At 39.4% G+C, this 121896-nt stretch overlaps 13 protein-coding genes and 1 long non-coding RNA gene across 20 annotated transcripts; 9 read left to right on the top strand and 5 right to left on the bottom strand.

Annotated features, from left to right (window-relative positions):
- Positions 1 to 739: 739 nt before the first annotated feature.
- rps24 (ribosomal protein S24) lies at positions 740 to 4955 on the bottom strand. Of its 2 annotated transcripts, XM_044214214.1 has the most exons (7): positions 4937 to 4955; positions 4316 to 4419; positions 3554 to 3619; positions 3244 to 3453; positions 2470 to 2583; positions 1436 to 1456; positions 740 to 822 (listed from the first exon to the last, which is right to left on the bottom strand). In XM_044214214.1, the coding sequence occupies exons 1-6, from the start codon at positions 4938 to 4940 to the stop codon at positions 1451 to 1453; spliced, it is 504 nt and encodes a 167-aa protein (XP_044070149.1). In that variant the 5' UTR covers positions 4941 to 4955; the 3' UTR covers positions 740 to 822; positions 1436 to 1450. The 2 variants fall into 2 exon arrangements, with proteins under 2 accessions (XP_044070149.1, XP_044070150.1); XM_044214215.1 differs by lacking the exon at positions 1436 to 1456.
- On the top strand, positions 3626 to 6442 carry LOC122884382. 2 transcript variants are annotated; one of them, XR_006379874.1, is made up of 2 exons: positions 3626 to 3733; positions 4764 to 6442. It is a non-coding gene; the product is annotated as an uncharacterized LOC122884382 (long non-coding RNA). The 2 variants fall into 2 exon arrangements; XR_006379875.1 differs by lacking the exon at positions 3626 to 3733 and adding an exon at positions 4304 to 4443.
- eif4ebp2 (eukaryotic translation initiation factor 4E binding protein 2) lies at positions 5942 to 10637 on the bottom strand. The gene is made up of 3 exons (XM_044214216.1): positions 10490 to 10637; positions 8319 to 8486; positions 5942 to 8112 (listed from the first exon to the last, which is right to left on the bottom strand). The coding sequence occupies exons 1-3, from the start codon at positions 10620 to 10622 to the stop codon at positions 8081 to 8083; spliced, it is 333 nt and encodes a 110-aa protein (XP_044070151.1). The 5' UTR covers positions 10623 to 10637; the 3' UTR covers positions 5942 to 8080.
- Positions 10638 to 10764: 127 nt separating this feature from the next.
- ppa1b (inorganic pyrophosphatase 1b) lies at positions 10765 to 18318 on the top strand. Of its 3 annotated transcripts, none has more exons than XM_044214212.1 (12): positions 10765 to 10854; positions 14583 to 14625; positions 15001 to 15065; positions 15503 to 15556; positions 15963 to 16082; positions 16209 to 16295; positions 16449 to 16575; positions 16678 to 16805; positions 17051 to 17136; positions 17264 to 17339; positions 17443 to 17482; positions 17586 to 18318. In XM_044214212.1, exons 1-12 carry the CDS (start codon positions 10852 to 10854, stop codon positions 17615 to 17617), a joined length of 861 nt encoding a protein of 286 aa, XP_044070147.1. In that variant the 5' UTR covers positions 10765 to 10851; the 3' UTR covers positions 17618 to 18318. The 3 variants fall into 3 exon arrangements, with proteins under 3 accessions (XP_044070147.1, XP_044070145.1, XP_044070146.1); XM_044214211.1 differs by lacking the exon at positions 10765 to 10854 and adding an exon at positions 13565 to 13695; XM_044214210.1 differs by lacking the exons at positions 10765 to 10854; positions 14583 to 14625 and adding an exon at positions 13537 to 13695.
- Positions 18319 to 18895: 577 nt separating this feature from the next.
- sar1ab (secretion associated, Ras related GTPase 1Ab) lies at positions 18896 to 23312 on the top strand. The gene is made up of 7 exons (XM_044214213.1): positions 18896 to 19002; positions 20128 to 20198; positions 20568 to 20687; positions 20786 to 20851; positions 20937 to 21040; positions 21153 to 21284; positions 22008 to 23312. Exons 1-7 carry the CDS (start codon positions 18926 to 18928, stop codon positions 22122 to 22124), a joined length of 687 nt encoding a protein of 228 aa, XP_044070148.1. The 5' UTR covers positions 18896 to 18925; the 3' UTR covers positions 22125 to 23312.
- A 487-nt stretch (positions 23313 to 23799) lies between these two features.
- Positions 23800 to 27256, top strand: tysnd1 (trypsin like peroxisomal matrix peptidase 1). Its single transcript, XM_044215040.1, has 4 exons — positions 23800 to 25323; positions 26010 to 26140; positions 26291 to 26476; positions 26663 to 27256. The coding sequence occupies exons 1-4, from the start codon at positions 24161 to 24163 to the stop codon at positions 26863 to 26865; spliced, it is 1683 nt and encodes a 560-aa protein (XP_044070975.1). The 5' UTR covers positions 23800 to 24160; the 3' UTR covers positions 26866 to 27256.
- Positions 27257 to 28779: 1523 nt separating this feature from the next.
- On the bottom strand, positions 28780 to 57305 carry spock2 (SPARC (osteonectin), cwcv and kazal like domains proteoglycan 2). Of its 2 annotated transcripts, XM_044214842.1 has the most exons (11): positions 56883 to 57191; positions 44125 to 44133; positions 43560 to 43605; positions 36770 to 36884; positions 36295 to 36400; positions 33422 to 33530; positions 33077 to 33211; positions 31999 to 32217; positions 31394 to 31456; positions 30346 to 30477; positions 28780 to 29773 (listed from the first exon to the last, which is right to left on the bottom strand). In XM_044214842.1, the coding sequence occupies exons 1-11, from the start codon at positions 57069 to 57071 to the stop codon at positions 29628 to 29630; spliced, it is 1269 nt and encodes a 422-aa protein (XP_044070777.1). In that variant the 5' UTR covers positions 57072 to 57191; the 3' UTR covers positions 28780 to 29627. The 2 variants fall into 2 exon arrangements, with proteins under 2 accessions (XP_044070777.1, XP_044070778.1); XM_044214843.1 differs by lacking the exon at positions 44125 to 44133 and having other exon boundaries at positions 56883 to 57305.
- Positions 57306 to 65192: 7887 nt separating this feature from the next.
- On the top strand, positions 65193 to 66689 carry LOC122884781 (DNA damage-inducible transcript 4 protein-like). The gene is made up of 2 exons (XM_044215133.1): positions 65193 to 65549; positions 65784 to 66689. Exons 1-2 carry the CDS (start codon positions 65381 to 65383, stop codon positions 66284 to 66286), a joined length of 672 nt encoding a protein of 223 aa, XP_044071068.1. The 5' UTR covers positions 65193 to 65380; the 3' UTR covers positions 66287 to 66689.
- A 536-nt stretch (positions 66690 to 67225) lies between these two features.
- On the bottom strand, positions 67226 to 72457 carry dnajb12a (DnaJ heat shock protein family (Hsp40) member B12a). Its single transcript, XM_044214882.1, has 9 exons — positions 72278 to 72457; positions 71746 to 71923; positions 70985 to 71130; positions 70715 to 70885; positions 69649 to 69728; positions 69428 to 69537; positions 69161 to 69333; positions 68483 to 68625; positions 67226 to 67842 (listed from the first exon to the last, which is right to left on the bottom strand). The coding sequence occupies exons 1-8, from the start codon at positions 72408 to 72410 to the stop codon at positions 68504 to 68506; spliced, it is 1113 nt and encodes a 370-aa protein (XP_044070817.1). The 5' UTR covers positions 72411 to 72457; the 3' UTR covers positions 67226 to 67842; positions 68483 to 68503.
- Positions 72458 to 72604: 147 nt separating this feature from the next.
- Positions 72605 to 75825, top strand: trmt2b (tRNA methyltransferase 2 homolog B). Its single transcript, XM_044214881.1, has 2 exons — positions 72605 to 73545; positions 74569 to 75825. Exons 1-2 carry the CDS (start codon positions 72676 to 72678, stop codon positions 75190 to 75192), a joined length of 1494 nt encoding a protein of 497 aa, XP_044070816.1. The 5' UTR covers positions 72605 to 72675; the 3' UTR covers positions 75193 to 75825.
- Positions 75826 to 78620: 2795 nt separating this feature from the next.
- On the top strand, positions 78621 to 85765 carry scdb (stearoyl-CoA desaturase b). The gene is made up of 6 exons (XM_044214397.1): positions 78621 to 78889; positions 79803 to 80052; positions 80895 to 81025; positions 81776 to 81981; positions 82534 to 82766; positions 83939 to 85765. The coding sequence occupies exons 2-6, from the start codon at positions 79818 to 79820 to the stop codon at positions 84136 to 84138; spliced, it is 1005 nt and encodes a 334-aa protein (XP_044070332.1). The 5' UTR covers positions 78621 to 78889; positions 79803 to 79817; the 3' UTR covers positions 84139 to 85765.
- Positions 85766 to 88530: 2765 nt separating this feature from the next.
- On the top strand, positions 88531 to 94557 carry wnt8b (wingless-type MMTV integration site family, member 8b). The gene is made up of 6 exons (XM_044214398.1): positions 88531 to 88824; positions 89791 to 89824; positions 90902 to 91040; positions 91591 to 91716; positions 91816 to 91958; positions 93186 to 94557. The coding sequence occupies exons 1-6, from the start codon at positions 88754 to 88756 to the stop codon at positions 93753 to 93755; spliced, it is 1083 nt and encodes a 360-aa protein (XP_044070333.1). The 5' UTR covers positions 88531 to 88753; the 3' UTR covers positions 93756 to 94557.
- Positions 94558 to 98525: 3968 nt separating this feature from the next.
- hif1an (hypoxia inducible factor 1 subunit alpha inhibitor) lies at positions 98526 to 106972 on the top strand. Its single transcript, XM_044214399.1, has 8 exons — positions 98526 to 98941; positions 101727 to 101977; positions 102492 to 102640; positions 102772 to 102917; positions 103267 to 103373; positions 104237 to 104300; positions 104404 to 104514; positions 104842 to 106972. The coding sequence occupies exons 1-8, from the start codon at positions 98762 to 98764 to the stop codon at positions 104896 to 104898; spliced, it is 1065 nt and encodes a 354-aa protein (XP_044070334.1). The 5' UTR covers positions 98526 to 98761; the 3' UTR covers positions 104899 to 106972.
- Positions 106973 to 107097: 125 nt separating this feature from the next.
- Positions 107098 to 111986, bottom strand: cuedc2 (CUE domain containing 2). Of its 2 annotated transcripts, none has more exons than XM_044214400.1 (9): positions 111830 to 111986; positions 110870 to 110955; positions 110633 to 110776; positions 110444 to 110505; positions 110103 to 110236; positions 109786 to 109953; positions 109616 to 109680; positions 109475 to 109535; positions 107098 to 109381 (listed from the first exon to the last, which is right to left on the bottom strand). In XM_044214400.1, exons 2-9 carry the CDS (start codon positions 110941 to 110943, stop codon positions 109235 to 109237), a joined length of 855 nt encoding a protein of 284 aa, XP_044070335.1. In that variant the 5' UTR covers positions 110944 to 110955; positions 111830 to 111986; the 3' UTR covers positions 107098 to 109234. The 2 variants fall into 2 exon arrangements, with proteins under 2 accessions (XP_044070335.1, XP_044070337.1); XM_044214402.1 differs by having other exon boundaries at positions 110870 to 110952; positions 111830 to 111972.
- Between the last annotated feature and the right edge of the window lie 9910 nt (positions 111987 to 121896).

The following is a 121896-nucleotide window of genomic DNA, read 5'->3' as shown; positions in this document are numbered from 1 at the left end:
CGAGCATGAGGAAATGCTGATATCAATAAAAGAATAGGAGACATTGGGAGGCAGTGGTGGGGGATTACTCTGACAGACCATTCCCTGGCAATTTAATCACTTCATTTTCACACTCTCTCAGGGTATTTCTATGTAAATTATCTTAAAAGGTCACACTGCAAAGAGGGATATCTATTCTATTCCAAATGGGGTTCATAAACAGGAAAAGACAAAGGTCCACACACAGACTGGCCTAATATATGCATTAGTACAATTTACTTTGCCTCTAGAATAATTTAGTGGTAAATACTTTATAAACACAAATACTTTTAGTAATGGCTTCAGTGTCTAACTAGTTTTGTATTTCTTTCAATGAAGGGAGTCCTCATGTGGCCATTTAGGGTTACTACAGCTAATGTGTTAAATTTTAAACTTTTACTGTAATTTTAGAGGCCCGTGAGGAGAGAAAGCTACCAATAAGTAAATAAAGAAAATGTGCCTTAAAATGTGTCATCATGTTTTGAGAAAAATTGTAATAAAAAAATGTATTATCTCAAAAGAGTACATCAGTTAATGAATTGAATGGATGCAGTTATTTGGCTTTAGTATTGTCACTGCAAAACCACTGGATGTCACTATCAACAAAGTGCAATTTGAGAGTGAAGTATGAATCAAAACCAACTTGCAGCACCAATTTGATCTGAAATCAAAATATAGACATCAGAAAATGCTTGTTCAAATAAATGTACCCAAGGACCAATTTTTTTCTTCTCCAAACTTTATTTGATGACAATATACAAGAACATCTTGAGCACGGAGACCCTCCCTGGCTGTCCGGGCTCACTGTGGGGAGATAACAGCAAAATTAATACGAGCAAATTTCATTTCTACAACAAAGAACCTTTGACAATAAGTAATCTTAAGTTCAAGAGTGCAAATTGAGACAAATGTTAAATCGTATTTTTAGTTGAGACAATGTTGTAGTTTGAAACTTTGTATAAAAAAACAAAACAAAAAACAACAAACCAACCACATTATTATGACTTGAGTAAGACATTTTAAGAACAAATTTCAGTGAGAAATTCACATTGGCAGGCTTTTAGTTCAGATGCCCCACACAACACACTAAAAAACTAAGATCCACATGCTACACTCAAGTTCTGCTTCTACTAACTAGAGATCTGAAGCATTGTCAAAGCACTTGTGTCTGTTTAAATGTAAGACAGAGTGGGCAAAGCCTAATGGATATGCCCATTTTAGCAGACAGTGGAACCAAGGACTGGGGTAAAGGGGAAACCTATTAGCAGGGAGTTTGAAACAACATGGGAAGGGGAGTGGGGGGCACTGAAGGAAAACTGCAGGGGAAAGTAGGGTGTGACATGCATGGCACAGCTCATGGTCTATCAGCTTTTGATGTGCAACACAAGGGCACACCATGCTTTTTCTGCTTCTATACCTGCACACTGACACTTCATTTCTGCAAAAGAAATCCATGGGAAGCAAAATCAAGAACAAAAGATGGAACAAAATAATGTTAATATACTGAAAATTGAAACATGGAATAGAAAAGATCTCTGAATGGATGTGTAGTGGATGTAACTCCACAGGTCATGTACCACATTTAGATCCAAGCCAGTGAAAACCATGGTAGACATGACTGGACAGTGTCTATATTTTACAAGCCAGTTGGTGCTGTAGCTATTATAGATGCAACTGTATGGTATTAAACAGTCTAGCTGAGTTTTGTAAGTCAGCTCTATTCTAGGTGACTTTAGGCCAGTGATAGGTGCCATAGAGGGTACACAAGTATTCAGGGTTTCATGGAAACAAAAACTACACAAGGATTTTGAAAGTATCTTCCTTTATTGGCTGTAGGGTCTCCCCACACTTATTATGTTACCAAAACAGGGTCTACAACACTATTAGTTTTCAGTTCAAGCTAGTAATAATTGGTATAAAAGAGAAGGAATCACCAGCTAAGTATTAACTAGTGAGCCAAATCCTTTCATATTGGATGCATCATGTACATTCAGAGGGAAAAGCATTAAGGCTTTGGCTCTCAGATGGGTAGGTGAGGGTGGAAAGGGACGAGTTAGCTAGTATCTATTACTCCTGGATAATCTGCATACTGCAGTTAGTCTATTTATGAACAACATTTACCTTCTACAGTTCCCGAAGAACATTTGATACGATTGGAAAGATGACAAAAGGAAATTAAAACAGTAAAAGAGTTGTGAAAAACAAAGATTAGCAAGGTAGGAAAAGAATAGGTGTGCAATGAAAATAAAGAATCAAGTGCACTGAATTAAATGATACCATCCCTTACTTTTCTGCTGTCTTGGCTTAGATCAGGAAAGATAAGAAATAATTTCCCTATGGCATACTATCAGATGAATACTTATTTTAGATTTTGTGTACAGAGCCAAGAGGAGACTACAAATGTGGTCTGACCGTTCGCTTGGCACAAAGTATATAAAATGGTCACAATACCTTTTTGCCAGCAGCGCCCACACTGGCCTTCTTGATGCCTCGTACTTTTTTCATTCTGTTCTTGCGTTCCTTGCGCTGTTTCCTTGAGGTCTTCTTTTTCTCATAGAGACCATGCTGAGGGGCACAAATTAACAAATGTTTGTAATTATACCACATTATACTCCATACTTTAGCAATCATAACCTACTGATGTTGTTAATGCTTTCACAATGACAACACTTTTTGGCTATTATTAGTACCAACAATTCAGTTGGTACTGCATCACAATGGAGTTATAAGACTTGAAAAAGATCTATGTCAAGCACCAAATGACTTAAAAACTGTTATGGGTCTACAGTGAGTCTTGGCTGATGAACTTTTGATAAATAAAAATAACTGTGCGAACATGTCTAAATTTAACAAAAGATGAATTAAACTGCCTCCAAATGAATGAGCTGTTCCAACATTAGCCTACCCGCCAACGGTGTCTGATGTAAATTATGGATATCAACTTGCATTTCATGGTGTAACATATCTTCACACCTTTCATTTGTACCTGTCATCCAACCATTATAACTGTTAAGTGCTGCTTTGCTGCCTTCTGCAAACTACTTAACATGATGTACATGCAAAATGGGATACATTCAGTAGCTGACAACCGAGGAGTTACAAGCCTCTAACAAACGAAACGGACGCCTTGCTAAGAAGCACCACATAAAAAAAGCTCTCTGATCGTTTTCTGTGAATGAAACTATGAAAGCATCCACGTAGACCCATAAATGGTTCAAAACTCACCCTGGCCAGTCTGTGTTTGGGCTCATTCTTCTTAGCGTAGTCTAGGGAATCGTACACCATGGCAAAGCCTGTTGTCTTGCCACCACCAAACTGAGTCCTAAAGCCAAACACGAACACGACATCAGGAGTAGTCTTGTACATCTTGGCAAGTTTCTCCCTGATTTCAGTCTTGGGGACTGTGGCCTTGCCGGGATGCAGGACATCGACGACCTACAGAAAAGACAGGCAGTGAATACATGGACATGTGACAAAATTCAGCTCATGATGGCATCAACACTTTGAACATGGCAGAGGGAGTTCAAAACCTTACCATTTGCTTCCTCTGAAGCAGCCGGTTCGTCATGAACTTGCGGGTCCTGACTGTTACTGTGTCATTCTGAAGAAGGGAGAGGATAGAAGATGATGCTCATTACCAGACAACATTTCAACAGCTACTTAATTTGCAGCCTGTAACTCCAAAAACAGAAGCCGTTGCAGTTTCCCACACCAGGTAGCACTATGTTCAGTCACAACATTATCTGTCAGCCTCCCAGCTATATTACTGGCTAAGATAGTTTGCTTACCTTGTAATGCAGCCTGTTTTCTGAACAATCATGTGCCAGTTGATAAAGCCTAGTAGTACTACTGTAATTTTACATGCTCGTTCACTTAAAGTGAGGGCCTTGCCATGGATATCAGTGTAGTGTATGCTAACGTTAGCCGCTGAGAGCTAGGACTACACGTTCCTATATTGACTACTAATTTACGTCTAAATACTACAGTGTATCTTTGAGCAACTGTGTTGGAGATTATGTAGTGAATAAAAAGTAATGAAAACACAGAGTGGCAACTATACAAGCCATCCCCAAACAGGTAAATACAGTACGTGTAGTGTCCGGACAGACATCAGTCAGGATAGCATTTGAATGGTGCCGCTGAATTTTCTCTCATATAGTTTCGTACCACATCAATATTGATATTTTACTGTAAAGCACACTTAAATGATCACTTAATGGGCATGAGATGTGTGCCAATGGACGGATGGCCTCGATGATCAACGGATTTTATTTGTAATTTTTGCCACAAGACTCACCATCTTGACGCCGGCCTCACTCAGGGACGTAGAAAAGGAGGAAGGACCAGCAGGCGACCGGATTAATGCCTGCAGAAAATTCAGTGGGCACGTACTCGTCTTGCCTGATGTAAAAACGTTAACAAAATGTAAGAACTCGGCGAATATTTTTTATTTTTGTTTCATTAAACGTAATATATAGATAGTATATGATATAGTATTTCAAACGCGTTACAAAGAAATGGGACATATAACATTAGCGTATTTAGGCAAAGCCTGATGTTTTTTTTCACCGCCAAAACATTTTTTTTCAGCGTTCATGCAAACAGACCAATAAAACGTACAAACTTTGAAGGAAAAATACAGACTGGGCCGTTTGGATGTGCAAATTGTAAAGTACTGTGGGTAAACCTATGGGTAAACTTGACATTTCGGAAAACACCACCTGCGGTTCCTCTTTACTCCACAGGATGTCAGCCATGCAACGTCTGAATATTAGCTTGTGCCAATCAGTTCCGAGGAGGAGGCAGCGACATGTCAAGAACCACAGTATTCATTATCAAGGTAACTAACGATAAAAACGAAACATAAGAAGCACATTTTAGTAATGAAATGCACACGATAATTGTGTTTTGGACGTACGCATGTCCGGATACACCTGTTAGGAGAGCCCAGGGCCAAAATTTTCTGTTGGGCCCCCACTGACTCCCATCTCCACCCCTCATCTACCACCCTCTGTACACTGTGTTGTACCCTGTGGCCTCTATGTTCCCATTAAATACATCGCAGCAGACTACACATGACAGCTTCTTAATTTGCCCAGAAACCAACCAATAGTGCTAAACTTGACTTAACACCACCTGGCCCCCAGGTCTTCAGTGTTTCAGTTAGTTTGTGTTAATTTAATTAAGCACATTCTTTTAAGAATATGCACCATGTAAATTCAGTTATGTAAAGTCAAAATTTACTTTTAAAACTAAATGTTGACACAGGACCCTTCTACAAGACAGTTGATTTTGTACTTAAATTGTGTACATTCCCTTAAAATTTGCAATTAATCAAATTACCAAAACTAGTTGACATACAGTGAACCTGTTTCAAGGCCCCTTGGAGGCTGGGGCTCAGTGGCAGTTGCCTACTTTGCCTAGCTGGGAATCCAGGCTTGGATGTACACACAAAGAAGAGGTTGTTTAGAACAATATGTAGGGGGCAGCTGGCCATGTATACCCACCTAATGCCATTTTCATGCATTGCCTTTCTTTATAAAAAGCATTTACTTATTCACATGCATTATTAGTGTGTAAGAGAGGTTAGTTAAAAACAGAGTCCTCTGAATGAGAAAATGAGTGGGTGCAATAACACAAAATGTTTACAAAAGAGGTTTTATTTTTAGTTTGTTAATGAGTACTTGTGTTGTGACATTTCAGATGTGGAAAGAGGGCTCCACTCTCTTGCACAGCATGAACCAGTGTTTCTGAGGATATGAAACATTGTGGTAAAAACATGGTGAACATACAGGAGAGCTTCCTGCTCCTTATTGAATAATGGTCCTTACTAAGTCAAGTTAAATGATCCCATCCCTGTTTTTTGTCACTGTCAAAATAGCTAAAAGAACTACACCAAACAGAGACAATTAAACACGTCTGATTTTCTTTGTTACAGAACTTTATTGATCTTGCAGCAACAGTGTCCACTGGCATTGGAGTTTCATTTAAAATAAAATTATTTAAAATCAAGAAACAGAAAGTTAAAGTAAGTTTGTTTCAAATCTCTTTCAACACACAATGTTAAGCCCTCATTGTCAAGCCAAACTGGTTTGAAATAAATCTGCAAATCTGAATCATGATGTCGTAATATAGAGTTTTATCACCAAAAATGTGCAATGCAAATTGGGTTCAAGCAACCCCTTGATGTGTTTGTCACCAAACATGGCCAGAATTAATTACAAAGCCAAAAAGAAAAAATGTAATCTTTGATAGACATCATTTCAGCCATTCAGTGGTTCCAGTCATACAGAGAAACAAACTTATGGTATGAATGGATTTTGAATGAAAAACAGGAACTTCATGGTGATTTGTTTGCCAAGTTTAGAGCTGCTATTTTGGACAGAGTACAATTAGCAGACAGGAGTAGGATTGGGGTGTAAAACAAATAAAAAAAAATAAAATAATTGGGACTAAATGAGCCTGAATCTCAAAATGACATATACACCATCACACTTTCAAACTTCACAGCTGCTTGAGGAAGGAACTTATGTTGAAAAAAAGAAACATTTTTTCAACAAGTATTTGTTTTGCTCAATTTCTAAGTACAATGTTACCTGTTCAATGTTACAGTGAAAAAATAAACATCTGTTGGAAAGTACAAATTGATGATAAGGAACCTAGTTTTAGTTACTGCATTTGATGTCAAGTAAGGCATGGGCAGACATGACACATGAAAAGAATAAGGTAATGTGTAACATGATTAAAGACACTAGGGAAAGATTTGTAGATTCAGGAATAGCATCTATCAAGCCTGATGCAAACAATGTCTTCTGGCTCCTCGACACTTGTAACAAATCCAAAGGCTTGACAGTGCTTATGCCCAAACAAATACCCTCAATACTTAGAAACTGTATTAAAAAATAAAATGCATATAAAACATCTGGATTATTTCAAGTTTTTCAAAAATCGATAACCATTACCACATGGTACACATAATCTAAATGTTTATCTGGTCTGGATATTCAAAAACATCTGGCAGATGTTGCCAAGAATGATCTTCTTTCTTAGATTGATCAAATTATGAACACAAAGCTCCTGCCAACACAGCAAACCAAAGTAACCATCAAATCTGGAGAAAAAGTGTATTAACTTTTCTTGGCAGGAGAGAAATGTGTAAATAGATGTATAGCAAGGTAACAATAGTGATGAATCGAGTGGCTTGATATTGTTAATACTAGACTGAAATTAAATTCTAAAACGAAAAGCTTGTTGTCAATTGCTGGATTTATAATTAGCTTTTCATAATAGTGGGAAATACAATCATTTGACTATTACAAAACAATTAAATCGCGGCCTGAAATTCATTAAAAAAATGTTTTACCCTGAAAATTGGAAACTCACACAGGCTTGTGTTGGTAATGGAAACTAAAATCTTGGAATGGCATGAAATCTTCACCCAATTGCAAAATAAAAACAACACAGCATCCCTTTACATACCACCACGGGAAACTAAACAGACCAAACAACCGATAAGAGATTGTGGAGCTTTTCAAGTAGTTCCAAAAACCAAAAAGAAATAAAAATCACTTAAATAACATGCTTAAAAGGGTCTTCTAAACCAAAGACTGTGATGAATATCAAAGCTTTTGACTGATTCTAAGGCCAGTATTAAAAATGACCACTTCCTCCCCAAATTAACTTGGAATTTTATCAGTGTTACAGTGTGCTCTGTTAAGGATCCTGACTCGCTGTAAGATGAGCACTGCAATCTACTAATTGGACAATGTGTCTGGGTACATAATATTCAGGCCCGCTCCCTTGCTGTGTGGCTGTCGATTTGTACAGCGACTGGTCACCATGGAAATCTATACAAATAAACCTAGTTTCCAGAGTTGGCCACACTGTACCTGTATGTATGATTTACTGAATCCCCATGGTTTACACACATTACATCCAGCATCGAGACACAGAGCTAAAGAAGATGGCTGCCATGAGGGCTCACAACATTGGTTTCTACAAGCCAAGCCACTGGCACGTGTGATGCCAGGTCATTTGCGTTTGCTGGTGTGGTTCCAGTCTGTTAGATGTCCATTTCAAACTGAGAATCATCACCTTGAAGACAAAAAAAGACAGCAAGGTGTTGACACGTCTGGAAGAGGCTGGGTTGTTTAATTATCATGGCGGTTATTAAGTGGAATAATTACATTACAACAACAGAGGGTGCGTTTGTCACATGAGAAAAGAATGATTGGTGACTATACAAATAAAACAAGTCCTATTTCATAAGTCGGTTAGTCAATCCATATTGTAACTCTTACCGGTTGTGGGCTTGCCATCATGGTTGTTGGCTTCATTCTTCTGGTTCTCACTCAGGACATTTAGGCTGGTCACTCCAGGGATGACAGGCAGGTGAGCTGGGGGAGTCTGGGCAATGGGAGAATTGCGCCTGTCCAGTAGGAACTTACGGTCATAGATGATCCGGGTTCCTGCAACAGGACACATATCAAGTTTCAGTTACTCGTGCCTGATCCGAGGAAATATCTAATGTGGGTGCTATCAAATGTGTTGTGAGTCAAAAGGCTGGCCTTCATCCAGAGGGCCCAGATTCAAGCCACTCTGTCAATAAGCATCTACCTCTCGTACAACAAGTATTCTTTCTTATTCTTATTCTTCTATTCTTATTCCAAAAAAAAAAAAAAACACACCAAACAAGTCCCAATTAAGACAGCCATCAAACAACCAACCCAAAAAAAAAAAAAGAAAAAAAGAAATGTGAAACATCAAGAACACGGACCAACCAGTGTGACTGCACTTGCTCTAAGTCAGTCAGTCAAGTCATTTTCGGTCATGCCCCTCCTTAGAAAGCTAAGAAAACTTCCACAGTGTAAAGTGATTACATTTGTTCAACTGCATGTTTCTGTTGTGCAAAAGTTAAACATAATTTATACAAACAAAAGACTCACGGTTCTCGCACTATACTGACAGTGAGCGCACGATGGACTTTTTCATGGTTTGGATTTGAAGTTTGCTTAATGAGATTCACGAGTTTTTCTTTTTTGATGAAAATCTGTCTTTCTATCTTGGTAAATGGACTGTACTTGTATAGCGCCTTTCTAGTCTTTCCAAATACTCAAAGTGCTTTACACTACATATCAGATTCACCCCATTCACACACATTCATACACTGATGGCAGGTGCCAACTGCTCATCAGTTCAAAGAAAGTAACTCATTCACACACACGACCTGCTCTTCCACTAAGCCACAGCCGCCCCATCTTGTACTCCACATGTTGTTTGCTTTCTGAATAAATCTGGTTAACCTCAAACTTTATACCCTAGCTGGCATCGCAGCACTCTGGTTTATTATTATTAATCAGATTCACTGACCTTTTTCACAGCAGACATTTTGACATGTCATGGAAGAAATAACAGGTGGAACTAATAACAATAACCATGGCTCAGTTCCAGCAATTACTGCAATGCAATGCAACGAATTTTATCAGTAACACCTGTGATGGACAGATCAAAATGTCTGCTGTGAAAAACGGCTGTTCTACTCTAGTTTCACTTCATATTTTTCTCTGATTATGTGTGCCCCCCTGCAATGGCTCTATGCCCCCAGTTTGGAAACCACTGCTTTAAATAATACATATCCTAATACTCTCAAACAAAATGTGTATGTATTGTGTATCTACATTATAGGCAAATATTTTGAAAATTAATTGTCATTTTTCAAGCAAAAATTATTTGGCTCCAGTTTCTCTAATGTGAAGATTTTCTGCTTTTCTCTGTTTTATATCATTTTAAACTGAATATATTTTGGGTTTGGACTGTTGGTTGGACAAAACAAGACATTTGAAGACTTTAAGAAACTGTGATGGACATTTTTCACTATTTTCTGACATTGTATAGGCAAAACAATTAATCGATAATGATAATAACAAACAAAATCCCTTGACAGAAAGACTCTAAATCAGTTTCTGCAGATATAAGGCATGTCAACAACACAGTGTTGAGATAACATACCACAGTCGTGCAGTGATATATGTACAGCATCCTTGCTAGACCTATTGTACTTCCTTATTTGGAAGGACCTTATGTACACTGAAATTAATCATACTGTATATTCTATGCTGGCTTTACTCCAAACAATATGATACATAGCTGATGTACACTTTAAACTACTGGTTATCACATTACTACTACTCGCCCTGGGTGGCAAACAAAACATTTTCATCTTCTTTAAGTATAATAACTGTAATAGGTAACTATGCATTCATCAGAATCTGTGCGCTTCAAAGCAGCCAATCAGGCAGCAGCCACAGGGCACAGGGGCGGGGCTAAGCTTTGTTTTTGTTTTGATCAAGATGACAAGGCAGCCTAGGCCACAGTGACATGAACAGTTAAAGGTTTGCTGAGCGCATAAACACCACCAATTATCCTCAATTTTCTTAAATAATAAGCTAAAGTAGACGGGACATCCCTTTACCTCCGGGGGTGGTAGAGAATAAAGTGCCTCCAGGGGTGGTACAATAGTCATGAGGTAGCTGCGTTGTGTCGTTAATCAACACCGTCCTGGTCGGGATGGCCCTGCTCTCGCTAAACTGACGACTGGTCGACATTTTCAGCGCCGATTCGGTGACAAATCCAGCAGCTATAGAAAACTTGGGTGTTTATTTCCCGACGGACGGTGGAAACCCGGGCCGTTCCCCACTCTCTTATATCTTCCCAAAAGCTTTCTTGTCTCTCCTTTCGTCCTCCCAGCCGTCAGCACCGTCCCCTCCCTCACCAAGGCAGGAAGCACGACGAGCTGCTGGCGGATGTGAAGTCAGCGGTCCGGAACATCAGCAAATGGTGCCACTTTTTATACTTTGAGAAACATATCTGTAGCTTCATTTATTTTTTCGTGTTTTAGTTTAGAGATTCTGCAGGCTGGTAGATTCAGCTTCGGTGACCTAAACTCAGTCTGTCCGTGATAATTGGCCTCACATTAAACCTAGGCCTGAATATTCTTCTCATCCTTTGCTAAAATTGAAATTGTTAGCTAGCACAAGTTCTGCCATTGTGTGCGTGAGTTTAACAAAAGGTTTTAAAACAAGCAAACACATCATATTTATTATAAGTAATCGAGGGAAAATCAAAGGAACATTATTTATTTAATTATAATTATTGAAATATCCACGTATATTTAGACTTGTTGAGGTTCCTAAAAGCCTAGCTTAATTAATGATAAATGTAGTCTAGCTGGCAAACCGTTGAAGCCTTGGCACACCAATCAAACATTCTCCAACAAACAGAAAAACACAGATGTTTTTTTTGGTGTGCCATACCTGTCTGTCCTTGTTTGGAGATGTTTGGTCAGATTCAACATTCAGTCCCTGTTTGTCCGTGTTTGATGGAGTTTGGTCAGTTTGCCATGCTTTCAAACGGACAATTACCCCGACAGTACGCGTGCAGTGCGTGTATCCACAGTACAAGATGGTTGCAACCTAAATAAACTAATGACAAAAACGCTACGAATAATTAATTAATTGGTTAACGTTACATAACGTTGGAGTGAAAGATTGGCTACAACATGTGTTATGACCAAATATTAATAAGAAATTAAGTGGTAACATTTTACAATAAGGGGCACAAAATGTTGAGTAGTTATCAGGGAGCAAATGAGGAATGAATGAGGAACTAGCTGCTAGTGAACCATTAGTTAATGAGTAATTCCTAATCAAATTGTATAGAGTAGCTAATGATTAGTTAATTAAGAAACAAATGATAATCCCTAATAATTCCTAATGGAGGACTATATAGTAGATAAAGAGTTACTAGAGAACAGACTAGAGATCCTACATTAATGAATCATTAATCAATCAATCAAACTTTATTTCTATAGCACCTTCCAACAACCGAAACTGAAACAAAGTGCTGTACAACATTAAAAACAAGATAAAAAAATAATAATGATAATAACAAATAATAATAAAAGTACAAGTACATTAGGTAATGATTAGTTTATGAAAATCTGTGAATTGATCATATTGACCAATTTCTTCTATTGGAGAATGTTCGATCAGTGCGTCATGGGATTTTTTAAAATCAAGACCACTGGTTCGATGCTCCATTTGTGTGCTTCTTGTAATTTCTTCCACAGGTAAAAAGGACAAAATCCAGAATGACTATGGCTGCTTGATCAAATTGGCAACATTTCCAGATTAGTAATATGGAAACAATTTACAAGATTTAGAATTTAAATACAAGATTAGGACCCCGATTTTCTTACTTGCAACTTAAAGAGTTAAATCTAGTTTAAACTTCAATTTGACCACACTAGATCAAGATTATTTGTCTGAACCTTTCCTTGTTATATATGCAGGCAGTTGTGCTATTTGTGCATGAAGGCCCAGAACACCAGGACCGGTCTGCTTCTTGTTTCTGGTCCATTCACTAATGTTCCTGACATACACTGAGTCTTTTTTGTAACGTATAATTATATGCAAAGGCGCAAGCCATGACTCAGTCATGTGAGATCATAGACTTCATACTGTTAGTAATAAAATGAGTTACTGAAGATTACAATGCATTGTGATAGAGGTTTATTTGTAAAGTTACTAAACAACATGGTCATGTTTCAACAATTTCAGGCCAGCTCCAGATAAAGTTTTCTGTGCCTATAAATAATGAGTCAAGATAAGTTATGCTTGAATTGTACACACATTTTGGACATTGATTCATCCTGCAGAGATAACACTCACACAATGCATTTTTACATGGGCAGAAAGGCAGTGGGCAACTTTTGAAATGGGAAGTGACAATGTGGTCACTCCTTTGTTATTAACAAATTCAGTAGTGTGCCCAGTATATTGATTTTAAAATGGTTTGGTTGCCATTGTTTTTCACATAACAGTGCTGAAACTGCAAGGATTCTATAGATCAAATGGTTATAATGAAATATATAGACTAAAAAACAAGTAGTATTGAGTCAGGGCATATATGTTGTGATTATTCAAAGCTTTAGTGTTAACATATTTTAAAGCTAGGTGGTATAGTCCAATAAACAAAGATCATTGCTCGAAGTTCCCTCAATAAATGAATATTGCACAGATTGGAGTGTGGAAGTGCTTTTTAAAAATGTGTGGTTTCATACAACATTTTATTTAAAGATAGGGCTGCATGATGTGGACTATGAGGGAAAAAATATGATGGCCAAGTGGGGAGAGGCATTAACTGATAATTTCACTCATCTAGAAATGTCTAAATATATTCAGCAAATTGTACCAGTTAATTGCAATACAGCCTTAATTACCAAATAAAACATTATTTACTTAATACTTTGATAACCACAATACCAGATAACATCATGTGTCATACTACAACGCTGATATTACTGTTCATCCATAGGCTTTTGTCTTCAGTTCTCTTTTTATACGCAATGCAAACTTCCACTCATACATTTGCAAGCCGAATTCATCGTATCATCTGCTAAGTTATATATTTCCGATAGCCCCTGAATGTATCGGTGGCAAAGTGCGCATGCGCTGTGCCCTCTGTCTACACGACTTCACCCTTTTCGCCGCAGACGTTTTCTTCCGCCGCCGTCCTCCAACCCAGAGCCAGACAGCAGCACACACCTGCACTTAAACATGAGCTTCACAGTGGAAGAGAGGGGAAACCCGAACTCTCTGAGCTACCGCTTGTTCTTTAGTAAGTAGAAACCGAGTAGAAACAATACAGTTTCGCCATTGTTTGCTACTTTGAGTGCTATCCACAAACCCCACAGGCCGGCCGCTACCTAACACGTGTCACTTTTCATTGATTGCTGATGGCGTGTTTCATCATATCAGTAATAGTGTTGACATATGTTCTTACACTGGAAATTACAAGCAAATCTCCACTTGTTTGGATTGTCGCAATAGCTCGAACGCCGGTTAAAGTTGCGACAACCAGTTGTGCCGGTTTTACCGGGTAACACCGGTCCCAAGTAAGATGATTTGGTTTCGGATATACAGTATGTCTTATTGTTGACCATATACCATTATTCTTATCTGGGCTTTGTAGAAGGAAGTTGTTTATTTCGGGAAATTTCACAAGGTGGTTAAACACGTCATCTAGCGTAAAATCATAAAAGCTTGGAGTTGGTGAGACAACGCCCTCTGATTATATTAGGTAAATAAACCCATTGATATTGATCGGATATGACTGCAAGCTGTTAAGCTGTTGCTCTCTGTAGTTGCACAGATTATTGACTCCTAATTTAACAACTAATACTTTCTTATTCCAAGTCAAGTCTCAGGTCTGTCAGAATAATTTCAAGTCACTAGTCTTCATCACCAAAATGCAAGACTTTAAGGTCTGTGAATGCAGACCATGGTCATTACAATAATAGCATATGTATAAAATAAGCTTGTGTGCTAAGCTAAGTAGTACTAACTGTAAGCAGTGGTGTCTATGCCTAGCAGGATGCCTGCTCTATTTTGGTCATTGCACCTTAAATGGGCAGAGGCCATGAGAAATATACTGTTTCTCATAATTCTTGCTATACCAACAAAAATGCATCAACAGTAATCTGTGTTTTTTTTTTTTTTGTCAAGATCACCATGCAACTTATTGGCTCACCTTCAGCCAGAAGTAAAAGTAAGCAGTAATGAAAACCCGTGTACCCTGTTGGCAACCAACTGAACATGATTTCCCTGCTGTAGGACACTCAGATGTTGACATAAGACAGATAAAAGCAGTTTGTATCTGCCTCCCATAAGTTATATCGTACATACTTATCATCAACCGGTAAATCCACTTTGTACTTTACACTTATTTTAATGTTATACTTATACCCACTTGGTGCTTGATATATCTGACCTGTATTATAATGTATTATATTTTTTGCTTAGTACTTCTATTCCTGTGTGCACTGACGTGATAGTGAGCTGCTGTAACAAAAGAGTTTCCCCTCGGGGATCAATAAACTATTTCTGATTCTGATTCATAGTGTTTAATCTGACTGTTTTACAGAAAATGCTGATGGAAAGTACGTCTCACCATTCCACGATATACCAATATACGCTGATGATAGTCAGGTAAGGTCGCTTTTACCCTATTAAATATGTAAATATGTGTGTACCCTTTAAATCTACCCACTGGTTAAATGCCACCTGTAGTTTTGCCATGAATGTGTAGTTTTGTAGTTAATTACAGTATATCAGTTACAGACACTGAACTGTTTTAAGTAATGCTCTCCAGAATAGCAAGGTCATAGTCTATTTGCGAAGGCAATGGCCTTTACTCTTTATTTTCTCAGTGCTGTGTCAATATCTCTTGTGATTGCAGTGGATTATCTATTATCTTATCTTTATGAAACAATCCTGTTTGTGGAAAAGTTTTGCCCAAAGCAATAAGTGTGAATGTAGCACATCATGTAAGAATTATGTTTTCAAATTGTGCCATATTCAGCTGTGTCATGTACTATTTCAGAATGTATTTAAAGATAATTATGACAAATTCTTGTCTCTTACAGAACATCTTTCACATGGTTGTTGAAGTACCAAGATGGACAAATGCAAAGATGGAGGTACGAGCTTCAAATAATCTTCCACCATCAACTTTTGGATGAGATTTTAGCAGCTTTGGCTTCAGCTTGACCACAATGTATTTATCAGTTTATCCAACAGGTTTTAAAAAGTTTTCATTAACCCATGGCTCATATGATGTCTAACAATAATAAAAGAACATGTTATCCTTCATCTGAAAGTTAAACAAGATTAAATATTGAGATTTACCGTTTGCCATTATTTAAATTATGTGATTAATTAATGTGAATTTAGTCATGCAAATTATTTTATTGCTACTGGATTCAAATATGAAGTTCCTCTATTGCAATAAGCATCACAAATGCTCTTTAACATATAATATACTTTTTGTCTTTTTAGCGCTAATAATTTCTTTAAACGTAACAGCAATAGCAAATTTATTTTCAGATTGCTACAAAAGACCTCTTGAACCCAATAAAGCAAGACGTGAAGAAGGGCAAGTTGCGATATGTTGCCAATGTTTTCCCACATAAGGGCTACATATGGAACTATGGAGCTATTCCCCAGGTTAGTTTTTTGTTTGAAAGATTTCCGAACTGTTATGGTGTGAGACCAATGCTTAAAATGTACAACAGCAAATATTTAGTAGTTTTACTTAATTCAGCCTGCATGCTTTGTTTTGTGGCATTTCAGACATGGGAAGATCCCGCACACAAAGATGGAGACACTGACTGCTGTGGTGACAACGACCCCATTGATGTCTGTGAAATCGGCAGTAAGGTACAACACTGGCTGATGGTTTTACAGCCTTAATGGTCATCTTTCACTGTGTCATTAAGTCACAGTGATTCTAGATTTCATTGTTTGCTGGAAAAAGGATAATACTGCTGATGACAACAGAAAATGAACTGCAAACTGAAATGTCCTCTCTAGGTGTGTTCCCGTGGAGAAGTAATCAAAGTGAAGGTGCTCGGGATCCTGGCCATGATCGATGAGGGTGAGACTGATTGGAAAGTGATTGCAATCAATGTAGAGGACCCTGAAGCCAACAACTTGAACAGTAAGCACCTCAATTTATTTAAGCCCCCCCCCCCTTTTTTTTCTGTGAGCAATACTGCATGAGTCATACTGAACTTGTTTCGTTGTCCCCGTCTATGTTCAGACATCAGTGATGTCCAGCGCCTGAAACCTGGTTATCTGGAGGCCACCGTTGACTGGTTCAGGAGGTACAAAGTGCCAGATGGGAAACCAGAGAACCGGTTTGCTTTCAACGAGGAGTTCAAAGACAAGGTCTCCGACCAACCCTGCATCATTTTTAATGTGACAAATGGTCTGAGGTTAATCTTAAGCACTTCTCTGCTTTCAGAGTTGCCTTGCTCCCTTTGAAACAGTTAACTTGCTCTGCTGTGAGAAAGTGCGCTTTCAAGGAATTGTAGTTTATGCCTTTGTCAAACTTGACTTTCTTGCATCAACGTTATAGTTAACTGTAAAAACCTCACTTTCAGCTAAGCACTTTCTGTTTTTCTGTGTTTCAGGACTTTGCCATTAAAGTAATCAAGAGCACTCACAACTTCTGGAAAGCCCTCATTTCCCAAAAGACCAATGCCTGTGAACTGAACTGGTAAACGCTGTTCTTACTGCTTTGACTACAGCTAAAAATACAATTGCTTTTAGAACAAATGTACACTGAAATATATACATTTATGGCTTCTTGACTATAAATGACTGTGTCTTATCACGCAATACAGCAAAAACACGTGTGTCTCGGCTGGTGACAGCCCTTACTGCTGCTCAGTGGATGAGGCTAAAGCTGCTGTTGGTGAAGTAAGAATTTGTCCATCCCTTTTTGCAACATAATGACATCTGAAATTTCAACACCAGTAATGTTGATTATTATTTCATAACTGATGTTTTACTCTATTTTTAGACATGTCCTTGTGGAAAAGAAGAACCTATCCCCTCATCAGGTAGCGTTTCAAAAAATATTCCTGTAAATAATGATTATTGAATTTCTGCTGAACTTGATTGATCTGATGTGAGATTGACTGACTGTAATGTTTTCATCTGCAGTAGATAAATGGTTTTACTACGAGAAGAAGTAAACCAGGAGCTGATTGGATTGGAGCAGAGTGAAAGGCTCATCACTCACAGGATACTTGAAGATAGTCTTACATAAGCAACCAGTGGGATGACAGGATGTGACATGGATGGTTGGGTCTGGGTTGGCTGTCTTCTTGTCGATGGAGAGATAGTGGTTAGATACTGTAGAGAAAGAGCAAAAGTAAAAAAAAGTACTCATGTCTTGACCAATGAATTTTCACTTATTTAACAAAGATCTCGTTGGAGATGTGCTGTCATAAACAAAGTACAGGTACTATGCCTAGTACTTGTGCCATGTATGAGACTCTGAACTGCTTTAATAAAGCTTCTCGGGTTTAATCAATGTGACTTTATTTATTTTTTAATTCCCCCCCAAGCATAGGAAAATTAGATAATTGCATAATGCTTGTCTGTTGCTGAATTTATTCTAAATTAGGAGCAGAGCACTTCTCTGTTGCTGCCATGACTCACACGTTTGTTGAGCGGAGTTGTTAGCGTGAGAGTTGCTGTATCTTTCTAAATAGCAGTCTGTGAACTGAACTTCTCTCATTGTTATAATGCTGCCACCTAGTGTTCAGTACTCTACACAACCTTTCTTTTTGCAGTGTAATGTGTTTACATGTACTTGCTGTTTTCAGATGACTATGATGTGTGTGAGGTAATTCCTTTGACTTAAATGTTTGTCATAAATGTGTAATCTCGGGCTTGTGAGTCTCCTTTATGTCCCTGTTCATAACAACAGTGGTAAACAGTAAAAATGGAAAAGTTTATATGGACATAAAAAAGATAAGAACAATAAAGGAAAAAACCCAAATATAGTTAAATGTAGTTACAACATTTAATTGTGTAGATACTGTTTTATGTTGTTGTTTTTTTTAGCAAAAGTGTAAAGTCTTAAAGGCAAGTAGTACAAATGGGTATTAAGAAATTTGTGACTAAAATTACAGGATCACAATATTTACAATTAAATTAATCTTTGGGTCCTCATATTCAAAATACATTGACATATTTAACAGAGCTTTAAGTTGTGCTTGTATTAGATACTGTATAGAACGACAAAGTCCAAAAATACTTGTCTTGGGCAATTAATTTTCACTTATGACTAACATCGTATGTGTTAATTCTGTGAAAAATTACACATAAAAGCTGCCCAAATATTTTGTAGCATAATTCCTATTTTAAAAGACAGGCGTGAGATATTATATTTATTTGTTTTAATCATTTTTAACCAAAAACGTTACTGGCTTTTGCGCCCCTGACGCTTTTTAAGCCCTCGTAGTGACGTGTTTCCGGTTATCTGTCAAACTTGTATGCTACACGCCAGTCGACGGGACGAGCTTGGACGATTAAACAACGGACGGACAGTTCATAAATTCGGCAGACCAAGGTAGTACCCCAAAATATATATTAAGTTTACTTTGTTCCAGTTTCTACATGTCCATTTAATTCTTGTTTTCTGCCTGTTGAACCACTTTCCTTACATTATAAAGTTACTGCTTTAGTTTTTGTCATTCTGGACGTCTTTGCGCGCTCATGTTGTTTACTAAATGCATCGTTGTTTACTCTGTGACAGCTGATGTCGTTACTACTAGCTACATGTGATAAGCCGAACTGTGGCAGTATACATGAATTCACTGGAACAATCCTTTTTGAGGAGCTTAGTCATGAGTTTGATGGCCTGTCGTGTTTTATAGTATTATTCATGTATATTTGTTTTGGAATACTGATTTGAGATTTACATGAAAACCTGCTGCTATTTATGACATGACTACTGACATTTTTTAGGATTAACTCGGCACACAGTGCCTGTTGTGTTATAGTATTTAATCCATAGAAGTAGGAATTAAATGCCATATTTTATAAATGGAGTTTGGTGTTTACCAATGACCGAGCTGAAACATTGTATGATAAAGTAATCAACAATTGGGTAATTTCCCCAAGCCTCAGTCACTGAAGGCCTCACTAATCACTGCAACCAGCACATCAAGTCCCACAGAGAGTGACAGGTGTATGTGAGTGTGTGTGTGTGTGACAGAGGGAAGCAGGGGGTGAGTGCCGAGATCAAGTGTCCTTGCCACAACCTGTCATAAAAATAGTCAGAGGAAGATCAGTGTGACTTAGTGAGAGAGCTCTCAGAACAAACTAGCATCTAAAAATCATCTAAAGCCTGTTTGTTGTTTAGTTTGCCCTCCTTTACTTTCATGCTTTAAAGCTTGTGTGATTACAGAGAGCTTACACATACCAGCAGGGTAATCCAGGGTCAGAAATAATGAATAACAATGAGCTTCAGTGCTAGATTCTGTAATGCAACCATGTCTTTGTGCAACAGTACATTCAATTCTATACTTATTTGTCTTTATTTGCCAACATGTGCTGTGCTGTTATTTAGGATGTGTTTATTTACTCATGTATGCTTATGATGTGAGAGGGGGCTTGACAGCAATTTAAACATGAACTAATCACTGAGTGTACTTTGTTGTGTTCTTAATGTGTTATATTATCTGTATTACAGGCAGTCAAGAGAAATGTCTTTTATATTTGACTGGATCTGCAGGAGCTTCAGCAGTGTCTTGCAACTATTAGGTATAAGTATTGTACATAAATATCAACAATATTGTCCAACCTTAACCACCTTTTGTCATACAAAATAAATTGCCATTTGAGATACAGAACATCAATTCTCAAACAGTCCTAACAACATTGTGCTATTTGACATTACCCTCCTTGTCTATATTTTTAAAAAACAGGTACCTATCAATGTGCATAAATGTGTAATAACACACATTTATTATAACTTCAATGGCATTCCTGAATATGACCAAAAAAGAGAAGAAAACCCCTTGGTGTTTGTGATGACTGATCCTCTTCAAGACCTGAGATAGAAAACATAATACAAGTTTATAGCCAGTTTATATTAAATTCACATCCGTCTGTTTTCCTATTCATCATCAGGTTTGTACAAGAAAACTGGCAAGCTAGTGTTCCTTGGACTAGACAATGCTGGAAAAACAACTCTCCTGCACATGCTCAGAGATGACAGGCTGGGACAGCATGTGCCAACACTACATCCAAGTACATCCAGCGATTTGACATGTTGTCAGTTCAGCAATCAGCCTTGTGTTTCTTGCTTCATCACTTATCTAAAGTCAGTGCTTCCCCTCTGTCCACAGCATCTGAGGAGTTGACCATAGCTGGAATGACCTTTACGACGTTTGACCTCGGGGGTCATACACAAGGTAGGAATAAGGAAAGTTCTGTTTGATGCACTGGCAGCTACCACTTGTGTGTTAAATGATAACTGAAATTGTGTTGCTCTCACAGCACGAAGGATCTGGAAGAACTACCTCCCAGCCATAAACGGTATAGTCTACCTGGTGGATTGCGCTGATCATGAGCGACTAGCAGAGGCAAAAGTTGAACTGGATGTAAGTTAATTATATTGATTTCATTTGTATATCGACACCAAACACAGTTGTTTATAGCTTTCACTGACAGGACTAGTCTCTTTGGTGAATATATGACACTTCCTGTCTGCAGGCCCTGTTAACAGATGAAACCATCTCAAATGTCCCGGTTCTCATCCTGGGGAATAAGATAGACCGTCCAGAGGCCATCAGTGAGGATGCACTCAGAGGAATGTTTGGTCTTCATGGACAAACAACTGGAAAGGTAATGAACACATGGAATTAAATGATGTGTTTATAAGCTGAAGTTTATCATGTTTATTTTTTTTATTATTTGTACACTGTTATTGCATCCATCTGTATGGTGGAAAGTAGTAGAAACACTAAAACGGCCTATTTGCTTATTGTAACTTCAATAAATAGTACATTTGAGTCCACGTTGATATAATAACAACAGTGAGCTTCACAAATCCTGCAAGGCCAGACCTACCTACCTTTCAGCACAGAAGAAAAGAGTTATTGCACCCACTGTTGCTCTGAGATAGTTGAAAACTTTGGGTCGCTTGAATTTCTAATACAAATCTGACTTGCTAAGGGCAGGCGTAACTGTGCTTAGATCACCACGGCTCTTGTTAAATACAGTGGCAGTCGGGGGCAATATGCTGTCTCATGCAAATTTATCATTGTTAGTCAAGAAACAAGAAAACAGGAAAAGACGAGGAGACGAGAAAAGAGAGCGAAAAGAAGCAGGATGCAATAGTGAGCCATTTGGAAGGCCTGTTCCGATGTGATGTGTGATCCATGTGACTGAGTCAGACCACAGCTCTACGAATATCACACTATGCCCCACCCTCTGTTGTACAGCATGCAGAGAAGGTGCAGGTTTAAGATACTGATCGTACATGTTCAATGTATGGTAAAGGATGTTGAAATGTTTGGGTTGTGAATTAAACTCTGCTTTCGGATGTGTGTTTTTGTTTCTTTTCAGGGCAAAGTGTCGCTTAAGGAGCTGAATTTGAGGCCAATGGAGGTTTTCATGTGCAGCGTGCTGAAGAGACAAGGATATGGAGACGGTTTCCGCTGGCTCTCCCAGTATATTGACTGATTCACATTCTTTAAATAACCTTAACCACATTTACCGTGCTGCCTGTGCACACAAAGACATGTTCCACACAAAACTACCTGCCGTAGAGAGACATTTTAGTAAATATACCATATTTAGGACTGTGACTGTGCCAGTAGGAAATGTGTTTCAAGTAGTGTTGATATATCCTGTGTTTTTCATGTGTTCAAAGAAATCTTAATATCAATCACACCACAGCGAGTCAAAGATTAAGTTATGAATCATCAGTCTGTATTATTCAGATTGAGTGTGGAGAATAATCTTCATGGTGTGGTTTCTACCTTTACTTAAAGCCTGTAGAGCATTCTGTCTGCCATATGGAACATGTCATCGCTGTGAACCAGTTTCTAACCCGGGTTTATTTTTAGCTGCTGGTGTAGACTTACAGTGAAGGTCAATTTAGTTAACATTTTGTGCTCGGTGTTACTCTTCCTTGATTGAGGAAAAAACTTTGTTGGCACAGATTTTATTATCTTTATATGTATCCTATTACTCGCAAACTAGTGCGAATCTTGAATAACCATAATTTTTTTCCCGAGAACAGAATAGTTTTTCTGGAAAGTGCTGCAAGAGATTTGGAGCCATATTTGCCAATGAGAAAAGTGTTAATACAGTGGCCTGCTACTGGCAGTTCTGCTGATTGCATGTTTTTTTAATCAATGAAGGGTTTACGTCTACAGGCCAATTATATGAATGTGACCACAAGTGCATTAGCTGACATTTTGCTGTGAGTAGCTTTATCTAATAGCACATAACAGTGTTAAATAATTGCAGTATATGTTAACTGCATCAGCACCGCTAGTTGATGTAACAAACTCATACTTGTCCACAGTGAGGATGCCAAACCACCTGTTTTCATGATAGTTAATTGCTATGAAATGACTTGAGTACTTTGTGATTAGTGGCTGCTCACAACAAGCAGTGATACTATGAGAGTACTTGGGTGGTGCTAAAAAAAAGGCACGCAAAATATATGCATGGAATTACCTCTTAGTGCAACATTATACATTATTTTGTATATAAGCTCTTATTTATATTTTGCAATAAAAATATGGCTTGCCTTATGTTTCATCAAGCTCTGAAGCAATGTATCTGTTACAAAAGGTACGTCATATTGTTATTAAACGTGTGAAATTTGAGTATAATAAATATTTTTGACAATCCTTTAAATCTTTCTTGTCTGACTCATTTTATTTCACTTTAAATGGAAAAGGGTTTGAAACAACCAATTATAAACATAACCATACCACAACCATACTATTATACTATTATTAATACAATATATTATTGTTTAATATTATTATTATATTATAATATTATCAATGGATGAGGTCAAACAGGTTTTAGGATAGTATGTTATTCCAAATGTAATAAAATTCTTAAAATGTACTGCTAAAAAAGAATTTCTTAAATAGTTGCAACAAACAAACAACAAAAAACACAATAAAAGACTAGTCTGATCGGGAAATAATAAGTAATTAATAAAATACGCTGGGCTGCTCCATTGGATTTTATGCACTTCACTGCTTTCTTAAAATTCAATAATTGAACCGAATAAAACTTAATTGGCAATAACACAACATTTCTACTTTTTGCTATTAAAACTCGCAGTTTTACACATTACAGTTAGTTAAAACAGGTGAGTCAGAGTCCCTTTCATATTCATTTTTTGAAATGATTCCCAAAACCGCTAACATTTTATTACCAGTGTCAGAAGGCACATATGGAAGCCGTGTAGCAAAATAAATATAACTATATCCCCGCCTCCTTGTTTCCCATTGGCTCGTAGCTGTTCATATTTGCGTTCTGACCAATCACATTAATCAATAGGTGTGTTTTTTGTCTCGTGGACCAATGAAACTCAACCAGGAAGCAAGAAAACGGAATGTGCGTTATCAAACACTACTGTGAAGAATATTAGCGATATAACATTAGTTTAAACTCGGAGTCAGCCTGGTATACCTTCCCAGTATGGAGGTTTGTTTTCCTGTCTCACCACTAGTCTTTAGCTGTTTTATATGTGCTGCTTTTCAACGGTTTTCCAATGTCGTCTAGTTGCTAAACTCGACATATGGGTAAAGTTAATCTGCATTGCTAACGACATGGAGATAAAGGAGGTAGAGCGGTGTTGCTGTGTAGTCAAGGTGTTAGAGGATTTTTCAGCAAAGAAACCCGTGAGCTGCAGCGGAGTTATCGTCCATCCTCAAACTGGAACAGTTATATGCACTGGCGTCCCGTTTTCCCGTTTTATTACCGACAAAGAGCCCCTCTCAGACCAAAGGTTCCTGTCACCCCGCAGCTTCGCTGAAAAACTTAAAATCCGCGTCAGCTTTTCTGCTGAGCGAGATTTGGACACCAACCAGTCTACACAGGGAGAAGCATTCTCACCCTCCAGAAGCAAAACAACATCTAACCGGGAAGTTGCAGCAGAGTTGCTGATGCTGGTGAACTGCCTGGAGTTCAAACATGTTTTCCAGGCAGTTTTCCAGGAGGCTGACCAATGGCGTTTCCATGGTGATGAAGAGGATGAGGAGCTGAACAGAGATGCCCAGTTCCTCAGCTGGTTCGCTGTACTCAAGGCAAGTGTGGTGGCAGAGAGCAGCCCAAATTCAGGGACAATACCCTGGCAGAGCAGCTCATCTCTCCAGAAAGGCTGGCCGGTTGTTGCATGTGGCTCACCTTTTGGCTCCCTCTGCTTAGATCTCTTCATCAGCACCCTCAGCAGAGGTATCATCAGTAACCTCGCCGGAGAGGACCATGCTGTCATCCTCACGGATGCCCGGTGCTTACCAGGCACCGAGGGCGGAGGGTTGTTTGTGGTGAAAGGCGCAGACAATGTGCGTCTCACTGGACTGATCGTGTCTCCGTTTGGTTGGAAGGCAAACGAGTGGATAGGCCTCACTCTAGTCTGCTCCATCCACTTGATCTTCAGGAACATTGTCCGCTGCATGAGCATTCATGATCCACTCCGAGATGTTTGCCTCCATCTGGGAGAGGCAGGCCTCCACATGTCCACCACAGCCCATGAGTCAAAAGCTGTTAAATACCCCACTGTGTGCCTTGTGGACAGTGGACAGTTCTGGGGCTCAGGGGTTGTTGTCACCTCTAAGCTGGTTGTGACCTGCCGGCACGTTGTTAACAGGAAGTCGACAGTCACCCTGAAGTTCCATCACAGGGACAGGTGACAGCACATTGATCTTAACCCCTTTTAACTGTGGGCTGTCAGGTACTCTACTCTGTACAGGAAGGGATTTCAAGGGAACATTCATCCAAAAACACATTAAACCATGTTTAAAAGACCCTTTTCACAGCAAACCTTGTGACTATTTATAGCAGGAAAAGCACAGATGGAACTAATAACATTAACGATGGCTCTGTTCAATTTAAGCGTCCCTGTAAGTAATGCTGGTATGCCACCAACGTCAGTAACATAACATAGCGAAACTGGTAGTCCAGGTGATTGGATGAACCGTTTTACTGTGTTTTTGGGTTAACCGTTCCTTTAACTCTTTTCCTTTTAAAGGCCCTACACACCCTTGATTCACCCCCACATGTGTTTTCACTTATTTTGCCTGATTGGACCTTGTGTGTACTGTGTTTGATTGACATCCCCCTCAATCTCCTGTAAGTTTTCTTGTACCTGTTAGGACTAAGGACCGGTCACATCAGAAAGTGTCATAGTGAAATTCATCCCTGCATCTTCCCGAAATGTGTGGTTCTGGTTTAATCAGCCAGAATAATTGAGAATGCCTGTGTGGGGCCTTTTAGCAAGCTGTAATGTTTCTGATCACAGAGTATACTAATTTTGCACAAAGAGTACAGAATATGTAATGTTTGCTGTTTGTTTTGGCAATGTCTGTTTCACAGAGTCCATGATGTTGTGGGTGATGTGCTGTTTTCCACTATAGCATCTTCACCCTATGATTTTGCTTTGGTGCAGCTGAGAGACTCCGCCACAGAGGCTGTGGTCCCTCAAATGGCTCAGAGTTTCAATCCAGGTTTGATTTGAGTCTTGTTTACTGGAAACAGTAGGATTGTTTTTTAGAGTAACATCTTGCTTCATATTTACTGTCAGAGGAGATCTTGGTTTCTTTACACTAATGAAACTGTTATAAAATTGATGTTCAGCTTGGTTTCTCTGCCTACAGGTGATTCTGTAGTTGTGGTGGGATATGGTGGGTTGGGTCGGAGCTGTGGTCCCTCCCTGACCTGTGGTGTCCTCTCCAAAGCTATTAGCTTGAATGACCAGCCTGTCATGCTTCAGACCACTTGTACAGTACAAGCAGGGGCTAGCGGGGGTGCTGTGGTGCGGAAACACTCTGGAGAGCTGCTGGGTAAGTACAAAGTACAAAATCATGTACTCTTTTTGATCAGTGGGGGGCATATGATGACTACAGAACGCTTCACTCTAACAATGCACCGTGTGTAGAGAAAAGGCAGCTGTACACATCAAATTGCTCTTTCTGCACTGCTGTATTTGCAATTTTAAGACAGTATAATGATTATTTCCTGTTTTGCAGGTATTGTGTCCAGCAACACAAGGGACTTGGCTGCCAAAGTGACCTACCCGCACCTCAATTTTAGCATCCCAGTGACTAGTTTCCAGAGATTGTTGCAGCACTTTCACCAGACAAGGGATGTTAATGTTTTCAGGGTGTTGGACACCACAGAAGAAGAAGTCAGGCGGGTGTGGAGGCTACAAGGTGCTCAAAGCAAACTATAACTGCGGACCCCTGCACCTTGAGATATGCTAGAGAAAAAGGGTGGATGGTTAAATCAGCATGAATTATGTGCAAAATCACATTAAATAATCAAACTGAAATGATGTGTTCTTTTCTAAACAAAACTGATATTTTCAAATATATACCATATTATACCTCAATACCTCAAACAGGCACAAAGTCACAGATATGAGGGGGTAAACGCAACTAAAACAAGAATCATTAATTCTTAATGTTGAGACCCAGAATCATGCAGTAAACAATGAAATATTTAAAAGACCATGTAAACAGCCAAGTTAAAGTTACTTTAATACCAATCGAGATTGTTTTATTGTACTGTAATGTACAGTAATGTAATAAAATTAATAAAAAAGGTTTATTCTGGTGACATGACTGGGTATGTTTCTGTACACAGTTGTCACAAATGACCAACATTATGACAACTAAAATAAAGATTAGTCATATTTCTCCCTATGTAGTCATAAAGCATCAGATAAAATGATAGCAGAAAAAAAGTGCATTAGGTTTCACAGTTAATATCCAAACCTTCGTTAGTTTACAGTTACAGCATCAAGAAAAAACACACTTTTCCTGGAAGCATGTGTTAGGATTTACACCTGGTTCTGTTACATATGGCTTGTTTTTACCAAGCAGGAGGAATATTTAGCATAATAGGCTGACAGGTTGCTGAAAATGATTGGTCCCTTTGGGTAGCCAGAAGACTTGCTGTCGGTATCAGGTATTCAGACATCTGTTGGCAGGCATACCCACTCAAAGCTAACACATTTAAGGTTTCACCCACTGGGACATTACTGGTACTGATTTCCATTATCACTGAAACGTGAAACTGAGAAATGACATTTCAGAGGGTTGGTGATTGTCAGTTTTTACAATGCTAAGACAAGTGTTCTTGGCCTGAGCTCCCAATGATGTTCATACAGTGTAACATACTGTAAGGTTTCTATTTCACTGTTCTCAGACTGAATAGCTCACAGTTTTCTATAGGCATTGTGCTGTTAGAAGTGCTGATATGCAGACCTGGGTCTGTATCTCATCTCTGCTGCTTTCCCATAGCTATAAGCTACACTCCACTGCAGAATGAGCTAAGTCAAAAGTGTGAGAAGTGAGCTGACAATAAGATCTCCTCAGAGGATAAGTCACTCAGAGAGGAGGTTTATGTCTTTATAATAGTAGGTTTTAAGATGTTTATTATAATGTTTGTCCTTACTATTTAAGTTTCAAGAAAGTAGTTTAACTTGTTTGAAAGCTTTTCTTAAGCTGATGGCCGAAAATGATGTGGATTAGTTTCTTACAAAATGAAATTCACCTGATCCAAAAATCCACCCAACTGGTAGATTTTACTTGTAACAACAGTATTATTTTAAGAATCAGTGTTTTAAGACCTGATCAAATGAGGAAACCACAGATATAAAGAAAGAAATACACATACATTTTATTTCTATGGACAAAACTCTGTCCTACTTGCTGTTTGTGTATCATGAATTACTTTCCTCCACAGGATGAATTGTAATCACTTTGGGTGATCCCTTAACTTTTCAACTAGCGCCATTGTCTGGTCAGAAGTTCTCTTTGTCCAACTCTTAGTTTATGACCAAATACCTGAAAAATTGACATAACCATCAACCTCAGCTTAGTTTGTGTTTAGTGCTAATTAGCAAATATTAGCATGCTAACAGGCTAAACCACGATGGTGAACATGTTAAACCTGCTCAACATCAGCCTGTTAGCATTGTCACCATAGATATGTACAGGTGTATATCACTGCAAGAATGTTAGCATGCTGATGTTAGCATTTAACTCAAAGCACCGCTGTGCCTTAATAACACAGCCTCACAGACTATGACAGTGCTAATTTGATGAGGAATGAAGAGAGAACAAAAGCACAGACTCAGATGTACGGTGGCCAGCTGGGCCACATAGACCAGTTTATTTAATTTTATTTTTTTTTATTAAACACAATAATTGATCCACATTATGATACGATGTACACTTGTCAAGTAAGCAGTATATTCTGCTAGTCTTTCAAGGCATTGATAATGGGACTAATAGGTGACAATCTGTCTTCTGATACACACATTATATACAAGCTAAAGAGTGGTGCGTGAGAAACTTTTTTTTTAATAAGTCATGAATGAGACAGAGCACTACTGTCACATATAAGCCAAAGCGTATGACGTGAAAACGGTAAAGTCAAAGGGTGCTTTTCAATACTCTGTGTCTTCCTCTCTTTATCGCCTATTTCCTGCCTAAAACCAAAACTGGTTATCTAAATGTTGTTAATCTGCAGAAAGAAAAGATGAAAGAGGCCAATTTGGACTATTGAAATGCACCCAATCTTTCTTCACTTTTTATGCAAGCACATGACAGGCAGTCTCCATTATGCATCAGCTAAAAACTGCTCAAAGATGGTTCAAATGACATACAACAGAAGAGAACAAAGATTCCCAAGTATGGGGAACAGAAGTTTTGACTCCAGACCCATAATTTCTTAATAGAGATATTTCCCCTTCCCTTGCCCATTTTAAGAACATCCTGTAACATTAAATACTCCCATAGCATATGCATCTTCCCTCACCCAACCCGTGCAACCCTCTCCCTCGCTTTATTATAAGCCAGTGTTGTTCTGAGTGTGAGAGCTTCGCCACGTCCATCTCTTTGCAGGATCTGTGTGTGTGTGTGTGTGTGTGTGTGTTTGGGACCATCAAGATGCTCCTGTATGGAGGTTGGACTACATGTTGGCCCTTTACCAGATATAGCCCCCATCATCCACCTCTCCCACCTCTCCCTCTTCCTCTTCAGCCTCCTCTGCAGTCTCCTCGGCTTCTTTCTCTTCCTCGTCTTCCCATCCAACCCCACTGCCAAAATCACCTGAATATGCCATTTCATCATCTGTAGAGAGACGGAGAGAAAACATGTAAGGCAGGGGGGGAATGCAGGGAGATTGAATTATCCACTGTGGCCATTTTATATCTTGTTATGAATTCTGTTCAGCATGTCTTCCTCTCAACTTTGATGGAGTCCTTTCTTTACCAATGAGAAATGCTGAAATCAATTTAAAAACATTAACTGCAATGGCAAAAAAGGGGCAAATGTTTGACTTTGTCTGGATTTTAATAGCTATTTCTAAACCTTGCCAGGGGACCCATTCTTATCAGGCGCGGGTTCAGTCCAACCAGCCCTCATTTATCTTGAAAGACTTTTCTTACAGCGACAAGCGCCGCTTTAGAATGCAAATGACTCCGGACACATGAATGTGGCACTCGTCCCTGCAGTGAGTTATGTTGCAGTGGGTCTCAGTCCTTTAACATAAAGGAAGCCTTGTGCAGAATACATGTGGGGGTGCTGTGGAGAAGTGGGACAATCCGCAGCGGACATTTTGAGTTTTTTTTCCCTCTCTACATTCAGCTTTCAAGTTCAAATTCTATTCATATATATTGACAGATGAAACCTGTGGGACTTACCGCAATCTGGTTTGCCACGAATCCTAGATCCGGCTACTTCTCCTCCGTTTTGGTCAACACACCAGCACTCCCCCCTGTCACACTGCTGCTTCCTGTAATAGCCGTCCTCATCGCAGCTAGGGATGAATCGACCTGGCATTCACGTGCAAAAACACAAATAAATAAGAGTCAGGTATAGTAAAGCGACCCTCCCTTACATAACACATAATCTCTCCAAACCCTCATGAATCATGCCTCATCACACATGGCACAGAGCCCAAGTGAGAATGTAATGCATGCAACAAATGTGGCAGCCAATTCCATATTCCATGAATACAAATATATTCACGGAGCAAGATAGGGGTGAATAAGTATTAAGTCAGCATATTGGGGTGGTGTAAAGGTGTGTGTGGGGGGTGGCTAGCTAATCATCATGGGATAAGGGAGGACACAAGATTGGAAAGTTTTCAATTTCTATACTGTTACATGAATATGAAGTACAGCCTGTGTTCACACATGAGTGCAAAAAGCCAGGTAAAGGTAGTTGCATTCATCACTGTGGCAAAACCTAACATTGTAGGCTATTTTTCTTAAGGAGAGTAAACTTTCATATTCTTCAGAGATGGGGGGATTTGTCATGGCGTAAAATCTTTTATAATAATGCAAATAAACATTAAGTGTGACGCAAATGAGACGGGGCAAAACAGAACTGTCCGTCCAGTCTTTCAAGGGAACATCTGAGCGTCGAGCTGGCAGACTGCCCCCTGCTTGCTGCTCTGTGTCCTTGGAGAGTCCTGACTCAGAGCCCAGTCAGCCAGCCAAAATCTGCAGTGCGTACACACACGTCCAAATACACACACACATTCACATATTCACTCGCTCACACGTACATGTAAGACACACTGATGGCTGCTTTCCTTTGCCGTCTGTCAGTATCAAGTTCTAATCCACAAGACTGATCAGGGACTAATCCCCGCCTCCTGTTAGTCATCTGCTCGATGAAACCCCTCGACCAGGAAAGACAGATTCAACTGGGTTGAAATGCTCTTATGAGAAGTCAGATACCTACCAAACTTTCTCTTGCCGCCGTCTAGTACTTGGATCCGCTCGAGTTCAGCCAGGCAGGGTGGCTCTTGAACGAATAGAAAATAATTTTTACAAGAGAAAATGAAGGAATAAAGCACACTCCTAGGCATGATGAGACACAGAGGAGAGATAATGACAATAAACAGTCAAAAGTTAATTCTCTTGTGAGTGTAATCAATGTTTTCTAATGACCTCCTGCAAATTTTAAAATCAATTCCCATTCAAATAACTGTATGGTTGGGACCTAGACCTTGTTTCTGCTTGGCTGGCTGGCTGACAGGCGCAATCTCTAAGAGCTGTGGGAGAACCAGGCTGTCAACAAGCAGCAGGAATGTTTTTAGCTCCTTGCGGTGACCGTTTCACCCCATAGGGGAACAGGAGGATGAGTAGGAAGACAAATAGTGACGGACCAGCACACAACACAAGAGGTGGCTACACCTGAGGGTAGCTGAGCGCCTTGAAGTTTGAATGCATGCACCAAGGGTAATATGTCAGCACACAGGCATGTGCATGTGTGTATGCCTGTGGACACACACACACACACAGACACACAGCCCACAAACCTCACATCCTCCACAGAATACTCACTCTCTCTCCAGAAGCAGAGGCACCACTCGGCAGTGGAGACCTTGCCGTCCCTGTAGGAGTCACAGGAGTTGAAGAAGGGCCGGATGCAGATCTCGTACTTGTCCAGGTTGATGGCAGCCAGCTCAGCCTGGTCCAGGTACAGGTCGCTATTGGTGTCGAGCTTGGAAAACATCCAGCCTATGGAGTCCTTACAGCTGGCCACCAGGCTCCTGTCCAGCACTGCAAACACAAAGACAGACAAACAAACATTAATTTTTATCAGGGGACAGCTGCACAAATGGAAAATGAAACCATGCCAGTGTGCTCAGAAATATCTCCTGTTTCCAATGTAAATCCACTCCATTGTTAAAACTATTTATTATTTTCTTTATTTATGTTACCGGTTTCAACATAAAACTGGTTTCTTCTATGAAAACGGCATTATCATTATCATCCTATTACAAGAATTTCCCACTTCAGACTTTACAGACTGGTTAAGACTTGACTCAGACTTGTGGCCTACCAGATCCTGAGGCTCACTTCCCGTTGTTTTGAAGCGCAGTATGCTTCATATGTGATGCAATGTTATCTTGATCCATCTACCCAAAAGTGTTTGAATTTCCAGCCCTGTAACTGTTTTCAAACGTGTTTGATATCCAGAAATTGGTTGCAAGAGCTATCCAGTCAGAGCTGCAGAAAACATGAAGGCGGAGGCAACACCAGCAGAACCATAAAGCTAAATTCCTGAGGATTTTATTTTCCCTGTTGGATTTCTTTTTTCTTTTCCAACTGCAGTCAGTGCATGGCATAATTACTGTTGCACATGGGTGCTGCTTCTTGAGCCAGAAAATGCCATGTTTATTTATTTCTGAGGCACCAATGGTTTTTTTGTGATATTACACATCCAGAGTTGTGTAGTGTAAAATCTGCAAGAACTGTAGTGTCAACTTTTATATCAGCAGTAGCTCCTGGGCAACAACATCCATTGTTCATATAATAAAAGACTTAACAACTTGTTTAGACATTTTTATAGTATACTGCCTGTAACTAAAGTATTGTAACTCCCTCTTAATACAGTTGGGATTCATTAAATAGTAACCTGATGTGGTGCTGGCTGCAGTGGTTCTGGCACCAGGCTTGCTATTATTGTTCTGCTTGGCATTGGACTGCAGTAGCTGGAACCAGTCCCTCAGACGCTCCCCGAGATCAGCCAGATCCTGTCCGGTACAGCTCTCTGTGGAGGCCACAGGGAGAGGAATAATATGATTTTTGTTGTACCTTTTCATGTTGTTGTGATGATTGTACTTATTGTGTGTGAGACAGAGATACAGAATAAAAAAGAGAGATAGGAAGCCTTGCATTGCAGTGATTACCAGTGAATTCATATTAAATATATTTATTTTTGTCATAGTTGTTGTGTGTATTGGTGTGTGTTTGATCGTACCATGTTTACTCTCCATGGATGTAGGGCCAGCAGTTGGACAAGGACACAGACCTGAACACTTCAGGGTAAGATCCTTCCCTGTAAGACACGCCTGCTGCTCCAGCTTGCACTGCAACACAAACACACACATACCTGCATTAACACACACACACACACACCAGCAACATCGACAAGGGGACACAAAGGTGAAATAAAATGAGTTATTGCCGCAACACAGATCAAATATTCATGAGGTGACTGACTGCCTTAATTCAAATATGAGACTTGCACTTTCCAACCTCTGCTTGCACACAAGGTCAGGAATAGTGATCCAAAAGACAAAACATAAATCAATAAACACATGGGATTCTGTCACCACAAGCCACCAATTGGTCCTTCTGAGGCCATATATCATGGCTTTTTGTCTCAGTTTTTCCCCTGAGAGTCTCTTCACACTGCTCAGCTCTGAATGTGCAAGTGAATGTCAATATTTACACCACAATGCATAATACATTATATTAGTACCAGTAGATCATTTGAGGGGGGATTCCATCAACATACCAATTCATACCAATGAACAAAATGCATCCCCCTTGTTAACCTGCCATCCCCTAGTAGCAGAGAGAGTGCAGGGGCACAGGGGTTGTTTAGATGAATATGTTAGTCTAGTCTGCCTGACTCATTGCTCCTTTATATGACTGAGGTTTGTGCAAGTTAGAATCTATGGCTCTGAAATATCAGTAGCCTAACTGTGCTGTGTATTGATAAATCCATGGTGCTGTCCGTGGTGCCGAAGTAGCAGACGGATTTGTAATTGTGCTTTTTTTTCTCAGTCCTGCCCTTCTGTCAGTTTCGTCTTGGATCTGTAATATTCTCTAAACTATATACTATAAATACTCGATTCTATTTTATATTGTAGCCTATATACTCTATAGTGTCACCTTCATGATCAAAGTGACAAGTAGCAAAGTGTAGTCGTGGGGTGTTCCCATTGGGCCACCCACCCTGTTAAAAATGAACAAATCACTGGTTAGCATGTATAAAACACAAAGTCAAAGCTGTGAATAAATGTACCAGCACCTGACTGATGCACATATTGTTATACATATGTACTGTATAGTATTTCAGTGCAGAGATTTTAACACGTGTCTGTTAGTATAACCTATATTGGTAACAGGTGTCAAGACTACTTTAGCAATTCTAACACAACATATGTTATTACAAAGCATACAGAACATATGATGCTGAATCCACACGTACATGAGCATAATCGTCACTTCTTTGTTGAGGGGGATGCTGTACAGTTCCACTGCCAATGATTCACACCCTCCACCTACACCCAGTGATTATTTTTTATCTTAATTTCTTTTCTTTTCAGCAAAACGCACATGTTCATTACACTGATTAAGCACAAGAAAATATTAAATATTGACATGTTAACACCTCATAATGTTTATGGTGTTAGCAAACAGTTGTACATTCAGAAGACAATGAAGACATCCAATCTTCACTTTCCTTTTTCGCTCCATTTTTGGTCTCCACCAACTCCTGAGGGAAATATCTGGCTCTTTAGTTGCTAAATGCTCTACTATTTTCCACAAGGTAGTTGCTAACTTTGTCTGTTTGTTGTTTGGTGCTGAGCAGGTATTATACAGTGGGTTTATCAGAGATTTCTAGCTGAAAACAGATGCCTGCTGCATCTGAAAACAACACTGATGAGAGTAATGAGAGCAGTAAATTTGCGGGTCAAAAAAGCAAAACAAGCTGAAGTTGCTAAATACTCCACAGAGCTGAAGTGAACTGCAGAGCCGTGTGATAATTCTCTGTTGATTCATCACTACTAACGACCCCTTTCAAATTACACATTTTATGCATTAATATAAAACATTTGATTAGAGCAGCTTAAAAGATGGGCGAGAAGAAGGGCAATGCAATTTCTTTCTTTTCTTTTTCTTTTTCTTTTAATTATGATTTTTATGAATGAACTATTTTGGGTGGGACATTTAATATCTCCCAATGTATCGTCTCAAAGACGACACATTGATAAGTAACAGTAATGCATCCTTCAGACTGTAGCCTATATGATTTAAAAAATATATATATATGAGGTGGGTATGTTTGTAAGACATGGCTGAAATCAATATCACAATATTAATAAAAATATATTTCTATTATCAATATACACTCAGTTTACAGTTTATTAGGTACAGACAGGTAAAACTAATGCAGTCTTATACAACAGTCCTGCAATAAATCCTACCTTAGTGAAGTTTATAATGTAATGTTTTTGTTGAAACTGTTTTAGAGGGGTGATTGATTCAACTTTATGATCATTTTGGAGGCTGGAGTCTGTGGTGCTGTTGAATTGAATGTTGTGTAATGCTGGTGTTACTATTATTTACTCTACCTTCATTGATATAAATGGGTAGGTCATAATATAACACCTCTCAGTATGATTCAACAGCACCATAAACTACAGTCTCCAAAATAATCATATAGTTGAATCAACACCTCTCAAAAACTGAACATGAAGGGAGGATTTATTGCACTGGTGTTTCTAATAAACTGGCAAGTGAGCGTATATCACATTATTTCAAATATTTGCAAAATCACAGAAAATGATGACACTGGTGTTCAATGCAATGAACTGTGTTCTATTGTTATGCTTTACATCAGACAAAAGTCTTCAAATGCACAAAACAAAACCTTCAATAACTAATTCAGTTAGTTTTTAATTGCAGTTTGCTTAAATCCTTAAATTGGACTGCAGGAATTCAGCAAAATTATACAATTATATGATCATATCATCAACACATGAAACCACTGAAGGTAGATAAACTGATAGTATTGAATTAATGCCCAGCCCTATGGGTACATAATTTGCTTCAGTGTACCTTTGAGGCATAGTTGTGTCCGTCTGATCCACACACAGGCCCAGTGGAGGAGATGGGACAGGGCTGACAGTTTCCATCAGGAGACCTGAGAGCAGGCTGCTTCAGTCTGCAGAACAGAGGACACACAAACACTTCAGCCACCACTAAGTCCAGCTGAGACAGCAACTGCTGTGCTAATTCAGAGTACAGACACAGCAGCACCAACCAGAACATGAAGCAACCAGCCCCCCTCCATGTTGTCTGAATGTATTAGCTTATCATTAAACAGCAGGCAGTTGTACTGCACTGGCGCACAAACAAGCTTTAATATTACCGCTGTGGCCGACAGAGAAACTCATCCCAGACCAGCACAAGCCACTGACTGTTAACTTGGTTGTGTTGACCTCATGTAAGTGTGCATTAACAGAGAAGATTTTTGGCTGTGTGTGTGTTTTGGGAGTTAGTCAGTTCTTGCCCAGGGGCTACACACACTCACCTGTGTTCAAGTTTCTTTCGGTTGACGCACACAGCTCTCTGGTAGCCCTGGGCGATACACACCTTGTGTCGGCTGCACTTAACCTTTTGACAGGGGTCCTTGGTGGTGTCTACATCTGGGAAAAAATAGAAAATGAGATGTAGGCCTGTACTGTAGTATCCTCACTGCTTCACTTTATACCCCTTTCTCTATCTGTCTCTTCTATTTGCTCAGCATAACCTGAGAGTCAGTCTAAAGTATTAGAGTGGTGCAGAACTGTTGGTCTTTCGCTGTAACAAATATGCATCTTGAGACATTTTGTGCTTTACTGAGGGTAGAAAAAAAAATATTATTACTGAACATGAAAATTAAAAGACCTTCTAACAGGATGAAGCAGATTAGTTTGTTTCAAATGCAGCTGTGCTTGTTTTGAGTTATTGTAAAATCATCTTTGTGATAATGTAAATACAATTTTAATATTAAACTTTAGGTGACCTGCTAAGACGAATGCTTTTTGCAATGGAGGCTAAAGCATGCATGGCTAGCTCACTCTGCCCCATCCATCACACCCTCTGCTAGCAGCTAATGCTGGAGTGTGTGTCAACACCCCACACACACTCATATGTCACAGCTGTCTGTTCCTAGCAGGCCACCTTGAGCCCGACCCGGATGTCACACTGTATTCTCTAGCTGTATTCTTCTATCCCCTAGCCTTTATTCACCTACACTATCAATCAGTACAGTACACCGGAATACAGCTTATTAGCAGAGGTGCTTGTATCCATCCGCTGCTCTTAATGTATCCTGTTTTATGGCACTATTATAATTCAGCAGGCAGGCTTAGGATCTCCTCTCTTGTCCTTTCCAGTGGCTAAATACATTAATGCTGTCTACATCACAGGATTACTGAAGCGAACCGACAGATATCTGATTTGAGAAGCAAATCCAAAACAATACACCCCCCCTGTCATGGCTGAGCTGGTTGTATAACTGACTGACTGACTGCTCTGACTGAGAAACAGTGAGGCTCGAAGGCATTAATGCCCAGATGCAGACTCCTCATCCATTTAGACTGTCCACAGTGGAGCCTTATTCTCTGGTTGCGACGTATCCCAGTTGGCATTGATTGTGTAGAGTATCTCAGTGTACAGTATCACACACATCTCCCAGCTTTTCTCTCTGTTCGTCTCTGCCTTTTGTCTTGCTCTTTCGCAACTATCTCCTCTTTTGTCGCTGTCGCCTTTTTTTTTCTCCTTGCAGGTCTGATGTTTCACCCCCCGTCTTACAAAGGAGGACAAGGAGATTATGGTACTAATGGGGATACAGCACAGTAGGTAGAGGGGTAAGTACACAAAACGATGTATTTTGCAATCCATCAAATGAAGAATTAACCGATACTTAAGCAAAAGAAATTAAAAGAAGCAGCATATAAACAGAGAGCAGATAATCCTGCCTTCTAATAGCAAAACATTTGTAAATAAATCTTGTTGGTAGCGAGCGGCTACAATGCTGGCACAGCTTTGTGTTGTGAGTACAGAAGCATAAGGTGGCCGCCTGAGCCTCATGTTAACTTAACAGGCTTCCATGGATTAAAGCAGTGCCTGTGATGATGACGTTTCCATAGCAACAGGCTCTCTGTGGTCCAGGAATCATTTCTGGGTTGACTGTGATTTGCAGCTCAATCTGGTGTTTCTGAGAACTCTCTCCCTCTCTGTTTCTTAACCCCCTGTTGTGCAATAATGTCTATCAATCTACCTTTCTTCATTCTTTTCACATTCTTTTGTCTTCTCCTCATATCAGACGTCTTCACTGTGTATTCTCCTTCTTGCTATGCCTGCGTGTTTATTATTTTCTCTTTCTCTGTACAACTCCAGATGCACCCACCTATTTCCATTTTTACTTTTCAAAAGTCTCTCCTTTGGTATTAAACTAATGCCTGCAGCAGTAAACCTCTCCTAATTAGGCTCCCTGTGCTTCAGTCTAATCCAATCCAGATTTGCATGAGGTTTATCCCTGCAGATTGAGGATAACGGAAGCAGAGCTCAGGCCACATCCTCATCATCAACCCTCTTATCTACTATTTATGCACTCAGTCTCTAATATCATCAGTGCTATCTTGTTTTCTAGGTAGCAGTGAAGCCAGACATGTCTCTGGCATGTCTATAATTGTTTATCCAGTTAATGCAAAAATAGGCTTGAATTCCCACAGTGACAAAAAATAACCAGCAAGCCAAGAAAATGAGAATAAAGGTCTAAACTATTGTTTTTTGGGCTACTCGCGGGCAGTGCAACAAGCTGAAAACACAACCCTGATATTGTCACCTGTGATGGCAAAAGTTGCTTATTTACACATCCAGCATATATGGAGCAACGTTAGCATTTATTTGGAGTTGTGCCATTATTCACTCTCCCTTTAGCTCTGTTTTGGTCTCCACCAACTCCTTAGAAAAATACCTGGCTGCTAAATGCTCCACTATGTTCACCAGCTAGCTGCTAACTTTTTCTGTCTGCTATTTGACACATAAAATTAGCATACAGTGGGTTCACTGAAAGCACCTGACTACTGTGGCTGGAAACAAGTTTGATGGGAGTTGTGAGACTGAACCAAACCAGTTAAGTTGCGGGCTGTAAAACCAAAACAATGCTAAAGATGCTAAAAAGCTCAATAGAGCTGAGGGGGACTGTTGAGTGAGGTGATAATTCTCTGTGGGTTTGTGACTACAAGTGAAACCTTTCAAATTACATATTTGATTATGCGTAAAAGGAATAGTTGCAAATGTTCACCATGTTGTCGAGATATGAGTAAATCAATACAGCTAAATATGAAGCTAGTGCCAGCAGGAAGCTTGGCAACTTGTTGCTCATACATTTCTGTTTTTGTACAAATTAAACAAATAAGATACAATGTGTTAATTAGTGCTGGTAGGTGGCTTTTTTAAACACAGCCAGGCTAACTGTTTCCCCCTGCTTCCAGTCTTTAGTCATGGGTGGCTTTAGCTTTCTATTTAGTGTACAGACATGAGATTGGTATCGAACTTCTCAACAAACTCTTGGCAAAAAAGTATAAGCATATTTCCCAAAATGTCAAACTATTCCATTAACATAAAAATATTTATTAGTGCATCTTTAAATCTCCTGAAAACATTCCTGTGACCACAGAATGATTGTGAAAGTAAAAATAATATAATAAAAATAAATACTATAAAATGATATATTATAAAAATATAATAAAATAATATAGGGGAAATAACCAAAATTCAAGCTACAATTAGATACAACATGAAGGATTTATATTTGAGCTTAATTAGAGAATGTTGAATAGAGGAAATTCAGTAGCAAGAAGATGGTGTGAGGCATGTCTTACAAAGATTTTTTGTATTTTTTAAATACATGGGGGGGTTGGCTCCCCTCTGGAGTTGGAGTAACATGCTGATCCCTTCACAGCCTTGTATGTGGGGTTTTGAATTTGATAGAAGCAGCCCCAGGTGGCCCGAGGAGGGAGAGTAAGAAGGGGTGACACTGGACAAATTTCTGGAGTGTGAAGGTGAGAAGGGCAGCAGTAGTCTCTGGAGGATTGTAGAGGCTGTTTTTGGAGGTTGAGAGTTGTAGTGGTCCAGATGCAAGATGTGTACAGCGTGTACAAAGAGCTGGGCAGACTCCCTGGTGGGGGAAGAGTCTGAATTGGTGAATATTGTGAAGTAAGAACGTGTTAATAGCGGTGGAGAGGTCTAACAGAGGGCATTTTTCCAAACTCTAGACCTTGTGGAGTGTGGACTTAGCACGTTTTCCTATCTCCTTAGTGTCTGCCATTGATCTGAAACCAGTGATTTGCCAGAAAGTGTCCATTCACCTGGCCTCGCTGGCTGAGATAAGCTTCTGGAAAACCAAGGTACACTTGAAAGTGTATGTATAATCAGGGTATCAGGTAAGGATCAGGTATTCTGTGAGTGCTGTACACAAACACTTGAGTGTTGGTGTGTTTGTGCATGAGTGTGTGTTCATATACACTTGTTTGTTTTTACAAGTCCCAATTATGACTATTCTCCCGCACTGTTTACTGTCTTAAGAGCAAAGTGATTCAATCAGTTGCCTGACCGATGAATTGACTGTAGAAATCGACTGCAAATTACTCTGACCTCTCCCTCACTCAGCACAGCGCTGGCTCAAGTAGAGTGTGGTTCCTGAATGCAAATTTCCACCTCGGTCTGTTGACTGGCGTTGACTGCCTGTGTGTTAGGAGTGTTGACAGTTCAAAAGCTCTGTCTTCCTCCGCACGGCGGCGTAGCGGTCTGGGCTGCCTGGCTGAGAAATGAGGCCTGCAGGCTCGTCCAAGCTTGGGAGTAAAGACATCACAATGATTTAGTGATGTCTCAGAGGGACAAATCTTCTGTTTTTGCTCCCTCGCTTCATTAGGCCACTCATAAAGGAAGGCAGATCAATGCAGGGAGATAGCACACTCATGTCAAAATGAGAGAAAGGGAAATAGATAGATAAAGGACTTTATGCTGTGTACTATTCATATGACAACCTAAGGCAAGCGTATAAAGCTTTGCTAAAGGTTCCTAAAAGCTGAGCACACACAGTTGAACACCTACATTATTGAGATGCCACTTGTGAAGTTGATCTATGTCGGCTAGGTTGACTCTGAACCCAGACAAAAGTTGGTGTATTATTTCAACTCTATTGCCATACAAGAACGTCAATATTGGACGATTCTGCAAATGCCAGGATTACGTTCAATGACATCCAATGCCAATGCTTTTCAAATTCTGCAATATTTACGCATGGCAACAATGGTATGGTCAAGATTTGGGAAAGATTGCGGTAATGGGAAATAAATTATAGTATGGTTAGAGTTATGCAACTAAAACACTTGGTTTGGAATATGCAGACAATATGGTCTGTCTGTTCACAACAGGACTGTTATCAAGACTTTTAGCCACAACATGTACAGTATAATACTACTCCAGTAATATTAAAACAAGCTCTCTACAATTTATAGCAGATCTTTAGACAGCAGTCATGTGGGAAATTAGGCCGTGGAGCTGCTCAAACTGCAAGACAGCTGACCAAAATTTTGGACATGCCAGAAATCCAAATGATCTTCCGAGAGCCAGATAGTTGATCGTTCGGGTAATTGATCAAGCATCGTGACCCCCCTCAAACTGAACGCCAAACGACAATCGATCTGGCAGAACTTTGGCCCGATTCTAAAATTAGTCGAGGGTGACCAATTCGGGTGAAATCGAACTTAGATTGTACAGTGTCTGCCCGGCTTTACACAGCACTCTCCACCACCATCATCAAAACACCAAATGAGGGAATATCTTTTGGAAGAAAGGAATTATTTAAATGCCATTTCTCCGTAGCGCCTTCACCAGGCATTGACAGTGTCAATATTTCTGTAAATGAAAATTATAGTTACTGGTTCATTTTAAATTTAGAAATACAAATGAAGCACAAGGTGACACAACACGTGACACATTAAAGCATTACACCTCATTACAGTTTCAGGGTATCATGTTTTTGTGCATGTGCTTTTGCAGGCTAATGACCACCTCTTTACAGATGAACAGAGCACAAAGACATCCTTTCACTTTTCCTTGTTCCATTTTCATCCTATCATGACCTCCTACACTAATCAACTTGCTTCCTCCCACCAGTCCACAATTTCCTCATCACCAAACTGCCCTAGAGTTGGCAGGAATAATGTTGATGTCAGTCACTTTACACTAAATCAAGGCATATTAGCCCCCACCCCTGTCTCACTCTCTTCTCATGCATTTACTTCACTCTCTTGCCTTTCATTGGAAACCATAATTAGTCCTTCATTAAGTTCATGGAAATTGCTCTAATGGACTCTGCCATTCAGCTGACTTCATTTAAGCTGCAAATCAAGCAATAATGGTTGAGGACACGACTCTGTCATGAATTCATCTTGCAGGGGCTCAATTAAGGCTGGAGTTGCAGCAGTAGTCGAGGAGACCTCAGACAGTCAGTCTCAACGCACAGCTCCTGCTCGAGTGCAGCAGAGAAAGAGAAAAAGGAGAAAGCAGAACGAAGTGGTGGTTGAAGTCGAGCCAATGTTTAGCGTCTCCTGGGGGAGGCACATCAGATCCACTCAAGCAGGTAAAACAGAGCACTAACATCTTCCAACCTTTTCGCTGAGGAACCACTACAAGTGTGAACAGCGAGCGGCTGACCCCAGAATACAAACACAGAACATAAGCAACGCTGTCTAATATGATGAACCACTGATGGCCTGGGAAGCATCACAGCTGAAATACAGGCCACAGTTCAGTTTCAATAAATCATGTGGCTTTGCTTTCACTACATCAGCAAGCATCCCAAGCAGTTACACCAAAAAAATAAGTTTTTTCTTATTTGGCCAACATATGGAATTATGTTTGTGCCTCAATCCGAGTGCGTGATGAGACATTTTGACCACAGAAAAAGATTTTTTGCAACCAGTAAAGCACACTTAAATAAAAAAATTTCATCTTTCACTTTTATGAGAGAAAAAGTAAACAAGACCAGGGGAAAAGTCATTTTCCAAAAACAGGCATTTTTCTTATAATCGTCATCGTCTTTTAATCAGGATCGTCTTACGGTATATAAAATATTACAAAATATAATTTATGGGCTTGCTCAAAATGTGTCATCAGGCTCAGGATTAAGGCACAAATATGATGCCATATATATAAGCCTATATTAAACTAGCAAAAACCAACAATACACTTTTATATTAAATGGCATTCAGGGATTTAACTAACCATACAGTGAGAAAGAGATGAGATGGTGTGAGACTTACTGTCATTAGAGCCTTGATTTTCATCCCAGGTACGAACATAATCATCCTGCAGAAACATGAAGAAAACAATCCTTTTTTAGCAGTTGCAGAGAATGAGGAGCCATGTAATTTGCACTGCAGGCCTGAGTGCACAGTGTTGTTGATAGCATAACATATTAACACTCTGTCATCTTCATAGAGAAGTGAAGTAGTTTACATTATCATTGCACACTGATTATAATGTGTACATTAGTCTTGCAGCATGATAATTAGCCAAGTGAGTCACACCAGAGACAGATGGGTATGCACTGTGGATGTACATCTATATGGAAATGAGCACAAAAAATCCACACCCAATGCCTATATGTGAGACATATGGTATTGGGGTTGATCTGCCTTTTAAGTGCTCTGCCTATTTTTCCCACTTAATTAGAACATTAATCGTTCTAATTAAAATGGGCAAGTTGAAGGAGATTTGAAAAAAAAAGAAAAAAGAGAAGATGGATGAAGAAGCAGAGACACAAAAAAAACAAGGAAATGAGTTACGAATGAAAAAGATATTGTACAAAGGCTGGAGAGAACTGACCTCTACCTCCTGGTTAAAGGACAGCAAAAGGAGAGAAAAGAGCCAATATTAGTGAGGAAGACAGGTGTAATTTTAGATACATTAAGCTGCATTCAGGGACATTGTAAGGCCTCATGTTCATTTCAAAGCCCCTGAAAACTGTTTTTATATCATTAAACATTCATGACTAAGTAAGCAACAATCAAAGCTAAAAAACACCCTTATTAAGATTTTAACACTTAGAAACTCAAATTAGGTACTTAGCAACATCAGAAAACAATACCACAACTGTCATCACATTTTCATTCAAATAATGCTAAGCTCTGATTGGTCCTCCCCAACCCTGCTCAATTAAAACTGGTGAGAAAAGCAAAGAAAAACACTTAAATACAGAAACCTCTCCTGTGAAACAACCAAAACTGTTTCAGCTTTGTCAGAAAATAGCATGTTCTTGTAGGACCCCATCACTCTTTGGTAAGAAGCTGATTAAGAATATATAATATCATGGCCTTTAATATTAAATAAATATAGAAAAAGTGAATAGAAATCATACAGACAGTATGGACCTTTCCAACTAATTTTCTGGTGTAAGGGCATTCAATTAGACCTATTCATGATTGTATATTCTTCAAATATAACAGAATCCCACAGGAGACAGTACAGATCTTAAGCTTTTTTGAGCATATTGCTTTAACTGATATAATAAACATGAGTAATTTCAAGATACAATCGGCAACCCCCCCCGTCCTTCGTGATGACTTACTCATCACCGTAAACATTTACTAGACGATAAATCCTGACACATGTGAAATAAGCAGCCCTCATGAAAGCTGGGACCTTCTTCTTTGACCCTCACAGTTTTATTTCACAGAGGTAAATATTTTCATCATTGGCAAGGACTACGCTCGAGTACTGAAATCGACCACACTGCGCTACTGTTCCTCTGCTAATCCTCTACTCGCTGCAGCGCCAAGCTCATTTCCCCTGCACAATGACAGAAAAATCACTTCCAGTAAACTGGCTTATGTCTGGAATTGAACTCAACACTCCAGTTGAGCTTCATGAATGATTGTCGGTTATGTAGTTTAACCTTGTTGGACTTGATGGAGTCACACGTCAAGCAGGGTAAGACGTTCAAAGAGTTTACGACCAGACCATTAATCTGATGCCTCCCATGTCTCCTGTATTGATGCTTCAGCTCCTGCATTATTTAGCAGCCTTTCTGTATTTGTGTTTCTGCCAGGACCGATGAGGAAAGTGTCCTGCTGCGCTGACAGGACTGGAAATAAATGATTTCATAAAAGAGAGGCTGCAGAAAATGTATTCGAGGGAAATAAATTATCCTGAGTGTACAACGAAAGTGAGCATGAGACACAGAGCACGGTGACAAGTTTGGCACACAGGAGAGAAGTTATATCACTCAAAAATATGGCTCACAGACCAAAATTCTGAAGAAAAGACTACCGTTTTTTTTTTTTTATACACATAAGTGATTAGAGGAAGCAAGCTGGGAGCTGAAAACACTCAGTTGTATCCAGGAGCGCTGTAATCTACCTGATAACATCAGAAAGGTCTCCTCCTGCTAATCAGAGCGGGGAAGCTTACCCTCCGCATCAAACATGGCAGACTGTTCACCCTGCTGCCGAGCTCCACAATACTGATTGACAGATCACAATCCCTCATATCTGTGGGGTGAGGATCACCACCCACTGAGCCTGTCCACTGTGAAATTGGGCCCAGCTCAGGAAGAACTGCATGGTGTCACTAAAGAAAGTGTGTGAAAGACAGATATTGTGCTTGTTGGGTGGATCGAAAAAGAAGAACAAACAGGAAGCTGGATGATGGGTGTATGTGTGTCTAACTGACAGGTTGTGTGTGTGACTGACAGGTGTTTCTAGGTATATGTCAGCTGTCCGATGTGCTCTGTGTTCACTGTGGTTATCCTGAGGGGCTTGTTCACGGTGACAGCACGGAGTACACCACTGCCTCATCAGTAATAAGGACACAGTAATAACACTCTCATGCGGAAATCTGTGCGGGCTCATCTGCTGGATTAAGGTTTATACTTGACCTTTTATCACAATTAATGTTAACATCTGCCTTCAGTGGATACATCAAACCCACGCAGAACAGCACAGAGCTACAATGTACACCTCACACTCTGTATCAAGAAAGCACCAGGAGTCATGAAATTTACGCAGTAACCAATTTCAGCCCACACAGACCTCAATCTCAGGTTTTCATGTATGACAGTGTTTCCGTGCATGGCCAAAACCTTTTTATGAGTGAGGTGAGAGATCCTCAGAGCTGCAGTAAATACAGGCATCAAAGGGGTTCCCAGTCTGTAAACACAAGCCAGTTTTAACCTTGTAGTTGAAAGTGATGCAAAAATTTGATTTCTGTGTGTTTCTTGATGAAAAACAAAACAGTGGTTCAGGTTTGATCAAAGCAAGGCAGGCGAGTGTGTAGTTTCCTAACCAAAAACCACTTAGGGTTAGGGAAGGTTCACGGTTTGGGTTAAAGTGACTACTTTGTTAAGGGGACCTTCGTTTTGTTGACCCATCCATCCACCCCAACCTAACATGTCGTTTTTTGGCACTTGCTGAAATGATTGATGCTGACGTTTTTCTTGGAAGGACAGTCAAAAAATGTATTTCCTAAACACTTGGATGTTCATCTAACGAAGGAGATGTGCAGGCTAGCGAGGGTTTGATCAGATAGTCACCTGCTTTGCAGAAGGAGACTGAGTGCCACTCTAAACTGAAGGTCCTCCTTGCTGTAATCTCCTCTCCAGCCCAGTCCTTCATCAAGGACCGGGCTACATGCCCACCTCTTCTGCTGCTGAGGTCCCTGTTTTTCATCCTCTTCCCAGTCAACTCTGTCAACAGCGAAAGGTCCTTTAGCAAAAACAAGAACCCCTTCAAAGACGAGGGCCACTGAGAGATGAGGGCTGACCATGTACAATGAGGATTTCTCTCAGAGATGGAAAGCATCAATTAGCTGATCAGCAGGCAGCAAAACATCATAATTTCAGCTTAAAATAGTGATAAAAGAGACTTACGGTGGGTTCAGTATTCAAAAAGTGCAATAAACATCTACCCTTTTCTGAAATAGTGCATCAAGACAAATTCATGAACTGATGTTTTATTTTACATCAATGAAAATCTTGTGAAAGCACATTTCTGAAATATACTCTGTTGGATACTGTTGTAGTACAAAATATAGCCCCAAAATTGGATGAAATAAAACTGAAAAATAAAAAATTACATTGCCCTGAGGTTGTCTTCAGCAGCGATGTTACATACAGCATTGTATCACTTCCTCCCACCTAGAGATTCACATAAAGAATCAGTTGCTGTTCACAGCCTCGGTTTACAGATCACATGAGACGCGCCTGAGATGAAACAAAACCCCTTCAACATTATTCATCATCCTATATGTTCTCCTCTTATCTTCATGCACGTTAGGCTGCAGGGCACGATAAGCAAGCCTGCTGATTCCTGTATTTCTGCATGCACACAGGGCTCTGAGCTGATGCTTAAGGATTGCAGAGCAGAGGCAGAGCATCAAACGCTGAGAGTCTGGTCTGCCTACCTTACAGGACAGAGTGAAGAGCAAGCCTTATGTAAGAGAGCTGGGAGGACTGGGTAAGTAAAAGGTGAAGCGGGGGTTAGTACATTTGGGAACCAGATTGATGGGACAAAATAAGGGTGGGAATGAAGCAATGATTTAGAACAGCGGTTCCCACTAGGAGTCGCATGATAAATCTGAGGTGTTCGGAGGAAAGAAGAAAAAATGTATTTCTCTTACCCAAAATGATGCTTCTGTTTTCCTTAAGGAGCAGCAGTGAGTGGCTTGACCCGAGTTATACAGTCTGCATACCTTATGTATGAAGGTTTCTGGGGTTGTATGTAGCTTCAAAGGAATACCTGCAGACACTACTCAGGGCTAATAAAATATGCTGCCAACATTGTTTTTGGGGTAATATTTTTATTTACAGTTTCTCCTAAAAAGACACTAGAATTAAACATCAGTCAAAATAAAACAGTAAAGCACAATAACCACTTTTATCATAGTTTTAGTATATAGTTTATATATTTGACTCTTTTTTTTTTTTTTACTTCATTGTATGATAAAACCATTGTATCATTGTGTCATGAAACGCCACCTCCGCCCTTTGATACACACATTAGACTCTCTACACCCTGTGGGTTTAAACGTAGACATTATGTTATTGAGTCTGGTGGATGAATCTTTCATGTGTATTTCCATATTGTTGTATCTGCAGAGCCTTTGATGTATTTCGACTCTGGGGACCACAATTGTAAACTGCATTTCCCATGTGTACCTGTACGTAAAAACACAGGTGTGCTCTATTTGATGCCATTATGAGCTTTGAGATTTGTCAAACATTTGCCCTGCTGAAGGTCTAGTGACTGCAAGCTTGGCTTCAGTATTACAGCGTGTTCCTGTTTCTAATAATCCCTCAGTTCAAACGGAGCTTGGAAAAACTGGTTTTAATCAGAATCAGAAATCAGAAATACTTTATTGATACTTTGTTCCAGTAGCTCTTCTTTACGTCAGTGCACACAGGAGAAAACGATAATTTAAACTATAAACAGGTCCGAAATAAATTAAGTAACATGTTGGTATAAGTATAAGATAAACTAAGTGTCGAATACTATGCTCCTGACAAATGGAACAAGTAACATGAAGTTTGGAAATTAAAATCTCTCATTTCTTTTGAACCTTTCAAAACATTATACACTGCACTACATTATACATTGCACTATACTTGCAACGGTTTTCTTTAATGTGAAACCACTGTATATTGTGTATGTAAATTGTGTGTTTCTCTGTGCTTTTACTGTATTATGTTTATTCTTGTGCATGGGTCTATCTTGAAAAAGAGATCTTGGTCTCAATGAGACTACCTGTTTAAATGAAGGATTCAATAAATAAAAGTTAAAATGTCCCCTATTTGCATTTGTAGTGCAAGTCTTTTAAGTATCTAGGGCATCTAGAGAAGTACTTACAGAGGTACTGTCTGTGCTTTTCCCACAGTATTTCAAAACAGGTAGACATTAAACCAGAAAACACAAATAGGAAACACTATGATTGTGGACCTTAAAGCAGGGAAGTTTGAGTCTCTGCAACACTGACTCGTTTTCCGGCATGATTTTTCACTGTGTACCATGGGAGCATTTCAACAGGGAATGGAGAAAATGATGCTCCTTGCAAAATCCAGATTGTGGTCAGATTTGTGTCTGCATATAACTAAGATCACATGTGAAATGAATGCACTTCCAAATGCAGATTGTGTGCATGATACAATAGATGCACCAGGTTGCACAAAAAAAGCAATTACAACAGAGAGCATTGGCCCGACTGAGAGTCTAATCTAGAATGAATAATTTACATATTTCTGCTTCAGTTTGCAGATTTCTTTCTTAAAACATACTTTGAGAGATGAATAGACATATTGTCTGTATTGCACTTCTCCTTACTGGTTCAAACATGAGTAATCTCTGATATACTTAATACTTAAATACTATAGATATTGTGCATTTTACATTATAATTGCCTGCCTTGTTCAAGAAGGCTGTAATGTCACTATTCACACTCAAGTAGAGATGAGTGATTTCAGAAATACTGTGACAACAAAGGATGGATGAAAGGTCAAATACAAAACCTGGCTGAAAATTGCACTCAATTATGTAAATGGTGAATTGCTTTTTCCATTTGACTGGACACACATTCAGAGGTACAGGATGAAAAATGGATGAGTTTCACTGAATTTGACAGAAATTTGCAGTGTTGCGTCCTTAAACTTTCTTGCTTTGTCCTTATTGTTTTGCAAAACATACAGCATGCACACACAACAGGCACACACACACAGATACAGCTATAAAAATCACACTTAGTCCACAAAGTCTCTGTGCACTCATGCCAGCCCTGTACTCACTATCTATAAATAAAATCAGCCCTTGTGGCCCTCAGGGCCCTGCAGGGAATAAGAAAATAGTCTGCAACTCACAGGAGAATCTGGTATAAACAGCGAGAACCTTCACCGAAAAAACAAGCTCAACTGAAAAACAGATGTACAACAATGGAAAATCAATGAAGTTGCCTTGGTAGGGGCTACAAGAAGGATAAGAATCAGCCAATGATTTGAGACAGGGGAGTCTGAAACAATGTAATCGAAAAAAGAGTCAAAACCAGATCAGCAGCAAAAGTGGACTGAAACCTGGCTTGTCTTGTGGAAAAGACAGACTGGCTGTCATTTCTGGTGCCTAACAAGTCAAGTCATCAAGCTTACTCATATCTAATGCTGCTAAAATCCCTTCAAAATAGATTCACATGATTACTGTATTCATTTTTGTATCATTTGTATGCTACAAGTTCTTTTAAACATCCTAAAAGTGGCTAATATTTTTCAAAATCACAAACGTATTTGATTATATATAATGATTTGCCATCAATTCATTGTGATTTTTGAAACATTGGGTCCTTGATTTGTCCTTGATGTCCTTGGAGCAGATTCTCATTTTGCTGATGAAATGAGAACTGTTTGATATGTCGTTAAGACACGGAAATTAAGAAACACAATTCTTCAGGTATTGCAATGTAGAGCTAGTTAGTCGTAGTGTAATAATTATAAAGAAAAATGTTAGGATCAGACTGATCAGATATAACGCCGCTTAGCTGCTTATATACTTGAACAAGCAAGACAGAGATTTATGCTTTATTGTTCGTATTTTCAAAAAGTATGTTTCACTTTCAACATTAGAGAAAAGACTTTAGGTTGGTGACTAACCATTTGGCGAAAGCAACGCTAGCTTGGATAACAAGCTTAGCTGGAGTGTAAACTGTCCCAAATCTAATAAAGAGCAGGGCAGAGCTGCTAACGTTAGTCTACTCTCTAATATAGCAGCATCCAGAACCACATCCACAATGGGGAAATACTACTGGAAGTACCACTCGTAAACTGTAATGTAATGTAAATGTAGTATGAAATGCCACTGGCCTTGGAAGGAGGGCCGGGTTAGGTTACTACTGTACGTAGTAAGCTAGTTAGCCTGACATGCTATTGGTTGCAGCTTTACAATAGAGGAGACAAACACACCGTTTAATCCATTCCTTACACTTTTGCTTTTGTATTTTTGGTTTTGGAGAGGGTAAAAAAAGGAACCACTATCCAAACACATTTTTCTTTTATGGACACTGCTTCAACATGTGGAGAAATCCAAAGCTTGACCTGCTGTGCCTAGTGACAGTTGCTAAGCTATGATTGGACAATAAATGAACTCCAGCTCCTTTCAAAACATCGCCACTCCAAACACTGTGGGTTTCTATGTGTGCATCTGATTGTGTGTGTGAGTTTTTCTGATTTTGATTACAGCGAGCGCTTTCTCACTCTCAGGTGCTCTCAGGTGGTAAAACATCTGGATTTGCGCTGTTATTTTCAACCACTTGTAACTTTTTCTAATCAAATTCTCTTGTATCAGCTACTACCACGGGAGCTGATCTCTCACCGGCTGTGACTCAAGTCTGGCTCAAGCCCAAAGGTAATAACACTTGGGTGGCATTTACTGTAGGGACAGCCACTGCCACTTAGAGTCACTGTTAGTTTTAAAAGAAAAAAAGGTGTGATTTATTGAACCTGCCTTACACAATCTCAAAAGCCATACACAGTCTCATAATAATTTAAGAGGTGTAGTGCATTTGGAAATCATGAAACAAATGCAATTTTTTGAGTTTTAAACCGTCCTGTTTTGCATCTGAATTCATACAAATTACCATCACTCTGATACACCATTCAAACTATTTGGGGGCTTTTACTGTCCCTGATAGTTTGGCTATTTGCTGTATATACAGATTTTCTAACTACAGGAGGACACTGGAGGTATCCCACAAAGAGCTCATTACAGGCAGATTCCTGGATGGCAGGTGTTCTCTGCAGTAAACAGCCTATTTGGCATACCGACTCCTGGGTGTAGCCAACACAGAAGCAGGTCACTCCGGGAAGTCATGCATGTGAAATGCTGAAATGCAACTGCTGGCAGTCAGGGATTTCTAGTATCTGTAAGGAAGAGTATTGTACAAAGGGATTATTTTCTGCATTAGTCACAACTGTATGGAGAGTTCTGGATGAAGATGCATTTATTCAATTTTGTATACAATTGCATCTGCATCTGAATTTGATATTTACTACCTTTCTTCACTACTTAGAAAATCCTCTCCCTGTCTCTGCGGCACCTGTGCCCTTCAGCTGTGGCTATTGTACTGCAGTGGGAAGCAGCTGTAGCCATGCAAGCAGGGCACGATGAAAGGCTGTTTCTTCTCTTTTTTTCCCTCTACTCAATTATAGCCCACCTAGGCCTCTGGTAACCAGCCAAGACACCCCACAATGCACCAGTAGTCCATCCAAACCCTGAACAACAAGACCATCTCTCCCAAAACTGGTGTTGGTGTTCGACATGCGCTCCATCTGCATTACCAACAGAGCTCTGGACATTTGCAGCCTCATAGAGAATCTGGAGTATGATAAGGACGGAACAAAGCATGACTAGATAGAGTAATGGGTTTCTGATAAGCTGTTATCATCATTCATAGCATTAATGCATCAACAGCAGCCTATTCTAACATCAGAGAGCATGGGGTATTCGAGTGGCTGTGCGATAGGAAAGCCAGACTGAGCACAAGGCTAGTGATGATAATTCATTGTTCATGTGGATAGTCTTTAATGGAGTATTTGGCTCCAGTGTTACAGATGCCATTATCCACAATTATGTTTCGTATGGTATGGTGAAATGATAAAAAAGGAGCACTGGCAGGTGCACCCACAATCACAAAGTGTTAAAATTCTGCTGGACAGTTGCCAGTTTAAGAGGACGAGAGGCTAAAATCAGGCAAGGGAGTATAAGCAGCTAAGGTAAACCTCCGGCCAAATGTTCTTGCCAGATTGCCAGAACCTGCCGCAAGTGCTTCCACCATTCTGCATATTTAATCTACTGGCTTCCACAAGGGATCTGATGTTTTTGTGCTGGCATTTTTATTCCTTAAAAATAAAGTGAATGGATAACAGATGCAGGCAGGATTGGTACAGGGTGGTCCAGAGCTGCCTGATTGTAGAGGCATGCGTTTTTAAGATAAGGATTTACCAGGCACAGACAGCGCTGGATGGGAAGCAGAAACACTGAGCCCTTTCTGCCATGTTCATACTGGCATGCGTGATGGATGCCGACAATAAACAGCCTCCTACTGGGTGAACTTGTATTGCTCCTACTAATCATCAGCCATTTTCAGGCACATATCTGAAGTGTATCTTAAATCAACAGGAATAAAACATCAGACCAATTTCATGGCTTGCCGATTTCATGGACTGTATCATTTTTACAAGGGAAGTTGAGCAAAAAATTGAATTTACTGTTGATTTGCCTTTAGTAGACAAACCAAATTGGATCTGCTGTGCATAACATGCAGTAGTCTCAAGCCATTTATTTTCATACTGAAATGAAAATAGACAGAACCTCGACTGGTGGGATGATCCCAGTTGACATCTAATTGTCCCTGTAATTGAGTCTCTGAATTTCTGTGCGCCAAACTAATTTTATTCAGCGTCTGTTCTCAAAAATGGTGCTTAAAATAAAAATGAGTACACGATGAACAACGAGCTGTATTGTTCTATTTTTTCTAGCTACTTTATGTCTCCATCTTTTAATTGTCCATTATAAAGCTGTCTAATTCTATTTTGAACACCACACTGAAGGTTCATTATTAGTAAGAACTTTCGGGTTGGTCACCCTCTCTAGTCAGAAATCCATAATGACGGATTAACATCAGCGCAAAATAAAGACATTAATAAACAATTCCATGTTGTACCCGCTTTGATTTGAACTAAAAGTGACTAATGTCTGATAAGAATTGAGCAAATGACACCAAGGATGTCAGTCTTTGGGTAAAAATAACAACTCTGCATTCAGTTACCATGACTGCCTTTCCTGCTCCCCTGTTTTCTCCCCCCCTGGATTTGGTGCATTAGTGGAATGAAATGTTGAGTGCACCTGTCAGATTAAAGGATTGAAGGTATCCCATTCTATTATTTGTTGACTGTAACTGTTAAATCTAATCGCCTTGTCTTCCTGTGACATAGATTAAATTGAAGTGTGGGAGCTATTTTTATTAGTAGTGAAAGAGCCTCTTATCCTGAGTCTGCTTTTACATTTTGTAAGAGAATAAATATGAAATATTCATGGTGTACGTTCTGCAGCCTATGTAGTGTGTGTGTTTATGTGTGTGAGGGATAGCGTGCATCTGTGTTTGTTTGTGTACATGCAAAAGGGTGAATGAAAGCGCTCGTCTTTCATGTAGTGCAGCTTTGATTTTTGCTTTCCAGTGTTGGATTAATATTCAACACTCACCTCTCAGAAGTCAACATCAATTTGTGTAATCTGAATACCTATAACTGTGTCATTGCCAGTCCTTTATACATCAACCAGATAATTCCCAGAGACTGAACTGCTCATTTTCTAGTTCAGATTTTCCTTTAGCTCAAAGACCAACATGAAGCAACACCATTTAAATGTTCATTATATTCACTATTCAGCAGCTCTCATTAAGATTCATCAAGAAAATACTAGTTGGTTTCAGTTGAAGAAGTTTACAGTTTGAATGATATAAAACCACCACCCTGAAGCAGGACTGGTGATGGGGATAGAGTCATCAAACCCTCAGTGATAGATGCTCCATTTCAACACCATGACACAGAGACTGCTGTTGCTACGGCATCAAGTTGAAATCAAAGTGGTTTCTATTGGCGATTCCCCCGGGAGGTTCAGTGGTTCGCTTCTCTGATGTTTCTCCTGCCATCATCATCATCACCAGAGACACCACCACTCCTGCCCTTTAACGCACTCGCACAAACACGCACAGATGCAACAGCCCTGCAAAAATCACGCTTATGCGCTTGCAAGTGCACGCATACACACTCACACATCTGGGCGATCACTCCTGGGAATAACGATCATGAAAGAGATACAGTGTGGAACTGTAGGGGCTGTTTGTGTTACACGCAGCTTTGATGTTAAATTGAGGAAAAAAGGGGAAAACAGAGCAAGTGACATCTTCATACTGGATGGCAACCCCTTAAGCAATGTTAAGAAGATGATCCCACTTTCCCTGAACCGTTTATATCTTGGGATGCTCCACATATTCCATGTGTGTGTTTGTGCTTTTATTCACTCACAGCCAATCATGCTGTGCTGAATTCAGAGTGAAGTTGCTGCTCTAACTAACATTTTGGATCAAAGCTGTGTAAATATAGAGCAGCATCCAGTGAGTTATAATCCCACAATAATTCTGACTTAATCTTTCCATGCCCACAATTTCATTACTTCCCTAAGTATAGTTCCAGAGGACATTCTCTTTAAGTAATCACAGTGAAAGTAATCTGTCCCCAAGAGGGGCGCCTGCCAATTTTCAGGGACCTTTTCTTCATGGACGTCCATGACCTGTGATTTAAGGAGGCGTATGAATGAGGATCAAAAATGACACCACAGCCTCTCTGCGATGGTTATTATTTATGGTATGGTATCTTCTCCTCATGAAAAGATATGGCTTTGTTCACATACAGATGCTCAAGCTGAAGCAAACTGCTCACATTTCAAATCCAATAATGCTACCTATCAAGTGCTAGTAACCACCCAGGATCAATTAAAACCCACTAAACCCAGTTATATGGAACATAATCCAACTGCACTATTGTCCAAATCCTGTTGGGATCATTCGTAATAATTTCACAGAGCTGGAGGCAGAACTACATCCATACATCCACAGACACACCAATATATCGCTGTGCATATCCTGCAGGCTTTAATCAATCCCTGCAGCCCAGTTCAGTCTGTTCCGTAGGTGAATATGCACATCAATCAATCACCGCCCCTCTGCTCTAATTGCTTAATTCTCTTGTTTGTGAAATCTCCTGGGACTCGTCTGAAGTAACCCATATTAAGGGCAGTATGATGGAGTAGGTCTATACTGCTCCTGCTGCGCAAGTGGGACTAAAACATTAATTGCTTATAATTAACCAAGGGCCCATACACTAAAAGTGGGAAGAGCAGTAGCCTATATATGGTTTGTGTTTGCAAAGCTTTATTGTGACCTAGCATTCCAGGTAAAGCTTGTTTCCTCTCATGGAAGCGCACCGATTAAATATCACTTTAGACACCCAGAATTTTCAGGAGAAAAGTAAAACATCCAGTCAGTGTTTGGCATTAGGACAACCATCTACCTTTGCCTATATCCCAAACTATCCAATTCACATATAATATACAAAATATATTTTGAGTAATTCTTCAAAAACAAAAACAAAATCAGGCTAAACTAGTACACGAAGATTCAAAAAGATTCTAAATAAGGCATGCTGTGAACACCTTAACACAATCCCTCATATATTTTCTATTTCCATTATATAGGCCTATACCCTATATATATATATATATATATATATATATATATATATATATATATATATATATATATATACCTTACAGTGATTATGTTTGAATCTTGTTCTGAAACATTTATTCTAAAGTGTGTGTGTGTGCTTCTACAGTGTGTGCTATGTTCCAACAACAGCACCAAGTTTGTGTGTTTTATCAGGCTAAGAAAGTGTGTGATAACTATTATTACTGTTTCTAAATGGCCGTGCGTGTTTCCCCATCAGCGCATCTTATACCGCATTACCATGCATCTCTCAATCAACACGGCGGACTTACGTCTCTGAAGCGATTCCAGTGCTTGATCTTGCGGCTGTACTGTGAAATGGTGGACAGCCACTGCTCGTCTTCCATGAAATTCCCCGTTTTATCCGCCTCTTTTACGCTCTTTACGTCGGTCTGGAAGGTAGACCCCGCGAGTATCACCAGCGGGACGAGAAGGCACACGATATCCATAATTTCCACCATGGTAGCGGACAAAAACACCTCGCACACACCGGCTGTCGGCTTTCCTCTTCTGGGAGGGGGAGGATGCTGAGGCTGGGCTGAAACTACCAACTGATTAGCCTATAGGATGCTCCTTCTGCTTCTGGGAGAAAGAGAGAGAGACAGAGAGAGAGAGAGAGAGAGAGAGAGAGAGAGAGAGAGAGAGAGAGAGAGAGAAGCCTATTTGATGATACTATTCAGCGGAAATCCTGTTGCTGTGTGATACTGTTTGTGTGTGTTTGTGTGAATACGTCACAGACTTACAGTATTTGCATTTTAAGTTGGTGTTTACATGCTGCACCTTCAAATGTCCCGTGACGCCTGCACCCACACTCACGGCTTGCTCCAGTGGGACAGTTTGTTTGCTGTGTGGGGCAGTTTGAATTAGGCTGCAACTAAGGATTAGTTCCGTTATCGAGTGATCTGCGGATTATGTTTCAATCAATCGATTAATCATTTTGTCTAGAAAATGTCAGAAAATTGTTAAAAAAAAAAAAGAAAAAAAAAAAATCCAAACAGTCCAAAATCTAAAAATATTTAGTTTACTGTCACATAAAACAAAGAAAAGCAGCAAATCTCCAGAACCTTCAATCATATCACATGGTCTTCATCAGTGGATGGAGTTTGCTCAGTTGTCATGGAGATGGATCTGGTGACATGGCTGTTCGGATTTCATCCATAAATGGCTTAATGTTAATCAAAATATGCAGAATCAATGCAGAAAACTGCTTTTTAATTACAAGTTTAATTATAAAGTTGTGTGTGAATATCAGACATAATTTTTTATTCATATATACTCGTCAATCAGTCTAGTGACAGGTTAAACTGTTGATATCTATCAGAGCTGCAAATCTGATTTGTAATAGTATTTTAGAAACATAATAATTAAAGTTTAACTGCATAAATAGTAGTAGAAAGTGTCCAAATTTACTTCAGAAGTGCTGCTCCACTGTCTCTGACATGTTCAGAAAATGGGGCATTGGCAATATAATTTTTTAGCAAACACAAAACAATATTTTAGAAGTCATGTGGTTTCATGGGCAAGCAGCATCATGATATAGATTGTAACATCATTTACAGAGCTTTATGTTTGATAAACTAGATTTGCTGTCTGAACAGACTCTTTTGGTGACGCCAGACCAGTTGAAAGTCCTTGTTTTATGTACTGTATGGCCTCCGAAATAGAGCTTTTTCACAGCAGACATTTTAGATTTGTCATAGCAGGAAAAGCACAGGTGTAACTAATAACATTAACGATGGCTCTGTTCCATTTAAGCCTCCCAGTAAGTCACGTACATAATATCAGGGGCCTGGAACTGGAACACCTAAATGCAGTGCAGCCATAATTAATGTTATTAATTTCACATGTGCTATTCCTGCTATCACATGCGGTGAAAAAGACCTATTATCATTGAGCTGAATCAACACCTCTCTGACTCCATTTTAACAAAAACTTTAAAAACATTTAAATATTAACTGCAGGGCTATTATATTGGTTTGTGATGTCACTGTGAATCTGTGGTCCAGATTGTTAATTGCATTAGACTATTACAGTATGTCTACGTCTGCATAAAAAGAGAATAACTTGCCCTTTTCCCCCTTACCTAAACCTAAACTTTACTCTAAAACTGGATAGTAAGACTTCATAAGGATGGAAAAGTGAGTTCTGTGCTGCCGCTCTTCCTCAGATGTGTAACCTGGATTGATTAAGAGACAACACAAAGAGGAGGTTCTTGGATCTGGATTAGTTTGCCGTTGATCTCTGTTCTGCTGTGTTCAGATGGCCCACAGATAATGGTAGTGTTGTCTGATACATTACTGAGCGTTTGCTACAGTTTCTGCCTGTATCTGCCCTGTATGCTGTATCTCTCTCTGCTGCAGTCTCAGCCAGTCACCAGAGAGACACAATCTGAATGGTATCTTGTAAATGAAATGCTGGATTAACTGATGCCATCTTTATTTCATCCTGAAAAGAGTGTCTTTGAGGCCCTCTTAAAAAAAGCGTTCACGAGACAGGGCGTCATCTAATCTCTCAGCTGAGTTCAATCAAGTTTATGAGCAAAGATAAAGAGAGGGGAAGTTATTTAAATTGAACACAATGCAGACATTGGGATGTGATATAAATCAGTGTTTGAAAGCAACAACGCATGTCTTAATCCACATGTATTTGATACATACACCAAGCGGGACGCAAGTGTGCTGATTTTTTACAACACAGTTATACACTCACAAACGATCTGTGTGCAAGCAACAAATCTGCATAATGCTGTTGGTTTGAACTCGACTGTCCTCAGTTTGTACTTCCAGCTATAAACGAATGCTACATGTAGCCATACAGACACATTTTAACACAGTGCTCTGCAGCTGCTGCAATCAGCCTGCTTCTTCCTCAGTGACATTAATCAGACTAAGAGCAGTGAGTGAAATTAAGCAAAATGGCAGTATGATTAACATTACGCATCCTTTAAGGTGAAAATCTTGAGGCTGCTGCACTGGGAGTCAGGCACAGGCCACGGCCATGAGCCCACAGACAGATGTAGTGTGACAGTCACAGAGCAGGGATCCAGAGAGAGGAGGGCAGAACATGGCAGGCCAACAATGTTCATCTCATTTTTGGAGCCAGTTAAAGAGAAAATGGCTGAGTAATCCTAGAGTCACAGAGCCATAGGGGGTTTCAGGTAATCTCCTTATAAAAGCTGGGGAAAATACTCCCCTGTCAGTCATTTGAGCTTGGTTTTCCCCGGTCTGATGCTTTGTGAAGCAAAGAGAGGGAATCTAATTGTGATGGCTGGAATGGCTGCAGGGCAGAGAAATGTAAAGATCACATGATGCTCATTAACAAAACATGTTGGCTACTGTCATCAACAGGCGCCCTTGATGCCTAGACATAAGTGTTTAGTAGCCATGGGCCATTCATGATACATCAACTGTGGACTACAAAGAGGCTGGTGAAAGTAGAAAGATGTTTAACTATTACATTTTTTATTTACTTAAAACTGCACTTTTCATTTAGGTTTGTAAACCTCAAGAATATTACCTTTATTAAAAATGCTTTGTGTTTCATGTTTAGCAACCCAAATTGGGAAATAGTATACGTACAAGTCATATTGATTAACACGGGCTGCATGCCCCTTCAATTTAGGATGTGTGGGTTAAGTTTTTGGGATTTGATGCTTTAAGAGAATACTTAAATCAGGTACAGACAGCTATGTTGCCCTCAGGATGAATTATAATAACTTTGGTGACCCCTGACCCTTCATCTAGTGCAATCATCATGTCAAAAGTTTAATTTGGTTTACGACCAAATACCTGCATAACTACTGACATTCCAATCAGCCTCAGCTGTACTTAGTGCTAATTAGCAAATGTTAGCATGCTAACATACTAAGCTAAGATGTTGAACATGATAAACTTTACCTTCTAAAGATCTGCTTGTTAGCATTGTCATTGTGTGCATGTTAGCATTTAGCTCAAAGCACTGCTGTGCCTAAGTAGTACAGCCGCTTGCATGGAGACTCTAAGTCTTGTTTTAGTTTCTAACTGCCTGGGAAGCACAGAACCTCAGATGAGTGATTTTAGCCAGCAGTGTAAGGCTATTACTTGACAGACTTTAGTTTTGTTAGGGGTTTACTGTCTCCATTATTTATCATTTGATTAGCAAAAGGAAACACTGCAAACAAGTAATCAAATAAACCGCATTATTTATTTATATTTTGAGTGTAGAATCTTCTCTACCATCATTCCAACAATCATATCAAAGTCCATCAGAATCTACCACATTTCCATTTTATTGACACAATTCACACACATCAAACAAAAAAAGTCTCGAGGATCACCCAGATCAATATTAGAAGTTTTATCTTGTATAACAAATTAACAAATTGACATTATCTTCACAATGAGTTTAAACTGTTTCCCCCTGTTTCCAGTTTTTGTGCTAAGAGTGGTATCAATCTTCTCATCAAACTCAAAAAAGCGAACAAGTGTATTTTCCTAAATGCCAAATTATTCCTTTCAGGTAAAAGAACAGAAACTATAATGTGCACTTAACATTAGTAGGTCCTGTAAAATATAGTAAACACGGATGAAATCCAGAATACTTTAAGATTCAAATAGCAGTCACAACAGACCTACAAGTCTTGTTTAATTCAAAACCAAACACAACAAGCAAAACATTGGCAGCATTGCTAAATAATGCACATTGTTCTAAAATGAGAGATAGCTTCACTGAGGGACAAGTCACGTACAAGTAAGAGTACTTATAAATAATGATCAGGATCCTTTTCTCTGTCTGATGTCATGTGCTCACAGTTCATCATGTATGCATTGACCTTCTTACTCTTACTCTCACCTCTCTGCCTAATGACATTCAATCAATATCAATAAGAAGGCTCATTCACAGGCACTACAATACAAACTGGATACTACAAATAATCTAGTTCCTTAGGGTGTTTTCAGTGAAGGTAAATAATAATACCTTGTAGGGAAAATACATTTGCATTCAGTTATCATATCCTGCAACTGGCAACAATTGTATAAAACAAATTGTATAAAGTACAAGCACAATAAAGTAAATCTGAAAGGAAAATCAGTAGAAGACAAAACAAATTGGTATGAGACATAAGAAAAGGTGTATAACAATGCATCAAAACACCACACAGAAAATGCAAATACATATTGATTTCATACATTGTATATGCATTTAGTGTTACTGTATAGCTTGTCTAATTGTGTGCCTCTGTTGCATGATGACATTTTACTGATTTTGTATAAGCCATACTGCACTCCTGCTAACTTTCTTTGAATCAAGTTAAACAAATGAGATTTGGTCTTAAATGCCCTTTGTATATTTGAAAGAAACTGCCCCTCAACAATGTCGTACTCTATAGTTTTCATGCAATCAGTCAACTATTATGCTCTGAGTTTCTCAAATTGCTGTCGTGCAATTTGCTCTCTTGTGCTCCTTTTTAAAATGTGAAATAGGTATTAGGTTTTATTGGAAACATTATTTAAAAAGTTAATTTGTGTCAAAGGGCGATTTCAGTTGGTTTAAGCTTAGCTCATATAACAAGTCATTGCTTGATGGAGTTGTGCTTTTTTGTGATTGTCCACTATCCCTAATGTGCCAAAACTGAAAGAAACCCACAGACTTATTATTTCTAATTCACGGTCAGCCAAAATAAAGAGTTTACCTCTCCATTAAGCTAATATTCAATTTATAGGATATTTGAAATTGATGTGTAAAGTGTTAATGCTTATGTAAAGAAGAGTGCATGTCAGCGAAACTTGCCTAACATCACAGACCTGCACTCTCGACTACCCCCGAGAGTGCAGGTCTGTTTCTGCTTCCTGCAGCAATAAATCTAAACCTAAATGGAACGCTGTCCCAGCTCCAACTTTGGATGACGCAGCCACATGAAGCCAAACTGAGAGTCCTGCACTGAGAGCTAAAGGGTTTCCAGATAAACACAGGACCCAGATGACAGAGGAATGAGCGGCTACATGCAGGGATATTGACCAGTGAGATGGAATGATGGCTGTGGCTGACACCACCCCACTTTTCATGTCATGAACAATGATAAAAACACGAGGCAACCAAGATTGTTACACTATAGCTTCAACAAAACATTTCAGCCGTCTCAGTGAGATAGACCCTGCTCACAACAGCATGTTGTTGCTATAGCTACAGCAAACACAATCCAGGGACCATTTTACCCCCTCCTGAATTAATTAACAACATGAGCATATATATCTAAGAGTCTAGAGAAGAAGGTTGTATCTGAGCTAATTCAGGAGTAAATATATTGCACTCTCCATTTAAGTGCCTCATAATTGCTCTGGTTATTTTCACACCAATTACTGGAACAAATAGTTCTTTGGAATGAAAAATACAGGAAGGTTTTTCTTTTTGTGATTCACTCCAGTTCACCTCAGATTAAAGCGAATTGTTCCAGAAAAAAAATCCATTCTTAACAATCCATTTGGTGGTGGATTTATTATACATGAATTACATAGCCTGAGGCTGGCCAGCCTAACAGCTTTCTCAGGCCTGTTTGAATTGTAAAACACAGTGCCTGTCATGCTTTATTTCCTCTTTTCCATTTTACTTTTTTTTCCAATGACATGACACAAATAATGTTTGACCCCAAATAGTGTAGTGTGGAAGCTTAAGCTTAGTTGAATGATACATTTCCCATCCATATGCAGAGTGCAGAGACACATTAAAGAAGCACAAAACCACAGTTGTGACCATTAACGTGCACATGGATGAGTCTAAGATTATGTGCTCATAGGCACATTCAACAGGTGCACTCAGGCATAAGCATTTTACATGCAGACATCCACACACACCAAACTGGTTGAAGCGTCCTACCTGTCTGTAATTTAAATGTGGTGCAGTGGCGCCATCATCTGCATATACAGTGTATTACACCATTTAGGACCGGGCCAACACGGCTATCAACACATGTAGCTTCAGAGAAGAACAAAAAAAACAACATAAAAGAAATTACAAAAACAAAATGTATATATATATATATATATATATATATATATATATATATATATATATATATATATATATATATATATAATTAAATCCTAAATGATACAAATATTCTAATGTCATAATTATGTATTTATATAAATCAGTTTTACCAGTATAAACAAGTTTTGTTTAGTGGGTTTATAGAAAGTTAGAGCATTTCTACCAGTATTGGATATTGTTTTCCTCTCAAAAATAGTCAAATACATTTTGTTCCGTGGGGCTGAGCTTTAGTGTGCATTATTCATTTCGGATACTTTTATATTGCCTGCGTTTGTCCAGCAATCCATTAGATTGCACACAATAGGCCTATATACTCCTGACCTGCAGTTCTCCCTTTATCTTTCTTTATATTTTCTTCTTACAGTGTTTATAGTTATGCACCAAAATACCAAATCAAATTCCTTGTATGTGTAAACATACTTGGCAATAAAGTTGATTTTGATTCTAATGTCTATCAAACTTGAAACACACATAAAACAATCTGCTCTAGGAGACTATAAGAGACTACATAAAATAAGTTACTATTAATTTAAAATACCCTACAAAAAAAATAAATAAATCACCAAATAACTGATGATGGTGATGTTAACTTCGATCCAAAGCAAGAGTGGAGGTTTTAAGGAGTGGGGGGATGGTCTGTGTGTACGTGCTGGAAATCAGGAGTCATAAGAGTTTGCCCCAAAGGTCGGGTTGGGCTGCTTTTCTAAAACTCTGGAATTCAATATCTCTAATAAGAATAACAGAGTTTTAAAAATTATTAAAAGCATTTAAATCATCAAAATGGTCGTGTACAGCCCCACCACCACTCCCTCTCTCTCTCTCACACACACAAAATAAACTGAAGCTCACATTTAACAAAATTATTGGCTTAATTAACACATGTAGCCTAAAAACCTACATTCATACTACCTTAAATCTTATTAATACAACAACCTATGGCAAGAAAATCAAGATATTTTATTTAGAAGGAGGAGGGTAAGCTCTATTCATTTTACAATAACTTTTAATCACTAAATGACTTATCACTTATTTTATCATTAACTATCACAATAGTTCATAATGTCACAAAATTCACTCATTCATCTAGAACTCAAATACACTGAGTTTTCGTTAGAGTCGTAAACAGGGGCTTTGTTTACATTTATAAACTGAATCCTACTTTGGATGGTTAAAAACAAAAAGCTTCAAATTTCATGGTCAGCACTCAGGTTTCCGATCATTTCAAGAGAAACACGAGGCCTACGTGAGGTACGTGCCAGTTTGACCTGCCATTCTCTGGAATGAGTCTTTCCACAGCTTTCATCATATCTTTTTTGTCCAAAAACGGAGAGGGTGTGTCTTTTCATTGTTTCGTGGCATTAAGGCGACGGGCGTTGATTGGCCTGTCGGTTTGGCTGTTTAATGTAATATTTGACAGTTAAATCACTTTGAGAAACATAAACCTATGCATACAAGTTTGGTTGGGGGTCGATCGCCTGAAGGGTCGGGGGGCCTGGCCTTCGCCTCGACGAGGACCTGAAATGTTACCAGAGGCAGCTGAGAACGTGAGCTGAAACCTCATTGGTTAAGAAATACAGTGGGCGGGGCTCCAGGATTGAGTATTTAATGCTTTGTTCCATTGTTGCAGAGTGTGTTTTCCAGCTGGTCTGGCTCAGGAGGGGGAGGACCTACTCACTGAGGATACCATTGCACTTCTTCTTCTTTTTTTTTTTTTACAATCAGATTTTTTTGTTTGTTTGTAAAGATGTCTTTTTCTTGCAATCACTCTCTGGACGGCAGCTATCCCCCGTCTCCAGCGGAGGACAGGGATTCAAAGCGGCTGTCCTGGGGCAGTCTGCTGCAGAGGCTGACTGAGCTGAAGGGGATCAACCAGAAGGTCCCGGCAGATCATCAGTGCAGCAGGAGTGAAACTGGTGAGGCGTTTGTCTGAGGAGGCTCTATTGTCTTTTGTTGTTGGGTCACTTCGCATTGTAACCAATTAGTATTTTATTTTTATTTTTGTTGACTTGCACTTGCACAAAGAGAGAGCATGAACTGACTAAGTACAAAGGGGTGAAGGGAGGCAGATGCTTTTACTGATGACCTCCTTCTTTAGAGTGAGTCCTGCGCTACCAGACAAGACCTTAACTTGTATTCTTTCGTTTTAGGATCTGTGGCAGACATGTCCCTGTCAGAAGACAGCAGTTTCCTCTGTTATCCCCTGGAGGAAACCTTGGCTACAGAGGTTGTAGCAACTGTGACACAAAGTCTCAACAATGCATCGCACATCCTGGGCTGCTCCAAACTCATCTTACCTGACTGCCTACTGCACAATATCAGCCAAGAGCTGCTCCACCTGGCTGTCAGCGAGCCTTGCGGCCTCAGGGGAGCACTCATTGACCTCTGTGTGGACAGGGGGGACCAGGACTCACTATGTTCTGTGGACCAAATAGCAGTGGATGCGACCTTGGTCCCGACCTTTCATGTGACCCTGGTGCTGAGGCTCGAGTCCAGTGGACTGTGGCCAAAGGTTCAGAAGCTCTTCAATGGTAGCAAGTCACCACAGACCTTTACAAGGCACCAAAACACTCTGAGGCTGAGTACGAGCTTCAGGGCCATCAAGAGAAAACTTTATTGTTCAGGGGAGCTGCTGATTGAGGAGTGCTGCTGACCAAGCTCTCCTGCCCCTGATAAACTGAATTCATGTACTGTGAAAAGAGCCTGCTAGGTTAAACATTGTCTTTTTTTAGACAATAACTTATGGCTCCAACACGTCAAATGGCACTGACAAGATGGTCCTGAAATACTGCGTACCTGTCTGTTTGTTGGTGTATTTCTTGTGTATCAGGGTTTCCCTGGAACCAACTTATGTCTCACTGCAGCTACTCACCTGGTTGCAGGTGACTCAATGGGGAAGACTCATGTTTGAACATGGGTCAGTTTCTTTCCTGTGAATGTAAAGTCCCACTCTTACGGGATTGGCTTATGTATTTGATAGTCAAATATTACCTGAAACGTGTGTGTTTTGTATTTTTAACGACTTGAACATGAACAAATAAATCATTTTCTATTAATTTGCTGTGAAAGTTTCCTTCTATCTTGTAAGCAATCAATGGCTTGTCATAAAAGTACACAAGAGTGTGTGTGTGTTTGTAGCCGTGCTAGCTGTGTGGCTTTAGGTATGGCAATGTTGGTCTGTTGGTCCAGACTGAAATATCTCAACAACTATTATAAGGACTTACATAAAATTTTGTACAGACATTCCCAGAGGATGAATCCTAATGACTTTGATGACCCCCCCCCAACTTTTCCTCTAGCGCCACCAGCACATTCACATTTGTGGTTTTGAGTGAAATGTCTTAACAACTATTGGTTGGATTACCATGAAATTTGGCTTGTCATGATGAGTTGTAATGACTTTGATGATCCCTCAACTTTTCATCATTGTACCTGCTTAGCATCAGCATGTTAACATTGTCATTGTGAGGATGTTAGCATGCTGACGCTAGCATTTAGCTGAAAGCACCGCTGTACCTAAGTAAAGCCTTGCTGAGCCGCAAGCATGGCTGTCGACTTTTAGTCTTGTTTAAAGGAGGAAAATATGCACCAGTCAACCATCAGACAAATTTAATTCAAAGAAACTTTCATACAATCTTAGTATGTTAATTTAATAAATATGGTTTACTTTCATTTGTGCAATGATTTTCAATACTTATGATCCAACAGGCTACAAGCAAATCCACATAACATTATAGTAAATGATAATAACTCCAATAACCCTGCACTGTTAAAAGTAAGATGAATATTTACATTGGTAATAACTATAAAAATTACACACTTTCCTTGTGAGTGGCTCAGACATCTGTCTTTGAGAAGGCCATGAGGTTTCTCAAAATGTTAAAAGGAAAACAAAAAGACTGGGACAGAGAAGGCTTATCTAGCAGCTTTGTTTACCGTTCAGATACACATCTATACTCTTACTTTCCACCGTGACGCCAAGCGGACTCCTGAAGACACTAGAGTAAGAAAATGTCAGCAGTCAACTCAAAGCCTCTCACAGTTCTACAGGAAGTCAATCTACACCAAGTTGCAGAGAGGTTCCCTGATGAGGTCTGCTGCCCACTACACGTAAGGCATTTTTGATTCTCTTGGTTTGCTGCAGAAATATGCTCCAATTTGAGTGGGCTCTGACCGATTTCTTCTAATCAGATTCAAGTACAGACGAACCTAAGAAAAACAAAAGAATCAATGATAATTAATCTACATAGGATTTTTTTTTTTAAAGATTCCTATACATACACAAACAGCCATGTTTTTTAAAATGAATTTCCTACCATCCAGGCAGCCATAGGTTTTTGATCATTTCAGTATTAAAACAAACTTGCAGAGACTTGACCCTTGCTCACGATGGGTCACTGTGATGGATGCCTTTATTGATGCCTTTTTATTGGTCAATTGGTAAGTTCCGTCAGCACATGGTAATGCAATTGTGATCGGGGCCTGTTTTAAAAACTCTTCTTGTTGGTGCAGTGAAGTGCTTGTGGGAAACACAGACATCTGAGACAACACAGCTGACTCTTTAATATCAGGTGTCAGTCCCTGCTTGCAACCGCATTAACATGTGTGAATAAGTTAACAGACAAAAATAAAGCTGACTAACTGCTGGCTGTAATGGACTGAATATTGGAGGCAAAGTATTTTAATTCAAATAAATGGCATTGGCTTTGGAAAACTGTCAGCTGTAATGAAGAGTGTGTGTGTTCTGTAGACAGTGGGATAAAACATGCAAAACACGGGAGTCTTTGCAGTTCATGTACTGTATCCATCAGCAATTATACTGTAATGTCACTGTGATGTGGCAACTTACCCGTATGTGTGCAAGTGATTTCTAGCCATCCAGCATAACCTGAATCTCAGATAGTCTGGAGCAGCTGGGAGTCCCCATTCTCTGTGCCCTTTGGTACAACTCAGAATCCCCAAAGTAACGAGCACGATACAGTAAGCCTTCCTCTGAAAGTACAAGAGGAGAGTATGTCAGCACGCTATGTCTCAATCAACTACTCTATAAATATGAAATCACACAATTCAAGTGTTGGAAGCTGTTGCAATGAACTTAAGAAGTGTTATTTCATGTTAACAATGAACTTGGAACACACCAAACTTAGAAAAGAAAATCAGCTGAAATCTAGGTGGTATACTGTAGAGTTGCAGTACTGTAAAATAGAGCTGAAATGATTAGTTAATTAATCAACAGAAAATTAATCAGTAACTGATTCATCATTTAAGTCAGTTTTGAAGCAAAAAAGCTAAATAATTCACTTGTTCCAGCCTTACAAATGTGAATATTTGCTGGTTTTCTTAGTCTTTTATGATAGTAAACTGAATATCTTTGGGTTTGGGACTGTTGGGCTCTGTAAAATTGTGATGTGCATTTTTCTCTATTTTCTGACATTTTATAGACGATTAACTGATTAATCGAGAAAATAACTGGCAGATGAATCGATAATTAAAATAATTGTTGGGTGCAGCCCTGCTGTGAACTTACTCTGCTGCTTCTCCTTCCAACAGTTGTTTCTGAGGTTGGAGATGTAGTCTTCTTCTACACTTCTCTCAACATTCTTCAGGTTATTCCCAGAATATTCTTCATTGAAACGGTCTCCCACATAGAAAAGCACCTTCAGGTTTGATGTATGCCTTTTGTGAATATGTCCAGCTGACCTGATGTATAGAGAAGATATAATAACAGAGTGAGACAGATGTCGAGACATTTTCACACAACCTCAGAAAGCTCTCTGAGTGGCAAACCACTTACGGGCGGTAGCTAAGGCTGTAGGGAGGCTGGGTGACCATCATCTGGCTGAGAGCGGAAACAATGATGAGGATTAAGATGGGCATCAGCTGGACAAACAGAGCCAGACCTCCCTGTCCAGAGAGAAAAAAAAACCCATTTGATTACTGTTTCATATCAGATCATACAGTACATCAGCTGGTATAAAATTAAAGTGTTATTAAAGTATTAAAGACAGGACTTACATCTCTCTGTTGTTCTCGTCTTTCTTGCCTATTATGATGTGCAAAGTGCATTCTTCCATTTCTGTAAACGTGCACGTTACCTAAAAAGAATTTAAGAAAATAAAGATAATGGGGCACTCAGTAGTGCATGCAACTCTAAGTCATGTGAAATCAAGGCCCAAGAGTATGCAGGTTTTCAATCCAATCGCTAACGGCAGCTGATTTCACTGATTATCACATATTCCACCAGAGAGAAGGAAGTATTTAGGAAATGTGTTTACAGGCAGAGTTCTGTTTTTAACAACGTCGGTCAAGCAGACCATGTTATTTGGTTAGACTGATCTATTTTCAGGATATTGCCTTTGGTTTTAGCCTGTTCACTCCAAATAGTGTATACATTACATTGCACTGCAGTGCAATGGATTATGGATGTAGTAATTATAGAGGAAATGAAAGGAAATAACTACTAAGCAGTCTGTATTTTCACTCCAGTGAACATCACACAGATGCAAACAAAGCAACTAGCCAGCTATATTCATGCAACTGTGAATCTGATTCAAAGTCCCATGCTTGTAAGATGTTAATGATAATATAATGGCACTATAAAGGCTGTGGTTTTTTGCTTGAAAAGAAAAGGCAGAGTCAAAAAAAAAGGAGATTTTCAAGGCTGAACAGCCAGTAAGACAGCCAGGTCTGACTCTGACCAGAGTCAGTGAGATAGACCTGGCTGATAAGGGCTGATATGGGCTTGGTTTGCCAAGCAGTCCCTCTTAGCAAATGCATTACATGAATGAGTGCAATGAGATAACTTCTGTTATGAATTGGCGCTATATAAATAAAATTTAATCGAATGTAGACAAATAAATTTAAAAGAACTGAATAAGCTGACTTTCATACCATGGTCAGTTGTAAGGTATACAGTAAACAGTAAAGTATTTCTGATTCTGATACTGATAAACACGCAATACCGCCCGCATAGTCCCTTCAAATTAACATAACAGGTTATGCAGACCACAGTTAAGAAGGGGTTAAATGGGTTGGAGGTATGTAAACATGTTACTCCAAACATAAAAACCAAAATACTTACTTGATGGGAAGCCTCCACCAAAGAACATGTTGAAGAGGTCCTCAGGTGAGATGTCTGCTTCAAAATCACGATGGTGTCTGTGTCTGCTTGGGTGTGATCGTTCCTCTCCATACTGGTCATACTGCCTTCGTTTCTCAGCGTTACTCAGCAAAGCGTAGGCATTACCAATAGCTGAAAGACACACAACCCCCCCCACAAATTTGCACTTAGTAAGCTTATATATGCATGTCTTCCATAGAACACCACAGGAGATGCTTGCTTTTAATTTACCTTTAAATGCCTCTGTGGCTCCAGGTGCGTGATTTTTATCTGGGTGAAATTTCAGAGCCAGCTTTCTGTAAGCCTTTTTAAGATCCTCCTCAGAGGCGGTCTTTTCAACTCCCAGAATTTGGTAATAATCTTTACAGCTCTTAATCCTGCAGTAAAAAAAATTAAAAATGAAAAATTGCGAGGACAAAAAAAAAAAACAGACTGCAAACAACATATAGATACATCCCCTGTGTAATTAATGTGACATCAAATACTTCATTCAACTAACAGTAATGACACAAACACCTATCAATGTATGAGCTACCCAGTTTGCTCTTCTCTATAAACATTGGACAACTGCAGTCTCACAGTGAATGGTCGAACAGCAAAAGAAAGAGTAATCTCTATTTATTTTGTGTACTTGATTTTGACATTTCCAAATTTCACTGATATAAAATCCTTGTTTTTAAATCCCTTCAATAAATATCTGAAATATAACATTAAACTCTATCGGATTGTGACTTCCATATCATTGCAATAAAAATAATCTTTCTCACTAAAGGCAGAACTAAAATGAATTTGCTCCAGCTGAGTGACATGAACAATCAGTGCTTCTAGCTGCTTGATCATCACACACACTGACAGTAATGACATTTTTGACCCCCATGATATAGTGTGCTGTAGAATTTAACCTTAATCTATTCAGCTCTACTGTGTCGTTTGTAGTACTAAAACATAACGTTACTACTAAAACAAAAGAAGAGATCCACATGTGCACTGACTTTCTGACAGCATCCAGCTGCTCTGCAGTGTATGGTTTGGCTGAATCTGTGGTCCCCTTTGCGGACTTATCAGCCTCCTCTCCGTGGCTGCGGTGCCTCATAGTGGGTCCATCTCCGTTCACAGGACTGCCATTCTCATCTGGAGGCTTTCCATTCTGCGCTAACGACTCCAATAGGTCTGTAAAGAAAGAGGAGCCATATTTATTCAAAGAAGCCACCTGAGTCTGCTTATCATTTAGTTAATTCACTAGCATAGTGGGCTAACGGTTAGCACTGTAGCTGCAAGCAAGGACATCAAGGATGTAAATGCGAACTACGAACAAGCAAGCAGCAATTTAAAACATTAAGTCACCAAATATATTACAGATATCGCGGGTGGGGGGCTGAAAAAAAACTACAAATACCAGTGTCGGTTAGGAGCAGCTGGTGTAACGTTAAGACGGTTATGCTAACGTTAGCTGATTGGGTTTCACAGCGATCGCCCACAATCTGACATAAAATAAATGCCGAAACAGACGTTTATTCGACGTACTTTTGGCCTGATCTGTCGGAAACAGGCGCTGTGCCTTTTCAAGAAACTTCCTGGCTTTGTCCGGTTGGTTGTTGCTGACCGCAATTAGGGCTATTTTAATGCACCGCTCCGCTTCGTCCTTGTTTGAGTCCATCGCGACACAGCGGAAATGTTTACTTGCCCCGGGACGCACGGAGATGACGTTAGAAGCTATCTGGAACGTAAATAATACGTCACAACAGTTGAATTGAACATTCAGCATGCACTTCATTAATACCCGGCAGAAAATACGTTTTTAAACACTGATATTTAAAGTCCGTGGTGTTCATTTTATATATTAAGCTGCGCTGATCTTCTTCGTGATACTAGCTAACACCTGCAGCACCTCAGCCATAATAGCTACTTCTTTGAAAGTCAAAATGGCTTTGGCAGCTACATGCAGCAGGTCAGTCATATTTGTCAACCGCAAGATTCCGTATACTTTGAGGAAAACCAGTCTGTTGTTTTCAACTAATGACACTATTCTAGCTGACCAGGGGAGGAGACCACCATCAAAGAAACAGTGGAGAAAACGTCAAAAGAAACCTCCCTGGACTGATCATCTGTCCTGGGAGGAAAGGCTGGCTGATGTGGTTACCCCCCTGTGGAGGCTGAGTTATGATGAGCAACTTGAGCTCAAGCAAAAGCACCAGGAAAGGATACTGTCTCAGCTCTCTGGGTATCTCTCAGGTGACTTACAAACACAATTCTCATCACCTGTCAGAAGTAAACTCAGGTTCCCTGTCCTGCCTATTCTGCCATCGCCAGTGAGGGATGGCTACCGCAACAAGTCTACGTTTTCTGTCAACAGAGGAGTGGATGGAAATCCAAAAACAGTCGGATTTTACATGGGCACAGGCAGGGAGGGAAACATTGTCTGCATCAACGGAGACCACCTGCTCAACATGCCGGAGAAGCACAAACTGGTAGCCAGAGGCTACCAGGACTTCATCCGCCTCTCTTCCCTGGAGCCCTGCCTGCTGTTCCACACTGGGGGTCACTGGAGAGAGGTCACGGTGAGGACCAACGCAGAGGGCCGCACCATGGCTATAGTGTACTTTCATCCACAGATGCTCACCCCAGAAGAGGTGGCAATGCATAAGGCTGACCTGGCGGATTACTTCACGCGGGGGCCTGGATCAGTCTGTCAGCTGGACTCACTGTTCTTCCAGGAGAGCACCATGACTCGCTGCACTCATGAGGAATCCCCCTACCAGCTCCTGCATGGTCAGCCTCACATATACGAGGAGGTAATCTACACGATCAGGGCAAAATCTGAAGAGAGAATCTGCAAGAGACTCCACATATCATACAGCAAATATTGTAATGTTCCAGCATTGCAATTTCATAATCTCTGATCCAACTGCAGCAGACAATGTTGAATGTTTACCTTTTTAAACATACCAATCTCGCTGCAATTAAGTTTTTTTTTTTTAAGATGGTGGTACTTTTATTCTGTTGCTAATTTAATAATGCTAATTTAATTCAATTAAATGACATAATCCTAGAGAAAGAGATTGAAAGAAAATGTTTCCCCAAATCAGCCAATTATCAGCAGTAAAAATAATACTGGAACAACATATTTCCCTTTTTAAAGCTGATATCATCTGATATGGTGTGATATGCAGATATACCTGTAGAATCCAAATCAGTCAGTTCATAATTAAGACTGTAAAAAACCCCAGCAATACAGACAGATGCCCAGAAAAGTCACCTTACCCTGAAGTGATATTTTAAAATCGCTTACTTTGTCTGACCTACAGCCATAAAAACATACCAGAGTACTTCAGTGATTCAATACTAGACTTCAATGAAATTGGGGGACTTGCAAAAGACCGATTTTAAAAATAATTGTCAAAATGGATGCAGACCAGGATATCCTGAATTTTATTCGCTAATATGGGTAAAGTTCCAGAAACACTGGATCCTACAGTTCCCATAATGCAATGTGATAGCATCTAATGTTAGACCCTCCTTGCCTGGTAAATGCCCATGTCTTTCAAACTCCTCACACTGTTTGTAAAGGCTTTCTCTTACAGATTAGTAGTCTCCAAATTCAAGCCAAGATGACTTATTATACTATTTATGTGCTATTATACTATTTTCACACCCTGTGTTCAACATGACATCTACATGTAATTTTGGTAATGTCCATATAAGTATTGAATTAATAATGATAATAGACAGAGAAGAGCGGGTAGCACAAAATGCATGTATGCCTATATTATGTTTGTTTTTTATTTGCTGTTCCTATGTTGTTTTATCATTCACAGGTGCTGGGCTTCAAGTTCCGCATTTCTGCCGATGCCTTTTTCCAGGTGAACCAGGCAGCTGCTGAGGTGCTGTATGGCACAGTGAGAGACCTGTGTGTCCCAAACCACGAGCAAGGTGGAGGAAGAACAAAAGTTGGTGGTACTCTCCTAGATGTGTGCTGTGGGACGGGTGCCATCGGAATTACTATATCTCCCAGAGTGGACAGAATTATTGGTATAGAGCTCATAGAACAGGCAGTGGAAGATGCTAGACACAACGCAGCTCTCAATAATGTACTGAACTGTGAGTTTATCCCTGGGAAGGCAGAGGTGGTGCTTCCTGGCCCTATGCCTCAGTTGATCGCCGCAGGTGGAGGCCTTGTGGCAGCTGTTGTAAACCCTGCTCGAGCTGGCCTGCACCAGAGAGTGGTCCGAGCTTTACGAAACCAACCTGCTATCCGCAGGCTGGTGTATGTGTCCTGTAAACCGGATGGAGAGGCTATGAGGAACTTCAGGGAGCTTTGCTGTGCTCCTGACCCGCAGAAGAAACTCACAGGAGAGGCATTTTCTCCAACTCTGGCTGTACCTGTGGATATGTTCCCACATACTCCTCATTGCGAACTGGTGCTACTTTTTGAGAGGTAACAAATACTTTTTGTTCAGATGTGGGCTTCAACCCTTCAACAACATCTCTGGTTGCTTTAGAAAGCTAATATGTAGTTGAGTAATGATGCACTGTATGCTAGATGATAATGCAAATGTAACCACCTACAAAAATCTTACACTCACGGTTCACCCACACACATGTTTTCACTTATTTACTTGATTAGACCTCCTTTTGGGACTTTGTAGTAGGGCTGCAACAAATGAATATTTTCATTCTCGATTAATCTGTCAATTCTTTTTTTCCATTGATCATTTGGTGTATAAAATATCAGAAATTAGAGCCCAAGGGGACATTTTCAAGTTGCTTGTTTTGTCTAACTAACAATACAAAACACAAAGATATTCAATTTACAGTCATATAAAACAGAAATCCTTACATTTGAGAAGTTGGAACCAGCAATGGTGGCTGGCGATTAATTTTCTTCTGATCGACTAATCGGCTCTGCTTGCCTGTTCATTTAGATAACTTACACCTTTATTAATCTTACAGTGCATCTGGATAGTATTCACAGCGCTTCACTTTTTCCACATTTTGTTATATTACAGCCTTATTCCAAAATGGATAAAATTCATTTTTTTCCTCAAAATTCTACAAACAATACCCCATAATGACAACACGAAAGAAGTTTGTTTGAAATCTTTGCAAATTCATTAAAATGAAAAAAATCACATGTACATAAATATTCACAGCCTTTGCCATGACACTCAAAATTGAGCTCAGGTGCATCTTGTTTCCACTGATCATACTTGAGATGTTTTTACGACTTGATTGGAGTCGACCTGTGGTAAATTCATTTGATTGGATATGATTTGGAAAGGCACACACCTGTCTATATAAGGTCCCACAGTTAACAGTCCATGTCAGAGCACAAACCAAGCCATGAAGTCCAAGGAATTGTCTGTAGACCGCTGAGACAGGATTGTATCGAGGCACAGATCTGGGGAAGGGTACAGAAAAATTTCTGCAGCATTGATTGAAGGTCCCAATGAGCACAGTGGCCTCAATCATCCGTAAATGGAAGAAGTTTGGAACCACCAGGACACTTCCTAGAGCTGACCGCCCCAGCCAAACTGAGCGTTAGTGGGAGAAGGGCCTTAGTCAGGGAGGTGACCAAGAACCCGATGGTCACTCTGACAGAGCTCCAGGGTTTCTCTGTGGAGAGAGGAGAAGCTTCCAGAAGAAAAACCATCTCTACAGCACTCCACCAATCAGGCCTGTATGGTAGAGGGGCCCGACGGAAGCCACTCCTCAGTAAAAGGCACATGACACCCCGCCTGGAGTTTGCCAAAAGGCACCTGAAGGACTCTCAGACCATGAGAAACAAAATTCTCTGGTCTGATGAAACAAAGATTGAACTCTCTGGCCTGAATGGCAAGCGTCACGTCTGGAGGACACCAGGCTCCGCTCATCACCTGGTCAATACATCCCTACAGTGAAGCATGGTGGTGGCAGCATCATGCTGTGGGGATGTTTTTCAGTGGCAGGAACTGGGAGACTAGTCAGGATCGCGGGAAAGATGAATGCAGCAATGTACAGAGACATCTTTGAAAACCTGCTCTGGACCTAAGACTGGGGCAAAGGTTCATCTTCTAACAGGACAACGACCCTAAGCACACAGCCAAGATAACAAAGGAGTGGTTACGGGACAACTCTGTGAATGTCCTCGAGTTGCCCGGACTTGAACCCGATTGAACATTTCTAGAGAGATCTGAAAATGGTTGTGCACCGACGCTCCCCATCCAACCTGATGGAGCTTGAGAGGTCCTGCAAAGAAGAATGGGAGAAAATGCACAAAAATAGATGTGCCAAGCTTGTAGCATCAGAATCAAAGATTTGAGGCTGTAATTGGTGCCAATGGTGCTTCAACAAAATATTGAGCAAAGGCTGTGAATACTTATGTACATGTAATTTTTTTTTTATTATTATTTTTTAATAAATTTCAAACAACTTTTTCACGTTGTCATTATGGGGTATTGTTTGTAGAATTTTGAGGAAAAGAATGACTTTAATCCATTTTGGAATAAGGCTGTAACATAACAAAATGTGGGAAAAAAGTGAAGCGCTGTGAATACTTTCCAGATGCACTGTATTAGTTCCTCTAGTAGTACCTCACTTAATACCCCAAACAGAGTGCTAATTATTAAGAAAGATTAAACACTTGTGTAGGGCATTCAAACACTGCAGTGGGCTGTTGTTCTTCTGCTCTGACAGATTGTGCTGTACTCAAGAAGGTGGACAGTACAATGCAATCTAGGACAAAAGCCCTGCAATAAATACTACTGAAGCTTACAGTATAATTTTAAATAGTTAAGACTATGTCAAAGAGATGTTGATTTCGATTCTGTGGTAATTTAATTTCCACATGTAGTCTCACACAGCCAGACTCATAAGCTCATCTTTTGCTACAAGAATTTCCAGTCTGGAAACAACCTGTCGCTCTTTGCCTGCCCTGCAGTAGCTATATTTGTGCAGTAGATGGTGCTATTACAACTTCTTTGTAGCCATCCCTTCAGATAACATCCCATCCATTCATTCCAGTTCACTAAAGGTCATTACATAATGAGTGTACAGTATGAGTGGACATGTTTTGTTGCTGAGAGGTTACCACCGTCTATGTGAGGTCATACATTGCAACAAGGCGGCCTTGGCCGATAGGATGTTCTTTTATCTCTTGAGTGAAGTAATGGGATGATGATACTCATGCACAAAATCATCTAGGCTGTGCCAGGGTTTGCAAAAAGATGAACTTTTTTTACCCCCACAACACTGCCAGATTGGCGCATAACAGCTTCTGTTCTGGCAAACTTGACCAAAATTAGAAAAGATAATGAAAATATTTTGTTCACAATGCATTTCTGTGGTTTATTGACCAAAAGTATGTGCAGTCCTACAAAGTGTGTGTGTGTATATATATATATATATATATATATATATATATATATATATATATATATATATACACTAATCACATCTTGGCTGCAAACACAAACTCCCTCTTATTTTCAGCAAGAAGCCTGTTCTAATTTTGACTGTTGTCAACATTTGAGAAAAATATTTGGGAATACTACTGGGAAAATGTACTGTATCTACCAGTTGGCATGTTTTGGTCACAGTTCACAACCATGTCAGTCTAGACTTGTTTTGAAATTGTTAACTGAAGCTTGCAAAATTGCCATTGAACTGTACAGCTTCTGTATTAATTTTGAAAAGAGTGACATACCAGTGGGGGTAAAGGGCACAGTCATAAGAACTGCCCCATCTCAGACTGGTACTGTCATTGCTGTATGAGATTGGGGGTCAGATGAGCTGACCTGTGTGTGCAACATTTTGCAGTGTTTCATCAGATTAGAGTCATATTAAGATCAAGAAGTTGATTTGAAAGATTGGGCAACTGCTAGATATTGATTCCTGATGGTATCTATGATGGTGAAAAAACGGAGGGTTGTATACAGGATGTTAAGTAAACAGCCAATGGGATATTCAGAGCCTGTGGCATCAATTTCCTCATCCACCGATTGCTTTAAAACGACCTCGGAATAGGCAATGAGAGGACTTCAGTAACCGGGGATCAACGCAGTGTCAAGTGTTGCCTTTATTTTTTCATCTTTACCACCTGCGCCCGGATCTCCTGCAGCTTTGATACCTTCCTCTGTGGTGAGAAGCGGAGAGCACACGGTGAGTAAGCTCAATCTCGTGTAAATCAAACGAATTTGAATGGAAATTTTTTGAGAGACGTCGAGTGTCATATGCAAATTATAAATGGTATTTTACTGGTGGTATGCACGGTGGTATGTCGCTGTTGGCAGATGTCCACCGGGATACGAGTCTTAGTGACATACGCCACAGTAATTTATGCGTACTCAGCATATCACTGCTGTTTCACTGAGATGAGTGTAAGAAGTTTCATTTATTTGTTTATTAAATTTAATGAAAAAGACAAACATGGTATCATGCCCATAACGTTAATGGCCAAACTTTGTCCAATATGCTAGCTTAGCCACCAGAAAAGTAACTATAACGTTCATCAAATCGGTGAGAGTCGGCTACAGGAAGTGGTTATTATCTGCCAGTACCATTGTGGCAACTTACCTATACTTACAGTTTTACACAGTACCTGTTTGCACAGTGGCATACCGCTATGAATCGGCATGTAATATTAAAAAAGACGGGCACACAACCGGTAAAAGTAGTGAAACATGAGCGACAAGCCGTTTATGTCGCACATAGCGGCGTCATATAACCATAACGTGGATATGCCGGTAGGAAGTGCGTGGTATAACTTAATGATCGTGTAACATGAACTACATACCGTTTATTAGTACCATAAGATAAGATAGAGAAGTACCTTAAAGACATAAAACGGCAGCGAAATACCATGAAGCAGCAGTGACATAACTCAAAGTACGCCACTAGAAGAAGAGTGGCACGCAGTCAGCCACTTTGCGATCTCGGCGCTGCTGGAGAGTTGCTGCATGTACACAGCCAGCCGCCGTACTTTCCTCTCTGTTTCTGCATCCCGCTGTACGCATTTAACTGAGCAACATCACACTCTCTCTCTTGTTTTTCCTACTGCGCACTACTATTACAGAACCACTTCAGCAAAATGACAGAAACGGAAACCAGGAATAATCACGCTGGCAAGCAACAGAACGGAGGTGCCATGGCAGAGGCATCGACGGTGGAGGATGTTTTTGACGACACCTATAAAGAGAAAGAGGGTCCCAAACCGCCAAGGATGCTGGTGTGGAGAAATATCATAATGATGACTCTCCTACATGTCGGTGGGCTTTACGGACTGATTCTCCTTCCCTCCGCATCGGTCCCAACTCTTGCATGGAGTAAGTATTTAGTAAATATTGTTGCAGGCGTAGCTGTGCAGCTTTTGTTGGTTTTTCCTCCCACTAGGCCACAGTTAGAGGACAGAATGTGCTGATGTTGTGTGATCACAGCTAACTAAGAGTACAGACAGCCTGAGGGGTCATGCCTGTGGGAATAATAGAGAATGAGTCACTCTGGCCTTGTCATTTTCATTTTACACATCCATGCTTGCAAGCCTTCAAATCTGTTTTGTCCCTTCTTTAATAGCTCAAACCTGTGGCTGAATGTAAACTATTTGGGCTTGTTGGATTATGTAGTGTATGGATTTCAGTGATAAAAGCCAAACTGTTTGCTGAATAGAATTTATTTATTTATTATTGTGTCCTATATATGTAGACTATTGAGGCATGGCTCGAATTCCTGAACAGTCTCAACTTTGTTTCCACTCTGGCACTGCATAATTTTCCCCTCTCTTTGCAATGCTGAGCTGCATATTATTTCACCGGGGGAAGACAAAGCACAATCACCATTCCCATAGACATCCCATTGTGAGCTGCGTGGCACCACAACAGACTGCTCTTTGCCAGTCAGAAGCCCCCGGTCCTCAAATCCTGGGTAGTCTTGTCTAGGCTTCACATAGAAACACATTCAGCAGTTTTAGAACAACAAAAGTGTGAGTGCAGACCTGCGTGCTCCCACCATCCCATCTCCCCACATAGATTACTTTTCTTTGAACAAAGAGGCCTGGGTGTAATGGAAAGAACATGGTGTCCCAGTGACTCTGCTCTCATGGGTGTTTAATCTCACCGTAGTGGTGACAGTTTCCCCTAAGATATCTGTCCTTTCCACCTCTTTCTTCCAGCTGCCGTGTGCTACCTCATCAGTGCTCTCGGTGTGACTGCTGGTGCACACAGATTATGGAGCCACAGATCCTATAAGGCTTCTTATCCCCTGCGAGTCTTCCTCGCTCTCGCCAACTCCATGGCCTTTCAGGTAAAACAGGAAAAGATGTACATATTCCATGTGTACTCCAGTTGCTACCACATCTTAAAAGCACCTTCCTCTCAAAAATGTGTTTTGCTTGTGCAGAGTTTGACACTTGAAGGCTGTTTTCACATTCACCTGCTGGGGTTTCCCTGTGGTCACCCTAAATCTGAGTTTAACACATAGATGTACGAGCAGGATTTTGTGACGTCACAGCTAGTTTGGAAGCCAATCAGGGTCCAATATGCAACTTACACAAGTGTGATGTGGAAACTTGAATCCTCCAATGCATATGTCATACACTGAGAATGGATTTACAGTTTTAAGAGACATCCTGTGTCCAGCAGTTCATTTTTTGAAATGAAAATTATTAGTATATTTATAGATTCTATATTCTCTAAGGAGGGGGTATATATCATTTTAACAATTTTCAATTAGGCAATTGAACTTTTTTGAGGAAAAAATCATATTAGACAGAAAGTATTACTCAAAGCAGTGTTTTTACATCATAAAACATGCCTGGAGGGGATCTTAATGCTTAATACTCCTCACATTTACTTGTTACAGCATTTACTAGCAAGTGGCAATGGTATGGGTTTCAACGTATTGTGTATGCTTTCAGTAAAATTATAGAGATATGTATTTATTGTTTTGTTACTACATGGTCCCTGACCTTTATCTGATGATTTGAAACTCTCATGCATATCTATGGGTGCCTCACGTAATCCTCTCCATCTCTGCCTGTCTCTTTGTGAGCAGAATGACATATATGAGTGGGCGAGGGACCACCGTGTCCACCACAAGTATTCCGAGACGGATGCAGACCCCCACAATGCCACGCGGGGGTTCTTCTTCGCCCACATTGGTTGGCTGCTGGTTCGCAAACATCCCGACGTCATTGAAAAGGGCAGAAAACTGGAACTGTCAGACCTGAGGGCAGATAAAGTGGTTATGTTCCAGAGACGGTGAGCAAACATTACTAAACAGATCCTATAGAGGCATAACGAAAGCCCACATGTTTCTGCTGTCACTGCAGGCTATTTCCAAAGTCTGGTACATCATTATTGTTTCACTGTAATCTCCTGTAGCAAAATATGTTTTTTGAAGGAAACGAAATGCTACCTGTATTATGTTGAATCTTTTTAAAAAATTAACACTACCTGCATTATATCTTTCGTCAACGTATCGGACAAAACGCTCATACAGCATTTTTCATGTGGATTGTCCTTTTAATATCTCAATATTTGTGGTCGAAGTTATGGAAATAAAACCACTTGGAAAAAGATTATGGTCATGGTTCAGTAATAAATGTCAAAACTGACTATTAGTCTGAGACAGACCATGAACCTGCACCATCAGGTGTCAAAGGCACAATGCTTACGCTCACCCATCACCTTGTCCTTCACGCCTTTACTACCCAAAGTTTAAAAATCTGTCTTATTTAATTTAGCCTCCAATTGAATTATGTCCAGGTGAGAATGGATCTGTGTGAGATACAATTTGTTCTTTCATTTCAGTCACTACAAGCTCTCTGTGGTGATCTTTTGCTTCCTCGTGCCCATGTTGGTGCCCTGGTACTTCTGGGGTGAGTCCTTGACTGTGGGATACTTCGTCCCAGGACTCCTGAGATACGCCGTGATGCTCAATGCCACCTGGCTGGTCAACAGCGCTGCACACATATGGGGCAACAGGCCTTATGACAAGACCATTAACCCGAGGGAAAACCCACTGGTTGCTTTCACTGCCATAGGTAAAGAAACAGCAGTAATGTGCTTATACTGTTTTGACTACATAATTGTGTAATTTAGTGTCTTTATGCACCTGAGGGATATTTGAATGATCTTTTCATCACTTGTAGAAAGCTTGTCTTGTCATGCCAACCACAGTGGGGGCTCTCTCAAAGCTGATTCAATCTGGCATTTGTAGTAGGACAATGTGCTAATCCAGTGGCTGATATTTATTTTGTCCCAGCTATCCCAGTTTCAGTTTTAAAATTTTAGAGGTGGTCAGTTTTCACTTTTCAGTATAATCGTTTCCCATGAGTCAAGACTTCATTTGTGGTGGCTGACACCACAGGGGTATGATCTACAAGCAGCAATAAAGTCACAAGCTAACTAATGATTGCACAAGAAATGGCAGACTTTTGTTTTGCTTTCAACTGTACTTCCATGCAGTCTTACAAGAATTAACATTGCCCGCCCAATTTATCTACCAAGATTGCTTCTTTTTTTTTTTGTTGTACTGCACCTAACTAAACTGCTCTCTAGCAACTGTGAGAGCAAATGGCAAAACTTTTTTATTATGTTCCCAAGTCCATGTTCACCATCTTTTAAGTCTCACCTTTTGTCATTTTAATTAGTCATAACAGTTTTTCCATTCATACACATTCTTAGTAAATGGAGTAGTAAAGGCTGTAGCTGCTTGTTCTGGAAGCATTTTCCACTTAAGTTCACATTTGAACATTTCTGATGATAACCTCAGCCTTTATCAGCACAAAAATAGTCTCATGGATTGTTTACTACTGGGTACCAGGGGTGTGAATCAGAAGTTGTAGCATATTCACAATACTTTGTCATTGCAATCTGGAACAAACCACTGCATTTTGGATGTTTTCTACTGCAATGGTCCATAGGATTCATAGCTGTTGTATCTCCTAAAGCTGGGTCCACGCCTTTGTTGTTGCCATGACAACCAAACAGTGTCATAATGATTACAGAGAGTAATTTAACAAATCTGATTTTGGCTGCTTGTAAATTACATTACATGACAGCCAGCCTTTAAGATTTCTCCTCTTAACATCAAATCAAATTATCAGTCACATCCTGCCAGTAGCTGTTTGTCACTCATTCAAATTGTTTTTATTCATGTCTGTGCACTTGTTGACATTCAGCAAAAAACTCAGTTTTTCTTTTTGATTTTCAGGGGAAGGCTTCCACAACTACCATCACACATTCCCCTATGACTACGCCACGAGTGAGTTTGGCTGCAAGCTCAATCTCACCACTGCCTTTATAGACTTCATGTGCTTCCTGGGTTTGGCCAAGGACCTCAAGAGGGTATCAAAGGAAATGATTGTTGCTCGCATGCAGCGAACGGGTGACAACAGCAACAAAAGTGGCTGAGTCACACTAGGTACAAACGCTACAATTGATACCGACGCGTCGAACCAAGACAGAACGTAGCAACAGGGATAGCAGAATTTCAGTGATGGGGGGGTGATTACCATGCTTCTGATTATAAGTTAAACCTCTTCCTGAGACTAATATTTGCTTTTAAAGAGTTGTAGGCCTTTCCATAAATTGTGTGGGTCTCTTAAGTTTTGAAGTGTCCTCACCCACTATTAGCCACAGACAGCGACTTGGCTACATGTTCAAGCACAGCTTTTTCATCATAATATAAAACAGGCACGAAGAGAATGAAAACGGCTAATTGGGATTTAAATCTCTTTTGGCAGCAGTAGGACAACCAAACAAGTCTGTGTGAGCAGTGTGTAAAAGCAGTAATTACAGAATAATTTACTGTATCTCTTATTTGTTAATGTGCTATTTATTGATAGTCTTCAGCACTTTGGAAGCTTTATTGAAACCCTTAACAGTGAGGTTTCTCTACAGGCAAGCTTGAGGGCCTTTTGCTCTAACTTCTGTCAGTAGTGCTGTGTTTCATTCCACAGGGAGTGGAGTTTCATCTTGATATTTGTTTGTCTATGTTAAGCTAAGGTTTTTTTATTTTTGGTAAGCTAGTAGTCTTACTAAACCATAAGCTGTCGTGTTCATGGCCAACACCAAGACAGTCAACACTACTGAACTGCCCTATTTATCATACCAGAGTAACCCTGGCTGAATACAGTTCAGATGTGTTATACTTTGGAATACTTTCACACCTACTGTCTCCAACTGTCCAAGGGGCTCTTAATGAGGATTAAGTTCTCTGGTGTAACTCAGTGTATACTGCTGGTTAAGTAGTGAAGCCTCCAGACTTCATTATTAACCCTTTTAATGTAGATGCCTCTGGACTGAAATATAGAACCAGAATTCTCACTCCTAATCTGAAAAGAGAGAATAATTAGCATTTATTTTGTAATAATTTGAAATATATATGTGTATATATATATATATATATATATATATATATATCTCTCACTCAGATTTAAGGTCTCCCTCTCCCTCAGATAAGGCCATGTGTAGGAGGTGCATTTACCTTTCGTGCTGTGTGATATTACTGAAATGTGTCAGGACTCTTGCCCAAATGCCTTATGAGGGTTGCACACCTGTTTAAAAAAATTATAAGTGCAAGTTATGGAACTTAATTAGGGCTTAAATTTTCTGTCTAATCACAGTTGTTGTGGTGTCTGTCTGTTTTTAAGGAACACTTCAAAAATTGAAATATCTTATTTATAATGAAAAAGAGGGACCATTCAACAAATCCTTACATTTATGGGTTACTATGATTTCACTTTTGTGTAACCAAACAAATACTTTGCGCTGAAACAAGATCCAAACTTATATCATTAATGATACCGTCGTAGTATTTGTCACACCCCTCTTTTACAGAGCAACAATTTTTTACAGTGTTAACTTCTTGAAGTTTGAATGCCTTAAAAAATGGCACATTTTTTCAAAGAATGTTTTTGCCCACTGTATGTACCGTAAATAAACCAAATTTTCTACTTGTGACAAATTATGTTTTGCTGTTTTGTTGGAATTCTGTAATACTCCTTATTCATATACTGAATAAAAAAATATGACCATACTATTTCTGTTACATTCTTTATGAGTGGCTTGTGGATACCATGAAAATAACAACCACTACTAATAATGATAATGAACCATTATTAAAGTTATTATATTAACTATACTATAAAGAACTATTCAAAAGCAACAAACTGCTTTACAAAGTGTGGCATAAAGTAATAAAACATAAGTCACTGTCAAAAATCATAGAAACTAAAGGAAAATATAGGTTATAACTGCACAAACAGAAACCTATGTTGACAAACTGCACTGTAATATACAGTATTTTCAGAAATTATGTAATGACAGCACATCTAAAAAAAAAATTCACATGTGAAATGTCCAAAAAGCACACAAGCTTATATTTAAATTCATCAGGTGAAAAGCTGCAGTGACATAGTTTTTGACATTTTTGGACAGTTGTGTGGGTTTGAATGACGTCTGTCTGCACAACACGTTTTATATACTGATCCCATGAGTTGGTCCAACAGGTCTGAATGTTTTATCTCCGTCTTGTTGCTGACATAATCGAGCCACACACAACTAACATTGTTGCAAGATCGCTGATACATATTTAAAATATCTGCAGATATTGTTTGGACATTCTTTGAGGATTCCTAGACGACAGCTTTCTGTAAATATGGTACTTCATGTTTTGCAGCTTTAAGTGTCCACTCCTGCAAGACTTAAATGTTGAAACAGGCTCTTGAATTCATTTTGTTGTCACCATGGCCATGTTTGTAAGCCTTGATGGGAGCAGCAGGGTGGTCGGATGGGCTGAGTTCAAAATTTCTAAAATGAACCATGTATCAGGTCTGTTGAAGTGCCCTTGAGTAAAGCACCCGCTCCCAGTATTTAAAGCCTGATTTGCTCAGAGGTGGGAAAGCCAAAAGAGAGTTTCCTTACTGGGGTCAGTGAAGAGGCTTTAGTGTTTGTTATCAACACATCTTTCAACCTTTTGAAGGATCTGTGAACTTGCTCCCCCTGCTGGAGAATTATTTTAACTTCCTTCTGTTGTGTGGAAAAGCACTGAATATGATTTGCATGGTGCAATTGGTGATTTTCTGCCAAAATGCTGCAATCTGCTACAAAGTGCAGTCACCAGTCTGAGTCAGGTCCAAATGGACTGTAAGTGGCCCCACCACTGCTGATCTCTGTTGCCCCAACACTGACATCAGCCCTCTGTCCATTGGCTGTTGACTGTCAGGCCATCCTTTTCACTGCATGCAACACCTCAGTGTGGTCACACTGCCAGTGCAAGCTCAAACACTTCTCTGTGGTCACTCAGACAGTTTTAGCTCGGTGCAACACAGATGACTTGTTAACTAATATGATGTTGCTGCTGCTGCTGGCAGCTTTTCAGGGAAGCTGATGTCATAATTGAGTAGACTGAAATGATTCAGATAGGCTTAAATGATGAATGCGTTTGGGATATACATTTTTAATTCCCATCATGTCCAGTTAGAATCACATTCCAGTATGCTCAGGCGACCACATTTATTCAAAAGACAGAAGTGGGCTAGATTTTACATTTAGAGCACATAGCTACCTAATTTGGTGATGCGAAGGAATCATTTATTGTGTGTAGCCTATATAAAATACTAACACAACCTCCTGTTGTCTCATTTTACTTGTCATTCCTCCTTAAATCTTAATCCAAAAACATCCCTCAGAAGTCCCCCCCCCCAGCGATTTTTTTCTCTAATCCTAATTTGCACACAAGAAGATTGCTAAAGGGCTGTCTGTGCCAAAGGAAAGGGTCCTAAGGGTCAGACGGGGTTATTGGGGAATAACCCTTCGTCCAGTGTTAGGTAGGGACCGTCTGGATTAGTGATGCAAATGTCCCATATCTGATCAATGGCTTGGCCCAATCCACCTTTTATTTTCTGTTCGGGGATCCTCACTCGGAGAAATTCTCTCTTTTAAATTCTCCGGGCGCCTAAACAAATGAAAGTCATCCTGTGGTGACTTTTAGCTCATTAAAATATTGCAGGAAAACATGTGAGAATCACAATAACGTAGAGATAAAAACTTCCAATAAGTGAACAAACACTCTCATACGGAATATAACCATAAGGCGGTTTATTGATTCCTTATTATGCCCTTTTGAAATCATACATTGAATGAAATAGAAAATTAGAATACATGTGTGTCATTTTCTTATCTGCAGGTGTCCGAAATAATAACTAAAATATCGTCACATCCAATTCTGCGACTATAACTGCATAGATGTGGGGAAAATGGAAATGATATCCCTGATGATTATACTAAAAACAGTTACGCATCCACCTGCAGTTGATCCCTTTTGGAAATAAATTATTCTAAGATATATATTTCGTAGGTCTATATATTTTGTAAATGTAATAAGGCAGTTTGACCCCATTTGAAATTAAATGGTCAAATGACACTTTTGAGGCTATTACTGCCTGTCGTCTTCCGCCTGAGTAATAGTCCTTGTGTTTCAGGGTGATAAACATTGATTCAATCATCAAACCATGAATTATTTCCCCAAGAACAAACAGTATGGGCCTATTTTTTTGTGCTATCAAACTAACAATTCGTCATCCAGAGGACTATCTTCCACTAATCCCTGACAATCAGCTGCGTGTTAGATAGCTTAAATAAACGTTTTTTTCTGACCAGAAATTCAAGGGATCAGTGTTACACTTTTCCTATAGGATTAAACAGATCTTCCTTTGCTCTTGAATGGAGGCAGGGAACCTACCGTTGCCCGGCCCTGAAGGCCCAGGGTGCCCTTTTGATCATTTCAGTCTCTCCTTGGTGCAATACTTCTGATTGGCCGAGAGAGTAAGAAGGGGGAAAATCTTTAATTAAGCAGATAATCTCTTGTTGGGACGAGAGCAGCTCCATTTCAGAGCCCCCTCCTTGAATCTTGGAAGCCCTGGTGAAGTTTCATGTGCTGGTAGCTCAGTTTCCTCTCCATCGTTTGACTGTCTGCAGGCTTTGGACGGGCTCGGAGTCACCGTCATCCCCCTCACCTGTCAGGATGTTCATGCATTTGGAGGTTTTCTATTACGTTTTCATTCTCCTGGCTCACATGAGGTCGTACTGCTGCTGGTAAGTTTGATTTATTATGAATTATTATTATTATTGTTATTTTTTTTAACAGATAAATGTTATGTCCTGATGATGTTCATCTCCAAACAGTTGATGTCATGGTGGTGGCAATATATGTAACACAAGCATTTATAAAATGGTTTGTAAGCCTTGATTTATATGTTTTTTTTTCTCTCATCAGTCCTTAGAGGATTATTCAAAAGGCATAAAATGACCAATAAACTCACTTAATTGAACAATTTGGCAATTTGAAATAAGTAAATTACTTAAATTAGGAAAGTGCTTTTTCACATAAATAGTAACTGGATTTGTTTTTTTCATTTCACCAGTACCACTTTTTAATATGGCACATTTTATAATGGGTTTATAGGTTGTAACTAATGGCTTTATTAATGGTGAATAAATCCTTTACTAATGCTTTATAGATCAGTTGTAAGCCATTAGTAAAAACAACTTTTGGGTTGCCAGGTTGTAAAAAACTCCCTTTGAGGTTAAACCATCTGACCGCTTATTTCTAGAAAAAGGGTGCAGACAATCTGGACCAAAATCCATTTATTAACAACTTATCAATACTTAAAACTGAAGACTTGATGAGTAAAATGACAATTTATTAATGACATTTATAACGGCAGCCTTGATGGCTTATTAGAAAATGAGAAACCCATGAGCATTTATAAATGGATTACCAACATTTATAACTGCATTATTTCCAAGTAGAAATGATAAACACCAGCCAGTGGGATTTTTCACAACATGGCAACCCAAAAGTGTTCTTTGGTGTTGGCCTCAATTCTTACATTTCTAGAACTTTTTTTAACAAATTCAGCCTTGTTGTTCACTGAGGTTTGGATGCCTACTTGTGTCTCGGTTTAACATGTTACAAAGTGCACTAATGAGAGTTGTTAGAAGAGGAATTTGTGGAGGACACTGAGCTTCCCTGAGTGAATAAGCTGTCTCCTTTTCCAGGTCAGTGAATAATTTCTTGATGACTGGACCCAAGGTAAGCCAACTTTCTCTTGATCTTTTCTCTCTGTCCTTTTCCTAAAAGACAGAGGGAGAGAAAACATGATTTCTGAGTATTTTTTAAGGCCAGTTGTCCTTGTGATAAGTGTATGGAAAAGCTCTGGTACCTGTCTCTATGCAACAATGGCACTAATGATGTATCAGTGATATTCTTGGCCCTTTGTGATTTTTTTCCCTCCTCCTTACACTTGACCTTATTCAGAGACTCTGTGTATCTGCGGTTCAAATGTTTTAAGAGGCGAGTGCGGGCATTGCTGTAGTGGGTGGTCATCATTAGTGAGCCAGACCCCTGTGAAAGAGGTGGTACTCCATCTCCCCAAAGGCCACTTGAGACATATTAGTTATATTATTGTTCACACAGTATGAAGAGGCAGCAGAGAGGCGGGTGAAAGCCAAGGACAGAGAGTACTGGTTTAAGAGAGCTCAACAATTCATTGTATTCACCGTGGCTGATAGAGTTTAAAGTATAGTAATATTTGAATGAAGTTCACATTGTTTTTCTCATGAAAATTTCAATCTCCAACATTAAGGACTTATTGATATATGTTGTCCACTTTTAAATTCTTGAGCAGGCAAGTGGCAAGACACATTTTAAAACTTCCATAGTATTTCAGTCTGGCCTTTTTGTCCTGGTCAAGAAAATCATGTGAAGAAGACTTGAGAGTAAAACAGCTGACACCAGTAGGAAGATATAAATGTAAAAGAGGCTGAGACTGGGTCCCATAACCATTCCTACTTTTCTTTCACATATAACATCTGGTCAACATCTGGTCTTTAAGTGGCATCTGTCTGAACTCTGTGTTCTGGGCTCAGGCTTGTGTCATTTATTCAAAAATTTACAATTATATTCGACTGATTGGGTTGAATTTATGAGGTAGGATGCAACCGCTCACATAATTTCAGGTAAATCTTTCTCTAGGACAATCTGGGTATCAAATGCCAGATGCTTCAGAACCATCTCAACTTCTTCAACCATGTTGTCATTGTAGGAAGGTGTGGCGTGCCTGTGCATTATTTTATGGGTTTAATATTTCCCCTGTCTCTGCTGCTGCAGGCATACCTGATCTACTCCAGCAGTGTGGCAGCTGGAGCTCAGAGTGGCATAGAGGAGTGCAAATACCAGTTTGCATGGGACCGCTGGAACTGCCCCGAGCGAGGTCTGCAGCTGTCCACGCACAGCAGCCTGCGCAGCGGTAAGTCCGGAGTCCTCAGAGACCAGCCGGATTTGGATTTTCTGGATTTTTTAATGTTTAAAAAGTGTTTTGTAACTGCGTGCTTCTGTTTGTTTCTGTGTTAGAGTGGAGGGTTTTTTCCTTTGTGAAATAGAGATGTTTGCTTAGTCAAAACATTCACCACCCTTTGGGATTGTTACAGTGGGTGCTAGAGGCAAAACAAACACACTAATCCATTTCACAACATCCCCCAGAATTACTGCCTCTATTTGCAGCATATGAAAGCAATATACAGAGATTCACAAGACACAGAATCAATCATGTTTGGCAATGCAAAAATTATTACCATTAAGACTAGTTTTATGGTCCTGAACCGAATATGGGGAAATTGACTAATTAAGTATTTTTTTTAGTAGGACTAAATATGTTATATATGAGACTTGAAACTTGTTATGCAGGTAATTGAACTTACTGAGAGAAGGAGATTGTAATATAATTTTTAAAATTCCTAAACTATGATGAGTGATCTTTGTGATGAGACAAGATGGTTAATGTGTTTCTCTGTTTGCAGCAAATCGGGAGACAGCATTCATTCATGCCATCAGCTCCGCTGGAGTCATGTACACTTTAACCAGGAACTGCAGTCTTGGAGACTTTGACAACTGCGGCTGTGATGACAGCAGGAACGGACAGCGAGGTCAGAGAAATACACAAATCTGTGCATAAATACCCACAGCAGCAGAGGCTGATGTGTGAAAGGATTATTTTTTACTTTATTCTTTTTTCATTCACCTAGGTGGTCATGGCTGGCTCTGGGGCGGCTGCAGTGACAACGTCGGCTTTGGCGAGGCCATCTCCAAACAGTTTGTGGATGCCTTGGAGACTGGGCAGGATGCACGGGCAGCTATGAATCTCCATAATAACGAGGCTGGACGCAAGGTACAGTAGGTGCTCTTAATTCACTCCATCCACTTGGCAATGAGAGATGAGCCCTTAGTATAAGATGTAGTATGTGATGTTAATGTCTTGATTTGAACCATACAGTATTTAAACTAAGTGGCGGCTTGGTTATAATTTTGGGAATCTCTCCTGGCCCTCCAACTGATTGCACAGTGTAAAGCACCTTTTGAATCATTTTTCCCTGCTCAGAATTACACTGAGTGTGCCACCCAAGCATCCCTTTCACATCGCTATAAGTGAGGTGCCACTCGTCCCCAATAATAACAGTGTGTTCGGTGTACCAGAAGGGCCTATTTACCAGTGCTGAATGCCCCTTATGACAATACCTCAACTCAAGAATCTCAGGATCGCTGGTGCAAGCTTAATTAGAGATCCTGGGGAGCCAAACATTGCACAGCATTCTGTATTATGCTGGTTTTTAAAATAAGTGTTTAGTTTTATTCTTGCAATAAGGATCCCACATTTATGTTGGTCTTTGTTTGGCCCCAAGGGAGTCTGAGGGGACCACAGGCGTGCAGCTGAAGTGCTCATTGTTTACGGTGCCTTTGCTCCCCCCTGTTGGGCCCTAGGATCCCCATGGCACCTGGAGCATCATTGTAACAGAAAAAAATGGGGATAGAAAGAGAGAAAAACTCCTTTTTCATGTCTCCACTCAATGGGACTCTCCATTGGGTCTTCTCACACTAGAAAACATGTTGATAATGAACATGCTAAATAAATACTCCTATTTCTTCTGGGGGGACAATAGGACTCAATGTGAAACTTTGATTCAGCTCACCTCAACAGAAAGTTCATCCCCTCCTCACGAAAAGAAAACGTCCCTTTTCAACCGACAGCTGTTTTGTGTCTGGTAAAGTCAGGAAACACTGAGGACGACAAAGAAGCGCAGCAATGGGCCTTGAAGCTATCATTTCTTCCTTTCAGTGTATTCATCCCCTTTTTTTTTTTTACTTAACTGGAAAACTTTGAGAATACAATCAGTTAATTTGACAACATATCAATCAAGAGACAATGGACGTCCTTGTCTTTTACACACACATATATACTTACATAGACACGCATGTACGTATGTGTGCATATACATACCACAGAATCAATTTCTTTTGTTTTTTTTTGTACTAAACTAATATTCTTCAACTCAGTGAACTATAAATGCATTTACAATAAAGTGAATCTTCCCTCTTTACCTCCTTCCTGTGTCTCCAGGCTGTGAAGGGGACCATGCAGAGGACATGTAAGTGCCACGGGGTGTCAGGAAGCTGCACTACTCAGACCTGCTGGCTGCAGCTGCCGGAGTTCAGGGAGGTGGGGAACTACTTGAAGGAGAAATACCACAGGGCTCTGAAGGTAGATCTCCTCCGAGGAGCCGGGAACAGCGCGGCCAGCCGGGGGGCCATCGCCGAGACCTTTAGCTCCATCTCTCGTAAGGAGCTGGTCCACCTTGAAGACTCCCCCGATTACTGCCTGGAAAACCGCACTCTGGGCTTGCCGGGCACAGAGGGCCGCGAGTGCCTCAAGAAGGGCAAGAACTTGAGCAAATGGGAGAAGCGGAGCTGCAAGAGGCTATGCGGAGAGTGCGGGCTGGCAGTGGAGGAGCGCAAAGCTGAGATGGTGTCGAGCTGTAATTGTAAATTCCACTGGTGCTGTGCGGTGAAGTGTGAGCAGTGCAGGAAGACAGTGACCAAGTACTTTTGTGTAAAGAAAGGAGGCCAGAGGGGAAGGAACGAGAGTGCCAGTAGCCGCCGGAAGAACCTCAGACTGAGGAAGAAGCACTGAGCATCTTCATCACTTCTCCCCTGCAGTCATCATATATGTACTGCTGCAGCTCCTGTCAGCACGCAGCCTCTCTGTGCATGTTCAGATAGTGTGTGTTTTGGACAGAAACTTAGCAAAAATACAATTTCAGACCATCTTAATTGTCAATTTTGTATTAAAAAGTCAAAGACAGTGGGATGTGCACGAAGCCACATGATAGAGAAGATGAGAAGAGGAGGATTTTACAACTTTGTAGAATTTTTGGTATAAATGTATTTAAGATATATTTTTTATACTTTTTACAACATTTTTAAAAGTCACTGGGTTATTGGAAGAGTATTTCTCTGGTTTCAAAATTCTCCACAACATATTTATTTTCATACATACACAAAAAGCATGGGGAAAAATTAAGCAGTTATTAGTTTTTTAGTGATGGATGATCTGACTATTGTAGCAATGGCATAATTAGCTTTTAAAATCACAGTTTTCAAGAACCCGTCAAGTTGTGTTCCCATGAACGCCTAAGACTGTCAGCCTAGCAGTAATCTTTGTATAATCCAACTATCACTGCCAAGCTATGAATTTATTTAGAAACATTTTGACATTTTTTGGGGACAGTCTGCTCTCTCGTCATCTGGCTCGTCCTGACCTTTGCTGCCCTCTTGATGTATTTAATTGTATATAAAATGAAGCACTTTGTAATGTACATTGTTAATTTATTGCACAGCATTTCCTAGTTTTGCTTTATTGTTAGTTGCCTTTGTGGTTTGTTTTCTATTAAAATGTAATGAAATAATAATAAATCCTTAAATCTTATATATCATTCAGCCTGAAGAAAGTGTTATTCTTCTTTAACTTACTCTTTGAGACAGTAATACATGATGGTCTGCAGTAAACACAGCCTTACTCTTCGCATTGTTCGCATTGGGGTTAGGATACTGGGGCAAACCAACAAGAATAGAAAACTTTCCAAGCGTACTCTTCGTTCCATCACGCCTTTCTCAATTTCGCCTCAACAAATACCTCCCGTTCTCTCCCTCATCATGGTAATCCTCAAAGAGCCCCCTAACTCCCAAGCGCTTGGAAGTTTCTTTACTGTTTAATACTAGTTTAATTAACTTTGTCCAGACAGAGTAGGGCCGTGGGGGTGGAGGGCATGAGGCAAGTTGCCCTTAAAAATCATCCCGCCTCTAATTTTGTATGCTAATCTCCTTTTTCACGCCGCACCTCTTTAGGAGTGGGGGAAAGAAATGTTGGGAAAACTTTGGGTTGCCTGTGCAGGGCTTCCTGCGGCTGTTTTATTTCTGGGCCCACCTATTTGGATCCTTTCACTCCTCTAGGGCCTTCCTTTGCTCGATTTAACAATGAATGCAGAGCTAATCAGCTCTCTCGGAAATGCACCACTGTCGAGGAAGGTAATCCCTTCTTCTCTACTCTCAATGGGCTGTCGCCTTCTAAAGGACTTTGGGAAAAGGCTTTGCACAGATTCACACTGTTCTCTCAAAAGAAGTTAGTTCAAGTATTGTGCCCAAACAAGTGGGTTTTATAAACACATGCTTGCCAGGATACTCAACCCACCTGCAAGTAAGAAGTGCCAGGCCCAGGCAGACTAGCACATGGCAGCCCAAGCTGAAACCCTTCAGACGAGATGGGACATGAAAGAGGAGATTAGAGGTCCCATTGAGGAGGGGGCGTTCATTTCTGCACCTTCCTCCTTTTACTCAATAAAGTGTCAAGGAAACACCTTGTTGACATCTTATTTACCAAATAATGATCATAATCAAAACTCCTCCCTCCTCTGATGACCCCTGTGAGCTGGCTGGATTGCTCTGCCTGGCATGCAGCAAAACCCTCTCACCAACAAAACCAAGCATACCAAGCTTTTGCCCCGCGGCTCTGTGGATGTTCTGCAATTTACTGTGATAGGGAGTACAACGGAGGCACGTCAAAAAGTTCATTCAATGTATTTTTTTTGGGGGGGGGGTTAATTATGTGAGTCATGCTGTCACGCGCTGGCTCATTCTCAGCAGAAAATTTCCCACTTACACCCACATGTAAAAAAATCATCCCACAATGGAAAGCCTGCTGACACGGCAATCAGATAATGTGTGGGAAAGAAAAACGTGTTTGGCCGTTTTAAAGTGCAGCAGTTTGACACACCTGTGACACCGTTCGCTTATTCAGTCAAGATCAGTTGTGCACCAGCAGCAGAGATGAAAGAGTGGGCATTGCTCTAGTAGGCAGTGTATGAAGATAATGCTGTGCTTAACCTGGAGACCCAACGTCAGGTGCTGGACTGCAGGGTCAACAGAGAGAAGCAAAAACATTGCATTGCACACTGTAACACTTACACTTTACCCAGCTGTACCATACTTTTGTATTTGTCTTCAATCACTGATGTGTTCTTATATTCATAACATAATGGACCACTATATTGGCGATGAGATTCACAGTAGGAGGCAAAAACCTGAATTACAGACGTACAAAAACATGCAACATGTCCTCATCATCTCTCTGTTGATGTTATTCCTTCAAATGAACAACCACACAAATGGAATGGAGATGCACTGAATGAAAAACATTTTAACAGTGTGTGAAACAGCACATAACGTTGATCATGACTCAGACTACACCCCCCCCCCCAGAGAGTGACATGACCTCCGACCGAGGGGTCTAAACTTCTGTCTCTCAGGCTGGCCCTGCCATGTTAAATTTGCCAAAACACATGAGCCCGAGGTGCCGGAGAGAGATGCAACACCACAGAGGAAGAGTGGGGTTTTCAAGCAGACGCTTGCTCACAGAGCTTGAGTGATCAATTTAAACTTTTGTAGGGAACACCAGAGATTATTGATAGAAATGTGTAAATGTCTTTTTACTATAGCATTGAAAGATGATTGTTATCAAATTTTGAGTTTTGGTGTGAGGTGGAATTGGGTGCTTTTTGTTCATTTGGGCAGATTTCTCTCAAGTAGTGAGAGATAATACAATCAATAAAAGATGGGAAAACGACTTATAATGTTTCCGAGAATCCTTGACTAATAGGATTTATGGCTTAGGAGCTCTGGACCTACAACACCTAGAGGGGAGAGGGTCAGTATGAATGTGAGGGAAAGCCAACACTGATGAGTACAGATGAGTGGGACGTCCACCATGCACTCTTGAAGTGGTTAACAAAACTGAAGTCTGTAGTTACCTGTGTTGTATCATTATTGCATTAGCTGTAAGCTCAAGAAACTGGATGTTTTCAGCAGTAATCGGATGCTTAACACTCATCAGGAAACGGTTTCATTGTAACAGTAGCTCCTCGAGAGAGTCTTTGTTTTGACAGTAGTGCATCTGTTGGGGAGAAGACAGCAGTGGTGTGTGTGTCAGCAGGATTGAGATACAAGCTTCTTGAGGCTCACCAGGGTGGTCAATCTCCTGGCTGTGGGTATCTGCAAAGAATGGGGGGAGAGGAGCATCAGAGGGATCAGCTCAGCTCACTGATCTGCACAGGAAACACAGAGCATGGGAACCCACCAGGGAGCCCAATCTAGTCGCTGCTGTGGAAATCTGCTGATGCAGCCTGACTCAAGAGAAAACATACAAGATGTATCAGGTTTTACAAAAATTTCAGGAAATGCTTTTGTACTTTTGAGCTAAAATTATGCCTGTTGGTGGCTTTAAAAAGCTGTCACAAAAAGGTTAAAAATACAGAGTACCAATGATGAAAGTGATTACTCCATCTAGTTCAATACCAGTGTGACAATGACAAAACAGAGCAAGGCTCCATTGGCTGATAAAGTCCACCGAGCAAGGTACAGTGTGCACTGCTATCTCATGAAGAATGATCGGCCACTGATCAATAAAGTAATGCTGAGGCAATGATAACCATAGTTAAATATTAGGATTTCAAAAGTGTTTGCTCAGTCTTTCACATATTTCATAGAGAAAAAAGCCAAAGAGAGCAGGGACAACTTCTCAATGTGTCTGATGAAAAACGATTGCATTGTGTCCTGTGTTATACTTGTTATTGCTTCCTACTGTACAGCTCATTGCTCAGACCACCACTTGTGGAAGACGGATTCAGAATCAGATCACTTAAATTAAGTGTGGCAATACCACACTATAAAAATATTCCATTTCAGGTAAAGGTCTTGCATTAAAGATTTTACTTAAGTAAAAGTACATAAGTATTATCTGCAATATGTACTTGGTGTCAAAAATGAAAGTACTTATTATGTAGAATGACCCCTCCCAGTGTTATACTATTATATTCATATACTTTAATAATACAAAATAATATAACATTTAAAAATAATTTTAACTAAAAATAAATTTTAACTGCTTTATGTACTTTTGAGTAGTTTAATCTATGACAATGCATCACATTTTATAAACTCATTATATGTTTTATATGTAAAATCTTTGTCTGAAAAGTAACTTGTCACTATAGCTGTGAAATAAAGTAGAAGAGTAAAACGTACAATATTTCCCTCTGAAATGTAGAGGTGTATAAGTAGCTAAGTTAGATACAGTACTGGATTCGAACTTCTTATATAATTTAAATCCATGCATGCAGTTTCATCATGCTCACTCAGCGCAGTGTAATATTCCCTAGAGCTGTGAATGTTTGTTTGACAATCAATTTTCTGAAAAACAAGTGCAATAGGTCCCTCTAGTGGTAGAGCCAAACTATTACAGCATGAGCATTTAGTCACCCAGTCCTGCAGGTGTCGCTGTCCGATATTCTGGGCATACAATTATCGAAGTGTTTCCCTTACTATTTTAGTTTGTGTCGTTTGTTTTCTGTCTGTCAACACAGTGTGTAAACACCTACACGGAACAGAGCCGGAGAGAGGGGTTTGCTGTCGGCAGGACGGTGCAGATTTCCTTAATTAATTTAATAACTGTGAATGGGAAACGTTGTGTGATAGTCCCGCTGCTGACTCTGGAGCCTAGCAGAGTAGAGTCTGGAAGAAAAGCCAGTCTCTGGTTGTTTCATTGCAAGGAGGACGGAGGCAGCTAATCAGCGCTTGTCGACGACCATGGAAGCGCCGACCGTTGTAGAGGCTGACCCGGCGGCGGGCGAAGGTAGCGCCGCTTTCACTGGCGTCCAGAACAGGGACTGGGATGAGTCTCAGCTCCGAACATATTCTTTCCCAACCAAGCCCATTCCCAGACTGTCTCATACGGACCCCAGAGCAGAGATACTAATAAACAATGAGGTAAACCGACTGAGTTAGCTTGCTGAAACTTTTAACGCATCTTACTTGCCCGATCTATCGGTTAAGGGATCTCAGAGCTTTTTATAGCAAGAACCGCAAAGGTAGACCTGCACCGCAAACATTTTTATATCAGTTTAACTCAAGAAGATGCAGCTTGGAAACTATATTAGGTCAACAGTCATTAGTGTACATTATCGTATGAATGTATAGAGAGGTATTGAAAGTAACAGTGAACTGTATATCATTTTGTTTTCGTTTATTTCTTAACATGGTCTTGAGTGGAAGATTTCATCAGAGATGTAGCTTAATTTTAGAAGTCAAGTAGCTCAATTTGTAATGGTGACATCACAGTAACGTTATGTTAAAAGTCCAGTGGTTAAAATTTAGGAGGAGCTATTGGCAGAAATGGAATACAATATTTATAAATATGTTTTAATTGGTGTATAATCGCCTGAAAATAAGAATAATTGTCTTTTCATTACCTAAAAATAAGCCGTTTTTATCTACAGAGGGAGCGGGTCCCCTTCCACGGTGGCCGCCATGTTGCATTGCCATGTTTCTACAGTAGACCGGACAAACCAATCACTGGCTCTAAATTGGGCCATTGGCCACCATAGTTTCTCCTACAAGCTTGTAAGGGGAGGGTGATGCGAGAGGTATTCAAATGGTTGCAAAGATGCTAGATGCCACTAAATCCTACATACTGGATACATAACAACAGAGAGGTTATTTTTGCTTTTGCCTTTGCTAATCTGTTCATTAAAATAAGCAGCCCAACTGTTAAGATTTTGTCAAAGTGTGTCTTTGGTTACTATCAGTGGGCTTTTTGTACTTTTGGGAATGACAGTATAATAAAACTGCAAAGCCGATTGGGATTCAAGGACAACCCAATTAGTGATGTCACATCAGGTAGTGTGCAAAAAAAACAACATATCAATTGATAGCTTTGCAGATATGTTGGTGCATTTTCTGGTTAGGAGAAAAATCAGCTTGTTTTCTTATGATTGCATTTCACAGAGGGCAGAATGGGCAGCCTGCTAGTGCTATAATTTGTGTAGTTAGTGGTTCCTGAGAAAATGGAAACATTCAGGAGTTCATTAAAGTGTGTCATCCGGGTGCAAACCAAAAAGATGTGTAGGCCTATAGCAAATTAGATTCTGTATTAAGAATAACGTTCTCTTCTATCTAGTCATTATTAGTGTAGACAGGAACAGAAATGTGTCATCTAAAGTACTTCTCAAAATTGACCAGGTTCCATTTCTTCACTCAGATTTTGGCGAATCTATTGCACACTAACCTATAATAGTCAGCTCTTGAGAAATGGTTTACAAGATTAGTAACTCAGCAATCTGTCAAAATAACCCATGCACCACATTTGTACTTTGTGACGTGGCTCAAGTGAAGTGAAAAAACATTTTAAAACTGAGAATTTTTTTTTTTGTTAACTGAGATTCATAATTTGCACTAAAATGTCTACTGTGAGATATACAATTTTCCATTCTTGTATGCTTAAAGTCTGCTTCCAAGAAGTCACGAGGCTGATGTGAAAATTGGTGTGTGAACTGGAATATGCAGACAAAATAGGATTATGATGGGCAACAAAATCAGTGGTTATGGTTAATATTGAGGAACATAAAAGTAAAAGCATGTGTCCCTTTATTCACTACAGTAGGCATGGTTTGCACTATTGCATATTTATAATTTAAAACAGGCTAAAAGTGAATGTTAGGCTATTTGTTTGGAGTGAAGAAACTGGAGTTCATGGTCATTTTCAACAGGAGCTGTTTGAGTAATCTCTCAGTTTCAAACATTAACTCTGACACATGAATGAATAAATACACCATCACACAAAGTGATCTCATGGCTCACATTAGGAGTGACCTCTTCATTTCTTCCCTCTTTAGTTTAGAATTGGAATTCAACGGTCTTATTATTCTAGAACTCCCCCAACGACCATTCACATAAGCGCGCGTGCGACAGTGTTTACAGAACAGCGATACAAGATACATTTTTATTATTACACAAAGCCGATTTTACAGTCAACGCAATACGTGAAAGCCAAAAAGCATCACATGTAGCCGGTTGTTTATATGACTCAGAAGCCGCAACTTGAACACCGACCACACTAAAGTTAGTCGACGGCGTTTCATTTTAACTCTTGGGGACCGCACTCTCCCCGCGTTCTCCGGCGAAAGTGAAACCGAGAGCCAGGCAACGGGAGCGCGCCCAGCGGTCTACGTTCAGTTAGTCACGTAGCCCTCGGAGCTCAGTGTGTCCAATGACTTACACTGCAGTGTCGATGCACTGCGCGGGGATTTATGTTCCTTCTTGATTAAAAGGTTATTCTTGACAGAAATATAAATCGTTTCGGGATTTTATGTGGTAAAACACTGTGACACAATCAAGATGATGCACGTGCAGCAACCGTTAATGTTTATATAACACGTCTTTTACTTTAAAAGAATAAAATAAAATTTTTAAGGACTTTTTTTGCAGTTTTAATTATATTTCACCTATTTTATGAACCACATGAAAGTAAAACTTAATTGCAGTTTTATGCAACTACTGTAGATTTAGGAAAAAAACCCACTTAAAGATGAGGCAATAAATAAATATATAATACCACAATAATTTTAAAATAGTATGGGCAACCAGTGATATAGCCCTTTCAGCAGTCTTGCATTGATTATTCCTAAGTGTATAGGCTAATTCACTCAAAATAAACTATAAAAAATCTCAACTTTTGTAATATTACTGTATTGAATTGTCCCTTATCTGTTTTCAGGAACCAGTGGTTTTAACAGACACAAACCTTGTGTATCCAGCTCTCAAATGGGACATTGCCTACCTCCAGGAGAACATTGGAAATGGAGACTTCTCTGTTTACACTGCCAAAAACCACAAATTCCTCTACTATGATGAGAAAAAAATGGCTAATTTTGAGAACTTTGTCCCTACGTCACAACGAATGGAAATAAAATTCTCTGAATTTGTGGATAAAATGCATATAACGGAGGAAATGGAAGGAGAGGAGAGGTGAGATATATTTATAAGGATATTTTAGTTGGAATAGGAATATGATATGAGCTATGTTTATATTAACCCTGCCTGTGCTGATGCTCAATCCAAGATGTGATTATGCTGCAGGCGTGCTTGACAGTGAAGGGTGTTTTCTCTCATGTAATGCAGTACAGGAAAGTAGAGCAAACGACTAAGCATTTACACAGGAGAATCTGGGGAGCAGCCTATTACTGTGACCTGACTTGGCCTGGCAACGCACACACAGATCACTTACTAAAGTGAACTTGCTATTTGACTCACTGACGCTCACAGTGGTTGTTATCTGTTTGGATTGACACTGTCCCCTTCCATCAATATCATATTGTTCTTCATGGTTTAAAGAAGATGTAGTCTACTGAAATAGAAGTTCCTTGTACACAAGCTTATATCCTGCAGTCACATTTCTAGCAATTAGCTGCATTGCGAGTTGTTTCAGGTAGAACAAAGTGGCTCAAACATTTTGCATGTTGCTCTTCTTGTGCATTTCAAGGGTATATCTGCAGCAGACCTTGAATGACACAGTAGGGAAGAAGATTGTTGTTGACTTCCTTGGTTTCAACTGGAACTGGATCAACAAGCAGCAAGCCAAGAGAAACTGGGGACAGCTGACATCCAACCTGCTGCTCATAGGCATGGAGGGTAAGGGTTCTGACATTAAGAAATGCAGTTTCACAGTTGCTGATGTATAATGTAGGATAATATGGCTTCTCAATTTTCATTCTCAAAGTTTTCCACACATCACATTTTCTATTAATATTCTCTCACCGTAGGCAATGTGACACCAGCGCATTACGACGAACAGCAGAACTTCTTTGCACAGATCAAAGGCCATAAGAGATGCATCCTCTTCCCTCCAGACCAGTTTGAGTGTCTCTATCCATACCCTGTTCATCACCCCTGTGACAGACAGAGCCAAGTAAGCCATAGAACTTTGTTTATGTAATAGCATATTTGTGATTTAGTTCAGTTACCTTCATCTATAGATAATTCACAGTAAAGCTCTTAGAAAGAGGGAATCCCTTCAAAGACATCATACAGTGGTGTCTACACATTAAAGAAAGTTTATTATTAAGATACTGTGTTCAGAACACTTGAAATAAGGACATACATTTTGTCAAAATTGGTACATTATTCTAAAGTAAGACTTATTTTCAAACAAATGTCAGAAAAGTAGGAAGGAATTAAATGTCTGCAGTTAATAAAGACAGATGTATGAGGTACAGTATGTTCATGTTTTGTAATAAATCCATATTTTTCATTTATAGGTTGATTTTGATAACCCCGATTATGAGAAGTTTCCCAATTTTAAAAATGTTGTTGGCTATGAGGCTGTTGTGGGCCCAGGAGATGTGCTCTACATCCCCATGTATTGGTAAGAAGTACTTCTGTATGACCTTTCTATAGAAATTATGTATACCAACATTACTTGTGTAGAAAAATCAGCTCCACCACTAAATCAGCTGATTATCTCTAGGGCATTGAGTTTTTCTTGGATGCACTGTGTTTTCATGCTTTCTGCATTTCAGTATGATATTCTTTGATTTAACTGTTCAACATGCTGTTAGAAAATTATTATCATCAATTTTTTTGTATTATTGAGTATTTACTGTGCCTTATTGATTGCCCCAGAATTGTTAGACATTTGTGCTGTTAAAAGTAACTACTGTATAAATGCAGTCGTAATTGTTAGTAATAAAGCTTATGTGTTAGAGCATGAATCCACAGCGAGTGCAGGGCATTGGTGTTATTTTATAAACTGGTAAGAAAAAAATATACATAGTCATAATAGTTACTAGTGTGTGTTGATTTAAAGTAGTTTACAAGGAGGGTTTCAGCTCATATTAAAAATAAAAACCTCCTTGCACAAGCTTTAGTTCAAGAATAAACTAAATTTATATTGCAGTTTTGTACATAAGCTCAAAGATTAAAGTTGGCCTGGAAGCTGTCACTGCACTCGCTGGAGATGCCTGCACCCAGTGATTACATTTCCTTGCATTGGCATTTATTTTTGGGTGTTTTCCCATGAATGTCACCACTAAGAAAAAGTGCAAGACAACGGTGTGTTTCCTGCTTACTAAACTGCCTATTCTATCGATGTAGATTATCTATTCTCTGTAGTTTCTCAAACAATGTCTTACTTGCATGTAAGATGCTGACATTAAATAAAAGGAAGAAGTTACTCTCTCAGCCAGAGTTTGATGAATTTAGTTATTTATATTTTTCTTCTTTCATCAGGTGGCATCACATTGAATCACTGTTGAATGGTGGAGTGACGATCACTGTAAACTTCTGGTACAAAGTATGCATATTTGAGTCATTACAACTGTTACTTCAACATTTGTGTTGTCTTTGCCACTACATCCTTCTTCATGATCACTCACCTTTTTGACTCATTGGTTCAGGGTGCCCCCACACCCAAGAGGATAGAATACCCCCTGCGAGCTCATCAGAAGGTGGCCATCATGAGAAATATTGAGAAGATGCTGGGAGAAGCACTTGGAGACCCACATGAGGTAAAAGCACTTGCTTTTATATTCTCTTTGCAATACAAACTCTTTCCTATCATCAGTGTACTGATTGCATAAGTCACACATGAATGTCACACTGCCAGTTTCTAGAACATCAAATCAGACCCAAATTTAGGTCACCTGTTCCATGAAATCCCTGGGGCATGCTGACCCTTCCAGCAACCCAATTACTGCGAATATTTATGGCTTAATTGATTTAGTACAAAGGAAAGATACAGTATATGCAGCCTGGGACAATGAGTGAAACAATGTAATATGTCAGATACTATGAAGTAGCTTATCATAACCAGGAATCCATTTGTTTTTCTGTAGGTTGGACCTTTGCTGAAAACGATGATCAAGGGACGATATGACCAGGATCACAGTTAGAGCCCCACCCATGAAAATGTTAACTAAACTGCTTTGGAAACGGTATGCACGTGAAAGTGAGACTGCTGCGTGTGTTCTGTGCATTCTGACTTTGGAGCTACGTATCACTGCATGGCAATAAGCGGCCATCTGGAAACCATTCTGCTTCAGTTGTCGCCGAGAGCCATGGTCATTGCAAATACAACAATTACAGAAGACACATCTGACTAACGCATCGGAATTTGCTCTACTTGAAGTCTTTGAAGAGGAGGTCTAATTTATAGACTTGTGGATATATTTATGTGAACCAGTGTTTTCTCAACATTCTCATAATTCAAGCTAATGGGTATTTGGGTGCATTTGCACACCCAGTCAGTACAAGTTGTCTGAGATTGGTACCTAAATATTTTGACCACTAATGAATGAGTCAAGAGGTATTATATATATATATATATATACAGTACACATCAGTTAGACACAGGACATTTCTTATATACATGTAATAACACAGTTGTGTTTGAATGACTATACTGTATTCTCCATCTTTATCATTAAGATAGCTTTAAGACGGATTTGGTTCATACCTCTAAAAACGAAAGGTCTTGTAAGTGTGAAATATTTATCCACGTAATCTGCATTATCTCTGTCTACCTGCATGGTTTTGGGGAGTGATCAGCAAGAATTTTCTGTTGCAAAGAAGACAGCATAGGCACAGCAATAAAACACAGAAGTACAGTGATTAAAAACTGTGATGAAATATGATCAAAAATATGCGTGTGTGTGTGGGGGGGTGGGTCGTATATTCAGCTGAAGGAATATGTGACTGCTTGCAGCTAAGTTATTTTAGCTGAGTGATTGCTTTGTGTTTTATTTATGCTCTTGCTTGTTTGATTTATATTTTAAGGACTTTATTGGATGTGCTATTCTGTGTACAAGTAATAGGTGAGGGAGTACCGAAAACAAATTACATACTGCAATTTTAGTTGCAAATATGGTTAACTTTAAGAATTAAAAGCAAATACTGCTGTTTATACTAAAATACTGTTTTTGGGGAAACTTCTCAAAGTAATTACAGGTGATTTGGGAATATGATGGTTAAATCTGTTATGAGTGTAAAAGTGGTTAAAGCAAACTGCTTAATTTTTACATTTTGTTAATATGTTATTAATGGACTGAACTAGCTGACTGCTGGGATGTAGCTTATGTATCAGCCATTGCAGGGCAACATAATGTACCATGTAGTGGTCAAGTCTGCAGCTGCATGTTAAGCTTGATGTATTGTTACCTGGTTCTATACTGCTACAATACAAATATTCAACATGGTGTGTTAAATCCAGCAGATCTGAGATAAAATTAAGCTGCAATGGTTACAAAAGTCAAATTCCAGTTTAAAACTTGCTCTTATGATTACTTTAGGTTAACAATCCTCAGAAATGCACTTATTTTTACTTACATGCAGCCATATTTTGAAGATCTTAAAGTAAAGTGCTCTCTCGAACTATTGTAAAAATGTATATTAAACAAAAGGGGAGGATCATTTCATAAATTGTGCTGTATGTGCCAAACCAACATACAAACCAGTAGATGGGTATCTCCATATTCAGAAAGCTTTGTTTGTCTGTGACATTGGATGAATCAGTAAGTGATGAACTATAAAATAGGAATACCCAAGCACTTAATTCACCAGGAATGTACTGGTTTTCAAGAGTTTTGTTGTGTCTGATTAAAGTTCAACCTTTAAATTGCTGACAATGTGCATATCTATTTCTTACAGATTGCACGATGATGGAACAGAGCTACTTCCTCTGTAAAAAAAGAATTAACCCGATTGATGTTTCATCTCTCTTTTCTAAGTTAACCCTGTTTACTATATGTGCCTTGCTTAATAATGGCGTGGCACTAAGTGTTTCAAGGACATGTTTTTTTAAAATGTTTATTATATGGTCAAAATGTTTGTTTTAACTCTGGCATTAAACAGCTTAATAGGCGGGACTGATGAGGGTTCATAGATGGATTGATGGATGCCTGTTTTTTGTTTTCAACATTCAGTATGTGCTCTCCCTGTTCCTCTGATTAAAGTTTGTTTGCAAAGTTCTACAGTTCTGAATGACTGCTGAAAGATGTGATTTCTTACACACAAAGCTATGAAATAAAATATTTGATGGTTTGAATTAGTATCTTAAGTAACATGAGTGAATAATTCAAAGAATACGATGTGAATGATCTACAAAAATTAGTATTTATTTACTATAAATTGTGCGTCAGCGGTTTCTCAAAGCGCAGGGTTAAAACGCAGTTGTGACTAAACAGCTTATGTAAGTCCAGTCCATGCTCTACAATATCATACAGTCATTAAAGACAATGTTGCTGCTGATAATGACAAGTATCAGTGACAACACATCTTTTCAACACTTGATTGTGTTACACCTACACTCAGGAACACTGTATTATACTACCAATCAAAAACAATTGCTTATAGCTGCTCCAAATGGATGCAGACGAACACAAATAATCAACAGTATAATAAAAAGTATATACTAGTAAAAAATCCTGACCAACCCATTTATCCTAATATACTACTAACAAGCATCAAATAAGAATCCACACAATCAAATATTCCACAACCAACATTCACAAGCGAAGCAAAATTCACAGAACACAAGAGGAGATAAAAGCAGTCGTGATAGAGGACCACTTCGGTAACATCATGTAAACAGACCCTGAAAGCACACAACAGGCCTCTTCACAATAAACACATGATCAGAGACTTTGTCAAATCTAAACATCTATATCAAAAAATAAAGATAATGCTGTTGGAATGAACTTTAAAATCAAGTCCTCCAGCGGCATGTTTTGCTAACATTTAGGGGCAACCACAGTCCTCCACTTCATTATGCCAAACATTCTAGTGCTGTGTGCACACCTTGAGAATTTAATTTGTTGTGCTAGAAAATTAATTACCAATGAATTTATTGAGAGTTATACAGTGTTTTCCATTACAGTTGAATAATAAAATGATATTTAAGGTCTGTGAAAAGAAGTGCACCACTTGTTTTATCAGGGCATAGTTGTGTCACTGACAAATATTTGACATTTTCTCGTTTGCTGCTCGGGGTCTCTGGTCGCAGCGACAGGTTAGCAAATGGCTTTGAGCCAAGGTCATCATGTTTCAATTTTCAATTAAAATTCTGTGTTTTTCTGTTTTTCATTTGAGAAATTATACACAACAAAAATCATGTTATATAGTGTAAAACTTTGCATATTATCACATACTCTTCCTTTATTTGCCATAAGGGTAGTGATAGAAGGTGATAAAAGCTGATAAGGACTATGGCCTTCTTCTTGTGGATTTAACTTCTAGCAGACTATTTACTGTTATGAGGACAATTCAAGGTGGTTCTCAACTGCCTCGAAAACATAGAACCTCCTTCATTATCCAAAGTTATCTGGATAATTTTGCTCAAATCTGGAACATGGACTGAGAAAAAACTGATCTGTTCAGCAAAGTTATCCAGATAACTCAGTTAACCATGCAGGCCAGATTCTTTAGTCGTCATACTGTACACAGTATAATCTGCGGTGTGTCATAAGCGTCATACTGGAGATCTGTAGCACATCATAGGCATCCAAAAGAGGAAGACTCCATATGGCCACATACTGCTATGGTTACCCGCTGTGCAAATGTGCATTAAAAAAATCTATACGTCAGTTTCATTTAAAACCATTTTGTAGCACAACAAATTGTCCAAAACACAAGGCTTGACCAACCACTTTCACAGCACTGTTTCACTCTTGTATGATGTAAAAATAGAACTTTAAAAAAATTGGCGTCAATGACTTAATATGCACATAAAAAAGCAGTTGAAACTTGTAATGTCCAGAAGAAATTCTACAGCACCACTAGAACTTATTTACAGAAATGACAATTAATTAATCTCTACAACTTCATAATTATGAATCTATACTGTACTGAGTTAAAGAAAATACAGATACAAAAATAAGAAAATAAGAAAAAAACCCAATAATGTCAGTGCAACATCAGACCTGCTGAGATGGCAAAAAGTAGATACGTTAGGCTGTTACACAAACAAGAACACAAGTTACAACATCCCCACCAAAATGTCACACTAAATGTCAAAAGCTCCTCAAGGAAGTGATGCAACTGAAACAATGTAATTTAATGTTTTAACCAAGGTATATAACGGTAACGTTTTTAAAAAATAAGCCACTGACACATTAACAAACATATTCATTTACTTGGGAAAAATCTAACAAATTCAGGCTAAATGAACTTAATAAATAGAAAATAATGTAAACAATATTGTCAGTAGCTGCTCTTACACTGTTGTGCCTGTCATCAATGGAATCTGTACTTTCGCGCAGGCTTGAGGTTGACATATGTCTTCTTCATGTCCTCTGTCTCATTTTTCTTCACAAGTTGATATCGCTCTCCTTTTGTGGTTACCACCTGGTTACTGTGGTACCTAACTAGCTTCTTTGGAGCCTGTAAAAATCACACCAGATTGCACAAGTTGTATTGCATGAAACAGATTTGATGAAGCTAAATTGTGAATGTGGAGTATAACCAGAGACTTACATCTTTTGGGGCGACAGGACGGTGTGTTTTGTTATCATCCTCACTGTCCACCAGCATGTATCTATGGAGATGAAACAGTCATAAACACACCGAAACAAAGGCAACTTCTGCTCTTCTCAGGATAATAGCAATCTTACTCACTTCTCAAGGATGCTCTCTTTAAGTTTCTGGTCTGCCAGTGAGGAAATACTCTTCCCATGGTTTACCTGAGGCAACAGGATAACATCAAATCAGACTGCTAATATATACAAGGTAGGCAGCGGCTGACATGAAACACAGTGGCAGTGTTTCTGTGTGTAGCAGAGACTCACATTAAGAGGAGTGGTGCTGAGTTGGACGTCGCCCTCTATGATAAGGCGCACAGCTTCCTCCATGTCTCCTTTGGCAATAGACAGGGCGCTGCGAGCCTCGGACAGACTACACTTGGGAAACATCTCCAGCAGGTGCTGCTCCTGGGCCTCCCACTCAGACACTGGTAGCTGGACATATACACATTTAAATTACCTCTAATTCAGATGGATGTCATCAGCAGGACACACAATGAGCATAAGTGAAATTATAGTAATTCAAAAATGTAGTCGTATCAAGAAAAGGAAAATAATGTGCTGATGTGTGCTGAAATTATAACCTTGGCAGTGGCGCCCTCTGTCTGTGTTTTAAGGCACTGTGTTTCTCTTCCTGGTGGGGGTTCACTGCGCAGGGTGGTTAGTTTCAATGAAATTTCTTCTGTCCTTGCCTTAGGCACACTGTTTTCTTCATCAGCTAACAATGAAACAAACACATTTACATCAATACACTGTAATATAAATGTTAGGCTAATGATCCCCATCTAAAATTAGTGTAACTGCCCAATAAATTTAGTTTGTTTAGATGACTCCTTTGGCAATATTATGAAAATTAAGAAACAATTTGGAAAGGTTGAGACTGCCACAATGCTGTATGTATTAGAAATAATAATAAAAGCACTACCTGAGGTCCGAGCAGTGGCTAGTTTTGAAGCCAGGCTGAACATCATTTCACAGACTTTGACACTGCAAAATGAAAATACACATTTGTAATAACAACAAATGACAGAGTAATGTAGTTGTCAGGTCTCCTTTATCACAGATTCAGCACAGTACAACAAGAACAGAGAAAAATGTGTGACTGTCTCTTTGCCTGTCAATTGCAGCAAAGCCAGGTATGTAAGCTTCTAGCATCTCTGCAAAGACCTCCACGTCAAAGTTCTCCTCAACACTCTGCTGGGAGCCAAGATCCTCCAGGACTCCAGTGATGTAAGACAGAAGAACATCATCCAGTGTGCTGCATTGAATGGCAAACAACAAGTTACTGTAAAACTGACTGAACTAGCCTTTTTTTTTTTGTAAGAATGCAAAAAAAAGGGGAATTGTTTACCTGAGATCTGCATCAGGAATGTAAGCCTGAATAAATTCATGCAGCGCACTGTGGATGATTTTGTGGAGGTCCATTGCGTTCTCCTACTGTTCAGTAGAGGAAATACAGAGTCAAAGTGCTGGAGTTGGGGTACAACAGATGGTCGAGGCAGTTATAATGAGCAGCAGTGACTGCAAACCTTAAACAACCATACACAACAGTTGTCATCCATGTACCAAATATGGTACACCATCAGCTCAGACTTAGATAGAAATGTTACAAAAGCATCTCTTACGAAAGCTTGGTTGTGAAAGCTTGCTGCAGTATCTGTCACGGTAGGACGCTAGTGGTGGACAGACCTACATGAACTTATCAGCTGGTAGACTTCACGATTCATTTCAACAAGGATCACCAGTCAAGTTAGCCAGGATGCATTGATAACTAACGTCAACAATAAAATCGTTGAGGATGCTAACATTACTTAACGTCTTCACTATACAAATTAAGTTAATAGTTGATCTCACATATCTATGTAGCTAATGTCATCAAACAAAGCTTTTGCGTCACACTCATGTAACTACAGCAATATAATAAACTTGCTAACGTTAGTTTTGATGCCCGACGTTAGCATTGCAGCTACTCGGATATTAGTTATTAGCTAGCTAGCTAATGGTTAATATTCTAACGCCACAGCTACGCTATCATTAGCTAAACCGTTGCAGGACAGTCGTGTTTATTGTCCACCTCATACAGTCAATTGCCGTGTATATTTTCTCAATATTATTAGTGTTCATACATCAACAAGGTTAACCATCTTCGTATCCTCAAAGATAAATAACTGTAACGATAGGTTGTTGGCGAACTAGCATTAGCTTAAGTTGTTTTTTGTTAGCTAACAACTGCTAGCTAACGGTTAGCGCTTAATGCCAAACCACCGTGGGTTATTTATATCGGAAATACTTTTACTGGAGCAAAACTTACTGTGATTATAGGGACATGAAGCTCAAAGTCTTCCCCAAATGTATTAAGGGGAGGCTGGTCAGTGCAGTGCTTACAGGCTTTCTATACGTGCTGTTTGTTAGCACGCACGATTCAAAACATTGGCACGTCACTTCCTCTGATTGTAAACACTAAACAGCCTGGTGAAATGCAGCAATTATTTAATGAATTTCTATATATGTGTGCAACTTCTTTGGATTGATTGTTTAACATGGAGTTGAAATGCTCTTTGGAACTAAGAAAAGAGATAGAAGCCATTTTTTGTATTTAAATACTTCTTTTATTGATTGAAATTTTTAAATAGTCACTAACCCTGACATACATCCAGTTCAGTACTGAGATTAGACACTGTAGCATTTTATTAGAGCTGTAATGATAAGTTAATTAATTGATTAATTACTCCTGAAGGACGTTTTTGTAGTTGATGATCAACTATTGTTGCTGTTGCAACTATTTTTATTATTTATTTTTATCGATTAATCATCTGAGTAATTTTTCAAGCAAAAATGCCCAGAATTTGCTTGTTTCCTATTCCTCCAATTTCTGTTTTTCTCTCTTTTATATCAGTGCAAACTGAATATCTTTGGGTTTTGGACTGTTGATGGAACAAAACAAGACATTTTAAGAAGTCACCTTAGGCTCTGGGAACTGATGGATTGATTAATCAAGAAATAAAAATATATATTAAAACAAGATCACATTGAATTTTTTCTCATGTTTCAATGAAAACTTTTTTTACAATTAAATATACAGCTAACATGTTTGTTTAAGACGTTGTCCTCTTTGGTTCCTGACTCAGTGTCTGAACACTGGTCTAGCCTATATTAGGCCAGTTAATAGTTTACTCTCACTTGGACATTATCTTATATCTTTTGCCAGATCCATACATAGTTGATGATCAAGGTGTTATCTGAGGCAACATCAATGATGTCATCAGATCCTGCTCTCAGTTACCTCCGCCTGTGTTGGTATTATAACAGATATGTACCTGTAAATCATTAATGCCCATTCAATTGTTTCCCTGCTCCCTTGGCAGTATCTCTTGCCGGCTGTAGTATTTCATCTGGAAATATGGTACTTGCTACTGATAAAACAAGCAAGAACAATTCTCAACTTGGCTGAACTCTGTTTCACCTCTGAGCTCATGGCTAGACAGGTGGGGCTGAGGTATCGGGGCAGAGCATGTAAAATGTACAGCAAAGGAGAGCATCTTGGTTTTCTCCATGTGTGTTAACAGCTGACATTGAGAACAGCATGTAAGCCATATAACCAATGGTGGAAGAAGTATTCGGATCTAAAAAAAGTAGCAACCCTACAGTGTAAAAAGAATTAGCATCAAACTATACTTAAAGTATCAAAAGTAAAAGTACTCATTATACAGAATGGCCCATTTTAGAATCATATATATTCCTGGATTATACTTATTGATGTATTACTGATGTAACACTTTAATGTTGCATCTGGTAAAAGTGGGGTGTAGTGGCAATTCCTTTGGAATAAAGTAACACTCAAGGCAATCACTTGTCTTTCTGTAGGTTTACTTCAAGCGTCTGCAGACGGACTCACAGCAGCAAAAACATACATCAGTATAATCTGCTCTGAATGAGTACAGAGAAAAAAGGAGCATCAGTTATTTATCCAGTCTTCAGGGTCAGACTCCTCAACCCGGGGAGAAGAGTGTCCCTGAAGTCTTTTAATAATTTTAATGACTTTATATATTGCTGGGTAGCTTAACCTATGGTAATATATCATATTTTATTAGTTGATTTATATTTTATATTAATAATCTAAATCTGCAAATTAACTAGTAACTAAAGCTGTCATATAAATGTAGTGGAGTATAAATGCAATATTTCCCTCTGAGATGTAGCGGAGTAGAAGTATTAAGTAGCATAAAATGGAAATAGTCAAGTTAAGTACAAGTACCTCAAAATTGTACTTAAGTAAAGTACTAGAGTAAATGTATGTAGTTACTTTCCACCTCTGCAAATAACACATACTAATACACTTGGACACAACGAGTATCATCAATATACTGTAATTATATGTTCACACTTACATTCAAATTGTACAGATTTAAGCTTCAGGCAACATTTGGTTACACTTTTACATACAAAGCAAATTCTTAACTGCATTGTCAAATTTAGCCCCAAACAAAAATGAATGATTGCAAAGCCACCCTGGATCCTGTATATAATCATGTTTTTCATCTTCTGCAATTCAGAATTCAGCGGTAAATATTAACTCATGCTGACAGACCTACTAAAGCTAAAACTGGCTTCCTTTTTTTCTTCTTTTTAAAGTAAAAGTTGTCCCAACACTAGGTGGCAGCATTGAGTTATTAGTGACAGCAGGACTTCATCCATGTCTCTCTTGACACCTTCCAGTAGAAACAAAACAACAAAAGAGATTTATTTCTTACATCAGATCCACAATAGTTTATAGCATCTTGGGATGAAATGCTCTTATTGTCATTTTTTAAAACAACACTATTCATTCTGTAACCTGAACCTTAACCTTAAAACACAGAAGTTGTGAGTAGAGTTCACAGAGGCAACATATACTTAAATTTGGTCAGCTGCCATCATCAGAAAATAAGTGCTGATGTTGTGGTGGAAGATTGTTATTGATTGTCAGATTGCTAAAGTCATTTATGTTTGGTCAGTTTTTCTGATTTGACTTTATGAGCAAGGACTTCACATTTGTATGCATGCACGGCTAAGCAGTTGGGATATGAGTTAATGCTTCTGTGTGAGTGAGAGAGGGAGACTGTACTGAAGCATGCTCAGCCAGTGATGCACTTATCCAATCAGTAATTCCAGCTATGTTTGAATTAGTGCATAATAACACATTGCAAAAGAGGAAATTTCTGATTTTGTTTAACTATGATGAATATAGAACAAATATCTCTCCCAGCATCACTTTGAAGTTAGAACCATTTCTTATAAAGGTTAAAATATTCTTTTAGGCTGTTGGTCTTGGTCTCCTGCTATTGCTCTTATCAAACAGAAGAAACAAAGAACCTGCGAAACATTCTGACATGCAGTTGTATAATCATTGTACAATCACATATAAACACACACGCATTAAGTCGAATCAATGTATACAAATGGCGTACACCTTCAATAATAACAAGGAACATATTGCACCTTTAGCCTCAAGCTACATTATTATTTAAAACTGCCATTGAGGGAGGCACAAACAAGTAGAATGGTTGAGTTAAAATGGTGCCATATCCTTGCGTTTGTTTTGTGCATGCGTGTGACAGTAAAATAGATAAATGTATTTGTATATTTAAGTGTATTTAATGTAAATTTGAAATAGACAGTTTGTCCAAAGCACATATATGAAGGGAAATTAATTTGGAAATGAATGTATTTCTTCTGCTTTTAGGCATAAGAACAAGACTGTTCTACAAATGTCCAAGAGGTATTTTATTCAAACATTTTAAAATGTGTAAACTCATACGTTACACATTAATGTGTAAGTGGAAGAGCTTAATATGTGCTAATGGTATGTTTACTCATTTCTGTTCCTATATGCCAGGGTACAATCAAGCATGTCATGCAACAATGTCGAGGCAGGGCACATAATGTGGATATTGTACTGGTGGCACAGATTTCCATTTTCACACAGACAATGGGGACTGGGGGTTGGCTGGGGGGATGTCTGAGCAAATTTTTTTTTTTTTTTACAGTCCTCATCAGAGTCACCAAAACACTGAATGATTTACTGCCAAATTAATTACCCTTTACCCAACTTTAGACAATAATGCTTAGAGCTGTCTGTCGGAACAGTATTATTCCATTAACGTTCGATTTGCAGTTCAGCCAGAGTGACTTCACATTTAGATTTTATTGTATTTTCTTAGTGAATGTGTAGCATTGCATCCACAATACAAAGGCACAGAATTATCTGACAGTTGAATCACCTGTGCCGGAGAGATGGGATCAGCACATTATTTGGAGAGAGAGTTTGTTAAAAATTTTAAACACTTAACATATCTGTTCCAAAGCATTACAAAAGGTGCATTTACAGAGTGAATTCAACCACAGTGCAGTTTAATTAATTGAAACTTTTACAATATAAGGCCTCCTCCACAATCATAACCCATATTTAATCAAATCTAAGACTCACTAATAATTTCACCTCTCTCTTCTTGGGTCGTGTGATTCAAAGCGTTATTGCGTAGACATATAACAAAAGTACAGTATTAGCAACACTAGTGAAATCAAAGTTGGCATATGTTTTTAATCAAATTTTACCCTTACGCTTTTTTTTCTTTATCAAAAGCTGCAGGTTATTGACTTGAAGGGACTTGGAGCATGAGCATGAGATGAGCTGGCTGGTTGTCTGAGGGTGCGGCTGACCTGATCCAGATCCGGGCCACCTGTGTGGGCTAGCCTGCCTTCCCGTCTGCCTCCTGTACTGTCTCCAGGAAGTGGTCACCAGGCAGCCCATTGGCACTTTTTCCCTCCACTTCAACTTCCCCAACCAGCCACACAATTATATATTTAATACATAAAAAAAGAAAATTTGAATATACTGTTGATGAATATTCAGCAGATACATTTATGAAAAAAAGTTTTGTTAGGCTTAATAAGGTGCAACAGATGGGTGCAATAAGTGGGGCTTAGGTTCATCTCAGTAAATGGGTTGGTCCCCCCTGTCTTGGTCTGTGTGTCTCTCTTCAGTAGTCGATAGGTTTACCTGCCCATGGCATCCATCTTGTGTGGCCCCCCTCGCATTACCATTGATCTGAGGGAAATAAAGAGCACACGTGTTATTATATACAGCCCGGAAAAACACCCTCTCATAGTGATGGAGTGAACAGGCCAAATGTATGAAATATTGCCCCTCCGACATATTCTGTCTTCCTGTCAATAGTGCAGCCTTTGCCTACAACCTGGATCAATAGGGACTTATCTTTTCATGATAACACATAACAATGTTGTCTGTTGTCTTTTTCTGATATTGAAGTTCTAATTCTATCTCTACGCCTTTTTTCAAATCATCCACACTGATATGTATATTTGGACATGCTTTTATAACTCTTTCTCATTTTTCCGTTTTTTTCCCCCCTAAAGAAATAAAATTGGTGTGGGCCTGCTAGTCTGAGACATGGCAGTTACAAATTTACATGTTGGTTTTCTGGACGTTTCTCTGAAGCTTTTGGGGGTCTCTCATGTGTGAGACTGCTCAGCGGAGAGAAGACACCCCTCTGTAAAAACATCTGTTGTGGAAATGGCTGTCAGACTCCCTTTTGTGGGCTCCGTCTCTTCTTTGCACAGAGATTGTCATTTGTTTTGATCATTTATGTGGGTGAAAGAATAATGATAAAAAATCTGGAGAATTTACCCATGCAGTTGAGCAGTCTACAGTTGGGCTGTGCTTTTTTTTTATTTTTATGGACAGGAACAGGAACATTTTTCTCTGATTTAGTGACTTCATGGTCTGCACATTGAGGCATGTCATGTAACTATGTTATTTAATGTAAAAGTAAACTATAATGCACTGTGAGTGATATGACAAAGTAAAGTTTTTAGAAATATTGCAATGAACCATTTCAGTAATCATACATTCCCTGTAGCCTACATTAGTGTTATGGACAAGCTGCTTAAGGATGATAACAAAAAATACTCTTTAATTATTCATGATGCCGTGATCATTATCATGTATGGAGGAAGTCAGTGGAAAAGAAAAATTGGCATTGTCTGTTATTATTTAGAGTGATTTCATTGTGGAAAATGCAATTTCTCTTTGCATTAAAAATAAAATACCCACTGTAGTCATCCATTCTGTCAGCAGTCAAGTACAATAACATGCATAGGAAGTGATAAGTATAAAAAGCAGCTGTCTGGGTCCGTGAAATTTATTGTCAACTTTCAAAATGGCCCAGGGTGCGGTGATGCCACTATTCTCCACCTACACAGGAAGTGTTTTGAAAGCACCTGTCCAGTAGTACCACAATACACATCACCTCTATGTACTCCCAGGTCAGCTGCCATTTATTGCAGTCAAGCTGCTCTTTCAGCTAATTCCTTTTCACTATTATCCACTCAAAACATAAAACAAACTCATTCCAAACTACTTTGCTTTGTATAAAATTATAAGGATTGCATTCAGACAAGTTAAGTCAAGTTTTAAACAGATGATGCTTGATGCAGATTCCATGCTTGTATGTTTTTCAGTGTTTTAGGGACCTTATACAACAGGAAAATCCCTGCATTGTTGAATCATTGAGGCCAATTAAGGAATGTGTCAATTGTGACAGCTGACTTACCCAGCCAGAGTTGGACAATGTATCTATATATGTAAAAAATCTAGACATTTAATTTTGACAACGACCTCTTATAACATTGTTAGAAATAAAAGTAAACGGTTCTGGTAGGACAGACTGTATTTCCTGTGAGTCCCAAAAGCCTGTTCTGAGCTGTTTTCACTTGTTCTGAAGCATAGCGTCAATTTTCGACCATGTTCGACCATTTTCTCAGTTTACGCATTGGCTGAAACATAATGTCACATGAGTTTACAATGCAAATCCTGATGTCATATTAACTCTTAGAGTCATGTAAATGATGTACCTGAGTGTAGGTACCATTTCCAGTTTTGATTTCTTCATAAACATATATGAATAAAGTAAAAACAAACTATGCTTTGATGTATACTTCATTTATTTTAATAAAATAGAGCTAATTCTATATAAAATAATCTAAGCATTGTGTATGAGACCTGGTTTAAAAGGTGTAAAAGATGTCTACATATATATGATCCATAACAGCAAGATCCCTGCATGAATTAATGAAATGCCTGTTTGTGATTCTTTGATTTTCCTGTAGAACAGGTGAGTGTTTGAGCAGAGTGACACCTCATAAACCTGTTCCTGTGTCTTCTTATCTGTCTTCCTGACAATCCCAGGTCCCTGAGCATGCTGTCGTTTCCCCTCGGGCCCATTATCAGATCCCCTCTGTAGGCTCCCAGCAGCAGCAGTTATTGTGGAAGACTATTTTTATAGCCCCATGATGTCTGTGACAACACTACCTTTTATGAGTGAGTGCATGTTTGCTTGTGGTCTTTGGGATGGTAGTTTCCTTTTTATTTTGACTGAGAAGCTTCCCCCCAATTTTTTTTCTTTTTTCCACATCAAATAAAATCAAATATAAACGCCTATTGAAGAATTTAATGCTGAATTTAATGTTGAGGTTATTTTCAAATATTATATCATTAATCATCTTTTTTCCAATCATGTTTCAGCACTGATCGGTCCCTCGCACTATCTGTGGGAAACCTGTTATCTCCCTCTGCCATTCATGTACACATTTATTGGATTCCAAGTCTCTGGGATCAATCTTTTGGCCACCAGAGGAGCATAGCTAATGGCAACATTAGAATGGCTTTGTGAGAGGGACTGGCCGGATGCGGGTTAACCAAGCAGGAAATAATCTTGGATTTTATATCCTGCATGAATGGCCATAAAATATGCTGAGAATAAATTAATCCCCCCCAAAATTTTAGCAGTGAGGTTATCTTTTGAATGAAACAGTTTCACAGGGGCGGGCTGTTTGTGTGGCTGACTTTTTCTGGGGGGGCTCCCCACATGCACACATGTGGAATTTCTTGACAGATAATGACCGTCATCTTAATGCTTGGCCAGGGTCAGAGTATCTATTCTGTCTCTGACCACAGGTCTAGACGGCCTTCCTCTGGAAAGCCTTTTTTTCCACTTCTATTTTCCTGTTGTGCCCAAGCAAGGATTTTGTAAAATAGGTGACATCGCCACACAAGCTGTCTGCAGAATTTCCCTTAATTAAAGTGACTTTTAAAGCCTTCCTCAGACACTAATAAACCCCCTCTCCATTAAGATCCTCCTAATTACTGTGTGCAAAAGGAAAGGGGGACACACAGAGACAGACAGTATGGAGGTAAGCCTGCTGGCATTTGGCCCCATAAGCTGAGTGCCACACAAAAGAAAATGTCCCCTGGGTTACCCATCCTACCAGAGAGATTCCTTTTCCCCCCCAACCTCCCTCCCCCTCTCCTGTTTTCTTCTTTATGAATGAAAGTATATGACATGTGGGGCTGACAGTGTCCATTCATGGAGCTGGTGGAATGTGTGAATAAGGGCTTTGAATGAGGCATGAATCACGGCCACCTGATTAGTCATTAAGCAGTCTTTTGACATTACTATTGTGTGCATGGTGGAAGTGAGAGTGCTGCCATCTATAAACACCCGTTCACTCAAGTGAGGGTGATTAGAAGAGACAGATATTCAATGTAAACTGAGAGATGTAGGAATCTTCTCAGAAAGCATTTTTCCTGGTGAAACTTTACTATCAGTGGACCAATTAAAAACATTTTGGAAAGTTGTTGGATCTTAGTCCCATGTTAGTCCCACATAGTGGCTTAAATTGATGTGGACAAGAGAATCTTGAGAGTGAGAGAATCACTCTGAGCCACAAGCACAGAGTGTGTGGACAGTCACTTCAGATTCAGTGGCAGAGGCCTGCCCAGAAAGGTTAAATGTGTTTGGTTCATGTCCTGGTCCACAGATTAATGACATTAACAAAGTTTCCATTAGTTGTGCAACTGGGGGAGACATGGGCGTCCATGCGGAAAGCCACATGACTGAGGCAGAGATAAGAGAAAATGAAATACGTCTTCATGGAGACAGGAGGAACAAGGAAGTGCCACTCCAAATTAGCCGCAGGCCCAGTTTGTTGTTACTTCATTAACCCAACAGCACAGGGAAAAATAAAAAGTGGGTTCACAACCTTTAGCAACGGGGAGGCCTGCAATTTGCAAAGAGAGGCTCCTTCAAACTTTGACTGGATGCAACTATTGACACAAGTGTTTATGAAGAAAAGTTATCATATAGAGGAAAATCCAGTCAATCTCACCATTTGTTTTACCTCAAACAAATCTGTTTGCATTAGTACCTAATTTCGCATTAATTCAGTTATATTGGTCATATAGACCATTACAAGAAACACCAGATTACTTTGTTTTGATACTGTATTTAATGTTAAAATGTGCTGCAGGTTAATTACCACCATGCATTTCAATTTTCAACTTTTTGTAAGTTTTAACAAAATCAACATTTAATGCTACTCCATTCAACATTGTCGTAAAGTATAGTGATTCATTTCTTAACAATACCCTGACAGGTTGTTGCAAAAGAGATCAACTAATCATTGAGTCAGTCTCTTACCATCTAATCTTTCACTTCTTTCAAAAATGTTAAATGTTAAAAATGTAAATGTCAATAATCCAAAGCATTGTTAGTTAGTAGTTTAGTGAATTTTAAATTACACAATCCAATCTGTCTGTGAAAGTCTGTGAGTAAAGGTTAATAAAATGAGTATTTTTCTAGGACAGATTATGCCCCCTGATTCAGATCTGACAGCATGTGGGTGTTCTAAGGAAGGAGAAACCTCACACAATATCACATGAAAGTATCCAACACTAGACAGTAGCATCAATAATATAAATTCATTATCAGCTGTTCTACAAATGAGAATAGTATAGGATATTACTGGATCATCAATATTAGATCATGTGCCTTGTGCTCTGTTTGTTGCTCTCTAACATTTGGTGGTGTGCTTCAAAACAGAGCCGAGTTGTATAATGCCGTCCTTGTTGTTGTAACGCGAGCTGCGCAGTGGCTCTTTATTTGCAGGCGGTGACTTTATTAGAGTCTATGGTTACAGACCCTTGGAAGGAGGGCTATTGTATTCTCACCCCTTCTCTGGCAAACATACCTTAGCTGCTCTCTTCCCTTGTACACTGGTGGATGATCTGCAGAGGGCAGGTTATCAGTATTACCTTGGGTTATCATTTCGTTGATTAAAAGGAGGTGCATTTAGTCACTTAAAATTGGCCTCATGAATCTTATAAATTCATTGCCTTAGATCCATATTCCATGTTTATTTCTTAAAAAGTCAGCTAAATTATTCCTACCCCCCACACACACACACCACATACACCCTCACACTCATATACCTACTCAGCAACATGGATCAGCTGACTTGGCTAGAAACTCTGTGGCACAG

The sequence above is a fragment of the Siniperca chuatsi genome, linkage group LG11 (assembly GCF_020085105.1).
Source record: "Siniperca chuatsi isolate FFG_IHB_CAS linkage group LG11, ASM2008510v1, whole genome shotgun sequence".
In the NCBI taxonomy this organism is placed as follows: Eukaryota; Metazoa; Chordata; class Actinopteri; order Centrarchiformes; family Sinipercidae; genus Siniperca; species Siniperca chuatsi.
The sequence above is the reverse complement of the archived record's forward strand: the minus strand, read 5'-3'. Positions and strand labels throughout refer to the sequence as shown.

What these genes read in the sequence shown, in the direction of transcription:
- rps24 (XM_044214214.1), bottom strand. An exon ending in GTGAGGCCGGCGTCAAGATG is followed by an intron (nt 3,620 to 4,315) that starts GTGAGTCTTGTG and finishes TCCCTTCTTCAG; the next exon opens with AATGACACAGTAACAGTCAG. An exon ending in CCAAACACAGACTGGCCAGG is followed by an intron (nt 2,584 to 3,243) that starts GTGAGTTTTGAA and finishes TGTGCCCCTCAG; the next exon opens with CATGGTCTCTATGAGAAAAA.
- eif4ebp2 (XM_044214216.1), bottom strand. Translation starts at nt 10,622, where the DNA reads ATGTCGACCAGTCGTCAGTTTAGCGAGAGCAGGGCCATCCCGACCAGG. An exon ending in ATTCTCTACCACCCCCGGAG is followed by an intron (nt 8,487 to 10,489) that starts GTAAAGGGATGT and finishes GTCCTGTTGCAG; the next exon opens with GAACCCGGATCATCTATGAC. An exon ending in TGATGGCAAGCCCACAACCG is followed by an intron (nt 8,113 to 8,318) that starts GTAAGAGTTACA and finishes TTTGTCTTCAAG; the next exon opens with GTGATGATTCTCAGTTTGAA.
- ppa1b (XM_044214210.1), top strand. Translation starts at nt 13,635, where the DNA reads ATGAGCTTCACAGTGGAAGAGAGGGGAAACCCGAACTCTCTGAGCTAC. An exon ending in CTAAAGCTGCTGTTGGTGAA is followed by an intron (nt 17,340 to 17,442) that starts GTAAGAATTTGT and finishes CTCTATTTTTAG; the next exon opens with ACATGTCCTTGTGGAAAAGA. An exon ending in AGAACCTATCCCCTCATCAG is followed by an intron (nt 17,483 to 17,585) that starts GTAGCGTTTCAA and finishes TTTCATCTGCAG; the next exon opens with TAGATAAATGGTTTTACTAC.
- sar1ab (XM_044214213.1), top strand. Translation starts at nt 18,926, where the DNA reads ATGCTACACGCCAGTCGACGGGACGAGCTTGGACGATTAAACAACGGA. An exon ending in CAGTGTCTTGCAACTATTAG is followed by an intron (nt 20,199 to 20,567) that starts GTATAAGTATTG and finishes ATTCATCATCAG; the next exon opens with GTTTGTACAAGAAAACTGGC. An exon ending in AGGCAAAAGTTGAACTGGAT is followed by an intron (nt 21,041 to 21,152) that starts GTAAGTTAATTA and finishes TCCTGTCTGCAG; the next exon opens with GCCCTGTTAACAGATGAAAC.
- tysnd1 (XM_044215040.1), top strand. Translation starts at nt 24,161, where the DNA reads ATGTGCTGCTTTTCAACGGTTTTCCAATGTCGTCTAGTTGCTAAACTC. An exon ending in AAGTTCCATCACAGGGACAG is followed by an intron (nt 25,324 to 26,009) that starts GTGACAGCACAT and finishes TCTGTTTCACAG; the next exon opens with AGTCCATGATGTTGTGGGTG. An exon ending in GGCTCAGAGTTTCAATCCAG is followed by an intron (nt 26,141 to 26,290) that starts GTTTGATTTGAG and finishes CTCTGCCTACAG; the next exon opens with GTGATTCTGTAGTTGTGGTG.
- spock2 (XM_044214842.1), bottom strand. Translation starts at nt 57,071, where the DNA reads ATGGTGGAAATTATGGATATCGTGTGCCTTCTCGTCCCGCTGGTGATA. An exon ending in ATCCATGGAGAGTAAACATG is followed by an intron (nt 33,212 to 33,421) that starts GTACGATCAAAC and finishes TGGCCTCCACAG; the next exon opens with AGAGCTGTACCGGACAGGAT. An exon ending in CCTCTGCTTCTGGAGAGAGA is followed by an intron (nt 31,457 to 31,998) that starts GTGAGTATTCTG and finishes TATTCGTTCAAG; the next exon opens with AGCCACCCTGCCTGGCTGAA.
- LOC122884781 (XM_044215133.1), top strand. Translation starts at nt 65,381, where the DNA reads ATGTCTTTTTCTTGCAATCACTCTCTGGACGGCAGCTATCCCCCGTCT. An exon ending in GTGCAGCAGGAGTGAAACTG is followed by an intron (nt 65,550 to 65,783) that starts GTGAGGCGTTTG and finishes CTTTCGTTTTAG; the next exon opens with GATCTGTGGCAGACATGTCC.
- dnajb12a (XM_044214882.1), bottom strand. Translation starts at nt 72,410, where the DNA reads ATGGACTCAAACAAGGACGAAGCGGAGCGGTGCATTAAAATAGCCCTA. An exon ending in AGCCACAGAGGCATTTAAAG is followed by an intron (nt 70,886 to 70,984) that starts GTAAATTAAAAG and finishes TGTGTCTTTCAG; the next exon opens with CTATTGGTAATGCCTACGCT. An exon ending in TTGGAAGGAGAAGCAGCAGA is followed by an intron (nt 68,626 to 69,160) that starts GTAAGTTCACAG and finishes TTGTACTTTCAG; the next exon opens with AGGAAGGCTTACTGTATCGT.
- trmt2b (XM_044214881.1), top strand. Translation starts at nt 72,676, where the DNA reads ATGGCTTTGGCAGCTACATGCAGCAGGTCAGTCATATTTGTCAACCGC. An exon ending in AGCCTCACATATACGAGGAG is followed by an intron (nt 73,546 to 74,568) that starts GTAATCTACACG and finishes TATCATTCACAG; the next exon opens with GTGCTGGGCTTCAAGTTCCG.
- scdb (XM_044214397.1), top strand. Translation starts at nt 79,818, where the DNA reads ATGACAGAAACGGAAACCAGGAATAATCACGCTGGCAAGCAACAGAAC. An exon ending in GTGGTTATGTTCCAGAGACG is followed by an intron (nt 81,982 to 82,533) that starts GTGAGCAAACAT and finishes CTTTCATTTCAG; the next exon opens with TCACTACAAGCTCTCTGTGG. An exon ending in GGTTGCTTTCACTGCCATAG is followed by an intron (nt 82,767 to 83,938) that starts GTAAAGAAACAG and finishes TTTGATTTTCAG; the next exon opens with GGGAAGGCTTCCACAACTAC.
- wnt8b (XM_044214398.1), top strand. Translation starts at nt 88,754, where the DNA reads ATGTTCATGCATTTGGAGGTTTTCTATTACGTTTTCATTCTCCTGGCT. An exon ending in TCTTGATGACTGGACCCAAG is followed by an intron (nt 89,825 to 90,901) that starts GTAAGCCAACTT and finishes CTGCTGCTGCAG; the next exon opens with GCATACCTGATCTACTCCAG. An exon ending in ATAACGAGGCTGGACGCAAG is followed by an intron (nt 91,959 to 93,185) that starts GTACAGTAGGTG and finishes CTGTGTCTCCAG; the next exon opens with GCTGTGAAGGGGACCATGCA.
- hif1an (XM_044214399.1), top strand. Translation starts at nt 98,762, where the DNA reads ATGGAAGCGCCGACCGTTGTAGAGGCTGACCCGGCGGCGGGCGAAGGT. An exon ending in CTGTAAACTTCTGGTACAAA is followed by an intron (nt 104,301 to 104,403) that starts GTATGCATATTT and finishes TCATTGGTTCAG; the next exon opens with GGTGCCCCCACACCCAAGAG. An exon ending in CACTTGGAGACCCACATGAG is followed by an intron (nt 104,515 to 104,841) that starts GTAAAAGCACTT and finishes GTTTTTCTGTAG; the next exon opens with GTTGGACCTTTGCTGAAAAC.
- cuedc2 (XM_044214400.1), bottom strand. Translation starts at nt 110,943, where the DNA reads ATGGACCTCCACAAAATCATCCACAGTGCGCTGCATGAATTTATTCAG. An exon ending in CAGAGGGCGCCACTGCCAAG is followed by an intron (nt 109,954 to 110,102) that starts GTTATAATTTCA and finishes GTATATGTCCAG; the next exon opens with CTACCAGTGTCTGAGTGGGA. An exon ending in GTCCTGTCGCCCCAAAAGAT is followed by an intron (nt 109,382 to 109,474) that starts GTAAGTCTCTGG and finishes TGATTTTTACAG; the next exon opens with GCTCCAAAGAAGCTAGTTAG.